This window comes from Ursus arctos, unplaced genomic scaffold, assembly GCF_023065955.2.
Source record: "Ursus arctos isolate Adak ecotype North America unplaced genomic scaffold, UrsArc2.0 scaffold_5, whole genome shotgun sequence".
In the NCBI taxonomy this organism is placed as follows: Eukaryota; Metazoa; Chordata; class Mammalia; order Carnivora; family Ursidae; genus Ursus; species Ursus arctos.
In genome coordinates this window covers 42,831,811-42,975,989 of record NW_026623067.1, presented here as the reverse complement: position 1 = coordinate 42,975,989, position 144,179 = coordinate 42,831,811, and the positions used below count along the sequence as shown (strand labels likewise).

At 40.2% G+C, this 144,179-nt stretch overlaps 2 protein-coding genes across 10 annotated transcripts; one reads left to right on the top strand and one right to left on the bottom strand.

The window, feature by feature from the left end:
• The first annotated feature begins 58,153 nt into the window (after positions 1–58,153).
• On the top strand, positions 58,154–59,410 carry GPR151 (G protein-coupled receptor 151). The gene has a single exon (XM_026498430.3). The coding sequence runs from the start codon at positions 58,154–58,156 to the stop codon at positions 59,408–59,410; it is 1,257 nt and encodes a 418-aa protein (XP_026354215.3).
• Positions 59,411–62,453: 3,043 nt separating this feature from the next.
• On the bottom strand, positions 62,454–125,201 carry TCERG1 (transcription elongation regulator 1). 9 transcript variants are annotated; one of them, XM_026498981.4, is made up of 23 exons: positions 125,075–125,177; positions 118,543–118,768; positions 116,186–116,338; positions 114,877–115,294; positions 110,380–110,622; positions 105,901–105,963; positions 104,545–104,745; positions 103,707–103,819; positions 102,867–102,955; positions 92,865–93,025; positions 91,405–91,461; positions 90,991–91,057; positions 89,851–89,901; positions 88,346–88,481; positions 87,453–87,542; positions 78,401–78,519; positions 74,099–74,249; positions 69,409–69,573; positions 68,971–69,153; positions 66,865–67,044; positions 66,102–66,185; positions 64,698–64,798; positions 62,454–63,523 (listed from the first exon to the last, which is right to left on the bottom strand). In XM_026498981.4, the coding sequence occupies exons 1-23, from the start codon at positions 125,131–125,133 to the stop codon at positions 63,322–63,324; spliced, it is 3,312 nt and encodes a 1,103-aa protein (XP_026354766.2). In that variant the 5' UTR covers positions 125,134–125,177; the 3' UTR covers positions 62,454–63,321. The 9 variants fall into 9 exon arrangements, with proteins under 9 accessions (XP_026354766.2, XP_048076870.1, XP_026354767.2 ...); XM_048220913.2 differs by having other exon boundaries at positions 110,380–110,538; XM_057307096.1 differs by lacking the exon at positions 62,454–63,523 and adding an exon at positions 63,797–63,890.
• Positions 125,202–144,179: the final 18,978 nt, after the last annotated feature.

Genomic DNA, 144,179 nt, shown 5'->3' with positions numbered 1-144,179 from the left:
TGAAAAGTTTATCACCACTAAACCAGCTTTACAAGAAATGTTACAGGGTCTTCTTTAACTGGAAACTTAATATAGACTGGTATCCACTTAGAATGTTATATAGGAACCTCGTGGTAACTACAAACCCAAACCCTCTGATACACACAAAAAAAAAAAAAAAAAGAGAGAGAGAGAAAGGAAATCAAGCATAACCCTTTAAAAAAAAGTCAAATGCTAGGCAAGAGAGCAAGTAGAAAGTAACAGAGAAGAATTACAAAACAACCAGAAAACAATTAACAAAATCATTATAAGGAAATAGCTATTAATAATTACTTTAAATGTAAATGTTCTATATGCTTCTATCAAAAGACATAGGGTGGTGAAATGGATCTTAAAAAAAAAAAAAAAAAAGTCCCATCTGTATGCTGCCTCCGAGAGACTGACTTCAGACCTAAAGATACAAGCAAACAAAGTGCCGGGATGGAAAAAGTTATTTTAAGCAAATGGAAGTGGAAAAAAAAAAAAAAAAGCTGGGTAGCATACTTATATCAGAAAAAAAATGGCCTTTAAAACAAAGACTATAACTAGCAACAAAGAAGGGCATTACATAATGATAAAAGGATCAATCCAACAAGAGGACCTAACAATTGTAAGTATCTACACACCCAACAGGGGAGCCCCTAAAAAAAGAAAATACTAAAAGACATAAAGGGAGACACTGACACTAATACAATAATAGAAGGGGACTTTAACATTCCACTTACATCAGTGGTGAGGTCATTCAGGCAGAAAGTCAGTAAGGAAACAGTATCTCTAAGTGACACATTAGACCAGATGGACTTGAGATATGTACAGAACATTTCACTCAAAAACAACAAAATACACACTTTTCAAATGTACGTAGAACATTCTAAAGGACAGGTCACAAATCAGACCACAAAACAAGTCCCAAATTTAAGAAGATTTAAATCACATTATGCACCTCTTCCAACCACAACAGTATAAAATTAGAAATCAATCACAAAACCATAACTGGAAAAAAACTCCAACAAATAGAGTCTAAACCTACTAACAACCAGTGGTCAACAAAGAAATGAACGAGAAAATCCAAAAAAGTGCATACAGGCAAACGAACATAAAAACACGAGGATTCAAAATACTTGAGACACAGTGAGTGCAGTTAAAATGGAAGTTTATAGCAATGTAGGCCTACCTCAAGAAACAAGAAAAAGCTCAAACAATCTAACCCTACATCTAAAGGAACTAGAGAAAGAAGAACAAAGTTCAAGGTTAGTAGAAGAAAAGAAATCACAAAGATCAGAATAGAAGTAAATGACATAAAGCCTAAAAAGACAATAGAAAAGATGAATGAAAGCAAGAACCGGTTCTTCGAAAACAAATTCAACAAGCCTTTACCCAGCCCATCAAGAAACAAGAGAGGACCCCAATAAATAAAATCAGAAACAAAGTAGAAGTAGTAGCAACCAACACCACAGAAACACCAAGGACTATAACAGACTATTATGAAAAACTGTATGTCAACAAATAGGACAACCTAGAAAAAAATGGATAAATTCCTAAAAACATAATATCATCCAAATGTGAATCAGGAAGAAATAGAAAATTTGAACAGACCAATTATTAGTAATAAAATTGACTTGGTAATTTAAAAACTCCCACCAAACAAAAGTCGAGGACCAAATGCATTCACAGGTGAAGTCTACCGAGCATTTAAAGAAGAGTAAAATACGTATTTCCCTCTTTTCCAAAAAACAAACAAAACAAAAACAAAAGAAGAAAAGAAGAAAAGCTTTCAAATATATTCTACCAGGCCAGCATTGCCCTGGTACCAAAACAAAAGACACTATCAAAAAAGAAAACTATAGGCCAATATCTCTGATGAACATAGATGCAAATATCATCAACAAAGTATTAGCAAACCACATTTACCAATGCATTAAAAGGACCTTTCACCATTATCAAGTGGGATATATTCCAGGGATGCAATTATGTTTCAACATTTGCAAATCACTCAACATGATATACCACATTAACAGAACAAAGGATAAAAACCATACGATGATCTCGATAGATGCAGAAAAATAATTTCACAAAGTTCAACATCCTTTCATGATAAAAACTCAACAAAATGTGTGTACATGGAACATACTTCAACATAATAAAGGCCATATATCACAAACTCACAACTAACATCATTTTTCTAGATAGGTCTCCTGAGGCAAGGGAAATAAAAGTGAAAATAAACTACTGAGACTACATCAGAATGAAAAGCTTCTGCATAGCAAAGGAAAACAGTCAACAAACTAAAAGGCAGCAGATATTTGCAAACGGCCTATCAAATAAAGGATTAGTATCTAAAATATATAAAGAATTTATAAAACTCAACACCCAAAAAACAAAAATAATTTAAAATTGGGCAGAAGACACGAACAGACATTTCTCCAAAGAAGACCTCCAGATGGCAAACACATGAAATGAGGCTTAACATCATTACCACCAGGGAAATGCACATCAAAACCACAATGAGCTGTCCCCTCATACCTGTCAGAATGGCTAAATCAAAAACACAAGCAACAGCAAGTGTTGGAGAGGATGTGGAGAAAAAGGAACCCCCTTGCACTGTTGGTGGGAATGCAAACTGGGGCAGCCACTGTGGAAACCAGTATGGAGATTCCTCCAAAAATTAAAAATAGAGCTGCCCTTTGATCCAGTGATGGCACTTCTGGGTATTTACCCAAAAACTACAAAAATGAATTCAAAGGCATACATGCATCCCTATGTTTATAGCAGCATTATTTACAGTAGCCAAACTACGGAAGCAGCCCAAGTGTCCACTGACATAATGAATAAAGAAGTGGTGTATCCCTCCTCCATTGTTGGTGGGAATGCAAGTTGGTACAGCCACTCTGGAAAACAGTGTGGAGGTCCCTTAAAAAGTTAAAAATTGAGCTACCCTATGATCCAGCCATTGCACTACTGGGTATTTACCCCAAAGATACAGACGTAGTGAAGAGAAGGGCCATATGCACCCCAATGTTCATAGCAGCAATGTCCACAATAGCTAAATCGTGGAAGGAGCTGAGATGCCCTTCAACAGATGACTGGATTAAGTTGTGGTCCATATATACAATGGAATATTACTCAGCTATCAGAAAGAACGAGTTCTTGGGGCGCCTGGGTGGCACAGCGGTTAAACGTCTGCCTTCGGCTCAGGGCGTGATCCTGGAGTTACGGGATCGAGCCCCACATCAGGCTCTTCCACTATGAGCCTGCTTCTTCCTCTCCCACTCCCCCTGCTTGTGTTCCCTCTCTCACTGGCTGTCTCTATCTCTGTCGAATAAATAAATAAAATCTTTAAAAAAAAAAAAAAAAAAGAAAGAACGAGTTCTCAACATTTGCTACAACATGGACAGCACTGGAGGAGATAATGCTAAGTGAAATAAGTCAAGCAGAGAAAGACAACTATCATATGATTTCTCTCATCTATGGAACATAAGAACTAGGATGATCGGTAGGGGAAGAAAGGGATAAAGAAAGGGGGGTAATCAGAAGGGGGAATGAAACATGAGAGACTATGGACTATGAGAAACAAACTGAGGACCTCAGAGGGGAGGGGGGTGGGGGAATGGGATAGACCGGTGATGGGTAGTAAGGAGGGCACGTATTGCATGGTGCACTGGGTGTTATACGCAACTAATGAATCATCGAGCCTTACATCGGAAACCGGGGATGTACTGTATGGTGACTAACATAATAAAAAATCAATAAAAAAAAAAAAGAAGAAGTGGTGTATGTATATGCATGTATATGTGTGTGTATATATATATATATACATACACAAACGGATATTATTCAGCCATTAAAAAGAATGAAATCTTTCCATTCACAATAACATGGATGGAGCTAGACAGTACAATGCTAAGTGAAATACCTCAGTTAGAGAAAGACAAATACCATATGACTTCACCCACGTGGAATTTACGCACGCAAATGAGCAAGGGTGGGGGAAAACATAAAAGAGAGAGAGAGACAAGCCAAGAAATAGACTCTTCACTACCGAGAACAAACTCAGGGTTACTAGAGGGGAGGTCATGGGGTGGGTAGTGGGGGATGGGCGAAATAGGTGGTGGGGATTAAGGAGGGCACTTGCTGTGATGAGCACTGGGAGACCTACAGAATTGTTCAATTTCTATACTGCACACCTGAACTTAAAATAACACTGTATGTTAACTACACTGGAATGAACATAAAATTTTAAAAAATCTTCCTTTCTCACAACTTTTAATTTAATAAGTCAGAAATCTGATTTAAATTGAAAGTACTTTCATTTTGCCACAGGTTCAGCTTTCTATTCTGTACTAGGGGCATGTCACTTAGAAAAGTAAGTGTTGCAGAGAAAAGAGAAGTGCAGTAGAACAAGATATATTTAAAAAGCAGTTTACACATCCAATATTATTTTCTCATAAAATAAAAAATTATTGGGAAGAATTACATTTGCAATTCAGTGTGCTAATATTTTAAGAGCATAAGTTACCCATTCCATTATAGTTTTCTAAATGATTATTTTGCTGCTACTTAAGGTTGCTGTGAAAATAAATGAGAAGAGAACATTGAGAATCTCAATTAAAACCTAAAATATTGAGCAGACAAATGCCTATCTGCAAAAGAGAAGTATTACTCCTCTTCTGATTGGTATTGTAATAAAACTTCCTGTGTCCTAAAACAGTAAACAAACAAATAAAAAACAAAAAAATAAATGGACTTAAATTGTCCTAAGTCTCTTAAGATTTTGCTTACTTATTTTTGAGAGAGAGAGAGAGAGAACACAAGCAGGGATGGGCAGAGGGAGAAGCAGCAGCAGACTCCCCGCCGGACAAGGGGCCCATTGCGGGGGTTCGATTCCAGGACCCTGGGATGATGACCTGAGCCAAAGGCAGCCGCTTAACCGAATGAGCCACCCCGGGTGCCCTGGTCCTAAGACTCTTAAACCAAAGTCTTTGTGTAGACCAGTTCCACAAAAAGGACAAAGACAGAAAAGAGGAGCATTAATTGTAACAAGGGACTATGTCCATATAAACTTATACTCTTACACCCTTTTCTTAGGTAAATTAAGGAAGGACACTGACAAATTCATTTACAACATACTCTAGGCATCTGCCCTTAATAACTCCTCTTACTCTAGGCCAAATGGGTTTTGCAATTACCACCCATGCTGGAAAGATACAGACCTTTGCCTGACCAAATGCCAAATGGACATTTCACAAAACAGAAAGTTAATCTACATACACACATACACACACACACACACACACACACACACACACACACACACAGAAGAAATTTAAACAGTGCCAGGAATTTATATGCTTAAAAAAATACAGGGATATAGATATAGGAGTAGACTGGCAGGAAGTGTGAACATGATGGAAACACCGCCTTCCCTACAAAGACCCTGGCGAGAAGAATTGGGAAGGAGCTTATGACTGTTCTCCTCCATACTCACGCATTAAACACACCTTTCAGGGGCGCCTGGGTGGCACAGCGGTTAAAGCGTCTGCCTTCGGCTCAGGGCGTGGTCCCGGTGTTCCGGGTTCGAGCCCCACGTCAGGCTCCTCCTCTATGAGCCTGCTTCTTCCTCTCCCACTCCCCCTGCTTGTGTTCCCTCTCTCACTGGCTGTCTCTATCTCTGTCAAATAAATAAATAAATAAATCTTTAAAAAAAATAAAATAAAATAAAAAAAATAAACACACCTTTCAGAGACCCTTATGACATGTCTTCAGGAGAAAAAGACAAAAGTAGTGCTGGAAACAGTCCTTTAGGACACATTCTCAGGTGTGTACTCAGCTCACCCCTCCACTGGGTTTCCACCCACAAGGACACTCCCCTGGCTGCCATGTTTTCACTCTGTGGCCCCATCTAGTGGCCCCAGCCACACAGAGCAGAGAGAGTACCATGCAAGACCTTTAAGAAAAGCCTGACCCACACCTGGAGGCTCTGAGATGACAGTTCACTTTGGTCTGGTTTCTTGCAGCGGGGTGTGGGCTTGCTTGCTGAGGGGAGGCGCTCGAGCCGCCATGGGAGCGACAGCCAAGCCTGCCTACCCGGCTACGTGGTACAGTCTGGCCGGAAGCAAGAACAGAAATTGAGAGCAAATAAACACTAAGGAACCCTTACAGCATTTTGACAGAGTAATTTTATGACAGTGGAATCTAATAATAAACATGAGGGCTTCTTTTTTTCATTTTGGTGTAATTCATTTTTTTTTTTCTGTGTTTCAGCACATACAAATTGAGAAACACTGCACTTCAGTGAGGGAGGAGCAGATCTGCGAAGGTGCAAGACAGAGGCAGATGTCTGTGTCAGGGTCCTTGGTTCCTGATGATATCCATGCCCTTAGACTCCAAAAAACATTCCTGAATCTTTATAATGAGTGTGCCTTTTTTTTTTTTTTAACCGAAGCTGGCTCAGGCAATTTTATGGCCCTTGAAACTTATCCTAATGAATATATTCACATCCATTTCCGAGGAGGCAAAAAGCCCTACTGGTTTTCATCCTTGCTTCCTCAGAAGTTCTCCTAACCCAAGCCACCATCGAAGCAGTCCAAAGCAAGTGTCACCTTTTTGCTCTCATCCTTGGCCGGACCCTTCACCGTAAAATAAAATCATTCTTTATGTGGGGATCGTGGCGAAGACAGAGAAGGGAAGCGACTGAAATGGGTGAGTGTGAGTCAGTAAGTCCACACGAAGTCCACGAGCCTGCCGTGGGCACTCACTGAGCCCCCCTGTACGAGCAGGTGCACCCGGGATCTCGCACACCGATCCGCACCAGATGCGGCATGCGCCACCGTGGGAGGAGAGAGACCCCCAACAACTGAACAAATCAATCAACAACCAAGGCAGTTTAAGAGAGCAAAAGGCGAGGCGGGAAATTATACACAACAAAGGAAACATATCAGCCACTCCAAACTATGAGCTAAGGCAAGGAAAAAGGTGAGCCAAAGGAGAGAGACAGACTCTTATAATAAATAGCATTTACTGAACGCTAACCCTGTGACAGGCCTGCAAAATATTTTAAGGGCCCTCATAACATCCTTAGGAGAGGTTATTGTGACCCCTATTTTACAGGTAGTAAAGAACAGTTCAGAGGTTCCCTCAGTTGCCCAAGGTAACAGCTGTCAAGACAAGAAGATGTGAATCTTTAAAAATCCTACTTCAAAGCATCTGCCTTCCGCTCAGGGCGTGATCCCGGCGTTCCGGGATCGAGTCCCACATCGGGCTCCTCGGCTGGGAGCCTGCTTCTTCCTCTCCCACTCCCTGCTGTGTTCCCTCTCTCTCTGGCTGTCTCTCTGTCACATAAATAAATAAAATCTTTAAAAAAAAAAATCCTACTTCGAAACCCATACTCTTCACCACCCACGGAGAAGAAGAAAGTGAGCCTCAACCCCAGGAGTATGTTCCTGGTTACCCACGACAGTCAGGCTCAGCCATACTTGCTTCTTGACGAAAAGAACCATGAAATCCCTTCAAATACACATTCCCTTCAAATGCACAGGTCTCCTGCTCAGTGAGGCTAGTCTGCGCTGGCTAGGAGAAACCAACAACAGCCAAGGGCTTTGGGTCACATAAAATCTATTTTTGCAGGAAGCACCTCACAAAATGGAACACAAAGGAGATTGGATCTTATGACACTATTTCCTCGAGCAATGACAGGGAATGGCTTTAAAATGTCTCATAAAACCCTGTCAAAAGTACAAATGGCCCAGACCTTCAACAAGCTGAACAGCCCTGAGTGAGTCGCTGAGTATCTGCGCTGGCTTGCCGACAGCCAGAGGAGCCTGGGGCTCAGCTCCTTGCTCACAGGTACGAACCACTCCATCTGTTTGAGCCGCGTCCTCCTCCTCTCTAGGGCAACCTTTCCCTCCCTCCCTCCCTCTCCTTCTCTTGGTAAGTTAGTGCACCTGTTTTCTAATAACGGTTTCAGATGACTGAAGTCATCCATCTTTCTGGACCTTCCAGGTAGGCACATTCTGAATTGAGGCCTCCATACCCAGCTCCGGGCAGTTTGCTTCATGTCCAAGCAAGGAACAAAGATGAATGCAAGAGACTGGGTACCAGGAGATATCAAAACGATTTATAGATCGGTGGCTCTCATGCAATTTATAAAAATTAAACATCCATCCCACTATTGTAGAATTCACAGCAGTCTAAGATGATTTTTATTGACTTTACCTACATGCTGCCTATAAAATCAAAGTACACTAAAGCAATTAATATTGTCAAGTATTTGAGTAGCTTTCAGCAAACATACCATGTGCTGTTCATCGAAGAGTTAGAGTTGACCAGATATAACTGATAAAAATATTAAGTGCTCCAAAAACATCAGTTATGTATCAGATCCCATCAGACTAAGTGTCATCAAAACTCTATGGTGAAGGTAGCATTATCCCCACATCAAAAGGAAAAAATAGATAAAATTGAGGCTTTGAAGTATGTTTTCCAAGGGTTAAAAAAACAAAAACAAAAAACAAGAAGAAGCATGATTCAAATTTGAATCCAGCACCTTCAACCTCAATCCTTCTGCAAGAGTGTCCAGATACCTATTTTGTGAAACTATTAGCAACAGCTACTTGGAAGAAATCAAATATTTTTCAAAACCACTCCAAAATCCACAGCAGACTTGTCTTCTCCTAGCCTGGAACAGAAGGAGAGTTTGCCTGTGGTTAAAAGGCTTTGCCAGCCATGGAATGTTCCAAACTGTATCTCACAATCCACTCACAGAGCCCTGAAGTTCTCTCAACGGTAACCATGTCCTTTGTCTGTTATTCATTCCGATCAGCATTTCCACTGCAAGGATGGGATATCAGAAATTGATGGCCCAATAGGCCTAAGTCCCACCATGGTCACCAGCCGAGGAAGAATCTCCTTGTAACTCCCAAGGATCAATTCTGCCCTCAACGGTCCTGGTCCAGATGAGGCCCACCTTCAATGCCACCTTTGCACCAGGTTGGCCCCAGGCTCCCTGGGACTGTAGAGTTCACTGGCACCTCATCCGCTGAGCCTTTCTGCTTTCTCCACAAACATCCCTTCCCCTGGGATTCACAGGCCATGCCATGGCCCCACATTTTAAAGATAACTCTTCAAGTAAGGTGTTCTAGGCCCTCTAAGAAACAAACTCCAGGTTTTACTGATTAGGAGATACGGAGTCTCTGGTCAGGTTAAATAAAGTCAAATCTTGGTATCTTGGGGAAAATGACACTGAACAAAAGATCTGCTCATCTCAGGAGTTCACTAGTGGGCCAAAAACTGGAAAGTGAACAAACTCCTGGAAATAAAGCCTACACAAATCTCCTTTACACACTCCATTGCAGCCACCTCCCACTTCCCCCCCCTGGTCATGCTGTCAACCACAAGCCAGAGTCAAATATGAATCTGTCGAACCACCAAGCAGATCCCAGGAGAGTGGAGTACCAGGCAGGGATGCAATGGAGAGGGTCCTAGGTGGGGTAGAGCATTAAAGGAGATGATCTCTAAGGTCCCTTCCAGTATATAAGGTCTCAGTATTTGTCAGATGTTTTGCTAGAAACTGTTTGATACGTTCTGAAATACCCCCAACCACAGAAACACAAGAGCACATACACACGCAGCAAGCCGTATCACCTACTGTCTTAGAGCTCTGAGCTTCGGAGTTGGGTAATCCCGGCTTCTGCCATTTTACAGCCTGTGTGACCTTGAGCCAATCACCTTTCTGAAACTGCCCTCATCTGTCAAATGGAAATATAATGGAACCTGAATCCCAGAGTTGTTGGGGGACTGAGGGAGACAGTATACATTATGAAATTAAACACGGTAAGACTCTAATACACCAGAGTTACTGATATGGCTGGTCTCCTTGTAGTCCCCAGACATGCCATATTCCTTTCTAAATCTAAGTCTTTTCCCAAATTATTCTCTTCTGAAAATTGCACTGACATCCCTCATTATTTTCCCGTCCTACAAAACCCAGTGCAAACAGGGATCATGTAGACCTAGGGAAAGAAATATAACTACTACATTCCTTGATTGTATCAAAACCTAAAATCTACATTCTCTTTGCCCTCTAAATTTTACCTTTATGAACATATTTTACATAAACATTCTCACATGGATACATAAAGACATGTGCTTGAGGATATTAGTAGCAGTTCTGTGTTTAGTAGCTAAGGACTAGAAACAACCTAAGTGTTCATCAAAAGGGAAGTGGATGGTAATTTATGAAACTTGTGTACAATGCATATTCTCTGAATTTTAAATAGGGCGGAGCAACTCTACATGTGTGGATAGGTAACCAGCAGTCAAACAAGAAGTGGGGAAAAGATGAGTAATAATACATGTAGTATAGTAATGCTTAGGTTTTAAGAAGAGAAGAAGAAATCCTAAATATTTATGTTTTTATACATTTATAATACCTCTGAAACTAGCTACCTCTAGGAGAAAAAACTGGGGTACTGGGGTCCAAGAGAAGACATTAATTTCCTTTTTACTGAATACCATTTATAGTATTTGAATTTTTACCATGTGTGTGTATTAGTTTTTCAAAATGGTCTAAGGTAACTAGAAATAAATCTTTGGTTCAAGCATCTCCTTCTCAATGAAACAGTCCCAATATACCCCAGACCTTGGTGGGCTCTCCTTCTCTAAGCTTCCTTGTATGTGCTGGGATCTGCTCTCCTGAGGCCTTGACCAACCACCTGCAGATCACAGTCATGCCAACTGGATTACTGCTTGTACAAGCCTAACACAAAATTACAATGTCATAGCGAAAATACCACAACATAAGTCCATGAATTTTTAAGTGTGCTTTCTGGAAAACTGGAAAGCTGAAAAGCCTTTGGATTAATCTAAGGTCCCTCACATTTAAATTTTGTGCACTCAAGCTCAAATACTTGACAGTCTCCCTAAGACCTTATGAAGCAAAAGACAATGGTGCTTCTACAGCGATCAGGTTCCTCTACTTTCCTTAATGGAACACTAGCTTCAAGGGCACTGGGACAAGCCCCTCTTGGCCGCTGTCTTTACTGACTCACAATATATCCGTGCGCGGAGAAGAGAGTCACTAAGTCTTAACATAGGAAGTTGCCTATGAGTTCAAGTCTGAAATCTGAAAACGAAAGTGTTTCCCCCACGGCAAGAACTCTCTTGGTGGTAAAGTAATGAGAATGAACAAGGAGCCTCTCCTGGGACGGCAGCCTCTTTCCCGCTGCCAGCCTGTGAAACAGAAACTCCAAGGGAAGTTATCCGAGAACATGAGACCGTAACACCCAATCTGCCAGATCATTAATACCAAACAGGTTTTTTGTTGGTTTCTCAAACTATTCCATGAGTTTTGTTTTTAAAAAAGGAAATTCCATCTTTTATCCCATTTCCACAGCTTTTTGTCTGAGTGGTCAGCTCCATCCAAACGTCCCCTTACCTCCCAACCACACACTGACTGAGAGGACAAGGTTCTCCAGGACCGCGGCACGGAGAGGACGGGAAGGCTGCAGGATGAAGCTCGGGTCATTTAGATCTGAAGTTCACCAGTCAACCTTATCAACCCTAAAAATAAAATAGCCAGTAATTTTATTAGCAAAATGAGTTTATTTGGCAACAGGAATTGTAGTTTGAGACAGGGAAGCTATGGTGAAACCACAGGCAAGTCTGAAGAGACAAAGAAAGGTCATATTTTATTACCTTTTAGGAAGAAACTGGGGAGTGATGTTTTTAACAAAAGTTTCTGGAGATGAGCAAGAGCTGGGGGCGGTGGTGGTTCTCAGTGGCTGCAAGCAGTGGCTAGTGTACAGTTACTGGGGCGGAGAGGGCTCTGTCTTCTTTTTCTTAAGAGCAGGAGATGAAATTCCTAGGTGAAAAATGTCCTTCTTTGTCAATGTAAGAATTACCTCCCCTCCTCCTGCTGGTTATAGAGACTATAAGGAGTGGTGAATACATCAGACCTCCCCCTCCGGGGCTTGCTGGCTCCACTTTAAACAAGGTTTCTGGTATTTTCACAACCTATATGGGCAGATGGTGCCTTCTCATTTGTAAAAAGTTCTGCAGTCCCAAGGGATTCCGTTTCCTAAAAGTCCCTACTGTTCAGAGCTTGACGAGAAATGTCATGTCCCAGGTAAGTAGAGGCTTGAAGTCAGAGGGAACCCAGGTGCTGCTGAGGAAGGGGAGGAAAGGCCCTCCAACACTAACTGCCTCTCTGCTCCAGCCTTTGGTCAGGAGAGGTTGCTGACATCTCGCCTTCTAGGAAATGTCTCAGAAACCAAACCTGTTTCAAATGTGGCTTCCTTTAGCTAAGCTAGGGTCTCCAAGAATGCACCCAGGAACGCCCATTCTACAGGATGGAATGGCCATGGACAGAAGATTCTTTAGTCAATCCATGGGAAATGCTGTAATAAAGATTTCTTTATTATAGGACTCAAAGCCTTTATTATACAGTTTATAGATCTACAAGAAGGGAATCTCATACACAATATGTCTTGTTTACTGGACCAGGAAGTCTCTGAGCAGATCTTTGCATGGTTTCCATTACTCAAATCCTCGTCTGAGAAGTATGCAGCCTCAAGAAATCAAAGGGTGTTTTCAAATGTGTCTGTCCAGTTACAGCAAGGGACTAGGGAAAATGTTCTCTAAAGTCCTTGTCATCTCTGATTCTATGGCCAGCTGAATGCAGCAAAATATCAGAACACACCATTTGATGTTGCATGTTAATGGGTCCAGGACTTTTTTATTTAAGTCAATAAAAATAGTAAGAACAATAGCAGCACTAACAAGCTAATTTCCTTTTTATTGAGCCTGAATCTGCCAGGTCCTACACAACGTCTTCTAAAATCTTCCTCTGTGCCCCAGGAAGGAGGTTTCCTGTTGTACAGATAGGGAAAGTAAACTTCCAGGATGTGAGGATACAACCAAAGGGCGGCAGAGCCAAGACTGAGCCTAGAGCTCCTGACCACACGTGTTACGCAGATCCAGGACTGTGTTCAGGGAAACACGGTCCCTTGAAAAAGTCCTGGGGGCAAAGAGGAGGGGGTGCTCTTCCAAGCAGCATTAGCACCATGGACACTAGCATCTTAACGGCTTTGAGAAGACTTTCCACATTCCTATAGGGAAAAGCACAGATTTGGGCACTCTACACTATCGTTAAAAAGCTCTACATAATGTCACCTTTGTTCGAAAGTATTCAGCCCTCAGAGCAGAGCACATATAGAGAGAGAAGGAGAAAGCCAAGGAGAAGGAACAGAGGGGACAGGAGACCAGGGCCTTTACATACACATAACCAGTGAGAAAAACCCCCAGGCAGGGAAAGATTGATCCATTTTGTGAGCCAAAAATCGCCATTTTTTTCTAGCTTTGGGGATAACCAAAACCTAAAACCTACAAAAACTTAGAAGCCATCCCCTCTCCCTTACTCCACCCTTGTCACATTCAGTAGACATCAGTAGAATCTCTCATTACACAGAGGAGCCGGTACCAAATTCCGGAGCCACCAGGATAGTTCCTGAGCCCAGCCATTTACTGACACCGCTGCGCTGATACTAGCCTCAGGCAAGCCGTGAGCATCTTGCCTCACCTCCTATAGAGCCCGCAACTGCTCTTCCCCGTCACACCCCTGGCTCACACCCTAGTGCACCCGCAGCAGCTCGAGTAACCTTCCCTCCACAACTAAAAATAAAAATACGCCATGTGCCTCCTTAAAATCCTCCAGCTGTGCTGGCTGCAATTCAAATTCCTACTGTGGCCTCCAATTCTAGACCTGCCTACCTCTCTCATCATCTCAGATCACAGTTTCCGGTCACACCACTTTCCTTTCGGTTTCTAAAATGTCTGCTTCTCCTTCCCGTGTCAGGCTCAAGCTTGCAGCCCTCTCTGCCTGAACACTCTTCCCTGAGACACCCACCAACCTGGCTCCTTCCTCACCCTCAGGTCGCAGCTTCACCGCCATCTCCTCAAAGGGGCCTCCCCTGAGCTCACACCCCACCGCACTCTGCATCACCGTCACAGCCCGTCACTACCTAATTCCCTGCCTACTTGCTGGTGACTCATTTTTGGTAGATCATTCCTGCTGGAATGGAGGCTCCACGGGAGTGAGACCTCTCATCTTGCTCACAACTGCCGCTCCACGGCACCTTCCAGGAGCTCCAAGAATATCTAGTGCGTGCACGTACGGATAGTGGAAGGATGGTCCCTGTGTTGGTATTTCTTTGAAGGAGAGAAATGAGGGACTCATGTCTAGTGGTGGGAAGGAGGCTGGCAAAGGGGAGCAGTGCCCGCAGGACCAGACCTCCAGGAGAAGCCCCGTGCAGCACAGAACGCTCCAGAGGCATAGATGCTCTGCCCCAGGAGCCTGCAGGCACTCCGGAGAACCGCTTCGTGGGCCTCCCACAAAATGCGACATCAAGAAATGGCAGCTTATCCAGGACTGGAGCAGAACCAGACCAGCATCTCATCCCCCAGCTTTTCATGTCCCTTCCATAGAATCTAGGATGCCACTTCACCGTGTCAGATAGCATGACTTTAACTCTGGGAAGGAGGCGAGGGAGGAAGGAGGTAACAGGGGGAGGGGGGAAGGAGAAAGGTCTATCGTTTAAAAAGAGATTAAAGAAAACTAAGTAAATCAAATAATTTTCAACTTCCATATAACAACCTAGAAGTGTGCGCTCCTCTAACCCCAAGACCCACAAAACATGGAAATCATGCACCTTTAGCACCCCTGCTGCCCTGCGGCCTTCTAGACTATCGTGCTGTACTCTGCTCCATCATTTGTCTCCTATATAATAAAAAGATCTTTTTCTTTCAGAAAAAGGAAGGCAGGCAGGCAGGCAGGAAGGAAAAGAAAGAAAGGGAGAAATGGCAGCTCCATGACCTTGGGAGATTCATAATTATGCGAGTTAGGTTATCTAATTTATTCCTCACAACCACCCACTGACATATGATCCCTAAACTCACAAAATGGAGAAACACAGGTAAAGCAAATGCTTCATTGAGAAGACAGAGAGAAAAACCTCATTTTTCAGACATATCAAAGTCCTGGTGGTGTCAGAATTCAGAGGATTCTGAATTCAGATTAGGGGGATTATGTTTATGGACTTATTCAGCTCTTCTCCTGTTATGGGAAGGTGCCTTTTTGCTGGTGGGAAGCTAAGCTGGAGAAGAAATATCTCTAAAAGAAAGCCTAAGTCCCCTGCACTCCAATAAGACCCCCCACAGAGCAGCGGGCACTGAATTCCAGAGCTGCCAGAAACTAGGCTGGGTAGGAATTTATAACCTTTAGTTTTCCTGGCTCTTCTTAATGTGATTTTTCCCTGCAATGATATCTCTGAGTGATGAATAATTGACATAATATTCAACACATATGAAGATCGATTGGACCCTAAGGCTATCAATCTATCCATTTTAATGCTTCCTTTGCCCACATCCCTGATGGGCCCAGCGATGAATGGGGGAGGGGAGATCCTGCAAAGCCTGGGGGTGAGGGTGACAGAACAGGCTCAAATTACAGTGTTCCCAGGATTGTTTGGGGGTGGGGAGAAGAACTTGGACTTGGCGGCACCTGGTTAAGACTCCCTGGGGAGCCACTAGTCAGGCAGAGAGGCAGACCCCAGTGATGAATGGACTTCTCATGCCCTTATTTCTTAGTGTCTTTTCTCTCCTGAGTCAGAAGATGACTGGAAAAGAATACAAATGCAGAAACACACACAGATACACACGCACAGGCATGCTTGTGCACACACACACAGATACACACACACAGGCATGCTTGTGCACACACACACAGATACACACGCACAGGCATGCTTGTGCACACACACACAGATACACACGCACAGGCATGCTTGTGCACACACACAGATACACACGCACAGGCATGCTTGTGCACACACACACAGATACACACGCACAGGCATGCTTGTGCACACACACACACATCAAGGCTTGGCAAAACCCTGCTTAGGTTCAGAATCCCTGCTAGACAGTTCACGGTTTAGGTAAAAAAAAATGTGTTTATTTTTTTTTTATTATTGCATTATATTTTATTATATCATCCAGTCACTATGGGATGAGTTTTGTCTTTGGAGTAAGAAAGATAAAGAGATTCTGTCAAATTTGGGAAACACTATCTTCAACAAATCTTGAATGAATAGAATACTTCTAACCCTTCGTTTAATGCTCAGAAACCATGAGACCAACCCAAGAACAAGCGTATGTTACACTATTAGGCAGTTTGTCAGCTTGCTTTTATGAATGGGATCCCATTTAACTTGTTTAACAGTACTACTAAAAACCTTAGCCTTGAGAAGACCAATGTGTATAAATACAAGATGCTGAGGTTACTATTACTATAATTATTCTGTTCCATAAACTTTATTTAACATATCTAGTATCCCTATAAAACCCATTTTCCCCAGTGACCGATGGAACTCCAAGCACATGTTTCTAACGATCCTTGTGCCATTTGGCAATCATGATCTTGAACTTCGCAGTCTCAAGGTAATTAGATCACTTATCTTTTTTTTTTTAAGATTGTATTTATTTATTTGGCAGAGAGAGAGAGAGAGAGAGAGAGCCAGCGAGAGAGGGAACACAAGCAGGGGAAGTGGGAGGGGAAGAAGCAGGCTCCCAACTGAGGAGCCTGATGTGGGGCTCGATCCCAGAACGCCAGGATCACGCCCTGAGCCAAAGGCAAACGCTTAACGACTGCACCACCCAGGCGCCCCAAGATCACTTATCTTTTAAAATAATCATGAATATGATAGAGATTTATCTAATACAATCCCAAAATACTAAGAATCTCAGTCACTGGGGCAGAATTGACAGATAATAAATGATCTCTTATGTACACCGACACTGTGCTTCTTTCATTACTGTATATAATCTCTCACACCAACCCAGAAAGGACACTGTTATCCCTACTTTATAGATTTAAAAAGGGAGGCCAGCAAAGTATCAATTATCATGTGCTGAGTAAGTAGCAGAACAGAGTTTGGGTCACACTCTCTTGTCCTCTGTCATTCTGACCTCAAGCTCATGCCCTTAACAACTATATTGTATATAATTTTTAGGGAGCCAAACACAAATGCATTATTTCAAAGCAAATGATGGAAGGAAATCATTTGTAAGCTTATACCCTCTAACCTGTGCACCAAAAAAGTTGCCATCAGCTTTTTTATTTATGACAGCTCCTAAAGTAATAAAAATGATAGGCCTGGTGCTAACAATCCCAAGGGACGGACAACCAACAGAACACAATCTTCCTTCATTCCCCAGCCAAATCAGAGCCGACTGTTTGCTTCAAGAAATTTGGACCAATTAGCTTTGGGTAGTCTATGAACCCTATCAACTTATCTGTACCTACATGGATTATTTCTGGGATACACGTGCACAGCTTTGACCAGTTTCTCAGAGGGTTCTAGACACTAGAGAAAGACAGTATTCAGATCCTGAACCAAGAAAAGTTACCTAGAATCTCATCTTCCTCACAATGAAGGAAATACCTACCAACAAAGTAACATGCTAAGAAATTTAAAAAGAAATTATATGAAAGGCGCCATGATTTTTAACTTAGTAATAACTGCATATCTATATTCGTGTAAACAATATAGCTCTTCCTGAATCCCCTCAAGCAATGTTTGAGACTTAGCCTGGTTCAAGATTCTCCTGCATCACATTTGGCCTTGGGCGGTCTTGTCAGTACCGTAGCAACACTTAGCTTTCCCTAACCCACAGTTATATTCTTGACCCCTTTGTTACTAATTTAGGACTAGGAATAAAATCTCAAAGTAAATTAAAGTATATTGTTAAGCGGGAAAACTTACTCCTGAACAGCATGCCTCCTGTTCAGGAGGAGGAGCACCAGGTAGTAGCAAGGTAAGATACACGTTTTCTTGTTGTTTGTAGAGCACATCTCCTGAAGTTCACACACACAGGTGTTAACACTGGCCTCTCCCAAGGAAGACAAATGAAGAAGGACATATTTTACTGTTCACTTTCAAAACTTGAATTTGAAATCATGCGTATGTGTAGCTTAGAAAATACTTTCAAGGCAAATCAAAGAATAACGATGTTTATCTTCATTTTCTATGCAGTAAAACGCATCGTTTATATTTTTCTTAACTGAAATACATGCCACTGGAAGTTAAGCAGCTTTTTACCAAAGTCAGTCGGAGGAAGTTCAGGCACATGAATTGTCACACCTACTTCTTTGAGCTTAAAAAACTCTATCAGCTACTCCAAAGCATTTAAAAGTTCTGCCTTTAAGTGCAATGGGCGGCAATCTGTATATACAATACCTTTTGTTTCAATGTTACAGTATAGTGTGATCTTTTTTATGATACTTTGACCAATAATGAGATATCTACATTTATACACACACACACACACACACACACACACACACACACACACACACACTGGAATATTACATAGCCATCAAAAATGAAATCTTGCCATTTGCGACGATGTGGATGGAACTATAGGGTATTTTGCTAAGCAAAATACGTCAAGCAGAGAAAGACAATTATCATATGATCTCACTGATATGTGGAATTTGAGAAACAAGGCAGAGGATCATACAGGAGGAGAGGAAAAAAATAAAACAAGATGAAATCAGAAAGGGAGACAAACCATAAGAGACTCTTAAGAAACAAACTGAAGGTTGCTGGAGTGGAGGGGGGTGGGAGGGGATGGGGTGGCTGGGTGATGGACATTGGGGGGGGTACGTGTTGTGGTGAGCACTGGGTATTGTGTAAGACTGATGAATCACAGACCTGTACCCCTGAAACAAATAATACATTATATGTTAACTGATTGAATTTAAATTTTAAAAAAAGAGATATCCACATTTAATTTAGATCTACCTAAAATGGTGCTACCAAACAAATCTCTCAGGCAAGCTTACAATTGAACAGATTCCTTCTGTGGACTCTAAGTCTGAATTTGACAAGTCAGAGACAACCGCTGATCTGTCCCTACTCATTACTCTGCCTGATAAATCTCTTTGATATTAACCCTTACAAGTATCTCAAATTCAGAACTGTTCAAATGGAGGTGAAGAGAAGAACACAATACACCCACCAGAATAACAAAATTTTAAAGCATAGTCAGTGTCAAGTGTGGTCAAGGATAGAGAGCACCTGGAACCCTCACATACATCCAGTGGGAATATCAAACAGTACCATCACTGTAAGAAACAGTTTAGCAGCTTCTAATCAAATTAAATAACAACCACTTACTGACCCAGAAATTTCACTCCTGAATATATCTCCAAGAAAACTGAGTGTATATGTTCACAAAAACACATGTGTATAAATGTCCATAGCATCACTACTCATAATAACCAAAGATAAAATGATGCAAATATCCACTAAGAAGAGACTCTATTAACTATGGTATATCTTGACAACAGAATACTTCTTAACAATAGAAAAGGACTTCTACATGCAACTACTTGAGTATCAAAAACATTATATTGAAGAAATCAGTCACCAAAAAAGAACTATATACCATATGTTTCTATTTCTATGCAGTTCAAATCTGGACCAAAATAATCTCCAGTGATAGGTATCGTAGCAATTGCCTCTGGTGGGAAGGAGGGGGTGCTTGCAAAGGGGAACAAGGGAAGATGCTAAAGTGATGAGAAAATCATGCATCTGAACCTGGGTGATGATTACTTAGATGTTTGCATTTGTCAGAATTCATCAAGCTGTACATTTAAAATTTGTGCATTTTACTCTGAAAATTCTTTAATAAAGTATTGCTAGCACTTAAAAATGCAAAAAAAATCTACTTTACAATCAAGAGAATATGTTATATAGTTTGTGAATACCTAATCCTCCCGAAATGAGACTGAGACAGAAAGATCTGAGCAATCCTAAAAGCTATGAAATAGGAATTCAGTAAATGTAAATATCATCTGAGCTCAGAATTTACTTGACTCTGGCAATTTTCTTTCTTTTCTGCCTTTTGGAACAGCTGGACTGGATTAGCAGTTTTCTCTGGAGACCCTAATCTTTGAAAATCTGATTCAAATGATGACCCAAAGTCTAGAAAAAATAACTACACATACACCACTTTGCTAGGATCTCAGAAGGTCATAAATGATCTGACGGCTATCTACAGATGCCAAAATAGGCTAAAGAGATATTCTTTTCTGACTCTTCAAAATTCAGAGGTTCCTTATTAAAGCTCCTATCTTCTAAACCAAACCAATGTCCTTCAAATGCAAACTGGTCCATGGAAGAAGAATGGAAATATGTATTAGTTAAAAAAAATAAGCATTTATGTTTTACTAGTATTTAAACTATATGGAATCAGTAAGAGAGATACAATTTATAAATAAATATATATAAGCTAATGTTTCCTGCTCAAAATTTTCATTAAAAAAATATGGGGGCACCTGGGTGGTACTGTTCGTTGAGCGGCCAACTCTTGATTTCTGCTCAGGTCATGATCTCCTGGTCATGGGATTGAGCCCCACTTTGGGTCCTGCACTTAGTGCAGTGTCTGCTTGAGTTTCTCTCTCCCTCTGCCTCTGCCCCTCACCACTACACTTGCGTTCGCTTGCTCTAATAAATAAATCTTTTTTAAAAATGTTTTAAAAAATGATCTAAAAGTATGGAACGCGGGCGCCTGCGTGACTCAGTTAAGTGTCTGCTCTCAGCTCAGGTTGTGATCCCAGTGTCTGGGATTGAGCCCCACCTGAGCTTTCTGCTCAGCAGGGAGCCCGCTTCTCTCTCTTCCTCTCTGCCTGCCGCCCCCCCTGCTTGTGCTCTGTGTGTCAAATAAATAAATAAAATCTTTAAAAAATAATAAAAATAGGGGCACCTGGGTGGCTCAGTCGTTAAGCGTCTGCCTTCGGCTCAGGGCATGATCCCAGAGTCCTGGGATCAAGTCCCGCATCAGGCTCCTCCGCTGGGAGCCTGCTTCTTCCTCTCCCACTCCCCCTGCCTGTGTTCCCTCACTCACTGGCTGTCTCTCTGTCAAATAAATAAAATCTTTAAAAAAATATAAAAATAAAAAATAATAAAAATAAAAGTATGGAACTCAATCTCCTATATTAGATCTTTGAATTTTTCAGACCTCTGAATTTCATGAATTGTACCCACCCAACCCCAAAATGGAGATCCACATGTTTGGGGGAGTTTTTGTTGTTGTTTTGCCTTTTTGTCTGGGGGGTGGGGAGGAGAAAGAATAATACCTTACCTTTACTACCATTTTTTTAGAAAGATAACAAGGGGCACCCAGCTGGCTCAATTGGTAGAGCATGTGACTCTTGATCTCAAGATCATGAGTTTGAGCCACACGTTGGGTGCAGAGATTATTTAAAAAAAAAAAAAAAAAAGATTAAAAAATATAACAAAGGTAGGAAGGACATAGTCTCTATTAAAAAAAAAAAAACTTTGAAACAAATTCAGCTTTATGAGTAACTAAAGATATTTGCTTGATACAGACGAGCCTGAGAAGATGTCAAAATGGGAGGATCCTAAGCTCACCTCCTCCCATGGACACACCTAGATAACAGCCACATGAGTGCAACTAACCCAGAAAACTACACAACTGGCTGAAAAGAGTCTCCACAGTTAACTGTAGAGAAAAGGCCACACTGAAAATGGTGGGGGAGGTAGAGACTTACTAGGGAACAAAACCCCCAGCAAGACTAACCAAAAGCGGGAGGGACACCACAAGCGCAGAGAAGAGAGAACAGACCCCAGCCAGGCACCCCAGACACAGGGGACCTGCTCTGAGAAGGTAAGTCCTCATAACATTTGGCTTTGAAAACCAGTGGGACTTAACTTCTTGAGTTTATACAACCAATGGAGTTTAATTCCAAGTACTTTATTTTTTTATTATTTAAATTTTGTTAGTTAACATATAATGCAATCTGGTTTCTGGAGAATTCAATGACATCACTTACATACAACACCCAGTGCTCATCACAACAAGTGCCGTCTTTAGTACCCATCACCCACCTAGCCCATCCCCACCCCACCTCCCTCCACCAGCCCTCAGTTTGTTCTCTGTCTTTAAGAGTCACTTATGGCTTATTTCCCCCTGTCCTTTTTTTCTTTGTCCCCCTTCCTGTATGCTCATCTGTTTTCTTCCTTAAATTCCACATATGTCAGGTACTTTAAAAGTCAGCTGACTTGCCTCTGGGAGAGCCATAAGGAACTAGGTGAGTCTTCACCCTCAAAAAGACAGCATAACAAACAACCCCACTGAGAAATCACAGAAACAGCAGTGTGGAAAGCACCTGGAGTACACAGGAAAAATATTTACTAATCTCAGAATATGTGCTGGAGGGGCAAGGATCCTTAAGAGAACAAAAGAGGTGTTGGGTGCCATTTCTCCCCACACTCACAACCTAGATAAGCTGACGCCTGCAGAAACCAGCTGGAACACTCTCCACCTAGCTTGCTAAAGCTGCATCACACCCCTGTATTCTCCTGCGGGTCTGTCCCCTCCGGCCCCTCCAAAACAATGCTTCATATAATCTGTTCTATAAGCAGGCATGACAGCAACCAGTGCCCCAAAGTGATTCTTGCCCTGGGGAGAGGGCAAGATAACTGCACACACCAGCTCAACTGCAGCCCCGGCAGTGGGGTGGGGGCAGACACCTGGTCTGACTGCAGGCCACACCCACCCATGAAAGCCTTCCGGGGATAATGCAGAGGAGAGCCCTGCAGTTGGATGTGACCACAGCCCCCACAAATGGGCTAAGGGCAAGCACCTGGTCTGACCCAACTATAAACCCAAGGAGGCCCCAGACTACCCCCTTGACAGCACAGGGATTAAACCCCACCCACAATATGCAGAGAGACATGTGGACAACGAGACCAAAAACAAATGTGGGTCAGCCACAGCAACAGGGTGCATGCAACACACATAGGAGACACCCCGTAAGTGCCTGGTTTTGGTTAGCAGGGGGCATTGTCCTACTGAAAGCCCTCTTCTTCATAAAGCCACTACTTTCAAGATCAGGAGACATAGCTGACATTTCTAACACAAAGAAACAAAAACAGAGTTAGACAAAATGGAGGAGACAGAGGATTTTGTTTCAGATGAAAGAACAGGACAAATCACAGCAAAAGAGCTAAACAAAATGAAGATAAGCAGCATGCCTGATAGAGAATTCACATAATAATCATGGTGATACCTACTGGTCTTGAGAAAAGAGTGGAGGCGGACAGACCTTCAAACAAGAGATAGAAAATATAAAGAACCAATCAGAGATTAGGAACTCTCATCCTGAAATTAAAAATACACTAGAGGGAATCAAGAATAGATTAAAGGAAGCAGAAAAATCAATCAAGTTGGAAGACAGAGTAATAGAAAGCAACCAAGCTGAACAGCAAAAAGAAAAACAAATAATAAAAAATGAGAATAGGTCGGGGCGCCTGAGTGGCTCAGCTGGTTGAGCATCTGACTCCTGATTTCAGCTCAGGTCATGACCTCAGGGTCGTGGGATCAAGCCCCATGGTGGTCTCCGCACTCAGCATGGAGTCTGCTTATCTTCCTCACTCTGCTCCTCCTCCTGCTGGTGCTCATGCTCACTCTCTCTCACAAATAAAAAAGTAAATAAAATCTTTAAAAAAAAAAAATGAGACTAAGTTAAAGGAATTCAGTAACATCCTCAAGGGTAATAACATTCACATTAGAGGGATCCCAGAAGAAGACAGAGAAAAGGGGGCACAAATTTTATTTGAAGAAATAATAGCTGAAAAGGCCCCTAAACTGGAGAAGGAAACAGACATCCAGATCCATGAGGCACAGAGAGTGCTTCACAAAATCAACCCAAGGGGGACCATATGAACACATATAATAATTAAAATGGCAAAAAGCAGTGATAAATAGAGAATTTTAAAAGCTGTAAGAGAAAAAACAGTAACACACAAGAGAAACCCTATAAGGCTATCAGTTGGTTTTTCAGCAGAAACTTTGTAGGCCAGAGGTAGTGTCATGATATATTCAAAGTGCCAAAATGAAAAAAAAAAAAAAAATGCAACCAAGAATACTCAAGTCAGCAAAGCAATCGTTCAGAATACAGAGGTAGAGTTCCCCAAACATGAGTTAGAGTTTATCACCACTAAACCGTCCTCCCATGAAACATTAAAGTGAATTCTTTGAGTAGGAAAAAAAAAAAAAAAAGGCCAAAATCAAGAATAAGAAAATAAGGAAAGTAAAGTATTTCACAGATAAATACTAACATAATAAAAGACAGGGCACCTGGCTGGCTCGGTCAGTAGAGCATGCAACTCTTGATCTCAGGATCCTGACTTCAAGCCCCACATTGGGCACAGAGCTCACTTTAAAAAATAAAAATAAAAGAGGATGTCAAGTATGACATCATATACATAAAATCTGGGAGGGAGGGGTGGCGAGTTAAAATTTGGTGCTTTTAGAATGGGTTCAAACTTAAGCAATCATCAACTTAGTATAGACTGCTACATGTAAAGGATGTTAAATAAAAACTTCATGTTAACCACATCAGAAACCTGTGAAAGATATGGAAAAACATAAAGAAAAAAATTCAAGCTTATTACTGAAGAAAGCTATCAAACCACAAGGGAAGAGACAGGAGAAAAAAAAATAAAAGAACTACAAAACCAACTATAAAATGAGTAACAAAGTGGCATACCTATCATAAGCACATTAAATGTAAATGAACTAAATGCTCCAATCAAAAGACAAAGGGTGACAAAACATAAAAAAAAAAAAAGGCAAGATCTTGGGGGGACAGGCTAGCCTGGTGATGCGTATTAAGGAGGGCACGTATTGCATGGAGCACTGGGTGTTATACACAAACAATGAATCATGGAACACTATACCAAAAACTAATGATGTACTGTATGGCTGTATGGTGACTAACATAATAAAATAAAATAATAAAAATAAAATAAAGAAAGGAAAAGAAAAAGAAAAAAAGCAAGACCAAACTATATGCTGCCTACAAGAAATTCACTGCAGGCATAGACACATGAAAACTGAAACTGAAGGGATGGAAAAACATTTATCACGCAAAGAGAGGCTAAAATAAAGATAGGGTAGCAATACTTAGGTCAGACAAAATAGACTTTAAGGCAAAGACTATAAGAAACTGAATCCAACAATACATTATAAAAATTATTCACCATGATGAGGTGGGATTTATTCCAGGGATGTAAGAAAGATTCAAAATTCACTAATCAAGGGCATCTGGCTGGCTCAGTCGGTGGAGGTCTAACTCTTGATCTTGAGGCCATGATTTTGAGCCCCACAGTGGGTGCAGAGATTACTTAAAAATAAATAAACTAAATTTTAAAAGCACAAAATTCACAAATCGATCGTGATATATGACTAACAAAACCAAGGATAAAAACATGATGACCTCATCAGATCCATCAAAAGCTTTGGACAAAGTACAACATCCATTCATGATTTAAAAAACTCCTAGCAAAGCAGATTTAGAGGGAACCTATCTAAACATAATAAGGCCATATAGGAAAAACCCACAACTAACGTCATACTCAAAGGTGAAAAACAGAGATTTTCCCCTAAGATGAAGAATAAGAGAAGGATGTCCACTCCTACCACTTTTAACACAGTACTGGAAGTCTTAGCCATGGCAATCAGACAAGAAATAAAGTATCTAAATTGTTAAGGAAAAAGTAAAATTTTCACTATTTGCACATGGCATAATACTAAATAGAGTAAACCCTAAAGACTCCACCAAAAAAAAACACTAGAACTGATGAGTTTAGTGAAGTTGCAGGATAAATATCAATGTACAGAAATGCATGCCATTTCCATACACGAATAATGAAGCAGCAGAAAGAGCAATTAAGAAAACAATCCCATTTACGATTGCACCAAAAATAATAAAATACCTAAATAATAATAATACCTCTAAACTTAAACAGGGAGGTGTGCAGCAGCCACTGGCCGAGAGCTTATGCTAAGGATATAACAGAAAAACATGTTTGTGACCTTGCGGGCTTTAGCGTAAACGTCAGAGCACAGCGGCCGGGAACGCCCAGCTTACACATGGCAGAACACTGTCCCCACCGAAACTTGATTGCTCTTGACAATAGCCCATGGGGTCCATAGAAACATGTTTAAGAACAGGCCTCACTTGCTGAACGTGACATCATCTAATCCCGTGACCTTCCCCGTGAGGTACTACTATTCACTAGGATGTAATAAGGATCATTCCCTTGGTTGTCTTTGATTGTTTATTGCCAATAAATATGCGAGGTTGCAGCTGTTCGGGGCAATCGCAGTCTTGGCGATGGCAGGCCTGGCGGTCGTCCCCTGCACCCACGCTCTCTTTCACAAGCTAACATGTCTGTGCCTCGTCCTTCTCCCAAATCAACACCACGGCCCTGCGGGCAGTGTCGAGGCAGAGGTGAAATACCAGTATTCAAAAAACTGTACAACACTGATGAAGGAAATTGAAGATGACACAAACAAATGGAAAGATACATCCCATGGTCATTGATTAGGAGACTATTGTTAAACTGTTCATACTACCCAAAGCAATCTACAGATTGCCTTTTAAAATACCAAGAGCATTTTTCATAGAACTAGAACAAATAATCTTACAGTTTGTATGAAACCACAAAAGACCCTGGAAACCAAAGTGATGGTGAGAACAACAAAGCTGGAGGTATAACAATCTCAGATTTCAAGATATGCTACAAAGCTGTAATAATCAAAGCAGTGTGGAATTGCCAGAAAAGTAGACCTAGAGATCAACAGAACAAAATACAGAGTCCAGAAATAAACCCACAATTATATGGTCAATTAATCTACAACAAAGCAGGCAAGAATATGCAGTGGGGAAAAAAAGACTCTCTTCAGCAATTGGTGCCAGAAAAACTGGACAGCTACCTGCAAAAGAATGAAACGGGACTACTTTCTTACACCATACACAAAAATAAACTCAAAATAGATAAAAGACCTAAATGTGAGGGGCGCCTGGGTGGCTCAACCGAGCATCCAACTCTTGGTTTCAACTCAGATTGTGATCTCATAGGTCCTTAGATTGAGCGCAGTGTCAGGCTCCGCACTTAGCAGGGAGTCTGCGTGAAGATTCTCTCCTTCTGCCCCTCCCTTTTCTCTTGCTCACTCTCTCTCTCTCTCGAATAAATCAATCTTAAAAAAAAAAAAATCTAAATGTGAGACCTGAAACCATCAAATTCCTAGAAGAAAATATAGATAGTAATTTAACATCCACTGTAGAAACATTTTTCTAGATATGTCTCTTCCGGCAAGAGAAACAAAAACAAAATTAAACTATTGTGGGTATAACAAAAGAAAAAGCTTTGCCTACCATAAGAAACCAGCAACAAACCATCAGCAAAATGAAAAGGCAACAGAGCGAATGGGAGAAGATATATGCAAATTGTAATTCTGATTAGGAGTTAATATCCAAAATATATGAAGGATTTAAATAACACCAAAAATAATCCTATTAAAAAACAGGCAGAGGACCTGAATAGACATTTTTCCAAAGAAGACATACAAATGACCAACAGACATACGAAAAGACGCTCGACATCAGTAATCATCAGGAAAATGCAAATCAAAATGCAATGAGTTAATCACCTCACACCTGTCAGAATGGCTAAAATGAAAAACACAAGAAATAACAAGTGTTGGTGAGGATGTGAAGAAAAAGGAACCTTCATGCACTGTTAGGAATGTAAAATGGTGCAGCCCCTGTGGATAATACAGGTTCCTCAAAAAAAAAAAAAAATTAAAAATAGAATTCCCTGCAACCCCTGTCAAAAGACCAATAGCATTTTTCACAGAGCGAGAATAACAATCCTAAAATGTGTATGGAACAATAAAATGCCCCCTAAAAAACAAAGTAACCTAAGCTTGAGGAATCACAACTCTAGACTTCAAGATATATTACAAAGCTGTTAATGATCATAACAGTATGGTACTGTCACCAAAACAGATACGTAGATCAAGAGAATAGAAAATCCAGAAACGAACCCACAATTATATGTCAATTAATCTTTGACAAAGTAGGAAAGAATGTCCAATGGGAAAAAGAATGTCTCTTCAACATATGGTGTTGAGAAAACTGGACAGCAACATGCAAAAGAATGAAACTGGGCCACTTTCTTACACCATACTACACAAAAATAAATTCAAAATGAATTGAAGACCTACATGTGAGACCTGAAAGATAAAAATCCTAGAAGAGAAGACAAGCAGTCACTACTCTGACATCAGCCAAAACAACTTCTTTCTAGATATGTCTCCTGAATCAAGAGAAACAAAATCAAAAACAATCTGTTGGGACTAAATCAAAATTAAAAGCTTCTGCACAGTGAAGGAAACAATCAACAAAACTAAAAGACAACCTACAGAATGTGACAAGATATTTGCAAATGACATATCTGATAAAGGGTTAGTATCCAAAGTATATAAAGAACTTATAAAACTCAAAATGAAAATAATCCAATTAAAAAATGGTCAGAAAACATGAACTGACATTTCTCCAAAGAAGACATCCAGATGGCCAACAGACACATGAAAAGATGCTCAACATCACTCATCGTCATGGGAATGTAAATCAGAACCACAATGAGCTACCACCTCACACCCGTCAGAATGGCTAAAATCAACAACACAAGAAACAACAGGTGTTGGCGAGGATGTGGAGAAATAGGAATCCTCACGCACTGTTGGTGGGAATGCAAACTAGTGCAGCCACTGTGGAAAACAGAATGAAGATTCCTCAAAAAGTTAAAAATAAAACTATCCTATGATCCAGCAATTGCACTAATGGGTATTTAACCAAAGAACACAGAAGTACAAATTCAAAGGGATTCATGCACCCCAATGTTTATAGCAGCATTATCTACAATAGCCAAATTATGGAAACTGCCCAAGTGTCCATTGATCAGTGAATGGATAAAAAAGATATGGCATATGTGTGTGTGTGTGTGTACACACACACACACACACACACACACACACACACAGGAATATTATTCAGCCATAAAAAAGAATGAAATCTTGCCATTTGCAAAAACATGGATGGATCTGGAGAGTATTATGCTGTGAAGTAAGTCAGAGAAAGACAAATACCATATGATTTCACTCTTATGTGGCATTTAAAAAACAAAATAAATGAACAAAGGGGCAAAAAGAGACAAAACAAAAAACAGACTCTCAACTATAGAGCACTGGAGGTTGCCAGAGTGGAGAGGGGTGAGGGGATGGGTACAATAGGTGACAGGGATTAAAAGTACACTTACTTGATGAGCACTGAGAAATGCATAGAATTATCGAATCATTATATTGTACACCTCAAACAATATTATACTCTATGTTAATTATACTTGGATTTCTTACAAAGGTATTTACCAGATTTTTTTCCAGACTAGAGAAAGAAAATCATCTAGTAGTAGCTCTAGTGCATAGTCTTAAATGCTGGTCTTCAGAAAATCTCAATACTTTTAATTTGCCTCCAACAAGCTCACATATGAGGAAGAGAAAGAGCTCAAATTTTTAAATGTAAAATATTCATTTTTTTCTTGCAGAATAAGAAGAATTTTACTTTGACTGTAGTTAAGAGGGAGAGAAGGCATAGGTCCAAGGGTTCTTGCCTTCTTTCTGCCTCCTGTGGCTATTTAGAAGACTGACTGAAAACCAAGAGAACAGTAGGTGATTGATTAAAGAGCTCTCCAGGACTTACAAAACAGAGAAAATTCAGAAGTGTCTCCAACATAATAATCTGGAGTGGCCACAAAAGCCTGTTAAATACAAAACTGCTCATGGGTACTTGGGACTGAGTTTCACTACCCATCAAACACTGGAGCAACTGCTCCTCACCTCAACTGCCCTACTTCCCCTGCTAATGGTGGGACAGCAGGTAAATAAATATGGCAAAGCCATGGACCACACGTGGATGGAGTTGATGTGTGTGACGCTAAGTGAAGTCAGCCATTCAAAGACAAATACCATATGATCGCATATGTGGAATTTAAGAAAGAAAACAGATGAACATAAGGGCAGAGTGGAAAAAGGGAGAGAGGCAAACAAGCTGTAAGAGACTCTTAACAGAGAACAAACGGAGGAGTAATGGAGTGAGGTGGGCGGGGGATGGGCGAGACGGGTGGTGGGGATTAAGGAGGGCACTTGTGATGAGCCCTGGGTGTTCTATGTAAGTGATGAGTCACTGAAGTCCACTCCTGAAACCAATAATGCACTGTGTGTGAACTACCTAAAATATAAATAAACAAACACAAACATGGCAATAGGATGGGAAATTTTTTGTTTTCAACCTATAGACCAGGGGTTGGCCAAATGCAGCCTGCTGCCGGTGGTTGTATGATCTTCAAGCTGGGACATGGTTTTGACATTTTTATCAGTTCAAGAAAAACAAAACACTATTCCATGACACATGAAAATTACGCAATTCAAATCCAGATGCATGAATAAAGTTTTATTGGAAAGCAGCCATGCTCATTCATTTACAAATTGCCTCCAACTGTTTTACACTCAAACAGTGGAGTTGAGTAGTGACCACATGGCCTACAAAGCCTAAAACATTTACTATCTGGCCCTTTCTGGAAGTTTGCTGATCCCTGCACTAGACTAGTACCAGAAAGATAAGAGACTATGTTCTCGTTGTCAGCATTTGGTTCTTTTGCTGCCCAGTATCCACCTCCCTCCTTCTGCAGGCCCACCCCCGTTCCTTTCAGAGGGAGGCCTTCTCTCTCAGCACAGTCCTTTGGATGGGGCCAAAGTGTAAGGCAAACATTAAGCCAGTCCCCTTGGGCCAACAGTGGGGTTGGAGGCACTTGTCTCAGTTGGTCCAGAGTGAATCCTGGGACTTTCAAGGGTTCTCCCACTTTTCCCAAGGACACGAACCTGAGATGTAGAATTGGAATCATGGGTTTCAGGTTCAAGCTAACACAGAGTGAAAGAAATGCAGACGTAGAAGCAGAGAGACACGCCCGGTGCCTACTACACAGCTGGAGCCTGGATCACGCCATATCTGAAGCCAACTACACTCTTCAATTCAAGACAGTTTTGCTCTTATTTGTTTCAATTTTATTTCCTGTCACATGAAATTAAAAAAAAAAAAAAAGAAGTCTTCACCAACACAGCTCCATTTCCATTTGATTCCTGATAGCACCCAGTCCCACAGCATTAACACAGGCAGGCTCTATAAATGCCCATGAATTGGGAGGACAGCTTGAACAGTTGAGAGCTAGGAAAAAGAATCCCCACAGGCCTGTAGATATACAGAGGTTAATAAACACAAAGAACGTAGAAGCCACAAAGGCAAGGCAAGTTAAAAATAAGAGCAGCATTATCAATGACCACGGACTGTCAACGTGGGCCCCACAGTGTGGCACATATCTGTTCAATGCGATGTCTTACAGCAACGTATTAAAACTCCATGGAACAGAGGAACAGATGCTGGGAGGTCTTACCTGTCACAGAGTTAGAGGAGATTGAAACCAGGTCTGCCCAGTTTGAAAGCCCATGCTCACAGATGCTTTGACTATAAGAGCTCCTCTTCCTCAGACACAGGTCCTGTGAGGTAGGGCAGTCTGCCAAGAGCGACCTAAAAACTGGTTTCGAGTTGTACTGATCCCTTCCTATGTGACCCTCAGCAAGGGACATTTCCACATCCCATTACCTCACTTATACAATAGTGTGGTCATCTGCCTGTATCAAAAAGTTGCCTTGAGGATTCAGAGACCAAAAACAAAAACAAAAAACAAAAAAAAACAAAAACAAAAAAACCATAAAGCTCCTAGCACAGAAACGGACACATCCCAGGAACCTGAGACGTGCCCTCCTTAGGTTCCCATGCCTGAGCTGGGTCAGCGTGGTCCTGTTGCCCTGAAGCCTCTTCACAACCACGGTCCAGCAGAACTCATTCCAAAGGAACACGCACACGCTCAGCGGCTCTTGGGGGACCCACAGCAGGCACTAGACGCTGAGAGTGTACCCTTCACTGGCTCCTGGTAATGAATTGTGCTTTTAACCAGCCTGACGCAGCCAAGCCTCAAGTTCCCAAGCTGAAGCCCGTTAGCATACACAGCCGCATTTACTGATAAACGCATGTAATTTGTTTCCAGCGTGTCACTGTTTTATGCCTGCTTCCTGTCTTGGGGCTCAAGTGATGAAGTTTTATGCAGTTGTGGGGTTTTTTCTTTTAATTGGAGCTTTAGATTTCAAGAAACAAAAAATTTGTGTTCAATTTGAAATCTCTCCTAGGTTTGCAATCCTTTGGTGCATTTAAAGGGGAACACGAAGAGGGAAAGGATGAGGGTGACATCTACTAGATCAACCCGGGTAAAGATCAAGGCAGCTTATCTCATCAAATGAGGGAAACACCTTGTCACATGTCCTTTGTAAAGACTAGGCCATTCTGTTGTCTTTCTGGGATGCTGTGACCATGTCTAATGGACCAGGGAAGCAGAGCTAAGAGTCCCTTTTCCTGGACAATGGATGGTCAATGGAAGCAACTGATTCTGATATCCATTGTCTGTGAGATACCCAGCCCTGCAACATACTTGTGCATGACCTCGGTCAATAATTTATGTAAGTTTCAGTTTCCTGTTCTGTAAAATAGGTATAAAAGTTCTCAGTTCATAGATATGACCAGACACTTGGTTGCAGTCAAGAAGACCATATGAGAATCTACAGAAGGATAGATGTGCACACATGGAAGGTCAGCAGGAACCCCCAGTGCTCCACAGACAAGGCAGTAAGTCTGCCCAGAACGCCACTGCCAACAGCCTGAGCAGATTTCATCACCCCCGTCTCTGCCCTCTTGTCTCTTAGCTCATGCTCAAGTTCCGAGAAGCCAGCCTGAGTGTCTGCTTGGCTAACGTGCTTGCTGGAGGCAGAGAGACAGTGTGATACCCCTGGAGGTAGGGCACTACCCCGTCCCATGGAGAGTCCCATGAAGATATGCACCAACCCAAGTCTTTCCGAGATGAGACATGTCCAGGACAACAGGATGGTTTAAGAATAAACAACCTGACACACAGAAAGCCCTTAGCAACCGACTAAGAACGTAGCAGATGGCCAATAAATGACAGCTATTATTATTGCTATAATTAGCATTATTTTTAGCCACTACCACTCTGGCCACCAGGGGGGTAAGTTAGGCAGGTGAAAAAATAGACTCATTTTTTATGAATTGATGATGAGGAATCATGGGGAGAGGGTACAACTACAGACATTCAACAGAGAGGCCAATGCTTCCGAGGAATAATACCCAAGAGTATCGAGGCCACTTGTGAACCATTCTTGGCATGTATCACAGTCCACCTGGACACTGGGGGACCCTCTCCAGCTCTGCAGCAACACCGGTGCGGCTATGCTGGGCCCTCCCTTCCATGTGGCGGAGTCCCCCACACCATGAGCAGCGTCCTCAGCTCTGCTCGTGAAGTTTCTTCCATTTGAATGATTTGCCTCAAGTCCCAAGGGTAAGCAAGATAGATCTGAGGTGCTCTGAAGATAACCTTCTAATTTCAAAAGAACATGGGCATGCCTGCACATCGTCTGCATCGAAGATACAGCTCTAGTCTTGATATTAGCTCAGTGTAACTAGGCAGAAAATGATGGTTGACATGGCAATTAATTCTTTGCATCTCTCTGCTGTGTACAATGGGGATTTTTTTTTAAGGGCAAAATTCTCACCATGGGTTCAAGTGCCATTCATCAGTGGCTTTGAACTAAAATTCAAAGTGAAGTAATACCTTGGAAACTGTGGTCTTTGTAACATTCTGAAAGGGGATTACTCTCCTCAGTGTGATTTGAGTTGCTTCTGGCAGTCCTAACATAACTTTGTATTGCGTGGTTCTTCCACACGGCGAAGGTACAGGAGTGCGTATTAATGATGAACCTGAAGACCCAGAGGGTTCAGCAGAGACGTCACAGCCACAAACAAACAACCAGCCGAAAACACCCACATACTCAGTGTTGGGTAAGATTTAGAGAAACTAATAGAAAATTAGTATTGGGCTTAAGGTTACTATAATCTAGAATATAAATTATTTAGAGATACCCTACTCCACTTTCCCGCCATGCCAGATCTCTCACCCATTCTAATATGTTCAAGGTGTAATCCAAGTTGCGACAGTGATAATGCAAAATGATGGGGATTAATTAATCAAAATTTAGTTAAAAGTTAATGTACTGGGTAGTCATTTCTTCATCCGAACAGTAGCTCTTCCGTGCTTCCCATTTGCTGGGAGCAATAATGTGTTCCAGGGATGCAATGCAGAGCAAAGGCAGTCAGGAAATGCTGTAAGTTTTCAGACTTTTGGAAGGAAAACACAGTGATTATAGAAAGAAATGCAAATTGGCAAAAGTTAGCACTGCTAACAGAAGGGTAAGCTCCCCAGGTAAGACAAATAAGGTTTCTCTAACCAAGTGCAGCAAACAAGCTGAGAAGCAAAGACTATGAATTGGTACCCAGGTCAATAGTGGATGGCGTAGGTGGACAGGAAAAGGTTTTGTCAGGCAGTCATCCAACCTGCCTGATCCTCATTCCTTCCCAGGGAATTCTAAAGTCTCTGAACATCCTTGTTAACCGGGAAGTATTTATGTCCCTAGACCCATCCTTCGCATGCCAACCAACAGAAGGACAAAAATTCTCAAATCCAGTCCTATTGTTTAAGCCTCTATGAATAAAGCAATGAAGATTATACAGATGACAAGAAGATGTGGTTCAGCCCTGCCCTCCATAATACCCAATCTAGTTTTGAAAACATATCTATAAACAAAAATCTAACTATGATAAAAATCCAATAGTTAAAAATCTAACCTGCATACATTGCTGGGGAGAACGCAAAATGGCACAGCTACTTTGGAAGACAGTTTCCACACTTGCCCCTCTGTATAATATAATGATGGGTACATGGCATTATACACTTACCCAAACCCATAAAATGTCCAACACCAAGAGTGAACCCTAAGGTAAACTATGGACTTCAAGTGATTATAGTTAATGGAGATTCATCTGGGGTGAAAAATACACATTCTGGTGGGGGTTGTTAATAATGGGGGAGGCTATACACATATGGGTGCAGTGCATATGTGGGAAATCTACATACCTTCCTCTCGATTTTGTTGTAAACCTTAAACTGCCCTAAAAAAAGAAGAAACATTGGGTTTTCATTGGGTCTTCACAGGGAGTAGAAATTGACTGGTGGGAAAGTGAAGACATATAGCCCAGAAAGAGTTAATGGAGGAAATAAAGTCATAGATAAGAGACTGACTGTCCAGTGTTATTGTTGCTGAGGAACTGATCAAGTCAGCTAACTTCTGCCTGATCTGTACCCAAGGCAGACAATTATGACTGCTCTCCATTCTATTCTTTTCAGATTTCTAAAAATCTTTCTTTCCACGCAACCAATCTGAGAAGTTGAAATACAAAACTTAACACGTAAAATGGCGGCACCACTAACGGAAACAACAGAGAGAGGAAAAAGAGCTGAGCTTTGAGGCAAACAGAAAAGATCAATTTAATCTGTTAGTAGGGTAAGCCTAGGAGCAAACTAGTAAAATTCAGCAAGGCCTGTTAACCTGGGAATCAACCTCAGAAACGTGCTTCCAGATCAACATTTACTCTCAAGCCTCTTTGCTATAGAAAAACTATAAACTTCAGTTGGGGATGAATAAGCTCTTCACTGAAGAGGCTGCGGAGTTGTGGAGACCAGGAGAAGCATGCTAATGGGCCGGATCAGGGTTTTTCAAATTTCATTCATTCATTTAACTATTCATCAGTGTGAAAGAGGTGGTAAGAGACATACTAATAGTTAGCCAAGACTTTGTCCTTGAAATGCAAAGGTAACTACAAGAATATGCCTATGTAAGTTAAAGGCTACCTATGTTCAGTCTATGTGCTTCAACAAAGCCATCTATTGGGTCATTTCTGTCTCGTATTTTTTTTAAACACTGCACAATGTATAACTGAGTAAAATTTACTAGTCATGTACCAGACCATTCTGAAATCTATGCTCAAAATAACTCTCTTATACAGAAAATACCTCCAGTTTATGTACATGAAAATGAGACACAGAGAGGTTAGGAAGTTTCCATGGGTCACACTACTGGAAATGGTAGAGCTGGAATTGAAACCCCATCAACCTTGCTCCAGGGGCCACCCTCTAACTATCAGACTATGCTGGCTGGCCAGAGAGAGTGGAGCCCCTCTGTGGAGAGAGGTCATGGGAGCTTGAGCTGAGAGGTTGCTAAAGGGGTCATGCACAGGGGGGAGGTCTCTGGAAATCCAGAGTTCTGATGGATGGTATATACGCCATAGTTACACGAACATAAGAAATAGCATTTAACTAAGGGAGACACTCAAGGCGGGGCCTTCACAGGTGAGAACATTATGGGATTAAGTATCTTCAAAGAATATAATTTAATACAGTATATAAACCAATACAAATTCAAGATAGTATATGTGTGTGTGTGTGTGAGTATATGGAGAAGGGGGGAATAAGTGTAAGGTAGTATTTATTTATTGGTCAGAGTTCAGTGCAGAAAACAAAAACCACTGTAGGTATCTTGAAAAGACTGGGATTTATATACTTGCAAAAAAAAAAAATCATTCAAAGAGTTAGCTAAATGTAATTTAAAAGGCTGCCTCTAGGCTTCTGTGGGAGTTTTAAGTCCTGCTCGCCAAGCAGTTCAGTTCTCCACCTCTGAGACCACTTCCTAACCCCTTGGTGGTTAGTCAAACTTGTGACTAGCTCTCATCACTCATTTTGTAGAGTAAGAGACATGCATTGCTTCCAGGTCAGAGCAGTTGATTGCCAGGACAACATCCCTCCACCCCCTTCATCCCTGTGCCACGGTACCCAGCAAAGACTGAGTTGATGCCTACTTCGTCTGTCTGAAGAGGAGAGTGAGGAGACACAAAGCACAGGCCCTCACCAATCCACACAGGGCAGAGAGCATAAATAAACAAACTTTTATGTGATAGACCACTTAAGACTTTGAGGGTGGTTGTACCCAGCAGAACCTCACTTACACTGACTCAGGTTCTGCCTTGAAGATCATCAACTATCACAGCCACGATCCAGAGAGCAGAAACTATGATTGCCAGTGAGTTACCAAGCTGTCGCTGTTTCCATGGCTACCACCACTGCTGAAGCCACAGCTTCCCCAGACAACAAAAGTAAAGAACAAATGGTGAACATGAAGTCCAGCTGCTACCAACAGTCACATTTACTGGCAGCACAAAATCTCAGGGCAAAGAATGGTCTTTGCCTCTCTACTACCTTCAAAATCTCAAGGTCATCCCCTAGCCAGGACCTAAATACCATCAAGAATCCTAATGGCCAGAGAGACAGGAGAATGTGGATTTTAGCTTTCTCATCCACATGAGGAAGGAGTATGGGGACATAGAAGGTGACAGACACGAAGCGCCAAAACACATGATTCTCAAAGCTTGCTCCAGGGACCCTCTGCATTGGAACCACTGGGGGTGCCTACCACCAGATGCCAAAAATACATAGTCAGAATCCCAGGGGGCTGGGCACCTGCATTTTTACAAGGCCCTTGAGTAATCCTCATACACACTGTAGCTGAGGTCCTCTTGACTATGGCCAAGAGGATTTGCCTGTAAAGGAGACCTAAAACAACAACAACAAAAAAGACCCAAAGCAAAATGGCTCCTACATGAAAACTATTTTACTATTTTGAGGACTCCTGTAAATTGCATGTTTCTTACATAGTTTAAAGTCATATTAAAATTGGAGATCATGAAAATTTCATTTAGACCTGAAAAAAAAAAAAAAACCCAACTCTTTCATTTCACAAACAAGGCTAATAAAGCACAGACAGGTTAACAATTTTACTTAAGATGAAGATTTGTAGTGAGACCAAAGAAATGACTGAAAACCAAATAAATTAGATGTGCTCTCAGAAGTCAAGTCTATTCACCAGCCACCTGAGTATTACCTGCAAAGAAAACAGATCATGGGAAACCCTTCATCCAGAAGCTACAAAAGGCTAAGACTCAAGCCACAGACATATTCTTTTATTATATACCATGTATTCCTTTAACATTTGAGCTAACATCTACACTTTGAGAGATTTCACATAAAAATCTGTATATCCAGTTGCTCTTGAAAAATTAAAAGAGCTAACTATTAGAGGCCCACATTCCCAACTGGCTCCTCTGGAAAGCAGCTACCAAACCCCTGCCCAACCCACAATGGTACACTCTCCAGTTTGCTACGACTCCCACCAGTCCCACCATCTCCTGGAAGTTCAGACTGAGGGTCAAGGTCCATTTACCACCATGCTTGTCTAATTTTTACTCTTAAGAAAGATTTCTTCTAGCTCTATGTCAATCAAAAGGACAGTAACAAATGTAGACAAGATGCTGTCTGAGTTCTTAGACCTTACTTTTTTTTTTTTTTTTTTTTTTTTTTGCCTGCTTGGCCACTAGGGACAATTTATCACCATGGCCTGTATCTGATGGCTTTTCCAACCTGAGGACAAATTTGTGGCACACGGTCTGACCGCCAACTGAGGAGAGCCCCCACGTGGTCACCTGCAGAACAGCAGCCTAGAGAGCTCACTATGTTTGTCCTCTGGCGGGCGGGACAGTTAGGCGTGCTTTTCCTTACAGAATTCCACAGCTCTATGTTTGAGGTAATTAGTCTGGCTCTAAAATTAGCAGTTAAATAAATGTTAATGAACAGCTGTTCCCAATAAACAGGATAAATTGAAATTAATAATTGTTGTATTCATTTAACAAATGAATTACCCACTTTTTAAATACACCGACATAACGTGTAATCTCCTGCCAAGCCAGGCTGGTATAACAAAATTTATTCAGTGGCAAAATAGGGCAGACCGGGAACTTAGCAGGCCAGATACTTTGCCACCCACCCTAAAGATACCAAGAAAACAGAGGGCCGCCTCGCTTGCATCTACTTTAATAGGTAAAAATAGCTGATTGGCTATGATCCAAACAGGAGGGAGAAGAGAGTAATTGCTTTTTTGCTGGAAGTAGGATGAAGTTATGCCAGTGTTCCCCAAAGGGATTTGGTTCTGACACCCTCACCCTTATTTTTTATTGAAGGTACTACTTGCTCATGAACCTTTAAGGAACCCAACTGGGTAGTGTCAAAGAAGCAGAAACCCGCTAGAAATCTTGAGTTCCCAAGCAGTGAGAAGGGCATGAGCTTGGGAGGGCCAGCTCTCCTCCTGACTATACCCATTACCTCAGCTTCCCCATATGTCCGAGGGAAACAACAGTTTCCTCATAGGATTATGGCGAGTTTCACCTGAGATCATATAGGTCAAGTAGCGTATTTATTTGCCACATGGCAGTTGCTTATCACATAGTCATTTCCGCCTACGCCTCAAAAGGAAAAGCAGATTCCAAGGACCCAACTTGCAAATAAATGACACCTTGATCTGCCCAAGCCTCTGCATTCATCGTTCATACAACCACCATTCACTGTGTCAGACTCTGTTCCAGGCAGGGATGCCAACGTGAACGAGGGCTCTGCTTGGAGCAGTGCACACACGAGTGTTCTCATGGGGCAGACACACCAGTGATGTGCGAGGACTTGCAGGTGAGGACCCTCATGGGAGTAGAGGAGGTCTCGAAGTGGGAACATCTGGCATATTCCAGAAAGATGATAGTGTCAGAGTATAAGGACAGTGTCAGAGTATAAGGACACTGTATGATTTCCATTTTTGAAAGGCCACTCTGTGCACGTGAGACCAAGGCAGCAGGAGAGGGTAGGAGGCTCTTGCATGCAGTGGTTTCAACTCAGGTTCTCCAGAAATTGCCATGACCTATCCCCTCCCATGCAAAGGGATCCTCCCTGCCCCAGGAATTCCCCTAGCACACAGTGTTCACTAGACGACACAAGGTCAATACTGACAGAAGGTGTGGCGAGTACTAGCTGAGTCCTCCACTCTCTTCCCCACTAGGAGCTGGCCCTGAAGGCCATGACCAGACTGTCTGCACGACCCTTAACCCTCCCATCCACTCCTCTGTCCCTCTCCCTACTCACAACATCTGCACCGCTCATTATCAGAGGACTGTGCATATGGGGAGACTCAAAATGGTTGTGTTTAAAATATTAAATGACCACAGGCATGTGCAGTGTTTCAGGTTGGGTAAGAGATCTTAGGCAGAGGATGGAGAAAATGGACAGGGGCTGTCAGACGGGTGCCTGGATCCCTGATGACACCGTGCCAGCCTGGACTGCCTGCATCCAGACTTTCCTTATGTGACAAAGAAACTTCTAACTTACTTATGCTATTTTTATTTGAGGTTCCCTATCCTAGGCAGCCAAAGCTAAATCCTCAGCAATACAGAAGCCAAATCCGACAGTCTGCAGAGATACACACTCAACTAATTTCAGTTATCATCTCTGGGGAAAGGACGGCAAGGCTGCAGTAACAGAGAGAAGGCCAAGGAAAATCCAGCTCCTCCTTATTTCGTTTTTTAGAATTCATTCATGTATCTGTACATCTGAGAAATGACTTAAAAGGGTAGCATCCACGTTAAATGAAAACGGGGGGCACCTGGGTGACTCAGTCGGTTCAGCATCTGCCGTCAGCTCAGGTCATGATCTCAGGGTCCTAGGATCGAGTCCCACATCCCTGCATCTGGCTCTCTGCTCAGCAGGGGAGGCTGCTTCTCTCTCTGCCCCTCCCCCTGCTCGTGCTCGCGCTCTCTCAAATGGATAATTAAAATCTTTAAAAAAAAAAAAATGAGAACGAGGGAACAAGGCAGAGCCTGAGGAAGCAGCAGCTGGAGGGCTCAGGGTCTCAGGTGCTCCAGAGCGGCTTCTCGCTGAGCTACCCCGCCGCAGCCATGGAAGGGCCAGGCCATTTCAGCAACCACCTCCCCAGGGGACTCTCACCCACTGTCAGCCGGGTAGCCCCATCACACACACTGCACCTGCGGACTGACCGCCAGAGACCACCCAGCAGGCAACGAGCCTGGTTCCTTCCAGATAAATAGGAATCCCAGCTGAGATATGTGCAGGGCTTTGTCCTCGCTGAATCCTTAGGTCCCAGAAGGTGGGAGCTAGGTTCATTCACTTGCGCTGTGGGAAGCGTTTTATCTTTCACCATCACTACTTCTGAGTCAGGAGGAAGGCGTATGGATGTCACAAAGATGATGTCACGTTGGACTTCTCCTGTGCAGGAAGAGCGATGCTCCACAATTGCATCGTGAGTCAGCCAAGGGCCTGGGAAGAAAGCGTGACCTACATATTCTGCTGGTCTTGTCCGCCCCCCCCCCCACCGCCACCAACCAATGAGACAAGGGAGCTAACGGAGTATGTCACTAAGATTTCACATCCACAGTCAACTCACATTCACCAAGTTCAGATTACGTATTAGCAAAATCAGCAAGAAGCCCCAGATGTCTCAACAACAGAGCAGAAATGAAGAGCAATTTTTCCTGATTTCAACACGCCTGACCTCTTTTGTTCCAGATTTGGCAAAACCCCAACCCTGAAGAGCCAGCCAGCCACGTGGTCTGCACGCACACCTGTAAAGCCTGGCCCGAGCAGACCGGAATCATGATAAATCAGCACCCCCACTCTCAGCTAGGCACTGGACCCACCCAGCAATTCTACTGTTTCAGACTGACCACATCTTCCCGCGTCCTGCGTCTCACATCTTCCACCCGCGGTCCGCCTGTTACCCAGGCGGTCTCTATCAGGGCAACTCCCCCCTCTGCCACCGCAGATGGAAAGCCTCCCTGCATCGGCACTGTGTCCTGGCTCAGCACAGCCGTCACAGAGCAACTGCCACCGCTCTGCTGGGATTCCTCTCCCCTTTGCATCTCTGCCATGTCTCCCAACACACGCGTGCTCTGGCCAAGCAGAGGGCTGCTGGGGCAAGAGGACACTGGGTCTCCTAAGAAATACCAGGCCAAGTCTCCTGGAAGAAGCAATGCTCGAACAAAGATCTGACGGGGAAGGACGAGTTCGCTTGGGAAAGGGGGGGGTGAATATTGCCAGCAGTGGGACCGGGCATGTTCACAGGCCCGATGATGGAATAACGCGTTCACACAGTACTTTCCAGTTCACCTGTTAGAACCAGCCATGTATTTTCACTTGCAAAAATAAATCCCGAAGAAGCAAAGTCTTCCTGGCACTTTCTTAACAACCAAGTCATCTTCAGCAGGTAGCTATCTTCCTCCGTTCAGGCTGTTGTAACAAAATATCATGGACTGAGAAGCTCGTAAACAGAAACTGAATTCTCCCAGTTCTGGATGCTGCAATCCATGATCAGGGCACCAACATGGTCAGATGAGGGCGCTCTTCCCATAGACTTCTTCTCATTATAATGGCAATAATCACATTCAGAAGGGCTCCACCTCATGACCTTATCACCTTTCCCCAAGGCCCCACCCCTAATACCATCACGTTGGGAGTTAGGATTTCCACATGAGTTGCAGGTGGGCAGACACAAACATCCAGACCACAGCAGTAGCCCATACACCCATATGGCTAGTCTAATTAAAATTTAAAAGTTGAATTGAACCTAATAATTTAATTAAAATTAAGTTTAATTAAAAATTAGAACTAAGGGGGCGCCTGGGTGGCTCAGTCGTTAAGCGTCTGCCTTCGGCTCAGGGCGTGATCCCGGCCTTCTGGGTTCGAGCCCCATCGGGCTCCTCCGCTGGAAGCCTGTTTCTTCCTCTCCCACTGCCCCTGCTTGTGTTCCCTCTCTCTCTCTCTGGCTGTCTCTATCTCTGTCAAATAAATAAATAAAATCTTTTTAAAAAAAAATAGAACGAAGTATTCAGTGCTTCAATCGCACTAGCCCATTTCGTACTGGGCACTACAAAAGGAGGACATTTCCATCATCACAGAAAGTCCTGTCAGGTGCTGCTGATCTAAACCACTGGGAGCAGAAGAGCAGATCCAAGACTCATAATAACGTTTATTTGATTTTATTTTTAAATGTATTGTTTGGTTAATTACAGGAAGATTAGTTAACTCATGGTCTTTGGTTAATATCACAAATTAAGCGATCAACATTCTTCTACAAATGTGTCAACAAATTCAAGTAAAACAAGTGTGTTTTCCTTACAAATTCAAGTAGTTTCCAAAATACAAAGCCACAGTCCTCAAAAGATAACTCTGTAAGCCAACTACTGAGTATTACGGAAAAGTTCTTTGCCTTTTTAAGTGAACACTTAGAAATTCACCTTTATGCTGAAAAGATAATCAATAGAGATTTCACTCAAGTTTTATGTTTCCCGGTGTCATTATCCTCTATCCTTTCCCTTACGTCTCTAAATAAAGGATAAAGAATAACCCGAATTCAAAATTACTCGTGTTGGGGCATCTGGGTGGCTCAGGTCATGATCTTGGGGTCCTGGGATCAAGCCCTGCATCAGTCCGCTTCTCCCTCTGCCTCTCCCCCACTAGTGCTCGCACCTGCTCTAATAAATAAATAACATCTTTTTTTAAAAAAATTTTTAAAAATACTTGTGTCAATAACCCCTTTACTCAGCGTTTCTCATCCGGTGCCACGGGGCTTACGGCTTGTGGTTTCAACTTTAAAGCTCTATTTCGGGGTTTAAAACAGCTGTGAGAGGAAGAAAATGTAGTAAATACGCGGCCAGTGGCTGGAGGGCAGAGTGGAGGACACGGTTAAGATCAATGGGGGAAGCAGGCATGGGCCAGGCTATGGAGAGTTTTCACTTTTACCTAATGAGCAGTAAGAAGCCACTCAAGTGTTTCAAGAATAACAAGGGACACGGAAGCAGGAAAAACTTGACCAAATCCGAGTTGCTGCGCAGAGAGAAAGAACAAAGAACCGTCTGGAGGAAGACCAAAATAAATGCGGACAGACCTGTGTGCAGCAGGACTTGAGTGCACGCACTGGGGCACCGGCCAGAGGGTCACCACGCTTCCCGAGTCGAGAAACCATACTGACATGTGTGCAAACAGTCGGGGGAAACGAGACGGAGTATGTGAAAGACAAACAATCCCACACACCTGGAGTGTGTGGTCATCCCCGCAACGGGAGGCTTATTGGCAATATTTAGCTATTATAAATACTGATTAATACTCAAAAAGGAATTTGTTCCAGGAGAATTCTTGACTAATAGCTCAACCCCCATCTCAGGATTCCAAAACAAAAATTTCTCATCACCTTGAAATTTTAATCTCCTCAGGATTCAAGACTGCATGACTTTCCCCTGAAATATTAAAGCAACTCTACCTTTGTTTTCTATATGCCTTATAAAGAAAGCCTGCTTGTAAAGAAAGACGATGGTAATTTCCTTTTCTAAGAAGAGGCAGTAAGTCTGGGCCCATTTATAATCCTAGGATTCTATAGGTCGTGGCAGACCACAGGGCAAATTCAGCCCACAAACAGGTCTTTTTTTGTCTGAATGATGCTTTAAAAGAAAATAAGAACTATTTTTCAATCAGAAAATCTCAGAGAAACCTGGAATACCTTCTTTTCTTGAAAAAGCACATCTGACCAAAAATGGGGCTTTCTTCATACAAGGCAACCATCAGCTAGCAACGAGTGCAAGCTGGTCTTTTGAGACCCAGAACCCCGCTCCAATTCGGGGAGGTCTCCACTGCCCACACACGATATAGGTATTAGAATTCACACAGGTTACACCCTGTTTGTGTCCTCAGCAGCGAGGGACTTTTGTCGCTCGCCCTCTGCTGGCAAATCCATGCAACTGCATAAAACTACCGCAGTCCAGCCGGCTCATTACCAGCTGCAACTAGGTCAGCCGCTCAAAAACAAAATTCTCTTTAACCATATTCCTGAACTTCGTCTAGCATCACATGATAGGTGTCCAAGCAATACAAACTGAATTTGACTTTAACAGCCAACCATTTAAGAAGTGAACAGGCATGCCAAACATCAAAACAAATTGCTCTCTTACTACAGTTAAGATTTGCGAAGAAAATTCAGAATTGCTACATTTGCATAAAAAAGCCTTGGGGGGGGGGTTCCCCAAAATAGTATGACATAATGTCCTCCCATATTCCTGAATATGATTAACGCATATCAATTTGGTCCTCAAGTTTAATGAGCAGCGCTGCGCTAAGCCACCCCCAAGACTAGATGCTTACCTTCTTGTCCCAACTTGGTGCTCAAAGGAGCCGTCACAGAAAAGGGGCCAAAACACAAGAGGCTCTTTGTCCCTGAACTCATGCCAAATGCAGCCCTCCAGCAGGGCCTATCACTACCTTACAAGGCCTTCCCACTCTGCATGCAAAGATTTTTATAGCCCACTCCAACTTAACACACTTTGACAACTTGATTTTGTTTTTAATTTTTATGTATTTATTATGTTTTTTTAAGGAAATTCTCTATCCAACATGGGGCTTGAACTCACCACCCCAAGATCAAGAGTCACAGGCTCCACCAACTGAGCCAGTCAGGCGCCCCTGACAGTTCTATTTTGAAAGACATATTTAATTAGAGATTTCTGCTCTATTTTTACCACCATTCTCTCTAGAAGATAAAATATGACAGGAAAGCCAAGCAATGCTTTGATCCCACCCTGCAAGTTAATCACCACATTCCTAACTAGCAGCAGAGCAGCCCAAGAATGTAAAACGCCAAATATTTTGTAGCTGAACTGGAAATCTAAAGGTAATTTGCCAAGTGCACCTAATCAAAGACTCCTGTGGAAATACGATAAACCCCACAGGTGTGTAAAACCAATCTGAATTAGCAAAGCTGAGAAGTCGAATGCTCACAGAAACTGTTTCATGCGTTGCAAGTACAACTTGGGGTCCCAGCAGAGCTCTGGCCCATTAAGCAATTAATTAATCTCAAAGAATACTTTGTCTTCAACTACATCTATTTGCTTACAAAGAATGTGTTTTCATCTTTTAAACCACCAGTTTCCCGGGAGTCCCTGAGACCCTTACAGGAGGCCCACGAGATCAAAACTCTTTTCTAATAATACTAAAATGTTATTTGCCTTTCTTCCTCTCCTGCTTTCATGAGTGTACAATGGAGTTTTCTAGAGTCTACATGATGAATGATACTTCAACAGACTGAATGAGAAGCAGATATGAGAACCCAGCTCTCTTCTATTGAACCAGGTATCAAGGAGATTTGCAAAGACATACAATACTCCACACTGCTCATGAGAATTTTTTTCTTTTAGAAAATGTAGTTATTTCTTACCAAAAAAACCTATTATGTTAACAGATCTTTAAATGAATTCGTGTTTAAAATTTTTCTCAGCTTTTAGTTTCCAGCAAGGTCAGTATTGACAGATATAACCCACGTAAACAAAATCTCTGAGAGGGGGGCTTCAATAATTTGAAGAGTGTAAAGGGAGCCACAGACCAAAAGGTTTCAGAACCACTGTCTTAACAGATTTCCTGTTGTTTATTAGATTAAGCAAGCCCTCTGAAGACTGGTTTCGTCTTAAATCATCTTTTTTGCATCACTAATGAAGATGGGTCAAGTTTGAGAACTCAGCCCTCAATGCTCCTCCCAGGCCTCAGCCCCCGGCCCCCAGGCCCCACTTGCCACCCCTACAGTCTTCATGTCTTCTGTTGAGGCATTTCCATTCCATCCACTTGCTCAAAGACCGTGCTATAGGAGGATTACGACCATCACGACTCAGCATTTTTTCCACTGGTGAGCGTTTACCATTAGCCAGACATGTAGCCTTCAAGATCTCATTAAAAAGAGTCCAGAACCGTGCCTGAAACATGTGAGCCCTCATTCAATGTTAGCAGTGATGGCAGTGATGCCTGCCTTACAATAATCCAACGTCTTCTTCACTTACAGTTGGGGAAACCAAAGCACCTGTTACTTGCTCCAGGGCAGGGACACAGCTAAGGATTGGCAGAACTGGGATTCCAACCCAGCTCTATCTAAATCTCAAGTCCAAGAGCTCAACACTCACGCTGTGCACCAGCGTTTCTCACACTTTACGGTGCAGATGAATCATCTGAGGTTCCTAGGAAATGCAGATTCTGACTCCACGACCATGGGGTGGGACCTGGGACTCTGCATTTCTAAGACATTTCTGCATGTCTTTGGCTCCCAAGAAGGCCAAACCTGCTGGTCCTCAATGCACAGTTTAGAAGACTGTACACCTGGCCTCTCATAAGCATCTTCAAAGGGTTTTGTTTTAGTCTGTGTTCATTTTCCTCTATCTATAATGAGATGTCTTTATCCCAATTAAAAGTATTTTTCCTCTCTGTCCCATTCAACAACAGTCCCTAGCCTTCATTCAACCCCTATTTTTGCCCATTGCTCACAGGCACTCAGCAACTACCTTTAGAATATCACATTCACTCTTCTCTCCATCAGCTGAACCAGTCCCTCCAGCTGGCGCCAGGGGGCACTGCCGGCTCATCAGTGGTTCGGGCCCTGCAGCCGCGTCTTGGGAGAGTTCTGTTCCGGCTTCGTGTGGTTATGTGAACTTCTATTAAAAATGGATGGGAACTGGAAAAATCAAACTGCAGGTGGTGACCAAAAGTATAGGTCTCAAACACAGCACAGATGAAATAGCAAAAGACATCAGTAAGCGTGCCAAAATGTATTAAAAACTATCTGGCCTTGGTGGAGTGTAGGTTTTATGACCAACTGTTTGTCCATCTAAGACAAAAACAATCAAGAACTTATTTGATTCTGGGGCGCCTGGCTGACTCAGTTGGTAGAGCACGCGACTCTTCATCTCCGTGTTGTGAGTTCAAGCCCCACATTGTGCACGGAATTTGCTTAACAAGACCTAAAAAAAAAAATCTGTCTGAATCTAAGAAATGTATCAAGTATTAATTCTAAAGACAAGTTAGTGGGTATTTTATAATATTTATTAATTGCACTTTGAACAGAGCTCTCCCTCATTTTTCCATGGGTCACCTCCATTCACACTCCAGGCATAAAAGCCCCTTATACCACTATGTTACAAATATTACACAGGCAAAACCAAAGATTCACTCATGATGGAACCCAGTAGCATCCCATTCATAATTGTATACATACATGTTTTTTTGTAAATAAACATCAAGAAATATATGGAAGGGTCTTCACCACAGTGTTTTATAGTAAGCAGGATTGCAGTTGAAAGTAGACTCCAATGAGAAAATGTCTAGATTCTGGACATTATCACAGGAGAAATAACTAATTCATATCAAGCACAGAGACAGTGTCTATTACACACATTTCTACCATTCCCCAGGAGCTGATCCCATAGCTCCCTTTGATAATTCATTACACACCATAAAGTGTGAGAATAGGGTTACAGTTATTAGAAAGAAAATTTATTTTGGAGACACATTAATGTTTTGGAGCTCAAATGCCAAGGACAGACCACCTGGGATCAAATCCTAGGCCTATCACTTACTGATCACATGATTTTGAATTAGTTACTTCATGAAATGCAATGCTCCAGACTCAGTGGGCAAAGACCTTGTGATGGATAATGTGAAGAACTCAAGGATTCAATTCCATTGTCCAGGTAATCCCAGTACCCACATGATACAGGAAATGCCAATGACCATAGCAAGATTTAAACCCAGTTCAATGATCTCCAGTGTCATATGGTATTTATGGGCAAGAATGGCTCTTTAGTAATCGCTAAGTCCGGTTCTAACTAAGGAATATACCCAAGGTTGACGGGAATGGCCTGACTTCAATCAGTGACATGAGATCCTAAAAAAATCCCTCCCTTCCAAACTTATACCCTGTTCCATAAAAACATGTGACAGAACACTCAGCAGCCATTTTAAAGATCTAGATCAATTATTCAAAGTTATTTATGACGGAATATGAAAAAGCAAACTTACAAAGACATCTAGAGGCATCTTTTCAAAATTGCATACAATATATAATTGAAAATATGCATATGAAGTCATCTGGGAGGTGTCACATCTCATTTCTCCCATGCAGCCTTCCCTGAGAAACCCAGGAGCTCTCCTGCCTCTGAGCTTTTAACCTCTTTTCTAGATTCTGTCAGTGACAGATATACCCTGGAGTTTCAAAGACCTACCTCAGGGGTAGGTGAAAGGGGTTCAGATAATAGGACCACGATTCAGTCAACTCCTGCTTCAAAGAGAACACCTCTCTCATTTCATCTGTTGCAGGTACTGGGCTCCTAAGATTTCATCTGAAAAGAGGTTTTCCATAGCTAAATTAAGAGCCAGTGCCATTGACCACAGTATTAACTTGGTACTTGCCTTGCATTTCCAGTGGTATGGTCTTACGTAACATGACAGATGATCTTTCACCCCCGAAGAGGCTATCTTCAAGGACTTTACAAGACCTCAGTCCTACTGCCTTGATTTACCCACAGTTATATAGAATGGCTTCACAGATTCTTGTTGAACAATTGAGAATACTTCCACTAGGACATCCATGTTTACAGGACACGGTCTGCTAACCAACAACCAAGATAAGTGTATCAAAGACTGGGACTCAACATCTACAGATCTCCACTCGCTTTTTCTCATGACACCTGAAATCCTGTTTACTGTCATCTTCTACCCACAAGCACATAACTTTCAGAAGCATTTTCTAAAGCTGTCAACAACCATTCCTCAAATGGCATTTTATACCAATTAATTGTCAAATACAGTATTATGCTCAAAAGTCAAGTAATTACATGAACCCAGGCTTGGGTTCAACTTGAACAATAGACAGGGAAAAGTCAAGAGTTGTGCTGTCCAGTATGGAAGCCACTAGCCCCATGTGACTATTTCTTTTTTTTTTTCTTAAGACTACTTATTTATTCGAGAGAGAAAGAGAGCAGGAGTGTGCATGAGTAGGGGGAGGGGCAGAGAGAGCAGCAGACTCCCTGCTGAGCAGGGAGCCCAATGTGGGGCTTGATCCCAGGACCCTGAGATCATGACCTGAGCCAAAGGTAGAAGCTTAATCAACTGAGCCACCCAGCCCCCCCCACCATGTGACTATTTCTATTTAAATAATTTAAATCAAATAAAATTTATAATTCAGTCCCTGAGCTATCTTAACAGCATTTCAAGTGCTCAATCATCACAGGTAGCTGGTGGCTACCATATTGGAAAGTATAGATAATGTTCCCATCATCACAGAAAAGACTATTGGATAACATTGATAAACTTGGTGGCCTTGATAGCATTTCATAAAGTGTTCTGAAGAACACTAGCCTGGTTAAGATGCTGTAATGCTGGCTAAGTTCATCTGGAAAATTCTGCGTCCACACCCCCTGCCTTACGTATCAGTGTATTAACATCATGGAAACTCAAGACTCAAGTTCTAACATCAGACAGATGTGAGTTTGAATTCTCGCTCTACCACTTATAGCAGTGTGACCTTGAGAAAGTCATTTATCTTTGAACCTCGGTTTCTTCATTTGATGAATGAGAATAACTGAACTCTTTAGTATTGTCACAATGAGATAATCCACAAAAAATTTAGCAAAGTACTTCACAAATACAGAAGTCTCAACAAATGTAAGCTCTAATAGTTATTTTTTAAAGTGCAGAGAAGTCCTATTTAACTTTGTTTAGTCCAGCACTTCCCAAATCCACTACCACCAAACTTTTTTTAGAATACATGAAAGAGAGAATAATACCCCCACCCATCAAAGAGGCTTGTGCCCTAAGAACCTGCGAATATTTACCTCACATGGCAAAAAGGACTTTTCAGGTGTGAAGTAAGGATTGTGAGATGAGAAGACCCTGGATTATCCGGTGGGCCCAATGTAATCACAAGGGTCCTTTCTATGAGGGAGGCAGTAGGCTCAGTCAGAGAAGACGACGCCAAAAGAAAAGCAGAAGTCAGAGGGGGGTTTGCAGGGAGATGCTGGGCTGCTGGCTTTGCAGATGGAGGACAGACCACAAACCAAGGAGTGCAGGCATCCTCTAGGAACTGGGGAAAATAAGGAAAAGGATTCTCCCCTCTAGCCCCTCGAAGGAATGCAGCCCTGCTGACACTTGATTTTAGGACTTTTGATCTCCAGGACTGTGAGATGGTTTGTACTGTTTTAAGGCGCTAAGTTCATGGTAATTTACTACAGCAGAAATAGGAAACCAATAGAGAATAACCTGAAATCATCTCTCAAGGTACTGATGTCCCATTGGGAGGCTTATGTGGTAGAAGGAGCTGGACCCAGTATCAGCAATCCAGGGTCTAGCTCGATTCAGCAAGTAACCTGTTTTGTAACTACGGTCAGGTCAGAAACTCCAGGGTGCTTCAATTTCTTCTACAAAGTTATGACATTATCAACTCCTTTACCTAATTTTTAAAAAGTGTGTGACAGTAAAAATTACAGACCTACTTCATGAGAGTAACTCCAACTTGCATATTTCAACTCTTGTTAATTACAAGTACTCAGCAGAGGGGTAAAAAAATGCATGAAGTAGGAAAGTTTTAGAAGAATGTCCTGAACTTTCATCAAGGATTTATAATGAGGGGCTGAAAAAGATTCATTTTTGTACGTTAACGCACTCAGCCTCAAAGCTACCTGAACCAACATTGTATACCCAGTTGAAATACTGGGAATCAAGTTCTTGTGTTCCCTCCCCTCCACTCAAACATGTTTTCTTTCAAAGATTTGCAATATGGTATTTACTCATTAAGGATGTTTAACACAAATTTTTTAAACTTTTTCTCCCCTCCCAAGAGGCAACAGGAAGGACAAAACCGAGGGATCTCAAGAGCTGCCTCGCTCACTTTAAAAAGAAAGACAAATCCCAGACTCAGGGATAGCAATGTCCTTTCTTCTTCCTTAACCTGCCGTGGAAAACCCGGTGATGGCCACACCTCTGAACACCGCACATTCCTTCCCCAGCTCATCCTTTGCTGGGTGGTCTGTGACAATGCCACACGCCACCTGCTGGATTTGGCGGTCATAGAAACAGCCCTAGTCAGTGCCGAGGAAATCATCCCATCAGGATGGGCACCAAGGCGGTAAGAGTATAGTACCAAAAACCACTGAATTATACACTTGGAGCAGCTCGTACGGCACGTGAATCATAGTTCAGTCAAGTTCTTTTTACAAAAAGGTCAAAGAAATGGACATGGCAAAGGAGTTTCTTTTTTTAATTAGATATTCCTCTAAATGGTGAGACCTGTCATTCCGTAAGGACCAGCAACAAATGATACCCTACCAAAACACAACAGCTGGAGCCAGGGATACCCTACCAAAACACAAAATCTGGAGCCACAGATTTTGACTGTGTCCAAAGCAGGATTTTAACCATCCTGGGCCCAAAGAAACATCTCACTCTTTTACTTGCTGACAAGACTCTGTTCTCCTAAGACCATGTGCGCAAAAAAAAAAAAAAAAAAAAGCCAAAAACAAAAAACCTGTGTCATTTTCACTGTGGTGACATCAATCCCTGAGACTCCAGGGTCTTTTTGACCCGGCCGCTCATTACATTCTAACAAAGTTAGAATAGCTACAATTATCCTTGCATTAAAACAGAAAAAGCAAACCAACTCTCACGAAAGAAAAAAAAAAGGTCAAAGAAAATACAACCTGATATCGACCACAGCTGTGTTTCAATGGGACTAGTGATTTTTTCCAAGTTCTGTGTAAATGGGCAAAACACATCCACGTCCTTATATTCTTACCATCCTCATGCTTCCCAAAGAGCCTTCACGTCGATGTCCAGATTTTACCCTCCATAAAAATCCAAACATTAATTATTAACCCAGACAAAAATCCCCGGCAGGAAAAAAGTACAAGCCGATGGGAAGAACAAGAAGCATCAACCCAGCCGCTGAGACTCATGGATGCCAGCCCGTGCCCTGCCAGCCAGGAGCCAGTGGCCTCAAGAAGACAAGTCACACACAGGGTCAGAGCATCTGTCGCCACAGCTAGACAATGACGCTCTGACCCACACAATGCGGCAGGGCCCCTTTCGGATAGAACGGTCTCATTTTTTTAGGGGCCGGGTTCGGATCTCCAGACTCGCGGTCCGGGGAATTCGGAATCTACTGGATAGCCATCCCTACAGCGGGCTTACGAGGTACAAAACCAACAGCAGAAACGGGAGGAGGGGTGCCGTGTCGTAGGAGTGGCCACCTAGACGCAGCCACACGTATTCGACACTTACCTTAGAGACAGACGGTCACTCGGCTTGCGTCTGCAGCCTGAACAACGCTCCAAGACCCTCAGCCTGAAGGCCGGGGACGCCACACAAACAAGCTAACTGTGGTCCAAAAAATAGCCTGACCGGGGCCCTGGGGGAAGGAGCCCTCAACACAGCAAAGCCGTCAGCAAAGAAGCACCGACAGCGCCTTGTACCCCCGCTCAACAGAGGGAGAGCGGGTGAGGGGCGCGCGGAGGCCTAACCCACGGGGCGCCCGCGCAGCCGGAGCCGAGCATGCTCAGTAAGCTCCCGACACGCAGCTGGCCCCGAAGCCCAGCCCCGTGCACTCCGCGCCTCGCGGAGCTTCACCTGCGAGGTCGGATCCTGCAAGCGTGCAAGCGTGCAGGCCGGGGGAGACATTAACTCCCCGAGACCGACGTCAACCGTGCTAACTTACCTGGTAAGAGAGCTGTTCTCCGCCGGGTGTAATACAGGGATACCGAGTACGCGGCACGCATGAACTCCACCAAGGCTCCGCGCACGTAGGGGCAGGGCTGAGGTCCCGCTTAGATCTCACGCCTGCCCGAGGACCTTGCTCCAGGTGCTCCTGCTCAAGCCCCCACGACAGCCTGCCTCGTACAGCCCTGTCTCTGAACTTTCCTGGCGGTTCATCCCTCCACCTGGATTGCGGCTCCGCCACCTGCGGGGCCAAGGTCGAGCACCGATGTTTGGCGTTGGGCACCGAGGAGTGGCTCAGTAAATAGTAACTGAAAGGAAAGTACACAAGTTTTGTATTCCTAGAGCCCACGGGCTCACTACCTGTTGTTGAACTGAACTCTACCAGTTTCAGAATCGTGATGAACAGAAAGTATCCCCCGGCTCATTCTTTAGGGGGGCAGGATAGCACACTATTTGTGGACACCACCTCTGAGTCCCTAACTCTGGGGCCGGACCCACGGGGGTCCCGATCCCAACTCTGTCGTCTATTGGCTGTGCGATCTACAGACCCCAGAGGCAGATAATTTCGGTTTCTGTGCCTCAGAGTTCCCAACTGTAAGAAGGCGATGGGAGCAACACACCTGTCCAGGAGCTGTCCTGAGGCTTCAGTGGGTAGAACTTGGAGCACCGAGGTTGGCACTGAGGACTCCCCCAGTAAATGACTGTTGGCGTCACTCACCATTCCCTGGACCTGAGCTATAGAGTAAACTTGGCCCAGCCCACTCAGCTCTGCTTTTATCAAAAAGCCACTTAAGTACACCTGAAACTAATGTAACACTGCAGGTTAACTACACTGAAATTAAAAATTTTTTTAAAGCCACTTAAGGGGCACCTGGGTGGCTCAGTTGGTTAAGCATCTGCCTTTGGCTGGGGTCATGACCCTAGGGTCCTGGAATCAAGCCCTGCCTTGGGCTCCCTGCTCAGCGGAGAGCCTGCTTCTCCCTCTCGCTCTGCCTGCTGCTCTGCCTACTTGTGCTCTCTCTCTGTCAAATAAATTAATAAAATCTTAAAAAGAAAACAAAACCACTTTAAAGCATGGCCACTAGTTTACTTTGTCTGGATTCTTTTGAAGTTCAAGCTGGTTGAGGTCCTTTACAACTTGGATTTTTTTTTTAAAGATTTTATTTATTTATTTGAGAGAGAGAAAGAGAGAGCACAAGCAGGGTGGAGGGGCAGAGGGAGAGGGAGAAGCAGGCTCCCCGCTGAGCAGGGAGCCCAATGAGGGGCTCCATCCCAGGACCCTGGGATCATGAGCTGAGCCAAAGGCAGACGCTTAACGGACTGAGCTACCCAGGTGCCCCTGCAATTTGAAAAAAAAATTTTTAATGTCTATGCCTTAAGTTATCTGTTGTTTTATTAACCCTGCTCCATTTCCAGGGGCTTCCTCTTCGCATCGTTGCTATAGGTGGTGTACCTGTCGGGAAACAGCCTGGCACCCACGGACGCCTTTGCTTGGGAGAAGGTGGTGGCTGCACTGTTTCTGGGGCCTCAGCGTGAGTGTGGAGTGGAAGGAGAAGACTGTGTTGGGAGACCATTTCCAAGCTGAGAACCAGCACGCGAGACAGCAAATTCTGAGACCTCTCCCTTTCTCCCTGCTGCCGTCATATATCGTGCTTCCCCGCCTCGTACATACCGTCCATTGGTTTGGTCCTTCTAAACCACAGTCTCTCCCTGGCTCCATCATTTGTTTATGGAAATCACGGTCTCAGATTAGAATACCCCTCTACTGGAGCCTCCGGAGCAATCTAAGAGCACGGACATAGCTGCTGTTTACCTTTTCTCCATCCCAAATAACTCTTAACAAAAAAAAAGCTTTATCAAGGTATACTTTGCATATCGTAAAATCCACTCATTTTGAGTGTACAAGTCAAAATGTTTAGCACATTTACAGAGTTGTGTAACCATCCCCACAATCCAATTTTAACACACTTCCATTACCCCACAAAGATCCTTTGTGCCCATTTGCCCTCACTCCCTTTCCCACCCCGGCCCTAGGAAACCACTAATCTATTTTCTGTCTCCATATATTTCTATGAAATGTCCTGGACATTTCACAGAAAAGGAATTTCACAACTTGTGGTCTTTGTGTCTGGCTTCTTTCACTTAGGTTAGTATTTTTGAGGTTCACCTATGTTGTAGTTTGTGTCATTCCTTTATATTGCTGGCTAGTATTCCATTACACAAGTGTAGCCACCTGTTTATCCGTCACCAGTGTGGGCTTCTGGGTTGTTTCCAGCATTTTGGGGGTGGGGAGGCTGCTTCTGCTTTTCATCCCAAATAACTCTCCGTTTCATTTCTGTATTGTATTGCTCAGTCCACCTCCTCCACACAATTTCTCCCCATGATCCCTTCTATCAAACAGGAAAGGGGTTCAGATACTAGGCAATTCCCCAAAATAAATAAAAATATGGAAACCTGACAAATGTCTGTTCTGCATGCAACTTAATTCTGCATTAAAGTGAACATGTTATCAACAAAGATCAACTTACAAATAAGAAACATGCCTACGGTGTTTTTTTCCCTTTAGGTTTGCTAAATTACATTTAGCCTTTAAATGGAAATGATGTTAAAATGAAGAAAAAGTGGACACAAGCTGCAGGTCACACTTGTCAGTATCTAGACACAGAGGTGCTGATGGATGAAAAGAAAAACATTAACTGGGACTGGGTCCTGGGGCTTGCCAAAGGAGACAATTCCTTTTAGCTACAAGCACATAGTCTCATTTTGATTTCTATGGTTAACGATGATTCCGGAAGAATACTCAAAAACTCATTTCTAGTCCTCAAAGGGTTCAGAAAATAATAACATGTATGAGTATATATACACATATGGGCCCACACATACATATATGCTGAGAGAGAGAGAGCAAATGTACGTAAATGTTAATACCCAGTGAATTTGGATGAAGTGTTTATGAATTGCATAAGGTCTCGCATTTTATTCTGTAAGTTTGCAATTCCTTCAAAATAAAAAGTTAAAGTACATTACCTCCAAAAACTGTGGAAAACTCAGCCTCCCCATCTTTTAGGCCTCTGAACGTTTGGCCTCTAGCTGGAGCACCGGGGGATCCTTCCCGGAGTCCATTTAATAGACTGGGGAAGAACCACATGACGGGCCTTGGTTTCCTTAGTTGTCTTTTAAAGATCAGACTTTCGTGACATTAAAGCCTTCTGGAACTCAGCTCGTTGTCTGTCCCATGTCTTCGGGAGCCTGGAGCGTCCTAAGCTTTAAGCCATGATGTCAAGGAGTCGGGTGCTGAACGGATGTCTTCCACATACGCCAGCTAATCTCTAATGCACACCTCGTCTGTTCGCTCCAAGTAGTGCTCAACAAGTTTCTCTCCTCGCCCCCCACCCGTTTTCTTCCCCAGAAGATGGCGTGGCCTCTTTACCCCCACAAGGGGTGCTTTGGGGTGTGCGCCTATTATTTCCCCGGGCCACAGCGCAAACTGGGGGTTATGGCCCGTGGCTGAGACAAGGCACTGCCCCCATTACTGTTTCCGAAGTACCCCGACTTTCCAGAGGGAGAGGGGAGGCAGACAGACACAGAGAAACCCAGCGCCACAGCCAGCTTTCCCAATATTCGGGAGCTGTTTATGCTATCCGTTCTTATCGGGTGAGGCTGCGGCTTTGAGGAATTTTGAAGTGTCATTCCCTTACTTTCCAGAGACAAACTGGGGAGAGCAGAGCTAGTACCAGAACCCAAAGGTCAGTCTCCCAGCCCAGCACATTCTCAGTGCCCGACACTAAGCATTTCTGGTTCAAGTGCACTCAGAGTAGGCCACGTCCTCACGGCAATCCCACAAACCCCTTCCTAATTCATCGCTTGGTTGCCTTCATCATCGCCACCTATTGAAATCGTATTCCACATAGTCTAACTCAGAGTCTAAAATCACTTCTAAGAAACTCACAACAGTTGGACCAAACTACAGACTAAAGTCGTGTGTAATTAGAGTTTTTACGGAGGACTTCTTTGCAGGGTTCGTTTTCCTTATCCAGCTCCCACGTGTGACCTCAGGCGGCTGCTGGTGCGGGGGCTGGGTCAGGCAGCAGCTCCTCGGCTCAGGGGGAACCGCAGCGTGGGTTCTTGTCTTAAAACCCACAACATCCCCGTGCGCGGGGTCCTTGTCGGAAATGCTTGTTCTTGGCCTCCCTCCTGACCCAGGGCATCAGGTATGCGGGGGATGTGGTGCGGGCTGAAGCGTGAGTCACTTGCCCAGATGCGGTGTCGCCTGAACTACAGACTGCAGTCACGATTTTAGAAATGGCTGAAAATAATTGCCTGCCTAGCTCGTGACCCCCCGGGAACATCCCACTTACATGTATGTTGCCCTCATTTATCATTTATGAGTCTATGGGGGGTTAACTCCGCAGGGCTGACCATGCGACACGAGGCTTGCTAATGAGCAGCCCCCGAGCTGCCTGCCGTTCAGTGCAGCAGCGGCGTCTCGCGTGCGACAGAGCGGAGGTGAGCAGTCAACCTTCTTCCACACTCTGCTCTCAGGAAACAAGCAAGGGGAGGGTCCAGAGGTGTCATTTGACACGGATGACAGCATATTTATTTCCTACACAAAAGAGCCGAGGCAGAAAGACGAAGAGAAGCGAACTTCTGTAAGGACGAGCTGCGTGGGAAAGGTGATGCTGGCAGCCGCCTTCGCGGACTCCAACTCCAGCACCATGAACATATCTGCTCATCTCCACTTTGCCGGAGGGTACCTGCCCTCTGACTCTAAGGACTGGAGGACCATCGTCCCCGCTCTCTTGGTGGCCGTCTGCCTGGTGGGCTTCATGGGGAACGTTTGCGTGATTGGTGTCCTCCTTCACAGCGCTTGGAAAGGAAAGCCGTCCATGATCCACTCCCTGATTCTGAACCTCAGCCTGGCCGATCTCTCTCTCCTGCTGTTTTCCGCACCTGTCCGAGCTACAGCATACTTCAAAAGTGTTTGGGACCTCGGCTGGTTTGTCTGCAAATCCTCCGACTGGTTCATCCACACATGCATGGCAGCCAAGAGCCTGACGATCGTGGCAGTGGCCAAAGTATGCTGCATGTACGCAAGTGACCCAGCCAAGCAAGTGAGTATCCGCACCTGCACCATCTGGTCGGTGCTGGCGGCCATCTGGGCTGTGGCTAGCCTGCTACCCCTGCCCGAATGGTTCTTCAGCACCACCAGGCTTCACGCAGGTGTGGAAATGTGCCTCCTGGATGTACCCCCTGTGGCCGAAGAGTTCATGGCAGTGTTTGGTAAGCTCTACCCTCTCCTGGCATTTGGCCTTCCGTCACTCTTTGCCAGTTTTTATTTCTGGAGAGCTTATGGCCAGTGTAAAAAACGAGGAACTAAGACTCAAAATCTTAGAAACCAGATGCGCTCCAAGCAACTCACAGTGATGCTGCTGAGCATGGCGGGCACCTCTGCGGTTCTGTGGCTGCCTGAGTGGGTGGCCTGGCTGTGGATACGGCACGTGAAGGCCGGGGGCCCGACCCCACCACAAGGCTTTATAGCCCTGTCTCAAGTCCTCATGTTTTCCATCCCTTCGGCCAATCCTCTCATTTTTCTCGTGATGTCAGAGGAGTTCAAGGAAGACTTGAAAGGCTTATGGAAATGGATGATAACCAAAAAGCAACCGACTGCCTCAGAGTCTCAGAAAACACCAGCTGGTAACTCAGAGGTCCCTCCCGACAACGTTCCATCTTCCGAGTCCCCAGCATCCATACCAGAGAAAGAGAAAACTGGCTCTCCCTCCTCTGGCATAGAGAGAAGTGAGAAGACACAGATTCCCATCCTCCCTGATGTGGAGCAGTTTTGGCATGAGAGGGACACCGTCCCCTGTGTACAAGACAATGACCCTATCCCCTGGGAACATGAAGATCAGGAAACGGGAGATTGTGACAAATAGATTAAGTTTCAATGCAAAACAAATTGTGATTATTGTATTGACTTGTACTGCTGCTTGTCAACACTACAGCCTTTACCATACACGACAGTAAAATTACTAACGTTAGAGATTACAAAAATGCTTCACAGTATGCATTTTCAAAATGCGCAATTTGGTAAGTAGAACACCATGGTAGGTAATGATTGTGCTTCCAAATTATATCCTGGCTATCCCGAGAGTTAACCTAGGTGTTGTGTGAAGATGCTTCTGGCACAAACTAGAAATTCCAGCTGCTTTGTCCGTTGTTCACAATCGCAGTTTTATTGGGTACTCCTTAGGACCACCCTGTACTGGCTGGAGCAGAGCTCATCTTTGCCAAAGGCTTAACTCCTTTCCTTTTACTTTCTTCCTGAACCTACTAGCCTTAATGTTCCTTACCAAACTTCATTTCATACAACCAAAGTTCAAAATCTACTTCCACTTAAGAGATTTTAAACACATTAATGAATGTTAAGGAGTAATCTTCATTTGCTTAATCCATGTAAAATTTCCATGACTGAAGGTTACAGAATAAGGACCACTCCCTTACTGTGGACTGATTTCAAACCACGGCTTATTTTTGTCTGAGTAAATTCACACTTCGCCTTATCCTAAATAACCTGCTTCGCTCATCTTTGTAAAGCCACCTCTGTCTTCAGTTTCTAAGCCTGAGGATTTTAGCAGCTTTGCATGACACTCTAAATCCTGATGTGGAGAAAAAAACTTTTAAAACTGCCCTTCTTTCTCTTCCCAATTACCTGTTCCTCCCAATACCTCCTTTCAGTCAAGATAAATAGAAGCTACAGTTAATGATAAAGGTAGTAATTGCTGAAGGCAACCCTCAAGTATGAAGGATAGGGATGGTCATGTTTCTTGTTAAATGGCACTAAATGTCTCCTGAACACTGAACTTGAACCCTGCCCAAGTTTTAAAATACCTAAGGGTCTTTGTTATAAAGATGCTCAAGAGTAACAAGATAGGTGTGTGTGTGTGTGTGTGTGTGTGTGTGTGTGTGTGTGTGTATATATATTTTTTTTTAAGTAGTAGGAAAAGAAAAACTCCATGGATAGAAAACAGAAATTGGCTAAGAACAGAAAACAAACAGCACAAGGGCGATGCAGAAAGAAAAGCAGTGCTATTAAATTTTGTGTTCCCAAACATATTACCGGTAGAATTCGAGTAAAAGGCTGTAACTATTCATTTTACGGCAAGGTAGAGCATACCCAATAAAACATAATGATTCGGACCCATTTCTTTCCCTATCAGATATAAGGACACTTATCCACAATTCTTGATTACTTTGTCATGGAACTCTGGGTATTTGCACTGAGGGGCTTCCTCAGAAAAAAAAGTGCCTTTAGGCCAAGCCACCGAGAACTTAAAATATAAAAATATGCTGTGGACGGAACTTTTCTGTTTAAAAAATGTTCAGTCTGTGGGTTTTTTGGTTTGTCTTTTGTCTTTACATATGGTTGTGGTTTGCTGTTTCAACACAGAAGATAGGGCTGTTTTCATTTTACTTGGTTCATTACAAATTTTATTTTAAGGCTCACAAGATCACAAAGTACAATTTAACCCGAATATCCAAATACTGTTTTGTGAGACAACAGTTATACAGAGGGAGTACCTTTAAAATTGTCTGTGATGAACTATTTGCATTAAAGACTGTTCATTATATATAGTAAATGTTGGATGTAAGCTTCCAGTGTTTGACATTTTAAGTTGTAAACAAATAAAAACAACTGCTTTATTTCAGATAGTTTTGGAAACTTAAAAAGCTGTCTTTGTCTTGAATGCTCCTTTCAAAATCATCATTTGGCACAATGGGGCTTTATGGGGAGGTCAGACCTTAACACTGATACAGGTCTCAGGGTAACTGAATCAAGTATTTTTAAGGAGTTTGCTGTTAAGTGCCAAGTCAAGACGGACATTTTGAGACACAGTGTAATTACAATGACCTTTTCATTAAGAACTTAATACACAGTCCTGACTTGATCTTTTAAAGAAATCTGCATAGTAAAGTTTGATTTGCACCTTAAATGAATAATCAATCCCAAAGCCATTTTTTTCCCCACACTTTTCAACTGCGAGAAACAAAGTAGTGAGTGGACAAACAGTACTATGTGGAATTCAGAAAAATAAAACAAAACATTCTAGAGGGTTTACTTTGTAGGTTATATAATATATATAATAGTTGTGTTCCTTTTGGCAAACACTGCAGTTTTATTCCTCACAGAACTTAAAAAGCCACTCGATGGAATTATAAAAATGACCTTTGAAAAAAGGGAAAAAAATATCTTGTTAATTTTCAGTTGCAGAGGTTAAGATCTTAGGTAATTCCAGTTTCCTACATACATAATTTCTGTGGCACTTAATATACTTAAGCTAAGTACTAAGTGATGTAAATGTGAACGAGTCTGTGCACCCATGTGCTGCATGTCTGTGTGCACATGACATACAAATACAGATCTGTTGGTTCTTCCTCATTTTATGTTTTGTTAAAAGCATTCACAGCTGGTGTGAGATAACAGGAAAAATAAATTATCCAATTAATGTGTTTTTCTGAAGCATTTATGTGGTATTCTGAAATGAGAAATCTATGAAGGTATGAGACAGAGGAGTCTTTAAACTGGGGAGGTACAGCTAGAAAAAGCAAGTAGGGGTCAAAGGTGGGTGTCATGGTATGATGTGCAGGACACACTGAAAGGATGCCAAGAAGGCATCAATCAGCCACATGGTAACATAAAAGACAAAAACAAGAGAACAAACAAATCTACATCTTCTTGCTATGAAGCAATAAGATATTGCTAAGAGACTGAGCACCAAAATGGTTCTTTACATTCCTTCCCTTTTATACTCAATTAATTTATTATATTCAAGCCTTTAAAAACTATGTAATATTTAAGATGTAAAGTCAACTTGCTTTGTGCCAAATTACATTTGCTACTGCTTTTAAGAACAGGTTTAAAAGAAGTTGTGTTTTTTTTTTATAAATTCTTTTAACAATAATCATATACAATCCACATATATAAAAAGGGTTGGTTTATTGTAGTTCAAATACATAAACTGAACATTCAAACATCTTAAAATTAAACTTTAGAAACAAAAGTTTAACATTCAAACAGGAGTATAGTTTACAGGGAACACCCAAGAAAGGTAATTTGTTGTCTAATCCAGAATATTGATAAAGATCACTTAATGGTAAATAAAATGTGTTTAACCAGCAGTCCTATTCTGGCCAACATGTTAGTTATGACCGTGGTTCCATACCTGAGAAGAAATTACTAAATAAATCTTCTCTTAGGCTAAACAACAAGACTTGGCCTCTAATTCTGAGGGGATAATCAAAGCACATAAGTGAACAAACAAAACTAAAGTGTTCTTTAGAGACAAAGGTAAAAGTATGTCCATTATAATAATCTTAGCCTCTGGAAGATAAGAATTCAATTTTCAGTGTTTTCTCTTTAAACCCGCTTTAAAAAACAAAATCAAAACAACCCCCAACTTAGGTTTTCTTGGAGTCTGTGGTATTTGCATCTCTCAAGTTCAAACCACAAATGCTCTTACGTCTTGCATGTTTTAACACTGCTAGAAAGAACGTCACCAAAAGTCACTGACTTCCACACCTCATAAAAGGATGATTTTTAGCTTCGAGATTTTAGATTTACTAGAGACAGCCTATATTTGAGTATGTATGTCAGTCATGCCACACAAAGAAAAGCATAAATTATTTCCCAAGTGTTCTCTGTTCAGAAACGGTTCACGAATGCTTCTCCTTCTGTTCGTCAGATGGTTCTGCAATAGTTTGACTAATGCACATACATGTAAAAACCTGAAAATTGGCTCATGCAAGCGTTTTGAATGAAGATCCCCCTGTGGAAGAGTACTGAGAATTATTTTGTTGATCGTCTCGTGGGCTCTGACGCTGTGGGAGGCGGGGGTGGACCCCGGCGGTCCAGGTCGTCCACATATGCCACAATCAGTTTACGCCTCTCCTCGGGCACACAGTCTAGTACTAGATACCGTTTGTCGTTCTGTAAGATTTTTTCTACATCTTTCAGGTGCTGATCAGATTCCTGGATTAACTTTTTGGATCTGAAATAAGAAAAGAAGTCCAAGAATTACTGACTGCTGTTCCTAGGTCTTTCAGAAATGAGCTGGAAATGTCCATCTAGTTCCTAATCGTGTTTCCATTTTATTTTATTTTTTTAAGAAAAATTTCACTGCAGTGGTCACCTTTGTAAGTCGCCTCAGCAAAGACTCCAAGGAGTGAAAGGGCCTCAGAAGCTGAATTACCCTCCCACCCCTACTGGTGGTCCCTCCAGATCAGGGCTGAGGGTGGGTGGGTAAATCTTGCCCGTGCTGTACCTGTTCTGTGGATGAACAGAGGACTTCAGTCTGCGGGGCTGCCAATCCCAGCATCTCTCACAAGCTTTCACTTTCACATCTTTCACTAAATTAACTATAAAAATGTAGAAAGAAGTCTTACTTCACATCTAATTTAAAAGCCCAAGCTGATGCAAAACATTAAGGATCCTGACCAAAAAAATCCAATGACAAAATACCTAAAAACCACACCCTCAGCACTATCTATCCTCCCGTGCACATACCCTTCATTAAGATGTTTCCAATTTTTCTCTTAAAGGAAGAAAAGCTGGAGCATGAAACAAAACTGTTTCCTGCACACTGACAGCTAAGCAACGTTAACTTGTTTTCCTCATGGTAAACTGTTGGGAATGTGGAACTACTGGGCATGTTACAGAGAAATCTTGTTTCAAACTCTGATTTTATCATTTCAAATTTTTAAAGTATGCAGCAAACTGCTATTGTCTGAAAAAAAATGTTTTTGCTGAGCTTAAATAAGATGATTTCAAGCTTTCGAACTGTTTCACAACACTGAAGAGTCTTCATAGGAAGCAAAGATAATAGATAGTGAAGGATTATTTTAAAAGTCTCTTCACAAATACAATTCTTAAAGTCAGGGGTACTCCTAAAAAAGCAGTGAAGTAAAAACAAAAGTGTGTTTAAAAAACTGGATGGGTGGGTAACACAAAATAAGAATTGACATCTGGGCCCTTTCTTTAAAAAAAAAAAAAAAAAAAGTAACACAGATATGGGCTGTATTTGGCCTTTGATAAAAGTTGGCTTCTTCTTATTCCTAAAAATTAATAATGTCAACATGTGTGTGAATGCAAAGAATGCTTTGGCCATTAGAGTAAGGACTAGTAAAGACAATGACTGCTGATATGAAACATTTCATTGCACACACCTATAGGTTATAAATTTGGTCTCTTTCAAAAGCGTCCTGAAGTCAGCTTTGGCTGTGATGTATTTGTCTCTGATGTATTCTTCAAATTCTCTTTGTTTTTTCTGCAAAAAAGAAAGTAAGATTAGAAAAAAAAGGTCACTAATTCCAAAATTAGAATCAATTATTTATTAAACCAGTTATTTATAAGTCATGTTATAAATAATTCAAAAGAAAAAGGCACTAAGGTGCATTTTTGTTCACATAACAATCACTAAAATGCAAAATGCGCAATGTACATTTTTAAGGCTGAAAGAAACCAAGGTCCCATAGGCTGTATTAGCAGTAGCTAAGACTCCAGGGCTTGCTAGGTGTGACACTGCAGAGGGTTTGATGAGATTATCTCCCTGCACGTTCCTAACAACCTCAAGCGGTAGACTTTAAAAAACAAAGAGATTAAGGGGTAAACGTGCCTTTCCTATAGACTGTATTTATTTCTTCCAGCACCAAGACAATAATATGGTACGACTTAGGAGAACAACTAACAGTCATAACTTTACTGAGGGATACTGAGCATTTAGCTTTTCTAGTAAGGGAACAGGAATGATGGGTATAAACTCTTTGGACAAAAAAGTACATAAAACTGAATAAAATTTAAAAAGCCCTTATTGTCAATTGTAAACAATCAGCAAAGTTAGAAACTGAGACTAGACCTGTCAGCTATCAGTCTACCACTCTCTCCCACCCGTGTGTACTTTGTGGTCCACACACCTACAGTCCCAACTTATTAAAGTAAATTCTATGGGGCTGTGCACTCTAGACCTGGAGAAACCAACCAGGCAAGGAGAACAATGGGGGCAGGGAACAAATGAACGGCAAAGGGCTAAAGTAAGACTGCGGTCAGCTACGGTTCCCTTGGCCTCATTCACTATTTCAGAACCTAGCTGACTTTGTTTCCCACACAGGAGGCAGAGTGCACCAGAAGAGAGCTTGGCTTCTAAAACTTCACTCGTCTAACGTTTCTCTAACTCCAGTCTCTGGAGCATACGGGAACAAGAAGCAGTGTTACGGCATTCTGGTAGCGTGGCTCAGGGGCGCTGACAGCCTGGTACCAGCATGAATGTACCTACCTAGTGGGACCTGACTATACAGTGAATAAAAAACTATAGCTTCATTAAAGCTCTAACACCCCCAAACACAGGCTTGACCCAAAGGATTAAATTTTTAAGTTTCTACTGTGCTTTCTTGTTTATGTATCGTGCAAGACAGAAAATATGAATTTAAACTTCAGATTAATTTCTCATACACTTAAAAGTATTCACCTAAAATCATCAATTTCATTTTGGTCAAGATACTAGTGGTACTGATTAAGCACCCAATTAATATTTATAAACCGACAGTAGTAAATCTCAGACAAAATCCTCTTACCCTGTCACTGGAGGAGAACTTAATGCACCGAGGATCTTCCTTAATAATTTTTTTTACTTCTTTCCATGTGGATGTTAAGGTAATCTTTGAAAGGCAAGTGAATAAAAAACATAAATACAAGTCACTTTTATTGACAGGGTCAAACGGCAGCACGTATGGAACATGACATCACACACTGACCTGCCATCTCTTGCAATGCCCAAACGTAAATGGACTAGTTCAGGAGAGGGAAGCAGCTTTACTGCACTTTCTTTTTGGCTTGCCACAAGAGTTATTTTCATGGCCGTTACTTCCAAGTGATCTAAGACTATCACCTGCAAACCCTGTGTCTCCACAGGTAACACCATAACTTCTAAAGAAGCCGTCACCAAATAGAGATCAGATAATCAGAAGAAAACCTGAACAACAGAGGGTACAAACAGCCAAAGGAGGGGGCCATGGTGCCAAACTGAAAATGGAGCTAACGATGGAATCTATAAAATCTCTCATCAGGAGGGATCAATGATCACACATCTAGGGACATTATGAACTACCACAGCAGCAGATACGAATGTGGAAACTGCAGAAGGAAGTAATTTCTACATAGTAAGAATGCCATGAACATTTTTACTTAAAAAAGGAAAAATAAAATCAGAGAAGAAAGTGTCATAAAACACATGAATTCCAGTAACGGATCTAGAGACTAATAATCACATCAATGTTTTACTTTTGGAATTATTCATGAAGGCCCATCTAGATTACACAGGGAAAACAAGGGACTTACTGCAGAAGTTTCATCCAGAAGTTGCCTAAAGTGCTCCCTCTTCTTTTTGGTAAGTGCTTCAATGTGTTCATTAAAAAGCTTCTCTTTCTCCTCTCTTTCCAACAAGGATCCAGATTCCCAACGGTGATCTTTCCGCAGAGTCCTCCGAGTATCAGACCATGACACATCTGAAGAACGTACCTAAAAATTATATCACCAGAGACTTATCTTCTCATATTTCAACAATAAAAGGCTTATTTATTTAGTTTAGGAATGATACATTCAATAATAAGAGAAGCTTCTGGTGATTCCACATTAGTTAAGCAGTCACTGAAAATCTGCTTTTTTAAAGCCAGAAAGCCCACCGCTCAGAGCTCACCTAAGCCATCAAGCAAGGATCTAGAGGTGGAGAAAGATGAAGAGAAGAACTTCTATTTAACATCTTACCAACATTCAGTAGGATAAATGGATACAAATAAAACAGGAACTATCTTACTGTTGTTCTAAAGAGGTCACGGGGGGGGGGGGGAACCACTCAACAAATCTTGAGCTCAAATGTGTATTTATCAACTACATACGGAAAGTGACACTTCTGAGCATAAGCAAGAATTGACATGGCTAACGAGAGAAGACATGGCAGATTAGGCTGGCTCAACAACCAGCAAAAAGGTATGCTTTATGGCTGCAAATGGCATGACAAGTTATTGCTAGTCACACTGCTGCCAACGCTAAGAAATATGGGAGATGGAAAAGACAGGTGAGAAAGAAGAAAAATAAAAAACATTTATTTAGCCAACATTTATTAAGTATCGATAAACATGTCAGCTGAACACGGAGCTTGATACTGGAAAAACAAATAAGACACTAACCCTTCCTTTAAAGGAGTCACTTTTTTAAGAGAAAAGAGACGTGTAAGCAAATAATTGCAACAGCATATAGTTAAGGGCTGCAGAGGTGTATGCTCAACACAGGGTGGCAAAGGGCAACAGGAAAAACAAATCTGCCTTAGATGCGTCAAGATCAACCTCACAAAAGAGAGCTTTGAGTGTGATCTTGAACAGTGAGTTTGTAAATGCAGCAGGAAGCACTGTAGGTGGAGGGACTGGCATGAGCAATGACAGGACTCATTAATGTAAGTATGGCTTCTTACAGGTAAGTTCAGAAGGTCTGACGCTTAGGGGGGAAGAGAGGAAACCAAAGAGGGTAACGTAGTATCAAGGTGGGGGGCTCAAGAAATAAACAGCCTTATATATCATGCTAAGAAGACAGAGTTTTAAATGTAGGCGACCACTAGAAACACAGAGAACCTTCTCTCTCTGCAAGCCACAGGGAGAGTGACAAAATCGTTCGGGTTTTATGAAGATTTCTATGACTGTGATAAAGAGGATGCATTCGGGGAAAGTAAAGGCAGGGAGAACAATCAGGGAATGACTGTCACTGTCACAAGAACAAAAAGAGCAAAGTGAAAACAGATCATCAGAAGAAAGGGAAGAAATCAGAAGACGTGACGTAGTAATGAAAAGAGCCTTTAAGAAAGGAGAAGAGAAAGAGCGGGAGAGATGGTGACAGAGAAAAGGGACAAAACAAGAAAAACAGCAGAGAGGCCTTGGGCATTCACTGTACGGAGAAAACCCTACACACCTCAACAACCCTGGGTGATGCAGAAGGGTTTGTCAAGAAAATTCCAGGGTATCTCCTGGGGTCAGTACACCTCCAGTCCTAGATCTCACACCATTTACATGTATAATAATTTATCATCACCATGATGACCTTAAATCATCAAGCAAAAGGTTTAACTACAGTCAGCACATTTTATTTATTACTATGGCATGTCAGTATGTAATAATTTAAGATGACTTCCATCAAGAATAAAGAAGTTATCTCTGAGACTAAAGGATTATAAATTTTTATATATACAAAATATCTAACCACTGAAATTGTTAAATAGGGTTTTCCTATTCTAATGGTGCTAACACCAAGAACTCCATTTTAAAACACTTTCTAAAACAACTTACCAAATTATATCTCTGATTCAATTTAAATATGAAAATTTTCACTAACGAGGTAATATAATAGATCTTTAATATCCAGTACTACAGAGGGGTGGGAGGGAAGAGTAATATATACCATGTCAGACAAAAGAGCCTTGAAATTCTGGATAGCTTCTTCCCGTTTGTGTTGCTCTCTCTCTCGATCTATTTCTTTTGTTTGTTCTGAACGAGCCTTTTGAACCTCTCTTTCTCGTTCTCGAAGACTTGCCTCAATGCGGGCTTGCCTTTCAAGCTCCTTTTCTTTTTCTGAGTCTAAATTCTGTAAAAGTAAAATTACAGTATCAAAATATGTTTCCACAGAATAACTAGTTTGCCAAATACAAAATTTCAAACCAGATTTTTACCAAGAATATTCCTAAATACTATACCTCGTTTCCACACCAACTACTAGAGATTCTTATATTAAGAATATCAACAAGAAAAATTCCAAATCCAAACAGGAGTGAATACCTTTATAATGCAATTAAGAATTTTATTATTCCACACTTACAGTACAAGTAAACAGGATGGTTACCTTGGCTATTTTTTCAATATACTGTTTGAAAAGGTCTTCTCTCATTGATGAACTGTCCACTGCTTTGTAACGTGGATCACTTTCTACTTTGTCTTTCACTTTGCTCCATCGAGACTGACTGTCCAAGTGATGATTAGATAACAGTTCAAAGAAATCCGATTTAATCTATATTTCAAAACATATAGTGGGATGGGGGGGAAATGTGCCATGAGAAATTCCTCATATGCAAACGTTTGTAACCAGAAAAAACTATTCAGTTACCTTAAAGATGGGAATAGTAATAACCTTTTGGGTGCATTTATTTAGAGTGGAATCATTTTTAGTAAAAATGATTATCAGAATCGCTCTTTCAGGAAAAATGTAAAAAACAACACACATACAAGCCTTCATTTAAAGCCTACCAAATTCAAGATAAATCATTTTCTCCAATGAAATTGTTCAAATACAGAAAAAAATCTTAGGTTGTTTTTAACTTTTGCACTTCAGAACTGCAATTTTTTAAAATAAGAAATAAGAATTCACATTTATTTTTAGGTAAGATTCAGGCTTATGAATGGATATAGTACACTATACTTTAACATCAAGACAGTAAGAATGACTTCTTTTTAAAAGTAAATGAGTAACATTTTTTGTTTGATACAAAAGGGGAATTTAGAAAGAGGTGAGCGCAAATAAGTCTCACTCATTAGAAACTTGAAACTATACTGTCAAATGTGTAAAAACAGATTAAAAAATGGTAAATTTTTGTATTTTAGTTTAAAAAAGCAATGTTTGCACCCTTATATATAAATTACAGAATTTCTATGGTCATAATTAATCATTACATAAACTATACTCAGATTTTTTTGTACTTTTTAGCCATTAAATATGTATGCCTTTACCATTATACAACTCAAAATAAAAGTGTTAAGTAATCAACATTCTTAACCAATTAAGTACCAAGTCAGTAATATTATACCAAGGGTATGAAACGGTATTAATCCCCTAGTGTCAACATATACAAGACTTAGAATCCCTCTCCCAGACTGTAATTCCCGTTTTTTTAAATAGGGAATAAAGGAATAAAGGAGGCATTTATTTTTATGCACCTCTGAGGACCCGTTTTAAAATTTAGTCTCATTTAAATTATCTTGTACTCCTACCAGGGGAGACACCTGATGTGGCAGTCAATATAACAGAGGATTCTGACCATGTCAAGAACCTCTCCTCCCCATAGGGGTTAAACATGCTGGCTTACCACCTGACCAAAGGAATGAGAAATTAGGAATGGAACCATTTCTTCTGCCTATTCCAACCCTCACTTTTCCTGTGAGAGGATTAAAAGGGAGGATGATGTCCTTTCTGGAGAATACCTGTAACGTTGTAAGAGTTTCCCTATCAGAGATTTTTTTTAAAAAGACAAGAGCTAACTAGCTGTGGATTTCTTTACTACTGAACTTAGCTCTTGCTTTTGTTTGGAATAGTAAGAAATACTCATAAACCCAGTAATTCCAGACAGTGAAAAAGAAACTACTTGATATAGTGATTTAACAATTTTTCTGTTCATCTTGTGTACTTTGTATCTGACACGATGAACACCCAATTCCTAGATGCATATAATTACAAAGCAAAACTGACAAAATTTATGTTAAATAAAGCTTGCGAGCTGTATCAAATAGGAATCTTTCCAAGTCATAGGAATTTATACTGAATTAAGACAATTTTCATATATTAGACATGAAACTTATAAAGAATTATCATATAAGGCTTTAAAAAATGTGTGATGTATAAACAAAGTGAACTTTAAATAAAGTTAATTTTCCTTTCACTGTGGATACTACCATGACAGGCTATTACATGGCTTACCAAAGCTGCTATTTATATGGGAATTATTTAACAACTGCGTAAATGTCAAAAAAATATGTAAGTTACCACTACCAGCAATTCAAGTCTCTATATCCCCTATTTTCTTCTCTCTCCAAATGGAAGTACCTTATCATCTAGGCTGGTCAGTTTAACAGGGAAAAATAGTCTCCCTAGCCTAATGTAACTTGTTCCTAACTTGTAACCTAAATTTAACTTGTTCAAAATGAAATTTAAGGGAGGGTAGAGGGAAAATTGCCAACTTTATGAGAGGATTAACTATTATATGCAATTTCGAATGTGTTGTTCCAAAAGGTATATTACTTGAACCACAATTTTATAAAAACTGGTTATAATAAAAAATTGTAATAAAATAAACAAAAACTTGAGGGTAGTTCTTTTGGCAAACAAAACAGCCCAGTAAAATAAACAGAGTTTTAGGAACATTTTTTATAAAACTGAAAATTACCAGTAAAAGCTACATGAAATGATTTTACCCTTTAGCTTAAAAATGTCTACTAAAGGAAAAAAAAGTGACTTCACCAAAAGTCAATATCCTTCATAGGTTTTTGGCTCAGCAAGTAATAACCTTTAAACCTTTACTATTCAGCTATTAATTACATTATCTCAACGCTACAAACAGCAGCTAGAGAATCACAGGAATAAAGAAATTCCAATATACCAGCACCATGCTACTAGCACTAATCCTACCACTCAATTACAGTTGAAATGTGATTTAAAAAAAATGGTATAGACAATATACTTCATAAAAATAAATATACAGTAAGTCATGAAGAAAGTGGTAACACTTCACTAACCAGCTACTTCTCAGAATGTGAATATAAAATATACTATATTTAAACCCTTAAAGATTTCTGTCTCCATAGCCTAGTGAGTAATTTTGCATTCTTTAAACTGGCTGAGAAATTACTTTAGTAATTTCTGGCCTCTTTTTAAAAAATTTAATAATGATAGAAAACCAAACCTATAATTTAGAGAATTTTACAATCCAAAAAAAACAAAGATGAATATATTAGGTGTATTTAGATATAGTATCTATTTAATTTATTTCAATTAACACATTCTGGGCACAACTCTCATCACTTCATAAGGAAAAAGACTAAAAAAATGTAGTGAAGTACCGGAACTGCGGGAGGCTAAAGTCACCATACAGAGATACCAATTCTTTCCTCACTAGGGAATCCCATAATACTTTGCGTATCAGTGATTGATAGCTGTCAGACTGAACTGATTGACAGGCCGCACAGCACAAAACTGTAAAGTCTATCCACTTGTTATAAAACAGAATACACAAAATAGTTACAAAAAAAAAGTGTTAAGAAAAAGAACATTAGTTACAAATGCAAAGAGAAAAACATTCAATTTGTATAAAAGCAATCACACAGTAGCAATCATTTATTTACTTGGCTTTCTTTAATCAAATAGATTATTACTAAAAGTCAAAAGTAGCAAACAATTCATTAACATGACTCTAATTCAACACTTAATTTTGCACATTTCCTGAGAAGTATAATCATTTGGAAAAAAAAAAGTTGATAGTGAAGTAATTCTGAAAGGATCTACACTGAAGCCCAATATATTCTTTTTTTTTTTTTTTAAAGATTTTATTTATTTATTTGACAGAGATAGAGACAGCCAGCGAGAGAGGGAACACAAGCAGGGGGAGTGGGAGAGGAAGAAGCAGGCTCCTAGCAGAGGAGCCTGATGTGGGGCTCGATCCCAGAACGCCGGGATTACGCGCTGAGCCAAAGGCAGACGCTTAACCGCTGTGCCACCCAGGCGCCCCCCAATATATTCTATAATCAGGAAATTTCAGGTATTTCTGACAAAAGTCATTTCACCCAAAACTACTGCTATTTACAGTGAAAGAGGCTTCTTCTCAGTAAGAGTGGTATTACTTCCCTAACATTTCTTAACAGAATTTGTGATGTTTTAACTTTCTGGGATAACAGGCCATTTTAAATGTCAAAAATGATTAGGCTTCAGAGGTTCTTTTTCTCCATTCACAAAGCACACAGGGACACTAAGGAGAGTGGCTGCATGTTTTGATGGTTCATGCACCACTGGTGCCGCCTCCACCAGCCTGCTTCTCCAGCGATGGGCTGCTCTCCATTCCTGACACTGCTCTCAAATGACATTTGGAATTCATTAATCTTTAATAGCTGACCTTTATTTCTGATAAGCAATAATTCATATGTAAGATATGTTTACTAAAAGATTAGAAAGTCACTGAAATGCTATCTTTTAGAAGGCAAAAAAGATAAAAAAGCTTTTTGAAATTTAAAGGTTACCGCTTATTAAGAATCTTGAAATCTTAGCAAGCACCAGTGAATAGACAGACCTAATAGTCCGTTCTGGGTTTACTGGGCATCTCTGTATTAATAAATTGTAAATGTAAAATAAAATATAAAGCAAATCTAGGTAGTTTAGTGAAGTTATTAAAATAAACATCACAGGGCACCTGGGTGGCTCAGTTGGTTAAGTGTCTGCCTTTGGCTCAGGTCATGATGCCAGGGTCCTGGGATCAAGCCCCACATGGGGCTCAGCGGGGAGCCTAATTCTTCCTCTCCCTCTTCCCCTCACCCTATTTGTGCTCTCTCTATCTCTCTCTCAAATAAAATCCTTAAAAAATAAAAAATAAAATAAACATCATGAAAGTAAAGGGACAATTCACACATATAAACAACTATAAAAACTTATAAAGCTAAACAATAAATGTGAGTCCTTTAATTTATGCCCATGAACAAGATTAGGAACACAGCCCCATATTAGTCCCTTCCTATTCACACTCCCATCAATCACACCACCAGAACTAAAACCATCTTACCTTCTCACCTCTGGTCTTCGAATCTTCTTTCTCTTTCTTCCTTGCAGCTGCCACAAATTCATTAAACAAGGCTTCTCGATCTTTCATCTTTTCGATTGCTTTGAATCTTGAATCTTTAGCATGCTTGGCTGCAAATTCACTAAAAGTAGCTCTGTAACAAAATGGCAAGTGTGCTAACTTTGGTAGAGCTATTTCTGCTTGTAGAAAGGTATAGCAGAAGACACCATTTTTCCAGCAAGAGTATGTGCCAAAGAGTCACTGAGCCCCAACATCTGCCCAAACAGTGAATAATGAGCTACAGAAAGGAGTAAAAAAGGGCTAAAGGGTGAAAATGTGGTTAGCGCTTTGTATACTATCAACATGATACTGGGGGATAACACAGAGAGCAAAAAATGTATGTGCTGCAAGAGACTTCAGAGCTCATCTATTTTCACACGAAGAAGAGGCTGAGTCTTGCTTCTAGCCATGGAGGAGTAACTTTATTGAATTAGCTCTTGTTCCAGAAACAACTGTGAAACAGGACAAAATATATGAAGCGACTGATTTCAAAACAGTGAACAACAGGCAGAGTACTAAGACTGAGGAAAGCCCCAACCCTCTGCCTTAGGACAACTTCCCAAGAGACCGTACTCCAAGCAGAGTACAGCAGTCTCAATAGCCAGAAGCAGTGAAGATCAGTTTGGGTGCTAAAATAGCAGAGGAAAAAGCTATAGCAAGAGAGTACTCCACAAATATACCTAAAAGCGATTCCCCACAAGTGGACAGCCAAGGCTGGACTGCAATAGCAGGGAAAGACCACGCCCCCCACCAAAGTGAAAGTGCCACATGGTTAAGAGCAAAAACCAGATCTTAGAAATTGATAGTACAGAAAAAGGACAGCATTTACAATGAAATCCACAAAAGATGCACAAGGGAGACAAAGCTGGACTGCTGAAAAACACCTTCTACCTTGAGATCCACACTCACAAAGCCTTACATCAAAACTAACTTAACATGATCAGCCTGTAATAAAGTGAACTGCCTGTGAAAACAAAAATCCAGATTTCCAACATTCAATCAGAAAACACTAAACACGCAAAGTATGCATAATCCATACCAAAAAAAATTTTAAATCAACAGAAACCAAACCCAAAATGCCCAGATGCTTAGGCAGAGACAAATCCTTTAAAATTATTATAATTATACTGAAAGAAAAGTAGGCTCAAAGAACTAAAAACAAGTCTTAATGAATGAACAAAAAAAAGGGAGTTTCAGCAGAGTAGTATAGAAAGTCGAAAAAAAGAACCTAAAGCTAACTGAAAGAAAAAATTCACTGGATGGGCTTAACAAAAGAGGAGACACAGAATAAAGAGCCAGTGACTCCAAGTTAGATCAGTAACAGTTATCTAATAAAAGAGTACACAGAAAAAAAATTAGGGGGAGGAGGAGAATAGTCTCAGGGATGTGTGAGATAATACCAAACACTTTAAAATAGGCGTAATTAGAATTCTAAAAGAGAAACTGAATGAATCAGAGCAGAAAAAATAAAAATTTTCCAGATTTGATGAAAACATCAACATAGAGAAATGCAAAATGCACAGCAAATTGCCAAGCAGGTTATATTAAAAAGATGAGGCCTATGAGGGCTAATGAGGCTCAGCATTAAAAAAAATTTTTTTTCTTCACAAATAAAAGGCATTTATATAGCTTTCATACATTTCGATAGACTCAACATTTTAAGCTTTCACCTTACGTAATAGTAATTTGCTCTTATAAAAATACTCCCATATTTAGCATGTTTTTAGAGGGGAAAAATAAATCTTACTTTCTCCTTTTAAGAACTATTTAACTATTTCAATGCACATATAAAACACATCTTCTCAGGTGTTAAAGGTTCTACTATAACTTTCATTATAAAGAAAAAATTGGTTAACTTCAGAATTTAGAATTTAAAACATCAACTGAAAACTAGGAGTACCACTCACAGCTCACATTTGCTATTTTTACGCTTTGGCAACCAAACCCAGATTCTAAAAATCTTTTACATGCAACTGTTGTTACTCAGAATACCTAATTTCATTAATTCAACATTTTTAACAACAGGATATATTGCAAACCTGGTTTGAATAATGGATATGTAACTTTGATAAAATTGTAATGTAAAAATTGCATGTCCCAGAAAAGGGATCACATGTAGTCCATCATATGTTTTCTTTTCATGATAAATTAAGCACCCTGCATTGTAATTTTAAGAGAAGGGCAATTACTACTATGATTAAAGAATAAACCTTTTTTTAAAATGTAAAATCAACTTATAAAAGTGAGAATTATTTTACAGGTATTTCCATTACTTGTAATAACATAGTTAAAATAATTATTATTTTTCACCAGAACAGACCAAGAGGAAGTTTTAAAATTAGATTCAGATAGATTTTTATATGACTCATCTCTTAACTCCAAAAAGCACTGCTTGGTAACACACATGTTAACCTTTTTTCTCAGGGAGAGTTGACAGTGGATAATAGTATTAGGAGACCAGTAGAGTGACCAGGAGTTGACCCTAGGAGGAATGCCTTAAGACTTCCATCAAAACAAAAAAGATGGAGATTGGGCACTAAGGTAATCGTCCCCAGTCATTCTTTCCCTTAGAATAAACTCCAGGGCTTTTTATCTACAAACTCTATTAAAAAACTTTGTCGATAGTAGTCTTTTTCCATTACAAAGTGAACTTAAGTTCATGGACACTATTTTCTCCATTTTAAGTTTTTCCTTCTCATTTTCTGCCATTCACTAAAATTGGTACTAACCTCTATGTTAGTGTTGAATGTATTAATGTAACAATACAGCACAATGTCCCCAGTGCCAAGACTTCTAGTTATGTGCCTCATGGCTTTATTTTTTGAAGTAACCTGCAAAGTACAGATCACTCCAACAATTCTATCAGCCCCAAAGAACACCAACAGGATACTGTCATACAGCAAGACTTTATTTGTCAAATCCACAAAATGGAAATCTCTTCAGAGTCTCAGTTATTGCCAGATTCATAATGGTTTTAATAAATAGATATATTTTGCTGAATCACTTGAAAACAAGCTGCAGACATCACGATACTTTATAAATATTTCAGCATGTATGTCCCTCAGAGTAAACCCTTTTCCCTCCACCACCACAATACCCCAAGAAACTATGAATTCTCTAATACGTAGTAACAAACCATGTTCAAATTTCCTCAACTGCCTCCCAAAGTGTCTTTTATAACCCAGTCGCAAGTATCTGACCCAAGATCTCACCCTTCTGATAAACCAAACAGAAAGGCCCAAGACCCCTTGGAGAGTCTGAAACTCAATTACCCCCTAACAAATATTACATTCTTTAGAGCCACAAATACTGTTAGCTTTATTGTCTGAAATGCATATTAATACCATAGGTTTCTCTTCATTTTTCAAATGTAAAATGGTAATACCAAACACACTTTCTCAACATCACTCTTCTCTATCTCCAATGACAAAAGTAAATGTTTAAACAAGATGAATTTTTATAAAAACTACCATTTAACCCAGATGCTCCGTGATTCTACCCTATAGTTTTAGAAATTCTCCATGTTATGAGATGTTCACAGCAGCCTAATTACACAACTGCTAAAACTAAGCCATAAATAATTCTAGGTAATTCTCCCTTACCTAGACTATTCAGTGTTAACGCCAGAATCTAATTGAAATCCCACATTCACTTGGGCAAGTTACCTAATTCTTACTTTCCCTATCTGCAAAATAGGTATGAGAGGAGTACATTAATCATGCATGTAAGTTTGTACATATATCTTTAAATGCACATAAAATACCCACGAAATGATGCCATTATTGTTAAGATGCTAGTCACATAAGTTTAGAATGTCTCATCTTCTTCAGCCCATTATGCATACTCAATACCCATTAACAATCAATTGCAAATGTCAGACAAAAACATAATCTAGACAGAGAGGTCCTTCACCACTTCAATCAAAATAATGTTCCTGCACTGCAAGTTTTTATGTGTAAAACTTAAAGGATGGAGACAGATTTTTTTTTTTTAATCATTTACCAGTTTCTAGAGAAGGAAATTTATTCCCACAGGGAAGCTTTTAGAACAAAGGTAACCTTCTTGAAAACCAACGCCTCTCACAGGGCACAAGAGAGTCCTCTAAGGGAAATATATTAAGAATGAAGATTAGAAATGCAGAAACCAATCAAATAATCCAATTATCCAAAAGATACGTATTCTCTTAGCTGATCTTAGGAGAAAGCACATAAATATCTTGAAATGTTACAGTAATGAACCATATACCTTGGATTAAATTTTGCTTCTTCCATCATTTTTTTGAAATCTTCCTTGGCTTGCATTATTTTGTTTTTCTTTTCCCTGCGTTCTTCCTCTGCCCTCGTCTTTACATACTGATCAAATACCTATCACAAAAATAAACCAATTTGACAAGTTAGTCTTTCATATAAATAATTTAATTACCAAACTATGAAATCTATAAGAAAATACTAAGTCATTATCTTTGTCCAAAATGTAGTAGAAAAATACACTAACTACAGATATCTCAATTATATGCAGATTACCTATAGCAAGTCTCAGAAGCCCTCTGTTTAGATTTCCAGAACAAAGCTAAACGCCCCTGTAATTTTCATTTTCCCTGATTACAAATAGAATACATGTGTACTAAAAAAATGTCAGGCAATATAAAATGTATAAAAGAAATTACAGTCCTTCCAAATCTCTTCTAGAAAAAAAAAATCAATAGTATGGAACAGAGCTTAAATTTACTTCTGTGGTTCTCTTTAAGGAATAACTATTTTCATCAAAATGTAATGCTTTACATCTATCCTATAATGTTTTCCCACTTAATAATATATAGACAAGATAATAACTGAACATACACGCCTATTTCCTGTTTTCTTCAAACGCCAATAAAATGCCAATAGAGGTTGTTGGGTTTTTTTTAAAATCACAAACCAACAGAAACAGACCAGTGGGAAAAAAGAGAAAGAGCAACTCTCAATGGTTGAAAAGCACATGGATAACTAGTAAAGGACTTGGTGGACACGAGAAAGCAGACCCTAACTCAGCAGTCAACAAAACAAAGAAACCAGTTTTTTTTAATTAGAGAATCCTCAAATAGCTCCACAAGTGACAGCACCAGATATCCACAGAAGTGAGGGTAGAGTATAGCTACAATAAGACTGTTTAAGAATGAGTCAATTAGTAAATCCCCTTTGCCAACTTCATGTACCGGGGGGCACTGCCACTCCTGAACCTCAGTAAAAGGCAAGTGATTAGTCTCTAGAACAAGGGATGGCAATTCACAATGTGCTGGCCAAATCTGGCCTGCTGCCTGTTTTTACACAGCCCAAGAAAACTTCAACATTTTTAAACGGTTAGGAAAAAAACATACTAGAAAATTTCATGACATTTCATGACCCATGACAATTAAATGAAATCCAAATTTTAGGGTCCATAACTAAAGCTTTACTTGAACAGTCATGTTCACTCCTTTACATCTATCGAGCTGAAGAATTATAATATAGTGAAAGAGACCAGATGGCCCCCAAAGACCAGATAATAAATACCTGACGTTTTATGTTAAAATTTTGCTGATTCTTGCTCTAAAAGGTAGAGCGGTATCTCTGGCTTTGGGTGGGAGTGGGGGCGGGGGGGAACGACATGAATTAGAAATGAGGCATAATCAGACAGAGAACACAGCGAATTAACCAGTTACATACCAAACAGAAAGACACAGTTCTCCCAGAACAAAAGCAGTAAGGGCTGTGTCCTCTCATCAGGACACTAAAGGTTCTTATCAAGAATCTGACCAGCCTAAAAATTACCTGCATCAGGAGATCCTCAACAAACTGGCTTAAATCACCCTACAGCAGGGTTTTTCAACCTCAGCACTTAAGACACTTGGGCCAGATAATGTTTAGCAGCATCCGCGGCCACCAGATGCCAAAAGCACCCCCTCAGTTGTGACAACAAAAATGTCTCCTAGGGCAAAACTGCCTCTGAGTGAGAAGCAAGGCTTTAGCGTAAAGCCACACTGTGGGAGCCCACTTAGACTCTCAGAGTGCCCAAAGAGCATTTTAGTGCTTCATTCTTTTTTTTTTTTTTTTAAAGATTTTATTTATTTATGTGACAGAGAGACAGCCAGCGAGAGAGGGAACACAGCAGGCGAGTGAGAGAGGAAGAAGCAGGCTCCCAGCGGAGGAGCCCGATGTGGGACTCGATCCCGGAACGCCGGGATCACGCCCTGAGCCGAAGGCAGACGCTTTAACGACTGCGCTACCCAGGCGCCCCTAGTGCTTCATTCCTAATCATGAGAAGTCAGGGTCTCTTTAAAGACATCTAAGGAAACTCTCCAGCGTGAAAAATAGAAACCAAAATAGAAAACAGAACCTATGCAGGAAAATGAAAACTTAAAAGAAAAAAACCCTCAAATATCTCATAAAACTAATATACTGTAACTATAAAACAAGAAAAACAAAAAAGAAATCCTAGAAATTAAGGGATGACAGAAGAAATAAAAAATTAAAGGATTAGACTATAAAGACGAGAAAGTCACCCCCAATTTTTTTTTTTTTTAAAGGGCAGAGGTAGAAAACAAGAAAAAAAACTTTAAGGACAAGCCCAGAGGGGCAAATTCTCTGTCCCAGAAAGAAAAAATAAACAGGTGGAAACAAATCAAAAAAGCAATACAAGAAAATTTCCCAGAACTGAAAGATACGAGTTCACATACTAGAAGGGCCACCAAGGACCCAGCACAATGGGCCCCTTCCACCAAGGCACATAATCACCGCGAGATTTCAGAACTCTGTACACTAAGAGAAGATCCTACATGCCAATGAAGGAAAAATAAACATGTCCATAAACAAAGGAACAAGTAAGTAACAGATGGCTTCAAAAACAACAATGAAAACTAGAAAAAGAGCAACGTCTTCAAAATCCTGAAAAAGATTTCCAATTTCAAATATCTTAACCAAACAATTCCAAATTAAGGATATACAATAAAGGTGTTTTCAAATATGTCAGGCTTCAGAAATTTATCTCCCATGCATGTTTTCCCAAGAAGCTGTTAGTACAGAGATGAAATGCGTCAAAAGGGAGTAAACCAAGAAAGAAAAGAATTATGATGGAGGAAACAGGTGAACCCTCCCTACTCACACCCCTACCCCACCAAAAAGAGAGATGAGGGAAATCCCAGGATGATGGTTAAGACTGGACATCCTCAAAAATGACAGCAAAACATCAGGGGTAAAGGGCAACCAGTCCAGAATGAAGTAAGTCAGAAGGCTCCAGAAGAAATGTCTTCAGAAAGATAAAACTGGGGCAGCACTCTAATATTTTTCCTAGCATATCTTATAGAACTATTTGACTATTTAAATGTGTGCATGCATATCTTCAGAAAAAGTCAAACAAAAAATGTTCTCTTTAAAAAACTTCAGACTTATTTCCAGGTCAGGCCATATATATCTACTAATCTTTACTAGCTGTATAGAAATATCTACAATTATCTCACCAGTTTCCTGCTAGGCATTTAGGTCATTTTCAGTACCCTCTAAATGTAGCACTGCAATAAATCCTGAAAGCATCTGTATGCTGACGGAAATGGGAAAGAGGGCTCTTTCCAACCCCTCTCTCTTTTCTTGGTACATACTTTTTCTTTTCCTTTTTTTTTTTTTTTTTTAAGATTTATCCATTTCAGAGAGAGAGAGTGCACCGGGGAGGGGCTGGGGGGAGAGGCAGCCAACTCGGTGGGTCGGGTCCTGGGCCCCAGCCAAATGAGCCACCCATGCACCTCCTTGGTATATACTTTCTTATTTGTAAAAGTAGTAAATGAGAAATAAAACCCAAGTGAATTTATGTTAACTTTCTTTTCAGAAGCTCAAGAAAACTTCACATCACCTCCTCTGGGATATCCCATACCAAGATTAGGAATCACTAGCTGAGATTAAGTTCTCAAAGAAAATTAGGAGTTCTGTTTTCAAGTTTCTCTTAATTATTTGTGTCATGCCTCCCAATACACTTGGGCTTTATGTTCTTATTTTAAGCAGTTATTTTCTTACAAAATCAACTTGTGAACAAAATGTTGTAACTAACACCATGAAAGTTACTAAGTTTTTTTTTTTTTTTTTTTTTAAAGATTTTATTTATTTATTCGACAGAGATAGAGACAGCCAGCGAGAGAGGGAACACAGCAGGGGGAGTGGGAGAGGAAGAAGCAGGCTCACAGCGGAAGAGCCTGATGTTGGGCTCGATCCTGGATCGCCCAACCGCTGTGCCACCCAGGCGCCCCGAAAGTTACTAAGTTTTTAAAAACAATTCCTAGTTGACTTTTGTAGGCATAATCAAAACCATCCAAATTAAAGGGTTATACTCTCTAAGCCAAAGCAGCTTCTAGGGTGCTGGTAATATTCCATTTCTTTGCTTTTTTTTACACCACTTTACTGAGTTATGATTGACATACAAAAAGATAAACATATTTAATGTATACAATTTGGTAAGTTTGGAGATAAATATACATCTGGGAAACCACCAAAGACTGCCAAAAACATATCGCCTCCAAAACGTTCCTCCAGCCCTTTTAATTTATTCTTATTTTGTATGCAATATTAAGAACACTTCACAGAAGATTTATCGTCTTAGCAAAACGTGGAGCATCGAATACAGTACTGCTAGCTATAGGCACTATGCTGTATAAACCTCTAGGACTTAGCCATCTTGCATAACTGTTTATGCGCACTTTTTGTGAAACATGATTTTTAGACTTTTCTGTATATACATTTTCTTCAAAATATAAAATTTGTGAAAAGTATGGGTGTGATATTGTGTTGTAAGAAAAAATGTATTAAGAATGCAATATTGCGGGGCGCCTGGGTGGCTCAGCGGTTAAGCTTCTGCCTTCGGCTAAGGGCGTGATCCCGGCGTTCTGGGATCGAGCCCCACATCGGGCTCCTCTGCTGGGAGCCTGCTTCTTCCTCTCCCACTCCCCCTGCTTGTGTTCCCTCTTTCGTTGGCTGTCTCTCTCTCTGTCAAATAAATAAATAAAATCTTAAAAAAAAAAAAAAGAATGCAATATTGCCATTTGTAACAACACAGATGGAGCTAGAGAGCATTACGCTAAGCAAAATAAGTCAAGAGAAAGACGAATACCATATGATTTCACTCATACGTGGAATTCAAGAAACAAAACAAATGAGCAAAGGGAAGAAAGAGTGAGAGACAAACCAAGAAACAGACTCTTAACTATGGAGAACAAGCTGATGGTTACCAGAGGGGAGGTGGGTGGAGGGGATGCGTGAAATGGGTGATGGGGATGAAGGAGCACACTTGTTGGGATGAGCATCGGGTGTTGTATGGAAGTGCTGAATCACTATATTGTGTACCAGAAACTAATTATTACAATGCATGCTAACTAACTGGAATTTAAATAAAAAAGAAAAAAAAATACATATATTTGGTCTTCATCCTGGCTCCTGGCCAGAGTTCCTAAAACCCTTATAATTTCCTAAGTGATAAGAGTGACAGGGGCACCTACTGCTGTACCTGGCTTTTGTCCTGTAGCTTTGAAATAGATAAAGGTAAAAAGAACAATTTTATGTTATTCATAACAAAGCCCTTTCACCTTTATCTAAGTTAGTGTCAGTGAAGTGATTTCTGGAAAGCTTCTATATAACCACAGGATGGCAGATACTTGCCAGTGGAACCAACCATGTCATTACAGCACTGGAACTTTCAAGGGCTGTGATTGAGTCCAATCACCAATGGTCAATGACTTAATCGATCACACCTATGTCACGCTGCCTCCATAAAAATCAAAACCAAGGAGTTCAGAGAGCTACTGGCGTGGTGAATACATCGATGTGCCAGGAGAATGGCACACTCCCAACTCCACAGGGACAGAAGCTCCAGCATCCAGGACCCTTCCAGATCTCACCCTATGTACATCATCTGATGTTCAATTGTATCCTTTATCATAATCCTTTCTTATATTATAAACCGGTAAACATAAGTGTTTTCCAGAGTTCTGTGAGCCATTAGAGCAAATTATTAAACCTGAGGAGGGAACTATAGGAATCTGTGATTTGTAGCCGAACTCAACAAAAGGGTGCAGAATCTGGGAACCTACTACTTGTGATTGGCATTCAAAGAAAGGGAGGTTTTGTTGGACTATAAACCCTCAATCTGTGAGATCTGATCCTAACTCCATGCAGACAGTGTCAGAATTCAATTTAATGGTAGGTCAGCCAGCTACTGTCAGATAACTGATTGATGTGGAAAATACCTATACATTTGATGTCCAAGTATTCAATAGTTTTTCCTTTCAACAGGTCTCCATTACTTGATTCTCACTTCAATTTATTTTTTTTTTAAGATTTTATTTATTTATTTGACAGAGAGAGACAGAGAGAGAGGGAACACAAGCAGGGGAAGTGGAAGAGAGAGAAGCACACTTCCTGCTGATCAGGAAGCCTGACACAGGGCTCAATCCCAGGACCCCGGGATCAGGACCTCAGCCAAAGGCATAGGCTTAACGACTGAGCCACCCACGCGCCCCTGATTCTCACTTCAATTTAATTCAATTTATAATTTGAGACTGACTCAGTAACAGTGGCCAAGACGGCCAGCTGACAGTCAGTAACTATCTTGGTTATGTATTACCATATTATAACACTATCAATCTTAAGAAGCTCTCAATAACACATACTACATTAAAATGTTTATTTTTGAAATAAAGTAAGAGGCAATTTATTTTAAAGTGTTAGCATAACTAGTCTCTACACCAGAGCCTAAAATCCTGCATGGAAATGGTCTGATTCTGTTGAAAAATGTTATTCACTTTAAAACTTGTCAAAACAAAAAACAAATACAACAAAAATATTTCCGACTCCTTCAGTGATCTTTTATCAAAAACAAGATTATATAAGGAATACCTTAAGTTAAAATTTATGGTTACAATTATATAAAATATTTCTTTTATAATGATGTGAAATATACATAATCTACAGATAACTAGAAAAGGACAGAAGTGAGAGAGATGTACTTTTAGATTTTAAGACATTTTCAATGAAACTGTTGTTTTTTAAAATCAAAACACAGATTTCAGAAATGAAGTTACAAAGTCCAAATATGTAACCTAGCACTTAATTGGTTTCTCCTTGATTTTATACTTCTATGCAAAGAATAATACTACGTACTGAAAAAGTACATTGATTAATGCCAAGTGTAAGCTTCCCTTTTCATTTCTTACACTCCAGTTGTAAGAATTCTACTCAAACAGATGAGAACCTTTAAGTACAGTTTTTATTTAAATAAAATAATGCTTGATATTTTTCCTTTCTTTAACTATTACTCTTAATAGGAGGTAACACAATCAGCTTACAAGATGCCTCCTAAATTGGGAAAGAATTTTAGCTATCAATAAATACTTGTAATTTAACTCAGTAAGAAACCGTAACACTCACTGGCATGAACAGAAAGTCACAAGAATTTTAAAGAAAACCTCCAGAGATATTTAGGCTAAGCACTGTTCCAGGCATTACACATACAGCAACGAACAAAACAAAGTTCCAGCACTCAAGAGTTTATACTCTGCAGTAGGAAGAGACAGAAGATAAGGTAATTTTAGATAATAATCAGAGCTATGAGTGCTATAAAGGAAAGAAGGCAAAGAGATACATTGATCAGAAGGCACTTGCACAAGCACCTGAATAAAATGATAGAGCATATACAGACACCTGGGGGAAGAACATTCCAGACAGAGAGAAGAGCAAGTACCAGAATGCACCTAACTTGTTTAAGGCCTAACAAAGGAAGTGTGGCCAGAATGAATGAATCTAAGAAAAGACCTCCAAGAAGTATGCAGTTAAGAGTGTAAGCAAAATCTTATAAGCCATGATAAAGAATTTCAATCTTATCCTAAATGGAATGGGAAGCACTGGACATTTTCTAAGCAAGGGACAATAACAATGCCTTAAACTGTCACTTAAACTTTAAAATTAGTGTGGCTGCCACGTGGAAAAAGAACGTGACTACAGAAAAAGCAAGAATGGAAGGAAGCAAAGAGATCAGTCAGAGGCTAAACAGATGCTAAGAAATGGTCATGGTGCCTTGAAATACAGTCATAGTGGGGGAAATGGTATATAAGAAGTGATATTTACATGCTTTTGGAGGTACATTTTGCTGACAGACTTGAAATGTGCAATGGGGAGAAGTAAAGAATCAAGGCTAATTTACACTTTTTGATAGGGCCATCAATTCAGGTGAGAATGAGACGATCACACATTTTAAAACAAATAAAAACAAAAAAGTCCTACTATGCTTGAAATGCAGATGCAAACAGATCTGGAAGTCATGCTTTTCTACTACACATACTAAAATACATGTCTGGCACACAGTAAATGTCCTCTCTTCGTAAAAAGTTTGTGATGAGAGCTACATGCATAATGGCACAAACAGTATAGAGAATTATTTCAACTGTTAAATTGTCAATATAAAGGACGGACAACCAAATGAAATCCTGTAGCTCAACAGCCCTACAGCAAGTGGTTCCACATACTCACCATTCTAAAGGGATCAGTGTCAGGGTGGTACAGGTAATTCAGAAACTATGTAAGTTGAAAATGTGCAATGCTTTAGAGGAAGAAGCGATCATTGTGAGATGGTATGTACCACTGAGTCATCATGGGAATCAATGGCAACTCAATAAGCAGGCAACTGTAATTCCTGTTAACACTAGTTCAGCAGAGACCCTTAGGTGTCCATCAATTCTTTAAGTGTATAATGAAAAGACATTTAACAGATGCCACTTAGATGGAGAATGTGCACATGAAATGTAAACATGTCTTAGAGTGTTGTCTATCTACAACACACACACACAGTCACACATATATATTGGCGCTAACTGGAAGGTTATATATAACACCAGTATCCAATCATGGTCCCATCAGCTGGGTAAGACTGTAGGTGTTTCTTTTTCCTTTCCACTTATCCATCCTTTTCTTTTTCTACTCTAAATTTGCATCATTTGCCCAAGAAAAAGTAAATTAATAAGCACAACGAAATGCATTTTGAAAACTTTAGCTATAACCTCAGTGTGTACGAGGCATAAAGACAAAATGCTCATGAAGCAACAGCCATGTCCATAATAAAGGGAAAACTATCCAAGTATTTCTGAGGCAGCAATGTCCACATAGACAATAACTATGTTCTAAGATATAAGACTATGTTTTTAAAGTACTGTGTTACGGGGGGGCAAAAGGATGGTATTTTATTCCTTACAGTTTAAAAATGATGCTGCTAAAGGATATACATTTCTTAAATAATGTTATTTTCCTTTTACCTGTTTTCTCTCTTTAGGATTGAGAAGTAAGTACCGAGGATCAAAAACTATCTTGTGCAACTCCTTCTCCCATGTTGAAAAAGCAGACACCTTTAAAATAAAAATGTATTGCCTCATAATTAAGTTGGCTCTAAAAACATAAAGGTCATATAATTTTCCTTGAAATCTACAGGACATCTGCTTAAAAAGGAGACATAATAAAAACCATACTGAAGTTTCCATCACTAATAAATGACAAGCAGTGGGAGGCTAGCAACAGCAAATTTCCACACTAATTGGCTCTGAACATTTCTATATTATATAGAAATAACACACACTTAATTAGTCATTAAAATAACCACTACTGTGTGACATTTTAAAAATCAGTACATCAGAAAAAGCCTTGAAGATTTACATTTTGATTTCCCATGCTTGCTCCAATCTTGTGAACAATGTTGTGATTTTAAATTGAACAATTATAATTATTCAAATGAATATGTGAATATAACCAAAAGGCTGAAACCCCCTCTCAATTAAGCTTTATTAATAATATCATAAAGTACCAGTTCTCCTTTAACCAAAACCATTCTGAAAGTATTAAAGAATCATATATACCTTACCTATCCACGTAGTCCGCCATTCTGTAATATTAATACTCATATTACTCACCAAAATGTAATGACCCAATAAATGTTAAATGTTACTTGTATTTAAAGGATAGTAAAATGGCATTTAGTTAAACATGATAGGATGAGCCAAGAAAAAGGCTGTTTGAGAGAGTACAGTAATTTGACAGGCTTCCCTTATCCCCCCCCCACAACATGAGCACTAACCTTAGATTTGACCTTTTAGCAAGACATATTTATATTACTTATACAAAACAGAAATATCTCCCCCAAAGATTGTTTTCTGACCCCTCTCTCTAGCAGCATGTCCTTGAACTGCTTCATTCGGGCCTCCAGAGGGACAATGGCCCTTTCTCGGGCAGCTTTAATTTCAGCTTCCATCGCAGCCTCTTTCTCTGAATCAATGTCTTTATTATCGTCTCTCCTATAAAAAAATAAAATATAAGGCATCAACTGACAAAATATTAATAAGGAATCTTACTAAAATCTTTACATCAACGGAATATTCAAGACTCACTACTGAGCAGCATATTTTTGGCAAAAAATATTATATTGAGGGTTTCAAATGAACTATAAGGGATAAGCAACTTTCATAATAATAATAATAATAATAATAATAGTATTACAATGAGCTTCTGATGATGCTACAATGGCTATATTGTGCTGTCTCTCCGATACACAGAATGAACTACCTTACTTTCAAAAACAAAAACAAAAAACTAACATTGCAGTAAAACTCTATGTTAGAAATAAACAGCACAAAATATAATTTTTAGTTCTTGAAATGATAAAGGAAAAACAGTATTTTCCAAAATGTTTTACATTATAGATGCATAAAATATTTCTTAATCTAATAAAAATTGGTATAAGTCTTAGTAATCTCAAATATTCATTTTGAAAAGAAAATGAAAATATCTGCAAACTTGGCCAAGTGGATATGTGAGATATATACCTTACCTACCTGACATCTTTTTTACTCACTTTCTGGGTGGTAAGTTGAGATTTAAGTTGAAGGACAGGTCCCAGAGAGCAACATAGGCCCAGGAGTAGTTAGATGGAATTAGAACTTTCACCAATGACTAAACTACTTCTTTTTCCTCCAAAAATGCACCTCAGGGCTAAGGACAACCCTGTTGCTGTTGCTCTCACTCAAGTGAGATTGTAAACATGAAATCGAGTCACCTCTCAAACATCTGCACTAGGAAGAAGGCCCGTTCATGTGAATAATCCAAAACAGAAAGTAATTCAATAATATTCGGGTGTATCTGAGCAGATTTTCCTTCTTAAATATGATCTGCTACGTATAAAAATAAAATTGGTTCATATTCCCTACACAAACTTAAGGGAATCAGGAAAACAAAACATCACCAATTTCAGAAGCATGCTATATATAGGGAAGTGAAGGTAGCCCAGCAGATTTAAATGGAGCTAAGGCTAACTCACAAATACGTGTTAAGTGAGAGGTAATTAGCAACTTAGGGAATGAATCAAAAGAAACAGAAGACATATTCCGTGACCTGCAGGAACTTAGCGAGATAGTCTGTGACCTAAGATATGCACAAAACAAACAGGTAAAAGTAATTTGCCAAACAATATACCCTCTTATAATAATTTATTTAAGAACTATTTAAATAAAGAGTTAAAAGACATCCAAGAAATATAACTAATGAAAACAAATAACCTTTATAGAATTACACTAAATGGAAATGTCACAATACAAACTATCACTATCTATCTCAATAAAAGAAATAAAGAAAAACTAAGCCAGGAAAAATAGGCTTTTAACTTTGTACCTAAATAGAGAAGCTCGGGCAATCCACATAAAGGACTTCTTTGACATTCTCCTGATAAAAGCAGTTAAAAACCTTACAGAGTTGTCTATAAGAACAAACAATTAAAAACAACCTAAAAGTTTAACATTGTAGGAACATCCAAAATTATGGTTATATAAACAGAATGAATACAGTCATTTATAATTACTAAGAAAACAAATGTCTTATTCTAGATTTTTTTTTTAAGAACACAAAATCAGTTGATTACAACTAATAAAAATATTTGCATATTTGGTCAAGAACTAAAAAGTCAACTGCAAAAATGAAAAAGCTATGTTACTTTGGTTGATTATGCGTGACTCTCTTTAATATCTTAGTATCTTTAACATTGTTGCTAACGATTTTTTAAAAAGAACCACCCTTCCGAGGGGTTGTCTTACGAATTTCTTTGCCATAATTTGGCTGCATTCAATCTGTCCTTTTTAGATAAGGACTATGGTTCATCCAGTTCCTAATAATGTCTTTAAACTTTCCTTTTTGCTGCTAAATAATGGTCCCATTCCTCCCCCCACCCACACACCAATACCCTCTACCCCAGCCTTTCATCCCCCATTAACTAGAAACATTCATAATTTTACCCAACTACAGAGCACTGGCCAACCTAATGCTCCCACTTATGGCAGTCTCTTTCTCCCAAAGCATTTTCTAAGCTCACAGGTTCCCTCTTCACCAGGCAGTAATGACACAGACTCAAGGACCAGCTAAGTGACAAGTACATAAAAAGAGAGAAGTCTGTGTGTCTGTATTTATGCAATTTCTGGAATGGTGTCTGCTGAGGTCTACATTAAGGAGGAAATTCGTTTTCTATGAAATTCAGGCTTAATGAATGTCTGAAAATAATTTATCTCTAATTCCTAAAATGTCACTTGGCTTTATAATACATATTTAAGTAATCAAGTACTCTGCACATCTAGCAACAGAAGGGACACCATTTCCGCATTCTAAAGCAAAGCTTTCTAATATCGGGCCTTAGAGAGCAATCATGACTTCTGCCTCCTAACATACACATTACCTGTCCCAACCACAAACTGAATGGGACCTAATCAACTTTTAAAATGGGTATAATCTACCTGAATTACATGAACTGTAAGTATTACTTACTTCCGTTTTTTGGCTTTAACAGGTTCATCTTCATTAAGTTCCTCCATTAATTCTTGTTCTTCTTTAACTGTAAGATGAAATTTAATTAAACCTTGTCAGAATAAAATTCAGCAAGCAACAATTAAAACATTTAAGTCTGAATCCTTCCTCTAGTCACTACCAGAACACTTGCTTTAACAGTATTAAAAAGCAGCTATAGGGGAGCCTAGGTGGCTCAGCTGGTTAAGCATCTGCCTTTGGCTCAGGTCACGATCCCAGGATCCTGGAATTAGCCCTGTATCAGGCTCCCTGCTCAGCGGGAGCCTGCTTTTCCCTCTCCTCCCCACTCGTGCTATCTCTGTCTCTCTCTCTCTCCCAAATAAATAAAATCTTAAAAAAAAAAAAAAAAGTAGCTACAATCTGTAGTTTACTCACTTGCACTCATAGAGAATTGCCATTTTTGGATGGACAGCATTGTGGGGGTCGGGTGTCCTGGCAAAAACATATCAAACATTATTATGCATAGTTACATGCACATATTACACAATATTTTCTTCTAAAAAGTTACTGTTTATATAAAATACCCATCCCATAAACTCTCCCCTTTATAAAACATTAAACAATTCTATACTTCCTAAATTAACCTTCCCTTTAAATTTCCAATTCACTTTGAAATGTTTAATTCATGAGACATGAATTTATCAAATAACTGAACTGAATATTTGAAAACAGTCATAAAAACAAAAGCAAATCTCATACCTCCTTGGCACAATTCAACACTAGGATTGTAAAGTATCAATATCACAGCTATAAAACAAATACTGCTGAAGGGAAAAAGTGGTGTCTAGTATCTTTACCACTAGGCAGGCAAAGTTTCACTGATTTGGAAATGACTTGCAAGAAAAAAATGTAGCACCATATATATCCCACAAAGATCTCTCAATTATAATAAATGACATATATTTGGATTTACTTCATTGGAACTATCAGGTGATTCATTTATGCTTCTACAGCACATGGGGGGGGGGTTCTATAAAAACACAATCCTGTCAATATTATGGCAAATTACCAATAAAAAATATGCAATAAAAATTATGTAAAAATACGAGCTCATTTTATCTACTGAAATGCTGTCTGAACACAAGGTACCTTAAAAGATAATCTCTTAATAAGGTTTGTCTCTATATTGTCAGGAATAGGGTTTATATTCCCTAAATTTCATCTACCTGAAAAGAGTAAGCTTTTGCAGCAATTGGGTGGCACGGTCAGTTAAGCATCCAACTCTTGACTTCAGCTCAAGTCATGATCTTGGGGATCATGAGATCAAGCCGGGGGTTGGGCTCTGTGCTCAGTGGGGAGTCTGCTTGGTATTCTCGCTCTCCTCTCTCTGCCCTTCCCACCACCACCCCCCACCTGTGCACACACTCTCTAATATAAATAAATCTTTAAAAGAGTAAGCTTTTATAATTCTACAAAATTTTGTGTTTTACAGAAGTTTAGTAAAATGTACTCTATACAGTTCTGATTATTTCAAAAAATATATTACTAGTTACAAAAAGTCCTAAAAGGCTCACTGAGGAGTGTTTTAGTATTATTAGTAAGCACAGAGCAAACCTTAAGCAGAACCAACATAACTGGACTAACTAAAAATCTTGACAAGGACAGTAAGTTAAAAAAATATACATATAAATATTTTACAAAAAAAATTCGTCCAAACTTTCTAATTTTTAGTATCTCTACTACTGAACTCAAACTAGCATAGCAGTCTATTTCCCATTTCTCAAATTTCTTATATTCTTTGAAAACAGCAAGTTATCCTAAATAGCCTCATATTTTCTGTAAAAATATTAAAAGAACGATAAAATTAGAGGATAAATTCTTAATTTAAAACTTACTTAGTTTCTTCACTTCTTCCATTCCTTTTTTATGAGGAGGCTCCTGAATAATTTTGTCAACATCTGCCCTTCCAATCAGATCATCAGGTCGGTCCCACATGGAAAGACGGGTAGTAGGATTATAAAAGAAGACCCTCTCATCACCAGTCCAAACAACACACCTACGAATTGATTCAAATATCAGTTTCTTCTATAATGGAACATATTTGATAGTTAAGTCTTTGTCATCCTGCCTAAAGGAGAGGTGGGGGGGTGGTTAGGACACCTTTGTATTCAATAATAGTCATAGAGCTGAATACAATTTCTAGAGGAGAGAGCTGAGTGGCTAAGGTTAGAACAGCAGTTCAACATTGTAACTGAGAAAACCAAAAAAAGCAAAGTAATTCACAATCAGTGATTTAGAGCGCTCAAGAACTTGGTGTAGCTGGCTCAATCTGTGAGTGTTACATTTTAACCTATCACAAAGGATGAATTCAATGGCAACAAATAAGAATGCTATTAAGCAGTTCTAAAACTGAAGAACAGACCACAGCACAATACCTATTATGTAATACTTCTTAGTATTTACCAAATCAGAATTTTACATACTCAAATGCAACCTGCTATGAAGTCTTTAATATCTTATTGCACCTGATATAAAAAATAAGAAATATTGATTGCACTATGACACCACAGCCCACTACAGCTCACTGTTCCTGTTCATTACAAGAAATTCAGAAAAATAGAGAAAAAGAGAATGTTAAGGACTGCGTACAGTTTTTAAAAAATAAATATAAGTATGAAAGAGAGTCAATATATATAGCAGCAAATGCAAGGGTATAAATTTCCCATTTTTCCTCCCTCACACCTCTGCCCTAAGGGCCCCCAAACACAAACAGTAGTAGCTTGGTGGTGGCAGCACAGGCAGTGAAAACTCCCAATAGAAACCAGGTACTTATGGCCAGATAATTACCAGTTCATCAACAGCTGCCAAGCCAAGTTGATCTAGATGTTGAAAATATCAGACAAAACCTCTATTGTTGAGATAATCAAAGACTTTAAAGCAGCAATTATAACTAGAGTTCATGAGATGAAGGAAAAAAAGAAACCTGAATGAAAACATAGTTCTCATTAGAGAAACAGAAACTGTAAAAAAAACAAAACGAAAAACTTTAGAGATGAAAAACACACGACTGAAGCAAAGGAAAAAAGAGAGAGAGACAAGCCAAGAAACAGATTCTTAACTAGAGAGAGCAAACTGGTTACCAGAGGGGAGGTGAGTAGGGGGATCTGGATTAAGGAGCACACTTGTCATGAGCACCAGGTAATGTATGGAAGTACTGAATCACTATATTGTACACCTGAAATGATATCACACTGCCTGTTAACTATATAACAATTAAAATAAAACTAAAAAATAAAAAGAGAAAAAGAAAAATACACAACTGAAATAAAATCTCTTTGGATTGGCTCAAAAACAGAACAGAGATGACAGGGAATGATCAGTGACCTAGAAAGTCAGCGGTAATTATCCCACCCGAAGAATAAAGAGAGGAAAAAAATAATCAATAGGCTTTCAGGAAACCTAAGGGATTATATCAAAATGCCTTACATAAATGTCACTTATGTAGATTTTTAACTCTGCTTGGGGAAAACCCTACCCTAAATTTTCTATGCCGGCTTCTAAAATATGTCACACTACAAACAGGGCAACAAGTCCAATGACCATGGATTTCTTACCAGAAACCACAGAGCAAGAACACAGTAAAACATCCTTAAAGTTGGGGGGGGGGAGGGGCGGAATGGGAGTGAAAATGTTCAAAACTGAATATGGTAATGGCTGCACAACTCCATTAATATATTAAAAATCATGGAGTCGTAGACTTTAAATGAGTGAACTGTACAGGATGTGAATTATCTCAGTACATTTGTCATATTTTTAAGCAGCAGCTAGACAAAAAAAGTATATATGATTCTTGACATAACATTCTAGAAAATACAAAGTAATCTAAAATAGAAAGCAGAAGGATCCTTAGGGATGGATAACAAAGGGACACAAGAAAATTGTCGGGGTTATTGGAAATGTTTATTTTGATTGTGGAAATGAACTTTAAATATTTCAGCTCACCATACTTCAATTTTACTTGAGTAACACAAAAAAATGAGAAAATGGGGGCTCCCAGCTGGTTCAGTCAGAAAAGCATGGAACTCCTGATCTCGGGGGTTCTAAGTTTGAGGCCCACGCTGGGTGTAGATATTACTTAAAATTAAATATTTTTTTTAAAAAATGAGAAAATGTACTACTATATCAAAATCTTTTGTGGAAATGGGACTAGATGTGTTTTTTTGTCTTGAATCCAACAAAAAACCAAAGCTCATTGATCCTAGGGAAAACAAAACACTTCCACTTTTGACCTCTCTTTACAATTAATTTTAAAAGCAGGTGTGAAGGCCCCTGCTTGGCACAGTCAGTTAAGTGTCTGATTCTTGGTTTCAGCTCAGGTCATGATCTCAGGGTGGTGAGATCGAGCCCCACATTCAGCTCGGCGCTCAGAACGGAGTCTGCTTGGGAATCTCTCTCCCTCTCCCGCTGCCCCTGTTGCTCATGCTCATGTGTGTGCTCTCTCTCTCTCTCAAATAAATCTTTAAAAACATAAATAAATTAAAGCAGGTGTGGGGGAAACATGTTATATACTATGTTCCATTAGAATAATCCTGAGAGGAGCACATGGCTGGTTCAGTCGGGAGAACATGTGACTCTTGATCTTGGCATTGTGAGTTCATACCTCACGGTGGGTATAAAGATTACTTAAAAATAAAACCTTAAAAAAAAATTTAAAAAAGAACAATCCTGAGATACTCAAGCCATCCTGACAGATGTTTAACTTTACTGGGGGAAAAAAAAAAGTACCCTAAACTTTCTATGACAGTTTCTAAAACACTATTTAATTATTAACAGCAGTAACTACTTCAAGAGAGAGATGCTATTTTACTAATTCATGCTGACTTCAAAACACCAAAGTGTGCTAATATACTCCATCAGTACTAAATGTGGAGTGAGAAGCTATCACGACATTTCAGAACAGAAAAATTATGGACAAAGAATTCTTGTACCAAAAAAATGCCCTGTGCTGGGGCACCTGGATGGCTCAGTCCATTGAGCATCTGACTCTTGATTTCAGTTCAGGTTATGATTTCACGATTCATGGGATCGAGCCCTGCGCTGGGCTCCACGCTCAGCAGAGTCTGTTAGTCCCACTCCCTCTGCTCACTCTCTCTTGCTCTCTAATAAATAAAAAAAAAATCTTAAAAAAGAAAACAAAACTGCCCTGTGCTAATAATATGCATGTACGCATGATAAAATGCTTCGGGATGAAGTGTACTAATATCCGCAACTTTTAACCTATCAAAAAAATTATTATTGGCAGATGCACTGAGAGATGGTAAATAAATGGTAACACAAACAGACTAAAAAGTTAATTCTAGAAGCTAAGTCAATACATGGTGCTCACTGTTCTAGACACATTCTTTCAACATTTCTATAGGTTTCAACTTCTTCATAATAAAATACTAGAGCAAAAAGCTCTGGAAACAACAACAAAAACCTACAGAAACAGAAGAGCTAATCAATTAGTGGCCCTGTGCCACTCTCAGTATATGCAAAAGTGAGTAAAACTTGAAAAACCAATTTTCCTAAGTTAAAACCCAATACAGAAACTTAACCAGAGACGTAAAGGACCTATATTCTAGAAACTATAAATCACTCTTGAAAGACATTGAGGAAGACATAAAAAGATGGAAAGATATTCCATGCTCATGGATCGGAAGAATTAACATAGTTAAAATGCCCATGCTACCCAGAGCAATCTACACTTTCAATGCTATCCCGATCAAAATACCGAGGACATTTTTCAAAGAACTGGAACAAATAGTCCTTAAATTTGTATGGAAACAGAAAAGGCCCCGAATCTCCAAGGAACTGTTGAAAAGGAAAAACAAAGCTGGGGGCATCACAATGCCGGATTTCGAGCTGTACTACAAAGCTGTGATCACAAAGACAGCATGGTACTGGCACAAAAACAGACACATAGACCAATGGAACAGAATAGAGAGCCCAGAAATGGACCCTTGGCTCTTTGGGCAACTAATATTTGATAAAGCAGGAAAAAACATCCGGTGGGAAAAAGACAGTCTCTTCACTAAATGGTGCTGGGAAAATTGGACAGCTACATGCAAAAGAATGAAACTTGACCACTATCTCACACCATACACAAAAATAAACTCCAAATGGATGAAAGACCTCGATGTGAGACAGGAATCCATCAAAATCCTAGAGGAGAACATAGGCAGCAACCTCTACAACATCGGTCAAAGCAACCTTTTTCATGACACATCCCCAAAGGCAAGAGAAACAAAAGATAAAATGAATTTATGGGAGGACTTCATCAAGATTAAAAGTTTCTGCACAGCCAAGGAAACAGTCAGAAAAACTAAGAGGCAGCCCACGGAATGGGAGAAGATATTTGCAAATGACACTACAGATAAAGGACTGGTATCCAAGATCTACAAAGAACTTCTCAAACTCAATACACGAGAAGCAAATAAACAAATCAAAAAATGGGCAGAAGATATGAACAGACACTTTTCCAATGAAGACATACAAATGGCTAACAGACACATGAAAAAGTGTTCAAAATCATTAGCCATCAAGGAAATTCAAATCAAAACCACACTGAGATACCACCTTACGCCAGTTAGAATGGCAAAAATAGACAAGGCAAGAGACGACAATTGTTGGAGAGGATGTGGAGAAAGGGGATCCCTCCTACATTGTTGGTGGGAATGCAAGTTGGTACAGCCACTCTGGAAAACAGTGTGGAGGTCCCTTAAAAAGTTAAAAATTGAGCTACCCTATGATCCAGCCATTGCACTACTGGGTGTTTACCCCAAAGATACAGACGTAGTGAAGAGAAGGGCCATATGCACCCCAATGTTCATAGCAGCAATGTCCACAATAGCTAAATCGTGGAAGGAGCCGCGATGCCCTTCAACAGATGACTGGATTAAGAAGTTGTGGTCCATATATACAATGGAATATTACTCAGCTATCAGAAAGAACGAGTTCTCAACATTTGCTACAACATGGACGGCGCTGGAGGAGATAATGCTAAGTGAAATAAGTCAAGCAGAGAAAGACAACTATCACATGATTTCTCTCATCTATGGAACATAAGAACTAGGATGATCAGTAGGGGAAGAAAGGGATAAAGAAAGGGGGGGTAATCAGAAGGGAGAATGAAACATGAGAGACTATGGACTATGAGAAACAAACTGAGGGCCTCAGAGGGGAGGGGGTGGGGGAATGGGATAGGCTGGTGATGGGTAGTAAGGAGGGCACGTATTGTATGGTGCACTGGGTGTTATACACAACTAATGAATCATCGAGCCTTACATTGGAAACCGGGGATGTACTGTATGGTGACTAACATAATGTAATAAAAAAATCATTAAAAAAAAAAAAAAAAAACCAATACAGAGTACACGCCAGGAAAGCACGGCAAATATACACAGCCCTCACTGTGCACTCTGCAGGACACTGTAAAAGTAACTGCAAGCTAAAGCTGTAGGATACAATCTCAGTAAGCACAGGAAAAAATTACAATTAGTCCACAACCTTTATTTTTTTTTAAGGTTTTATTTATTTCTCAGAAAGAGAGAGCACAAGCGGGGGAGCAGCAGGCAGAGGGAGAAGCTGAGCAGGGAGCCCGGTGCGGGACTCAATCCCAGGACCCTGGGATCATGACCTGAGCCAAAGGCAGACACTTAACTGACTGAGCCACCAGGCATCCCAGTCCATAACCTTTAAAAACTTTTGTCAAAACATTAAAAATTGTCTTAAACCAGAAACTAAAGTTTACTGATCCTAAGGAATAAAAAATGCTTCTAATTTTGATCTCTTTATTTAGAAGAGTCAAACTAATGCTGTGAAATACCAGGAAAAAAATTCCAATATTGGTAAGGAAAATATGAAGCTTCATGTTTTACACTTAGCTTCTTAACTCTGAAGAAAGTTACTTCGAGAGCAACATTGGAAGATATGAAGAGACAGAAACACTAATAAAAATCTGATTATCCAAATGAAGTGGCATAGCCTGCTTAGCTAAGATAATTGTTGTGTCTTCTTTCTTCGTTTTCCTAAATAATCTCTACACCCAACATGGGGCTGAAATTTATAATCCCAAGACCTAGAGTCGCATGCTCCACTGAATGAGCTGACCAGGCCGCCCTGAGTAATTTGTTTTGCTTAAAGTTAGCATTTACTCATTTTACAAGGAACAGAAAAAAATTAAGGAATTAAAGTTCTATTGACAATAAATTTTTCACTGACAGACCTTGGAAAATGATTTACACAAGCAGTTATCTTACATGTATTCAGATGGACTGTAAAAACACTAGGAACATATAGTTGCATTAGGGGATGGAGGACAGTCCCTAAGAAATACCTAGAACCTAGAAGCTATAAATAAAAGATCAGTAAATTTGATCTCATCAAATACAATATTTATGTATGACAAGACATAAAATAAAAACCAACAGGTAGGGAGAAAGTGTAATGTATACAAAAATTAAAGGGGTTAACAGCATGCATAAAAAGGTCTCTTCTGGGGCACCTGGGTGGCTCAGTAGGTTAAGCATCTAACATCAGCTCAAATCATGATCTCAGGGTCGTGGGATTGAGCCCTGCATCAAGCTCCATGCTCAAGAGGGGGTCTACTTGTCCCTCTCCCTCTTTCTGCCTCTCCCCACACTCCCTTGAGCTCTCTATCTCCCTCTAAGTAAATAAATAAATAAATAAACTCTTAAAAAAAGAAAAAAAAAAAACCTCTCTCCTATCATTAAGAAAAAGACAAGTCCATAAAAAACATGAGGAAAACTGTGAAGGAAGCAATCCACAGCCAATGAACATGAAATAAACTGAATTACACCAGCATTCTGCAAACATGTAACAGAAATCTTTTTCTCAACAGCTTACCAAAGATTTAAATAGAATATGCCACACTGGTTAAGAGGGAGAGAAAAATGGTACTCTGAGGCTATTGCTGGGAATACTAACAGGCACAGTCCAGCCTGCCCCTCCCCCCCAACACCAAAACCTTTCTGAGGTCAACCTAGCAGTATCTACCGAAATATTAAATAACAGTATCACTTGATTCAATTTCACCTCTAGGAATCAATCCAACAGAAATACTTGCATGTTGTTCACAAAGAAGCATGTACAAGGATGTCCTAAACAGCAACTTTTGTTAATGCTAGGGTGGGAGACAACCTCATCATCCGTTTATAGAAAAACTATGCATTTACAGAATACTATGTGATCACAAATATATTTTTTTTTTTTTTAAAGATTTTTTTAATTTATTTATTCGACAGAGATAGAGACAGCCAGCGAGAGAGGGAACACAAGCAGGGGGAGTGGGAGAGGAAGAAGCAGGCTCACAGCGGAAGAGCCCGATGCGGGGCTCGATCCCACAACGCCGGGATCACACCCTGAGCCAAAGGCAGACGCTCAACCGCTGTGCCACCCAGGTGCCCCACAAATATATTTAAATGTACAAAAATAGCAAAATTTCTGAGACATAGTAAAAACCACGAAGGAATACACTGGTTTTTTTTTTTTTTTTTAGAGATTTTATTTATTTGACAAAGAGACAGCCAGCCAGCGAGGGAGGGAACACAAGCAGGGGGAGTGGGAGAGGAAGAAGCAGGCTCCAGCAGAGCGGGAAGCCTGATGCGGGGCTCGATCCCAGGACCCCGGGATCATGCCCTGAGCCGAAGGCAGACGCTTAACAACTGAGCCACCCAGGCGCCCCAAGGAATACACTGTTTTTAAGACACTGTAAGATGCACACACACCACACAACTCTGTACATGTGTACACAAAACAATGTAACAAAGGGTCCAGAAGGCATATGTAACCAAACTTTCATTAATGAGGCTTGGGGAAAGTAGAATTCTTTAATTTTTTCCTCCACATAATTCTTTCATATCCAATGTTTTTATGGATTCACATATTCTTTTCTAATAATATCAGATCAATAAGAAAATAACTGAAAGCAGGACACAAAAACTATAGATATAAACATACAGAAAAAGGTTTAGAGAATGATAAATATAAGAAACTTGACATGCAAATAACAAATGTTCCAAAAAAGGAAAAACAAACAGATAAAGAGAAGCAATAATTAAACAAATTCCAAAAGAAAATTCCACTAATCTGGGGACAGACTCAAATCTGAAAACTGATTAGCATCCACGAAGCTTCAGATTGGTGGGGTTCAGAGGTGGTTACCAGCTTTTCATGTACAATACTCAAACTCAGAAACCACAACCTAGGAACATATTCTTTAAACAGACTGTTTCCATAACTTGGATTCTGGATCCAGGTAAATATTTTTGCTTAATTATTTTTAAAATGAGGTTTAATGTATCAAGTTGGTGGAATGAAATATACAGAAGACAATTATTCCAAATGTCTTTAAAACATAGTAATTTGACTATAAATCCCTGGAGTGACATGCCCTGAACATAAAAATAAGGGGGGGGGTAAAAAAGGTTAAAAAGTGTCTTCTCTATCACACTGTTAGTGACAGTAGTGGTACTACAATTCTGTGACTTATATGTGAGAAAAGCAAATGAGTAATTACGTTGCTATCACTCAGCAGAAGGATTTTCAGCAGGAAAGGGGATGCTGAATTAAAATGATGATGAGGTTCAGTAAAAGCCTTGTAGTAAATCTCAACTACAAGTAATGATATGAACTCACAATGTATCTTTAAATGTGTGCATTTTCAATCCGTGCCACATCCCACAAAAAGCAAAATGGCCGAATCTAGGCCTAAGACAGGAAATACATGAGAAAGCCACGAACATCTTTGTCAGAGTAGAAAACAAGGAAAGTATCAATGACAGGGTCGCAACATAAAACCCCAGTCAACCTTAAGAGGCTTCACCCAGCCCTAGTTGAATTAACTGAACTTCAGTAAGAATAAGAACGATAACAGACAGAAGCAAAGAAAATGTATTTAAATCTATGAATTTTAATACTCAAATCAATTCATTACTGTAAAAACCTAAGCACGATTGACATTTTGGACATAATTAACTCTTGTAGGGAGCTCTCCAGTACCTGGCAGGATGTTTAGGAGCACCCCTGCCCTCTAACAACTAGATGCTACAGGCTATTAATCCCTTACAAGTTATGACAACCAAGAACGTCTCCAGACACTGCCAAACATCCACTTATGAACTAGTCTTGCCAAAAAGATCACATGTGAATCTGCTCAGGTCTCTACATATACTTGCTAGTTTGCAGGAAATTCAGGACTTCTAGACTGAAATGGTACCACAGGGATGAAACAGTAACATTCAGACTGTGAGCCTCCAGGTAACAAACATATTTCTTTTTTAAATAACAAAAACAGAAAGGAAAAAGCAATGAAAACACAATGGAGGGGAACCTATAGATTACAAGACGTAAGGAAGAACTTCCTGCAATATGTGGACTGTATATGGATTAAACGGGCTAGAGCAGGAACAGGAGAGAGCAGAGAGAAGAAAAGGGAAAACCAAAGAAGAAAAAGTACACTTAAGTAAAAAGACAATTTTACACAGTTCTATAAATATAATCATGTATGTGGGCAGATGTACAAAATTAATTTTAAACAATAAAAAGGAGATTCAGGATCTCACAGCAGTTCAAGTCTATGATCACGTACAATAAACATTAATGGACAGTACCATGAAAGGAGAAAGACAATGCAGCAATTGAGTTTTAGGTCTGAACACCCAAACTACAAAAAAGAAGAACCAAAATATTCATTAGATAAAAACATCTACTTGGCGTGTATTTTTTTAAAGCACCTTTTCTTCCTATATGATAAACCATGTAACAATCAAATATGGCAATAAATAAGCAAACAAGAACGAAATAAATTTAACTTACTAATTAAGCCAAGTACATACCATGGAGTACCAGGAATAGGGGTAGTAGCTACTGGCTTCGCCTTCTGGGCAGCCTTTTCTTCTTCAGTCATCTCCTCCTCTTTAGGCTCCTAAGGGAAATGATGTTACTCCCATTTAATTAGTATCACAAAACTATACCTGTATCTTATACAAATACAAGTAATACTGTGAACACCTCAAAGTGCAACCAACGTAAGGTCTGTTGCTAGCATAGTGAGGACCCTGAGTGGGAATTTCTAAGAAAGTTCTAAATCCTTGCTCCCTAGACAGAGCCGAATTCTACAATAGCAGACCCCAGCAACAGCAGATGGTCCTATCTTACAGACTCACTAACCATCTGCTTAGGAGCAGAAATGGAGAATTTAGGATAGAAAATCAGACGAGACCTCTTCATTTAAGGTTATTTCTTTCTCCTGCTAACTTCCTTACTAATAAAACAATACTACCATTAGTCCCTCACTGAATAAAGGAAGCTTCCAAAAAGCAGAGCTCTTTTAGTGTTGTGTAGAGATCATTCCATGCCAGAATAAGACAGATAAAATATCACATTCCCCAAATATAAAACTGTACTTAAAATTTTTACCATGTGCCAGTCTATAAATCAGGAGGTTGGGACTGGGTCGATGCCCTGGTCCCTTCTAGGGGCCTTGGTTTACCGTAAGAAGTAATTCAATGAAACTTTCAAAGGAAAAACTGAAATACAAACTTCAAAGAACCCTTAAATTTCAGAAATCAGACTACAGCAATTATCTAAATCTGTATCAGATGGGTTTTCAATTACAAGTAAATTGTACCCAACAGTTAAAGCTGGCTCCCAGGTTAACGGTTGTGGCCCTTTACCTCCTTTATCTCCTTTATTGGCTCTTCTTTAGGGTCCTCCTCCTCCGTCTCCATTGGCAGAGGTTCTTCAGAAGGTTCTTTAATTGGCTCTTTAATCTTCTCCTCTAATTTTTCTATTACAAAGTTAAGACAATGTCACTCAATGGTTTTTGGTGTAATTTTCCAAGAACTTTCAGAGACTAAGCAATTAAGATATTCCATAACTAGAAATTATTAACTATAAAGACAAAATGTTCTTCTTTGTATCATCAATTTCAATATAATGTACTGGTCACCTTCAAATACCTTGCTATACCATCAGAAAACTGTCACTAGAAAAGAACCACTGACTACAGAGGGATATAGTCTTTCAAGTCACTCAAGTATCATTTGTAGCAATGATTCATTTTGCTCAAAGGGACAAGATACTAAGATTCTTAGAAAGAGGAACCTGTGATACAGAAAATTATGAGTTTTCTTCATCCAAGACTCCAAGAGCCTACATTTCTTTTTTCAGAACACATGCAATACAGACATCTCTTCCTGAGAGTACTATTAATCTTAGACATCAGTAATTACACAGGAGAATAATTATGCAATTCCTAACAGCAAAAATATGTATGTGTACAGATGTATAATTTAATTTCTCCAGATGGAAAAATCATGGACAAACGTGTAAGTGGAACTGGCTTTTTAAATACATATGTATTTATCAATTTGGTAGAAATAAATAATCCAACAACTACGGAATTAGCAAATACTTCAAATGTGTTAAAAAGGAATTAACTCAATTTCAAATAGCATTCTATTTATAGTATCATAGCTTTTACTACATCTCAACAAGTCATTAAAACTATACCTTTTTCCTTTAGCTCTTGGGGTTTTTCCCAGGTTGATTCTAACGTTCTATTATTATAGTAATATGTCTTTCCATCTGCTGTTTTATACTCAGTCCACTCAGAAACTGCTGTCGCTCCAGCTAAGGTAGCAGGGGAAGCTGCAATAGCAACCTGGGGGTGTATCATAGGTACGATAGGAGGGGCCATGCCTGGCAACACACCTAAAAGAAGAAGAATACAAAGTTAGGTCCAAGTATCAAATTGTAAAGCAAAATGAAACTTTAAAATATGAGCTACATCTTTCTAATAAGTATTAATAAATGAATGAACCAGTTGGAACAAAAAACCAAATCATTTAAAATGTGATTTAATTACTTAAAGCTATTTCCCTGGTTTAGTTCTAAGATCTAAATTCAAATAGGTTCAGAAATTCAACCCAAGAAGTACCTTAAGAACAGTCAAAAATTTGGATAATAGTTATGATGAAGTCCTAACAATAATTATAAAAATGATGACACATTCTGTACGTGTGAAGAGAAATAATTTTTATAAAGAATTTCTCAAATTCTAATGAAATCAAGACAACAAACATTTACTGAGCATATTTCCTGAAGCAAAATTATTTTCTAGTTCTAAGGTACCTAGAAGGGTATGAATAAAATTCTCAGTTTTAAAGTAAATGACTGAGTTTATTATCAAATCCACTTTAATATACTAAGTGATTAAGTCAGATGTCCCTGTTAACTGTCAGTTTACTCTTTTCCTTAAAAAAAAACAACAATTTCTTCTATTTATTTTTTAAAAGATAAACCAAGATTAATTTTTTTTTAACAAGACAGCCACACAAGCTGACATTATACAAATAATTAAGGATATATGAATCCAAATTGAAAAAAAACCCTCATATCCTATTCCAGAATTTAAGTTTTGGGAGCTATCTTCAATAAGTTTCAAATGTAAATTTATATTATACACACAAATATTCACACACATATACTCACTAGCATGCAAGCATAATCACATCACTTTACACATGGAAATGATTTTTTTATATTTAACTTAAAAACACATCAAAAAATAAAATTAAATGTTATGAATATGAGAATGAAGTTGTTTACACTTATTACAAAAATTAAGATATAAAGTGATCTGACCTTATTTTGCTTTTGTGAACCAAAGAAGCTAATACTACAGGCAATTGGGAAAATTAAGTGTTGGCCAAATATGACAACTGTATTTATACTGCTCATTAAAAAGAAAAATATAAAAAAATCCACTCACTTGGGCAAAAATAAATAAATAAAAGGATAAACAACAACATTCACTACCATGCCAACTTACAGACAAAACAAACTAAGATGGTTTTAAAAAATTACCGGTCTTGGTGGTAGCGACTGTCTTTACATACGGGCAGCTGACTATTTGCATCATTGCTACACCTGTAAAATGGATAAGCAAGCATACGTTGGAAAGCTGCCATGGTATGTCGGCTACCACTGGGATTCAGGGAAGTAATTTACCACTACAATTTAGAATGCTATTTCCAATGAAAAAGACCAGGAATGGAGTAGAATTTCTTTCTGTTTGACATTTTGTGGGAAGTGGTGCCAAATCCAATGATAACTAATTCTAAATTATAGCATCAATTACCTTTTTATCAAACCAGCTCTGATAATATTTGAAGGAGTCTCGAGTTTAAATTCAATGAAGGAAGCCCCTTCATTGCATATATATAACAAGTTCTCATGTGGGACATTTTCCCACAGGACATCAAACCCATGCTGCTGTTGCTTAGATACCAGTGAAAGGCAGATGCAGCATGACACTGACAAGACACCTTCTCTGTGCTGCTAAGTGGGAACTACATGCAGAAGCTAAGGCATGGAGCATAACCATGCAGAAGGAGAAAAAGAATAAAATAGGACAAAGAGGGATACAAGAGAAAGGAAGAAAGTAAGGTATGAGATGGATTCAAATATTCCAATGCAAATAGTATTTTAAATAAAAGGGCAGAGATGAAAAGGGTTGCATTCAACTAATGACAAAATATCCATGTTCAGGACCTGCTCTATGGAATGTCACAGGCTTGAAACAGTATGGAAGCAGGCTAACATGTGAAGAAAAATACAGCCCCTTTAGTAGCACTAATGACTACATGGGCTGATTGCTCAGAAACCTCTAATATTTAAGCCAACTAAAGAAGTAGCACTTGTATCAAAGAATGGAAATTACGTACAGTTCTTAGAAGAATGAAGATTCATCATGATGCATTACAATGGTGATAAAAAGGGAATGAAAGGAAAAGCTGGAAAACTAAGACTGATTAATTGAAGAAATCCAAAATTAAGTGTGAATTAGAAAAAAATTTTTAAAGGAAAAGGCTGAAGGCTGAAGGCAGGAAGAAAAAGGGTTGGGGGATTAAGTTTTAATTTCTATTTGCTTTGGCTGAAAAAACTAAACCTAGTTTCATACCAATAAAAATTTAAAATAACATACTATTTTCCCCACTAACGTATAGGAAAAGAAATTTCTCTTAGAGTTAAAAATTGAAATTAAACCCCTCAGTTTGTAAATAAAGTACCTAAGTTCACGCACACACACACAAAAATACTGCCAATTTTTGAAAAATGCCTTTAATTTCTTATTTACTATTTTAAGTAAAGAATATTAAAGCTAAACTTCCTATTACCTCTGACACTAAAACAAAAGCGCTGGATCATAAAAGCATACTGAGTTAAGTCATACGAATGGTTCTGTTTTCCCTGATGTTCAAAGAAAGCAAGGGAAAAATTCATTTGGTTAAAGAAGTTACACCACATATTAGGTTTAAATTAGTATAAATACTGCCATCTGCAGGACCACTGAACCTAGTACGTCAGCCCTAAAAATTCAATCCTTAGAATACATGAACTTTTTTCTCAATTTTCTCTAAAACCACCCCCCAAAAGATAATTTTAACTATTCAACTTAAACAGAAGAAAATCAACTCTATTCATATTTAGCCTAAGTGCCATTATTAAATATCAACTGGGCCAACATAGAACTCCTCTATTTGACTGACAACGAGACCATACTAAAAGGTCATACGTGTTTCTTCTCATGATAAAAAGACGAACTTAAGGTTTTCTTTGAGGGTGATTACATACATAAGACTCACAATACTACCACACATCTAAATTTTTAATCTTCTATTTAAAGGGAGTATCTGGGGTGCCTGGGTGCGTCAGTGCCTCAGCCAGTTAAGCATCTGACTCTCAATTTTGGCTCAGTCATGATCTCTTGGTTGTGAGATCGAGCCCTGTGTTGGGCTCCACACTCAGCAAGAAGTCTGCTTAAGGATTCTCTATCTCCCTCTCCCTCTGCCCTTTCCTCTGATCGAGCTGGCTCTTACTCTCTCTCTCAAATAAACAAATTTTAAAAATAAAATTTAAAAAAATCTAAAGGGTGCATCTGTTCAATTTTCCTGTAACTTTATTCTCAAATTATGTTCTACTATGAAATCAGAAAATTCCATTTCACATTCTCAATAGTTCTAATGTCAAAGACAAGTTTCTTAAAATTCCAAATAAGATTTTATAGTCTTAGAAATCCCGTAATTCCAATCCAATTTACTATTCCCAATTCCAACTCTAACTCCTGTATTGTACCTATAATTCTTCCAGTCCTTTCCTTCATTTTATTTATTATCTCTTCCTTAATCATCCTTATTAGAGCCATACACTGCTATTACAGATGGGAACTTAAAGCTCCAGGATAAATCACATCCAAATCTTTCCTGTTTACCTTACTGCCAAATTGATAAAAAGAAACAAAAAGAGATCAATCCCACTGTAAATAAAAGATTTGGGGAGGAGAAAAACAAGTCATCTTTTCCCTTTTTTACCCCCCCCCAACAAAAGCACCTTGGAGAACTGAATTAAAAGGGAAAATGAGAAAATGAATTCATAATATCAAAGATGCCTTACCATACAAACAAATACTATTATTATTTTCTATAAAACATTAACTCTCTAAGGAATCTTGGCATCTTGGACAAAATTTTACAGATTATCTAACTCAAGCTCTCTTCCAAATGACCTACAAAATGACATTAGTGACTGTCATTTATCAAATGCCTTTTATTGCTAAACTTCACAGGTACCACCACGCTTGGTTAAATGGTCACAACCATCTGTTTTAAAACTTAAAGATGGGGTAAGGGGCAAAGAAGACCATATCAAAACAGAGCTATAAGTGAAGAGATTTTATTGTGACAAAATTCAATGCTCCATAGAAATGAATTTTGCTACTCTGTACCTTTCACCCACCGGTTCCTATTAAGAACTTCCAAGGCAAAAGTCCTTTTACAAAACCTCTCAAGTACCTTGGTAACATTACTATGCTACGCCTCAATCATCTCTCCACAGAATTCACAACTCCAGCTTCTTCAGATCATTTAGAATCCAGTATATGGTCTGAATACTGTCCTTGACCCCAGAGCAGAGCAAGACTGTGAGAGCTTATGACCAATGTCAACCTAGTCTCCACGTATCACCTGGTTTTCTACCAAAAGTATATCCAGAGGCAATTATCCAGCAGCTTGTCTTAAAATTTAATTTAGAAAAAAGGTAATCCCTAGTATGAGAAAACATTATTGGTTTTCTCTTACTTTTAAATGATTTGAGTTTCTTAAACAGCACATATTGGGCATTTAATTATCTAACACTACATCAACGATGTGCAAAAGGTTTTCCTTAGAGAAAAACCCAGGAATTCTTAAAACTTTTGGTTTCTTTCTTGCTAAGGTGCAATACCTAAGTGGCTGCTTCTTTTCCAAGCGGTCACAAGGAAAAAGACAATTAGAACAACAGCAATAATTAAAATATGTACAGATCTAAGAAATAGCTATACTACAACCCTATTCTTACATAAAAACTACTACAATAAGATAGCAATAACAGATAGCAGGAGGAATATGAAACTGGGAGACAAGAGGCCTACATTCTATCCATCTTTGCTACAAACTAGCCCTAAGAACTGAGCTCCCTAAGATACAAAAGCTTCAAAATGTAATACTAGGAGAACAGACGATGGATTAAGGAAGGGTTAAATGTGTTTGCCAATAGCAAATGCATTCAAATTAGGATGCCTGACACTATCACTGTTTAATCGCTACAGGAAAAATTCTACTCCACAATCTCTAACTATTTAAATGTTTAAATGGTGCAGGTTATACTTAACTTCACGTTAAAAGGAAAAGTTTCAGTTTTGCTTTAGATGAATTTCTTACAGTTAAGTGATTCACATTTTCTTCCCAGTATAGCATAGTTATTAAGAGCGTGGTCTTCCCGTCTGGAGTGCTCAGCTCATATCCCAACACCATCACTTATTAGCTATGTGACCATGGGCAAGTAATTTCACCTGTCTGTGTACCTACCTCATACGATGGTTGCAAAAATTAAACTGAGTTGTTACATGTAAGGTGCTTAGAACAGGGCACAATACATAAAATCACTCAATTTGTATTAGCTATTAATGACCTGTAAGTTCTCAACTTCACAGACTCAATCCCTTAAAGATATTGCATTTGAACATAGTTACATGAAAAGATGATCATTTTTAATTCACTGAGGCCATTATCCAAAAATGAGTGTAGCTTCAAATGTGGCTCTAATCTTAAGACATGTAAACAACAACAAAAAAAGGACATTTACCAAAACTGAAGAGAAAATATTGCAGTTAGCCATGAATCTTTCAAAAACATTTCAAACAGGTGAGATTCAAGGCAAATTTCAAATGCAACAGACACATGAGAACAAACTAACTGACAATATGAAAACATAGCTGGAAAGGACTGTTAGAATCTATTGGTTTACCTGGAAGTGGAATTGGCATGCCAGGAAGGGGAACACGAAACGGAGGTACCATTACTGGTGGAAAAGCAGGTATTGCTGCTGCTGGCTGAGGTACTGAATGAGGAACAGCAGGAGGTAACGTCTGGGGATGCGGCTGGGGAACAGTTTGCACAGGTGTGGCTGTAGGAGCAGGAGTTGAAACACTAACTGTAGGCGTGGCAACTGAAACAGCAGAACTTGGGGTCTGATCTTGTGTTGTGGGTGCTGATAAAAGATAAAACAAAAATATGTATCACTCCTTCATAAACCATTTCGCTATATTCAATCATCATTCTCTCATTAAGTATTTAAGAGCCCATTCCATGCACTGCAAGAAATTTGTAACAAGATCTGTCTTCAAGAAGCTTGAAAATAGTCGCTTAAATGAAATACAAAAAATAACTAAAATACAAAGTGAAATGGGATAAATGTATAGGAGTGTAAATCAAGACGCAAAGACCATTTCTAACTGTGAGAGGGTACAGAAAATTGTATACTGTGATGACAAGCCTTGAAAGATTAGGATTTCGACAAGGACAATGACAAAGTAGGAGGAGAAAATAAGCAAGTGGTGGGAAAAGTGAGTAACAGCAAAGAGGAGGTAACAACCAGGAATTATTTAGAAACTACAAGGCAAGCAGTCAACTAGTAAAACACTAGGCATATCAAAAGAACCAATGAGTTATGTCTGGAAAGGCAGGCCAGAGGCATAAAGTAGAAGGCTCTGACAGAAGACTAGGGAGTCTGCACTTTACTGGGTAGGGAAAGGGAAGAACTAAGCTAAATGTAGAAAACTGACCTAGGAAAATGCACACCAAAATGTATGTACTCATGACATCTGTGTATGCCTTTCACCTTTTGCTACATATCTTTCATAATTAGAGTTTAATTTTTTCGTAAGAATGCATTCATGTGTTATTTGTGTGACTCTGTGGCAAAAGGGAGGTTTCTGTATGGAAGTGAATTAAGCGGTGTTCATTTGATGAATTAATCTGGCAGATGAATGGGAAGAAAAGGAAGAACAGAGGTGGGAAAATCAATTTCAACCTATCTGGAACTACCCAAGCAAGGAAGAACAGTGAGAAAAAGATATGCAATAACTAATGACTGAGTATGAACAAATGGAGTAAAAAACAAGTTGGGTTTCTCTACAGTGAAAAAAGAAAAAATAATAATAACTCATATTTCCAGTATGAGAGACCAGGAGAATGTGAAATTTGGGATAATTTGATTCTAATACATTACTTTTAAGTACCAAAAATAAAACATTTCATCTCCAGTTACAACATTTAAAATCAAATTGTGACCCAAAAAATAAATAAAATTTGTATTTTATGCTTTTTAAAAAGTTTCAGTTCTCAAGTATTATAAAACATTTTTGTTATTTATAACACATTTAGTTCCAAAACAAAATTCATTTTGGTAACTCACTGGTAATAAAATACTTTATTTTTTCTTGATGTAAAAAAAAATTTCAAACTACCTATACTGGACTAAGAATGAATTTATCAAATTAAATGAAATAAAACAGTGCATTCCCAATCCTTATATGCCAATTTTATTCTACGGGAAAGCACGCTATTGAATACAAGCCACCCAATAATCCACCTGACAAAATTTATATCTTTGTTCAGCTCCTAATAATGAAAAACTCACTTAGGCTGGGAAGATGTGAGCAATTTCATACTTGTTAATGCGGGACTCACCTTGGCTAAATAGACAGCAGGGCCAAACAAGTATCTTCAGGGGCCCAGGAATGAATTGTTGGTCTAGCATAGACCTAGCCTTAGGGTACAGTATCATATTAATATAATTTTATAACAGTGTGAAAAATACAAATTACATGCAACATTTGCCCAGTCCCATAAATATACCACTTAGCATCTGTAATCTACTGTAATGGCTGAAAATATGTCTAGTTATTCTTCCCAACTTCCCTGAGGAGGAGGATTACATCAGCATTTTTCACAAACTTACACAGGATAAAATGAGTTTATGCTCAGCTAGGGCTAAAATATAAATTTCTTAATTTTTATTTCCATTTAACCACAGGACTATACCACAGTTCATACAATTAAATTTTTTTAAATGTTACGGTAGTAATAATTAGATATAATTAGAAGTATGATAAAAAGTACTATACTCAGGAAAAGACTAGGAGTTACAAAAGCATCAAATTTCAAGTGGAAAGGAACACCAATGGAGATGGCAAAAAGTTATTCACTCAATCCACTCCTCCTGCTGACGCAGGATTTTCTAAATCTGATTTGTGGCCATGAGTCATGAGAGGAAAGACATAAAGGCAATGAAAGAATTCAATGGGAAACTGGGAGAATGGGAGCTAGAACTTAATGGTCACTAAACTCCTAACACCTTTTGCTAAAATAACTAGTGAAAGGCTAGGCCTCAAATATACTCCTAATCCAGCCTCAGATCTTAATTAAAAAAGACAAGTGACTACAACAGATGGAGAAATACTAAGACTGCAGTATGACAACACTCCAGGATACTGAATCAAGGGAAATAAAAACAGACATCAGGAATATTCAGAAAGAACATCAAAAGTGATGTTTAAGGGCAGTAAAAAGAACATGTTTTTGCTATTCTGTTCTTAGAATAAGGGCCTCCCAAACAGTGAACAGCAGTGCAAAAAATGACAAACCAGAGTTCTGAATAGAATAGTTCATAGCAGCAAGACAGCTATGAGCCTATGGACAGACCACTCTGATACAGAAACAGAATACATAAAGGACAGTTAAAGTATTCTGCTACCAACCTTCTTTAAGACAAAGTACTACTACTTCTCCTTCCTAAGAAGGAAGGGAACAAAAGTATAAGCAACACAGAGCCTCCACACAGAACTGCAATGCTTTTCTTAATCTCCTTCTGTCATTATCACCACAGGCACCCCGTAAAAACTGGCAGTTTCTTGCCTTACCACACATATTTTTAGGAACACTAGCCTATGAGAAGGGAAAGCCCCTGAGCCAGCTAGCAACTGTCAGTTATACTTCCGTATCAGAATTCACCTTAGCTAAGCAAGATGTAAAGCATTATTTACATCTTCCTACTAAGTGCATTTTCCCCCAACCGGTCTAAACTATATCAAGTACAGCCATTAAAAAACTGTCTCTGTATTAGGTGTACCTTACTTACTCCTTGTTATCAATCCAATTTGAATCTACTATGATTAAATCTCTCACATATTTCTTACAGGATAAAAGACATTAATAATTCCCAAGTCGCTGAAGCTAAGGGACTTTTCTTATTCTCATCTATTATCCAAGTAGCAAAATAATCCAACTTCTAATCACCTATAGGATTAACTACGTACTTCATAGCAATATCAAAACATATAATCAAATCGATAAAATCATTATTTAAATATTTTGGGGCTCAATCTCAGCCTAAAGATTAAGTAGTACCATATATATAAAAACACAAATAAAAACTTCCCAGGACTAGTAGTGTTAATATTAATGACAATCTTTTAAGCAAATTAACAATTCTTCTCTCCTCATTCCTAAAATCTGTTATTAATCCCCTCTCATCTTTTTAGGAAAGGTCTAAGCCTGGGGCCTCTGTGACGTTATACTGAAAATCCTCTTACGATTCTGACTGCTTCTATCTCCACTCCTCACTCATTTGCCTGTATCCCATTCTAGGATCAACCTAACTCTGAACGAGATTACTAAAAAGTTCCTAATAACTTTCCCTGGTTTCAGGAACTACCCCCCCACCCCAAAAAAGAACACCAGAAAAATGTTCCCGAATACTGCACCTATACTGGACCCCTGGAACCTACCTGCCTCACCCATTTGACTGGTTCTTAAAACTCTTCGTAACCTGGTCTCACTCTGAATAAATGTGTTAACCAATATAAACCACACCCCACCTCAGAAGAGTTTAACAATCCCATAAACTGTATTTATTCTCATCTCCTGACTTTTGTGTATGCTGTTCCCCATACCTAATTTACTTTGAAACCTACTCAAATCCTACCACACATCCTTCATGATCAGTTTCCATACCCACATTGTCCATCCACCCATTTACTCATCTCTCCCTTTTCTTAAATCCTACATCTTTCATTTTCACTGTATAATTAGGCACACTACTCCCTAATTGTCCCACATACATTATTCTTGCCTCAACTGGAAAAACTGAAGTCCTATAAGGCAGGAACAAAGACTAACACTTATTTTACAAACTCCACAGCACCCAGCATTACCGTTGGCTGAGAGAAAAAGCTACCTCTGCACTTCCCAGTTTAGCTTCCTGAACGCCAACAGGACAAATAATTTCTTCTACTAATTTAAATTCCTGTTCTTTTTTTAAACCCAGAAGTCTTAGTGTCAAAAATGTATTTGAAATAGCATCAAGGATAACACCTGAAACACTAGGATCATTTTGTTATGCAGTCCCTACTTGTCCGTTTCTCTAACCCCTAAATGAAAATACATGCTGGCTGGTACTCACTTGATACTGTCTGCGAAACCGAAGAGGCAGTTGTTGTGGTAGAAGTGGTAGAGGATGGGGTGGATGATGATGTTGAAGTGGACACTGCAGGTGCTGGGCTACTGGTTGTAGGGGTGGAAGCTCCTACTGCTTGTGCTTGTACTTGCGCCTGCACCTGGGCCTGCGCCTGGGCCTGCGCCTGAGCCTGTGCTTGTGCCTGAGCCTGGGCCTGCGCCTGGGCCTGGGCCTGCGCTTGAGCTTGTGCTTGGGCCTGCGCCTGAGCCTGCGCCTGGGCCTGGGCCTGGGCCTGCGCCTGGGCTTGGGCCTGAACCTGAGCCTGGGCTGCAAGCATAGGTGTCAGTTCTGACTGCTGAATAACCTTAACTCCATCTGGTTTGGTCCATGCAGATTCACGTGTCCGAGCATTATAATAATAAACCTGCAGAGGAAGCAAAATCGTTGGTATCCCAGAATCTGTCAACTATCATTAAAGAACACTAATGCAACTATATCCTGTCTTAAAAGGTATTTAAAAAAAACCAAAAAACTTAGAAAAGAGAAGTACATGGAAATTGGCTGTTGGTATACTGATACTAGAAGTAATTTTTCCCTCCTTTCTCCCCTTCCCCTAATTTTCTATAATGAGCGCGCTGTATTTTTAACACAAAAAAGAAAACCAAGATTGTATTTTGTGCATGAAGTTAACTTAGAAGGCCTCAGACTGCTCTCCTTAGAAAGCCTTGCTTACAAAGTTGACCCATGACTGGCAATTAGACACCTGAATTTTAAGAGGGCTCCCAACATTCCCTGAAAACCCTCAACTCCTTGGCTCAGGCAATCTTCTCTGGTAGACAACACTTCACACGTATTCTCATAATTCCACACTGGAGAAATTAAACATGTTCAATGTGATTCCACTGAGGGGACTCTTGGAAGCTTATGCTTGGTTTCCTCCAGTCTTTGCCCCACACACCTTTTTTTCTTTGCTGGTTTTGCTTTGGATCCTTTCGCTGTAATTAGTCGTAGCTGTGAGTACTACTATATGCTGAGTTCTGTGCGTCCTCCTAGCGAACACCTAACCTCATGACACTATTTAAAATACAAGCTTCCAGAATCACAGGTAAACATATGTAAGTACTCCAGGCAACCTTATATCTGTGCAGAAATCCAATCCAGTGAGCCTTTCTTGGAGTTCTACCCTATCCGGTGCTTGTCTGAGACTCACTTTCATTGACAAGGATACTTTCACTTATCTCCATTTGCCAGAACTATTAACTTTTACTCTCTTGTCACCAATGAGATAACAACCTAAATACATTTTATAATTTACCTTCCCATCTGGAGTTTTATTTTCAACCCATATCTCCTCAGTAGGAGGCAGTGCTGGAGTACCAGGAGCAGTCACAGGAGGCATTCCTGGTGGAAACATCATACCCGGAGGAGGAGGCATGGTTCCCATGGGTGGAGGCATAAAAGGTGGTCTCTGTCAATTAACAAAAACAATAATGGTCACTTGTATTTATCTTTTCCCCCCCTTCAAATGACGAAATTCTACCCAAAAGTAAAGTACTGTAAGAGAAACTGGTTTTATAGCCCATTCAAAGACATTAATCTACGTTGTATAAGCCAAGTTTCTCTTTAACAAAAATGACTACTAAAATAGACTAGAAAGGAATACATCAAAATACTAACAGAGTCCTCTCTGTGTTTCGGCATCACTGATGAATCAATCTTGCTTTTTATTTATACTTTAACTGCATTATTTCATACACTGAGCACTGGATTATTTTCAAAAGGAAAAAACTGATTTATGTATCTTGCTGAACACCAAGCACACCAATGCCTCCATACCTCACCTACGACAGGAACCAACCATAAAAGCAACATTATTTTATAAATAACATAGCAATAACTGAAAAAGAAAAACCAGCTGTACCTAACCCTTTATTCTATTCCCTTTTCCTATTAAGAAGTAACTATAAGGTAGGAAAATAATCATCATTTCCTTTTCTTTCAAGTAATACTAATAATGTAGCTCAAACACACAAACATCAGGAAGTTTAAAAGACACAATTAAATAGTTGTCCATTTCACTTTTAGTGAAAGTAAGAATTTAAATGGTATATATTACAATTTTTAAACAAATTTCCTGGAGCCATTACTGATATAACCCTATCTCTGATAATTCCTTTACTGTCATTCTTCAAAGATTGCTGACACAAGACTCCGAACCAAACAATAAGTGAAATTTTAAAAACAGATTCTGAACAGGAATTAAAAAGATTTCCTCTAAATCTATAAGTTACATTAAAATTCAATTATCCAAGCACCTTAATCTGTATAATGGAAGGGACACTATGCTAATAATATGAAAATGCATTTCCTTTTCCTAAAACTGTCTTCTTTGCCATATTCTAAGTTTTTCTGGATTCAGCTTAGTCTTTCCAGCAATAGCACAGAGACCCCCGTTCAATGAAATAACTACCCCAAATATGTCTCATGCACCATTAGCTGGAAATCATCTAGATTTAAAGTAAAACCACACACTTACCCATCAAGACCAAGAAAAGTATGAAAACATTAGAAAATATCACATAACAACATCTGATTTATTCCATTAGAGGATCACATTAATCCATTACATTTTATAATAGTCTAAAAGTAGATTTAACTCTTAAAGGCACAAATTAGAATAAATCCAAATTAGAATAAATCAGTAGGTCAAAAACCTATTTCTTATTCTAATCTTCAAGGAAATATAAAACCATTTAACACTTTGTTGAGGGTAGAACTATCCATTACTTGGAAGACAACACAATTATTAAGCAAAATATTAAAACTCTGTGTCTCTTCCACAAATATAACCCTATTAAACTGAGTTAACTTCACTTAAATACTACATCATTACCCTTTTCTATTTTTAGTTAAGCTCATTCTTGATTATCTAAGCTAATGGAAGGCAGATGACAGCACTATATTCGGTTTCAGAGGTGTGCAGGCCGGATAAACATGAAAACAGATACATACTCAAAAAGAAAACAATCTCAAAAGCAGACATTTGAGAGTTGATACCTTCATGACACCGTTTCAGATAATAATGGAGTCCACATAAACTAGGGAGGAATATTATGCCTCATGTTAAAATACCAGAAAAGTATTTATTTAAAAAAAATCCCACAATAATTCTATTTCTAAAATTTTAAGATAAACTTTTTTTCCCTCAGGGAGAGAAAACCCAAGTATTAAGTCTTTGTTGTCACTTTCTAGATTCTATTTTAAGCATCACTTCTGGGGAGAATCGCTCAGAAATATATATACATATATTTATACTTATTGGCAACATGTATCATTGAAAATAAATTTCACCTGCTCTATCCATATATTAAAACTTCAAATTTCATATCCCATAAAGACAGATTACTAAATTCTCAAGAGATAAAGGCGTGTTAAGAAATACCTTGCTGAATCCTAGTTTTATATGTATGGTTTTCTATCACCATCTAAATTTCCATTCTGAATTTCTATACTAATTAAGTTTTCACTGCTTTTGGATAAACATGCTAACATACGGATGTTCTCTTTAGCTCCCATTTTCCTAAAGAGTAAAATGAAGAACTAGTTTTTAAGCAAAACTCATATATAATCTTGATACTAACACTGACAAACAGCAACCTCTACATTCTTTACCTGGAGGTGCGGAGGGCCCATAGGTGGAGGAATCCCTCCTGGAGGAGGCATTGGCGGCATATTAGGATCAAAAGGAGGACGTCCAAAAGGGGGCCGAGGTGGTGGTGGAGGGCCTCGCATCATACCAAAAGGTGGAGGAGGTCGCATAAGAGGTGGTGGGCCTCGCATCACTGCATTTGGTGGGGGAGCCGGGCCTCGGAACCTCAAGGCCTGCTGTTGAGCCATCCTGTGTGGGAAAGCAATGCATAAATTTTTTCCTTCTCAAAATTACAAAATATAGCTATTGACCTCTAATTAAAATCAAATTTAAAAGGCCCTTAAGAGCAAGTGGAGTTGGAAAGTCATCATTTTGCAAACATCATGGTAAAAAGTCCATCGGTAAGAATGACCAACAGTCACCAAATCCAGGAGGAAATCTGGATGAGGATGATACTTGGATGGTCTTAAAATGTCTCCCCACATGCTATTTACAGTTGCAGGGTAGCATGAAGAACTACTAACTACACATTAAGGAAACTGGGCACCCTGACCAAGTGATCAAAATTACTATCATCTAAAAAGGATAAATGGACACTATGCGACTGAGAGGGTCACAATTATCACCTATTCCAGGCAAGAATGTATAACCTCAATCTAATAATGAGGAAATATTAGACAAACACAAACTGAGAAATGTTCCATTAAAAAGGAAGAAAGGGGAGGCGCCTGGGTGGCACCGTCGGTTAAGCACCTGACTTTTGATTTTGACTGAGGTCATGATCTCAGGATTGTGAGATCAAGCTCCACGTCTGGCTCCAAGCTCAACACAGAGTCTGCTTCAGATTCTCTCTCCCTCTCCCTCTGCCCTTCCTACTCGTGCATGTGCTTTCTCTACAATAAAATAAATAAATCTTAAAAGAAAAAAGAGAGGAAGGGGAGTGTATTCTTTACAAATGTCGATGTTATACATAAAAGACAAATAAAGGCTGTGGAAATGTTCTAGATTTTAAAGGAAGCTAGAGATGACAACACAATATTAACTCCAGAATGGATTCTGTACTGAAGAGATGAAATGCTATACAGGATACTTTGAATTAATGGACAACACCTGGGATACGAATAATAAGTACCGTGTCAGTGTAAATTTATGAAGTTGATAACTGTGTTGTAGTTAAGTAAGAGAGTATCTCCATTCTTAGAAAATAGACACTTAAATATTTAGGGGTAAAGGGCCATGGTATACCTATCTTACCCTCAAACGGTTTGGAGTAACAGAGAGCATGCATGTGTGCAAATAATAAAGCAGAAGAGATAAAATATTAATACTAGGTATACTACCTTCATTTCTGCAACTTTTTGAAATTACTTTCAAATACAAAGTTTTTACGGGACAGGTGGGTAGCAGCTTAAGAGATCACAAGTATTCTTTAACTAAAGGAAAAGCATTTCACTACACTGCACCTCATCCCAACCCTCAATCTGTAAATACCGTGGTTTGTTTTCTCCATGGCACTTAAACAGACAGGTAGTATCACCTAAGACAGTATTATCTATCTCCTCTCACAAGTGTTGTTTTAAAAAAATTATTAACTCTGATTACTATGTGTAAGGCAGTGCTCTAAGCTCTTTTTAAATCATTTAACCACCATAACAACCCTATGAGATAGATGCTACAGCTGACCCTTGAACAACACAGGTTTGAATTGCACAGGTCCACTTATGGGTGAATTTTCTTCAATAAATTCAGTACAATACTAACTTATGTTCCCTTCTTTATGATTTTCTTAACATTTTCTTTTCTTTAGCTTACTTTATTGTAAGAAAACAGTATGCAATACATGTAACATATAAAATGCGTGTTAATCAACTGCTTATGTTATGGGTAAGGCTTCCAGACAAGAGCGTAATAGTTTAGTTTTGGGGGAGTCAAAAGTTATACTCGAATTTTCAAATTGCGTGGGGTTTGGGGGTCGGCATCCCTAATCTCCACATTGTTCAAGGGTCAACTGTGTGATCAACCTCATTTTAAAGATGAGGACATTAAGGTACAGGAAAGCTAAGTATCACTTGCCCAAGACCTCACAGCTGGCTCAGTAGTAAAATCAGGATTTGAACACAGGCAATAGACTCTTAAACACTATACCACGCTGTCTACATAAGCCCCTTTAGAGCAGGAATTCTGTCTGCCCCGCTCTCCTGTTTATTCCCAGCACCCAGGTCTGCACACAGTAGCTCGCAGTATGTATGGAATCAACCAATAAATACCCAGGTGATATTGTACCTAAGCTACCTTACAAGTAGGGTATGTGGAATATTATAAAAATTATTTTTAATATAATTTGCCTTAGTCTTCCCAGTAGCTACTATAACTCTCTCCTTTATTTATGAAGTTTACACTTCTATGCTCACAAGAAGATTAATAGTTACATTCCTTATGTATATTTGAAAATAATCATTTTTATACTCTCCTCACCAAGCTCTTCCAACTTTCCTACATTTTCAACCCTCTGCTTAATATTATCCTTTGAACTTTCTCTGAATTTTCCACATTGTAGTTCAACTGTCACAAAAAAACCCAAGAACCAAGACGACTTCCAAGAGAACACTCGGATTATAAACACATCGAAGAACTACTATACCAAGTGTATTTAACCAAATTTGCAAATGATCCTGCACTCGAGGTTACAAAGCATGAGGTAAAAATGGTGACTACAAAAAATAAGGATTTTATCAGAATGATCAGTCTTCAAATTATATCCCACCCCAAAGAGAGAGACCCACTGTTACTGAAGGAAATCTTAACCTTTAAGCAGAAAAAAAGTTAAGCACCAAGGAAAAATACTCTATTTCAGCACTGAGTTAATAATGTACCTTAATCTTCTGATTTCCTTTGAGTCTGCCTCTCCCTTTTTGAAAAATTTCCAGTAATTCTTTAGAATTTCACTTACTAGTTACAGCTTGAAGTTAAGCATTTAGGCTCTAGAATCACAGAAAAGTCAAATCAGGGCTCTACCTCTTGTTTTGAGGCTAGTTACATAATTTCTGAGCCTGAGTATACTCAGATGTAAATTCGCAAGGGAAGGGAAATAACACCTATCTCCTACCTCCCCGTTAAATGAGATAATCCCTTCGAAACATTTAGGATAGTATCTGGGACACGCTAAACTACTTTGTCGTTACTTTCATTACCCCACAAAACCTAGCACAGTGCTCTACTTGAAAAGGCACTTTACTGTCAATTTGACTAGACAGCTTAGCTATCAAGTCTGCCACTAAAAATACACAGAATTTCCTCCATCAACAGCCAAAAGTTGCCATCTTCTGACGTCGGATCTGTATGGCACATGTGCTGAGCTCTCTATACCACTGTTTCATTCCAAGAGCCTTACTAGAAACTGCAAGGAGGAATAAATGAGCTAATCAAGCACTTGAAACAGCACCTAGCACTTAAGTCCTCCCTAAGTACTAGTTATTATTACTGTGGCTGTAACATCAGTATAGTAAGATTAATAAGTGTTAAATGGCATTAATATTAGAAAGTTAGCTATACTATAGTGTTAGCTATATTACTGTAATTACTATTATCAAACTCCCTATAACCTGACCCCTCTATAACTTGACCTCTCTATAGACTCCAGTCTTCTTTTTTGATCAAATACTTCAAAAGTTCATTACCTTGAAGCCTCTGCCTGGCATGCTTTTCCCAAGAAGTTTACATAACTGGCTCCTCATTATTCAACCTCAGTCCAAATGTTACCTCAAACTCTTTTCCCATTCCAAACCTCTCGTAGTTCTGCTTTGGCTCATTACCCAGTTTGAATCTTCAATTATGATAAATGCTATGAAGAAATTTCTCACTTGTTTAATTTTGTATTATCTCTACCCACTGGTATACAATTTCCCCTTAGTATACTGCTGCAACCCAGTGCTGATAACTGTACAAGCATTACTCTTTTAATAATGATATTATTATGAAATGAAAACTGGATACTTCTTATATACCAGGCAAGTTATATGGACAGTATTTGTACTAATGCTTTTATTCTCACCACAACCCAATAAAGTTTGGCACCATTTTTACGAAGGAAACTGCGGCACAGAAAAGTAGTTTTTTAAGGCAGTTGGCCAATGGTAGGGTGACTGCATTCTTACACATTTTACAGTTGAGGAAATTGAGATTGCAAGTACCTTGTCATAAGACATAAAGCATTAAACAAAGGCCTCGGATAAAAGGATCTATACAAATACGACTCTATGAAAGTTTTCTTAATAGTCCTCAGCCATTAAGGGATGGATGGCATTTGGATCTCTGAATAAATTCTGTCTATTGTGGGTTATTTGCACCCCTACCACTTTCAGCCTTTTTGGAAAAGAGAAGGCTACTTACATGAATAGAAAAATAATTTTTCTTTTTACAAGAACAAATGTACTTCCCTACAAGTATTCTATCCCGATATGCAATGTCCCCAGTGGTGATGACAATGCTGCCATTACTTTCAGAAGCGGCAAAAATAGAGAGATGCTACTGATGGGAGTCAAGTTAAGTGATAAAACTGTGAGGAGACCTAGACCCTGCCAATTACTCAATGACCCTGCCTAAGACTCTTCATACTTGCAGGCTGATCATTTGATGAGGTTAGTTTAATTTAGATTTTGGATCAATCTTAATTAGCATGGAAGCTCCTTGAGGACAAAGGTTTCTGGTCTGGTTCAAGGCTCTACTGCTAGCAGGTACCTAGGTCAATGACTGTCACAAAGCACACACTAAATACAGGTCCAAAAAGGAAACCATCTCTAAATCTCCTATATTCATTTATTTACCATATTTCCATTGAACACCTCATTTGCCAGGGACTATGATAAACACATCATGATATACATAAAGGATACCAATACAAAAACTAAGCCTCAATTTCAACCATCAAAGAAGCCACATAAACAAGTAATTTCTCTTAAAACCTGAGAAATGCTAAAATATTTTATTTAAATGAAACAGCTTTTACAGTACGCTCTGGAAGCAACTTCCAACCTCAGAGGCCAAGGTATAAAATATGTGCAACACCTATTAAAAACTCTATCCAAATCAGTTTTGCAACAATGTCTAGCTACTATTAATAAAGTCTAAAAGACTACCCATCGTAAAGCTCTAAAATGCAAAGTAATGTTCCCAATATGACTAGCTAAGTATTCTCTTGAGATCACAATCAGGAATAACTTTCATCACTAATACTGAACCACCCTGACAATGCACTTTGATCACTTGTCACTAAAGTGTACATATGGGGTTTAAAGGATTTGGAATTCATCTGTGAAAGAAAACAAGATCTTATTCCTGTCAAATAAGGATTTTTATGTGTGACAATTCAGATTTAGAAGACACTTTTCCTGAAAACTTGAGTTACAATACCCATTTCTTTATACAATTTCATCTTGAGCTCCAGACAATACTAAAGAGTCCTCATAACCTACACTGCTCTTTTCATTTTCAAATGCTGACAATGGCACAATTCAGAATGAGAGCTAAACATCTGAAATGACATTTTTCCCATGAAGGAGGGGGCAAAAACGTACCAAACACACATAAAGCTCGGTACCTCCTGTCCTCAAAAATCACGGACTAAAAAATTTTACTTTATCAAGACTCGTTTACTGTACCAAATCTTAATTACAAATTCCATAGGCACTGAGATACCACAGGAAGAAAGGTCACTGCACTCTTTAGGGCAATGGCGTAAGCAGAAGAATGGAACAGAGATCCAGATTGCAGGTCTGGAGCCTGACTGACTGGGTTCAAGTCACTTCCTGGAGCCACAATTCCACCAGTGCGACCTTGTCCCACTTCCTCAACCTCTACGAGGTTCAGTTTCCTCACCTGTAAGATGGACAACTAACTTAACTGAAGAGGGGCCTGCAAAATGACAATAGCAACTACTCCAAAGGCACACAGAAGCACGTAACAAACGGCTGCTGCTACTGCTGTTATTCACAAATGCCGCATGAGGAATAAAAGGAGAGAAAGGAAGGAAATACACAGGAAGTTCAGAAAAGCAAGCGATGTGGGGATGAAGGTACAGGGCAGACGTGGAGACCCCCGAGGGCCGCGGAGGGCGTGGAGAAGGCTAAGCCAGAAGTGGCGAAGCGTCCCCGGGAATTCAGCGCGGAGTGGAGGGGGTCGATGAAGAAAATCGGGCCCGCGGCGGTGCGAAGCCGGGAGGAAGGCTGAGGGGGGCCGAGGCGGAGGCGGCACGCGGCTGAGGCGGGGCCCCAAGGCGGGAACGCCGGACCCCGCCCGCAGGCCGCAGGCGGCGAGGGGCGCTGAGGACCCGCGAAAACCGCAGGGAGCGCCCGGACAAGGCGCAGGAGGCCGCGGCCAGCCCCGGCCCCGCTCTCTCATTCAAGCCACCTTCCCCTTCCCCCTTCGCCAACCCCATGCGGTCCTAGCCCTGAGCCGCCGCGGCTCCTCTGCTCACCACCCACCGCGGATCTCCGCGCCACAGGCCTAGCCCCTGGGACTCCACGGTGCTGAAATGTAAGAGAGGGCAGCGCCCCTTACCTGAGCTCCCCCGGGTTGAATCGCTCACCGTCCCCCCCGTCCCCGCCACGCTCCGCCATTACAGAGGGCCGCGTTCATCCACCCGCCGACTGAGCGTCCCCTATTGGTCGGACGGATCGTCAATCCCGTGCGAGCGAGGCGGAGATCTCAGAGATGTATGAGATGACTGGTGAGGCTTTCCGTCAATCCTCAGGCTGGGGGCGGTATCTGTCTTACTATTGGTGAAAGGGCCCGCCGACTTTGAAAGCGGTATCGAGACAGCCAGTTGATTGGTCACTCGGAGGCTTTATGGGAAATGAGACTTGAGCAACGAGGAACCGCCGGCGCCCTCTCGCGGTAAGCAAAACTAGGTCCTCCCACGTACTCCGGTCTGCGGTAGCCACGTGTCTGCCGGCTTCCAGGAAAGCCAATTGTGGAGCCATGTTGTCCACATATTGGCAATACTGGCTCAGGCAGAGTCCCTTTCCACGGCGAGAGCCAATCAAAAAATCGACCTGGGTCGCGCCTAAGCCAATCACAGAGTGGCTGTGGAAATAAGCTATTTACCTGCTTTTCAGAATCAAGTCTTAAGCAACCACGCGATTAGAGCCGCGTTATTAATAATAGATTACTAACTACAAAAGTACCTCCTAAATTGTATTGCCGGTTGATGAGTGTTATAAGTTGCTGTATTAAGACAAGTTGGAGATGGCAAGCCTCTGCTTATTTTACAGTATATAAAGCATCTGTCCTTCAATTTCGAAATACGGTTGTCTGAAATCAGCACACCCTGATACCCCAAAGGAATTGTTTCCTTCTCTTTTTTTTGAAGGGGAAAAAAATAAAAAATAAGCCTCTAGACTCAGGTATCATAGGCATAATGAAGATGAACCAAATCTATCATTAAGGAACTCAAAATATTAAAATAATAATAGGTAATTTTTACTCACACCTAGCCACACGTACCAGGTTCGGTCTTAAGTACTTTACATGTATTATTAGCTCTTTGAAGTCTCATAAACACTGAGAGGTGGGTACTATGAATAGCCACAGTTTATAGATGAAATTGAGGTACAGAGAAGTTAAGTAACTTCACAGAAGCGGTAAATGGCAGAGCGTGACCTTAAACCCAAGGCACTGGGGCAGCAAAGCCCCATACTTAAGGACCATATCCAAGAAAATTGAAAACATCCTCCCACACAAAAACTTGTACAGTGTTTATAGCAGCATTATCCATAATAGCCAAAAAGTCAAGTCACCCAAATGTCCAATCAAGGAATGAATGGGTAAAAAAGTGCTATATCTAATCTATACACAGGAATATTAGTCAGTCATTAAAAGGAAGTACTGATACATATTATGACATAGATGAACCTTGAAAACATTTTGCTAAGTGAAAAAAAACACACAGACAGAAAAGGCTACATATTGTATGATTCCATTTATATTAACTGCCTGGAAGAGACAAATCCAATAGACAGAAAGTAGATTAGGGATTTCCAGGGGGTGAAGGGAGAGACTGCTAATTGGTATGGGATTACTTTTTGGATGATGAATGTGTTCTGGAATTAGATAGTGATGATGGCTGCACAATTTGGTAATATACTAAAATGCACTGAACTGTACACTTTCAAAGGGTGAAGTTTATTCTATGTGAATTATATTGCAATAAATGCCTGTCATGTTGAACCCCAGTAAAATATTCAAAATCAATTATGATAAAATGTAATCTGAACACAGTTCTGAGCTTATCAACTGGTGAAAGAAAGAGTGGTTAAAATTTCACTAAATACGTGACATTTCAAACAAACTGGAGTCTAAGAGAGGTCAGTTCCCTTTTTCAACATCAGCCTGCATCCCCAAATCCTGGCAAACTATTCTGAGAATAATACTGGTGTAGATGGCTGAGGACAAACTAATCCCCACTGCTGGGGAAGAAATAAAACACCTCAAAATAGTTATCTCGTAGAAAGCAAATCACTGGCATGTATAAAAAGTGAAAACAAACTATCAGCTTGAATGAATGGAAGAAACTCTTTGCAGTTGTAATGGAAGTTTTATCATTTGAGAGTTTTATTACTTGTCTATATATAGACATTAAGATATTTGTATCTTACTGGAATATCTTCTTTTTAGATATTTAGAGCAGGCATACATACAGATGTATATGTATCATATGTACATAATTATTCATACATATCCATTTCACTGTTTCATTGCCACAGCTTATTCACATGAACATGAGCTGGAAATTCGGTTATTTGGCACTCAATAGTTACACAAATCATACTGCAAATATCTGATCTGAGCCGCATCTACGGTGAACCATTTTATTGAATCAATGTGAAAAAAAAATAATTAAAGGGACTCATTGCATCTTTTAAGAGACCAAATGTACTTTCCTATAGTCAAAGCTTGATAACTCAGGATACTGAAAATGTGCATAGCTACACAGAACAGATAAACAAATACCACCCTTGCCCAACTGGCAGCAGTTGAATTACAGACCCTAAAACTTACTATATGAAAGTAAGGTAAAGAGACACTATTTGTTTAAGACTAATTCATATCATCAGGGCTTTAAGTTGTTTTTTTTTTTAAGATTTTATTTATTTATTTGACAGAGAGAGACAGCCAGTGAGAGAGGGAACACAAGCAGGGGGAGTGGGAGAGGAAGAGGCAGGCTCCCAGCGGAGGAGCCCGATGTGGGGCTCGATCCCAGAAGGCCAGGATCACTCCCTGAGCCGAAGGCAGACACTTAACCGCTGTGCCACCCAGGCGCCCCAGGGCTTTAAATTTTAGCTGTGAAGTCACTTTTCTTCAGGAGTGACTCTTAAAAAGTGGTTCCAGTGCAGAATCAGGCTTTTCATTTTAATAACTACCGTTTTTGAACACCCGTCTTAAACCTATGGTAAGTACCTTGCATACACTATCTTTAATCCCGTCAAGAGCCCTGCAAGGCAGACCTATTGTCACCATTTTACATATAGAGAAACTGAGGCTCACAGAGGTTACGGAACTGGCTCAGAGTGACATTCACACAGCTGATAAGGGGTGAAGCCAGGATTCAAGCACAGATGTATGTCACACCAAAGCCAATTGGGGACTGCTAAATCCCACATCTCACCCAAACCAGAAAGACAGCAGAGCTGATGTATCATTTCTTCCTCTCTCCTCTATACTGAAATACTTGGAAAGGACTCTATTTTCTTCATTGAATCCCCAAGTCCTAGTAGAGTACTCATTCCCCAATAAGGTCAGTGCTATCTACTGTGCTGTGCAGCTATATTATTCCTTACTGGAAATACTGGTCTTTGAAACACCAAAAGAGAACTCAGAGATGGAGGTACTGGTGATGGGTATTAAGGAGGGCCCACGTATTGCATGGGGCACTGGGTATTATACGCAAGTAATGAATCATGGAACTTTACATCAAAAACTGGGGATGTACTGTATGGTGACTAACATAATATAACAAAAAAATATTATTAAATAAAAAAAGGAAAAAAAAAAAGAAATGGAGATACATTTGCTGACTACCTAAGAGGCCATATGGACAGCAGTTGCTAACAGGTTTTGGAGTAAATGAGATCAGGGTTCTCATCCTGGCTCTACCGGCTGTGTAATCCTGGGCAAATTACTTGACTTCCCATAGCTTCAGCTTCTTTATTTGTAAAAGAAAGAGTTGCTTTGAGGTCTCTCCATGGGGCTGATGACAACGTGGCAGTTTGCTTCTCCTAGCATAAGCAATCTAAGAGAGAGAGAAAGAAAGGGAGAGAGAGAGAAAGAGAAATGGAGAGATGGGGTGGGGGGGAGAGAGTAAGAGAGAGAAGGAGGGAGGGAGAGAGAGAGAATGCCCAAAACAGAAGCCACGGACTTCTTGCAGCCTAATGTTGGCAGTGAAATTTCATCACTGCTGCCCATAGCCTGTTCATTAGAATCAGGTCAGTAAATCAATCCAGCTCACACACAAGGAGAGATTACCCAAGAGTTGAACACCAGCAGGCGGGGAGCCCTGGGGGCCCTCTTACCTGCCACACTATCTTTTTCAGGTCTCAGTTTCCTCGTTACTTGCTCCAGAAAGCATTCTTCAGAGAGAAAATCTGACCTCCTGCTGTGCCCATCTTGGTAATTTCCCCCATTCACCCTTCATGTCTCTTAATGTTCCAGCGACTCGTTACTACATATTGTAACATTGAGCATTATGCAGATGGCGTGTTTCACATATATTGTCTTATTTCTTTTCCTGTCAACTTTTTTGTTTTTAATGCTGTAGCACTGTAAATGAGGAACATCCTAACATTCCCCGACTCAGTACATCAGTATGTATCTCTGAAAACAAAACAAAACAAAAAACCCCCCCACAGTTTTCTGTGTATCAAAAATAACATTTTCACACCTAACAAAATGAACAGTAATGCCAAGTCCATACTCACATTTCCCCCAGCTGTCTCTAAGGTGTCATTTTCCGCTGATTTGTCCAAATTACGATGCAGTTCAGAACCATGCAATGCATCTGATTGCCATGTTGCTTAAGTCACTTTTAACCTAGAGGAGTTCCTTCGGTCAGGACGCTGACTTGCTGAAGATACCAGACTAGTTCCACTTTCTGGATCTGTGTGATCGCTCCCTCTTACCCTGGTATTTCTGTAAGCTGGAAATTAGATCTGAAGACTCGGTTAGATATAAATTGCACATTTTTATGAAGAGAACTTCAGAAGTAGTGCCGTTTATTTCAGTTATAACACACCAAGAAATACATGCATACGTGATGATCCCACCCTTAATGAGGCTGAGATGGACGCTGGGTTACAGTAACGGCAGCTCTATCCTTCCATTGTAATCAGAGTACTTTCTGCACTATGAATAGTTACATCTGGACTAGAGTCAGAAACCGGGACTATTTCTGGCAAAATTGGATGAATGGCCACCCTGCCTATCAACCATTAACTTAAATGGTTTAATGGTTTTGTCTTTTCCTGAATCAATACTCACCTTAGGGGGTGGCAAAATAATGAGTTTCTAATTATATGTTACCTTCTACATTTACTAGCTAACAATTCTGTAAATTAGAGATGTCCCTGAACAATAGCCACTATTTAGTTACCCCCAAATATAGTTTCTATTTTAAAAGGTAGATAAATGCTTAATGCCTTCCCTTTATTTATCAGCTTTCAAAATAAAAAGGTGGTTTGATAGCCATCTCAACTAGAGACAAATTCGGATTTTTTTTTCCTGACTCCTTTCTTTTAAGTATTAGCATGGACTCACAGGTTTTCAATAGATTCAATCCATTTCAATGAACTAAAATCAATAATCATTTTTGATGCTCAAATTTCCATAAATTATCCATTTGTTCTTCACAAGGCTCTTTTAAGTAAGGTATCTTTACTATCCCTTTTTACATAACAAGAACCTGGGACAAAGAGAAGTTAAGTAACTTAGAAGAGAAGTAACTAAGGCGGCTCAGACAGTAACTTCAGTGTGCAATTGAATCTAGACTCCAAGAGACTAGGGAATGAATTCATGTTTTTTCAATTCATTTCTCTGGAATGTAGCTCAGTGCCAGTCAATAAATAAGTCGATGAGCAAATTAATTAATTGATTATCATTTCTAGTTGACACCAAAAAACATTCTAATACCTACCGACGACTTTCAGATTAAATAATGTAATACCTGGGATTAGGTTCAAAATAAACAAGAGTAGGGAGCTGCAAGGCAGGGGAGAGGGTTACAGAGGAAACAAGGTTGACTGTACCTTGAGAAACGTTGAAGCTGGGTTATAGGTACATGCAGGTTTATGATACTATCCTCTGTACTTTTTAATATTTGAAATTTTCCATTAACAAAGAAAATATTCTAAGCCTTTGAAACATTGAAATGTAGGGAACTTCATAAAACTGTTTAAACTTATTCACAGCAAAATGTATGTGCTTCCATTTTTCTCTGTAGTCTGACAAAAGGTCAGAAAGTAAAGTGAATGGGATGCCTGGGTGTCTCAGTTGGTTAAGCATCGGGCTCTTGATTTCGGGTCAGGTCATGATCTCAGGGTTGTGAGATCGAGCCCCGCTTCTGGCTCTGTGTTCGGCGGGGAGTCTGCTTGAGATTCTCTCTCCTCTTCTCCCTCCATCCCTCCCTCCAACTCACGCTCTCTCTCTCTCCAAAATAAATAAAGAAATCTTAAAAAAAAAGAAAGAAAGTAAAGTAAACTGATGATACCAGCTATCCCACACACAAGCTAAATTAGATATGCAAAGAGTAAGATCCTCCTTATAGTCATAGATGGTAAGTACAGTTAACATAGTGAACATTGCATAATGTATAGAATTGTCAAATCACTATATTGTGCACCTGAAACTAATGTAACATTATATGTCAACCATACTTAACAAAAAAATTTTTAAAGTGTAAGAGCATCCTATGAAACATTAACAGAAATGTTATGTTTGACTTTTTTGTTGAAAAGCTGAAAACAATGGTATGTGTAATACTGTTTAAATGCCAAGACTTAGAGAAAATCTGATCACTACAAAAGGAATGGGGAAAGACACCTGTGAATCTTTCTTCTAGAAGAACAGATCTTCTCAAGCTAAGGACTTACCCCGGGTGACCAAGTTCAGAAGCCAGATAAAAAGATGCCAGGTCACAAAACACCTGGGATACAGATAGAGATCCATTAAAAATATTGTTTCTAATAAATGTAGAAAGAAAGAGGAAAACAAAATTACCATTAGAATACCACAGTAATTATGCTCGAGGCAGGTTCTTCTGATGAATGCTAAAATTAGTGGATAAAACTGAAAGAGAAACAGAATATTGCATAGGCTCAAAATATCTCCACCCAAAAGTTTTAAAATAGTGTAGTGGTTTTAAGATACACCAATGAATTCTTTGATACTCCTCCCTTCAAAAGATGGAGTTCAATGTCCCTCTCCTTGAGTGGAGGTTGACATTAGCGACTCTCCCTCACAGCATTTACACTTACAGTGGAGAAATCTGGCACACACCATTTCAACCAACTGCTCTGGGTTAATATCTTTAATGACAGCGTGCACTCCTGATACCATGTGACAGGAAGGGCTCTTCACCTCTGTGGCATTCTTCCCCGAAATCCGTAACATCCGGCTAAACCCGAGGAAACATTAAACAGATACAAATTGAGAGACATTCTACAAAATACCTGATCAATACCCTTCAAAAGTGTCTAAGTCATCAAAGAAAAGTAAAGACTGAGAAACTGTCACCAATTTAAAGCAACCAAGGAAATGTGACAACTAAATGCAGCATGGTATCTTGGATTGCATCCTGGAGCAAGAAAAGGACACTAGTGGGAAAAACTGAGGAAATCTGCATAAAGCTTATAGTTCAGTTAGTATTATATCGCTTAGTTTTGATAAATGCACTATAGTTATGGAATACATTAACTTTAGGGGAAGCTGGATGCAGAGTATCTCTGTACTTTGTGTTTCTTGCGTAAATCCAAAATTATTAAAATAAAAAAATTTTCAAACTATATCATAAGCTTGCAGATAGCTCTCAGTGAGGCCAACTAAGTGCAGAGGGTAAAACCACAGTCATTTTGTGATGTATGCCTTTCTTTGTCCATCTGTGAAATGAGAGGATTGGGCAAGATGCTTACCCAGTGATAAGGGCAAGCAGGGCAAAATGTCCCTAGAAAAGCCTCAGCTCCATGAGTGCCAAGTGACCTCCCAAGGTACCCCGGACCTTGCGAAATACTTGCGGTTAAGGATTATATTCCCAGCTTTACTGTCTCCCAAATAGATTTTGTTGGCAGAAGAAGACTAAAACCGAAGTCAATGACACTTTAAATTGAGCACATGAAGATCATCTCTATAAACCAGAATGCCAATTGATTTACAGAGAATTACAGTAGTCAGGTGAGCAAGATGTCCCTGTCCTCTCTGTAGGCAAACTTACAGAGCTAGCAAAATTATCAGAAAACAGCTCAATGAGACCAGAAGTGAACAAGGGCAGTAAGTTTTTTATTTGAATTTTTAATAACATTGGGTCGTGACAGCCTGATAACTCACTGTTCCAAATAGAGATATACCTTCCATTTAGACCGTCTGTGTCTGCCCTTGCACTGGGGAACTCTCTGCCCTACCCAAGCACCTCTTCTTCCCATGTATACCTAAGCCTACTTCCCTGGCTAGAAGGAAATTTTAAAAAGTGATGTGTTCTTTTCTATTCTGCTCTATAGGAAACAAACAGAAAGGAAGTCATTTTTATCATTAACATGATTGGTTGATTCAGTCAATAGACAATAATGTCTGATGTGCTTGTGAATTTGTAGACCCTTAAGATAATTCCATGGACCACCTGGGATCTGTGAGCCACAGAGTGGGGTACACTGATTTAAGACAACCATCTACGTTTTGTTCCTACAATTTTTCCCCAACAAGAGACCATGTGATTACTTAGGCCTCCACTTATTAAATGATGATCACATTCCCTAAGATTACCCTAATTTGGATTTGTACTGGAATAGTCACCCAGTCATGTGCAAGCTTTTGGTTTATTAACACAGACGACTAGATCTAAGTCCACTGTATATGCATTGTACTGGTTTCACTCTCAGAACCTTTGGATTTGTCCCCAAATATTCAATGACACATTTACAATATCTTGGTTACTAACACAAACGGTTCATCAAACCCACTGTATAAAGTAAACATTATTTCTTTTACTGTATTGGTGGGAGGGACCCTTTCTCTTTCTTTTATTAGCAACAATCATGTCTCTTATGGCTCATTCTAGCTCCAAAATCATACTATTTTAATTTTTTTGTTTCTCAAAATTAAAACGACATCATCTCAAGAATCCTCATTGAAAGATAATATTTAAGACTCTATTATATTACAATTTTATATACTATCATATGCAATCTCCCCAAGTACTGCTTTGAGAAGTTACAAAAGGAGTTGATTGGAGAGCTGAAAGGAATCTCTGATATCATCTGGCCCAACATTCTTTGTCTACAGATAAGGAAACAGAGACCCTGACACTTAACTTTTTCATGGTCTCATATCCACTTAGTGGCAGAGACAGGACTAGAACCCAGGTCTCCATGACCTTGTGCTTCCTTAGTCCAATCTGACTTAAAGCTCTGTCTCTTAAAATTTATGAAACTCAATGTCTGCAGTGTGTCATTAAGCAACCCACCAGTTTCGGGACAGAGTGAAGTAATAACTTTTTATTGCTGAAGTAATAACTCACCATTTTAGAAGTTATTTGAACTCTTCTCCATTACACAAAATATAACAGACCAAGTGATTCAGAAGATAATTAACTTGTCCATTTGGCAAATCCATTCATTTGTCCATTGAGCGAACATTTAACGAACATTCATTTTGTGTGAGACGCTACCTTAGTTGCTGAAGATGCAAGAGTCGTTGTCCATGGAGTACGCAGTCCAGAAGAGGGGGTAGATGAACCAAATCTTAGCCAAGACAAACGACTAGTATTTACAAAGGGATTACTACATGCAAGCATTTTACGTGGAACTTCTCATGGAACTCCTCATCACGATCATAAGTAGGAGCTACTTATCCCCACTTCACAGATGAGAATTAGAAAGGCTAACTGAATTGCCCAAACTCCTACCGTGTAAGCGGGACACTCAGGCCATTCCACACGACTGCGTTCGCTCCGAATGTTTGTGCCATACTGTTTGGAACTCAGGCAGACACACGGCGGGGGGGGGTATATTTGGAGGGAGACTCCACTTGGACAGGGAAACTGAGGCGGCAAAAGAACTAGGAAAGGATGCAGTAGGGACAGTGTTTTGGAAGTCATCTTAGGAACTATGTGATGAAAGGACCAATGTGCAGCAGAGTGGCAGGATCAGACTTGCTTCGTAAAATGATTACTTGGACTACAGGGAGAATAAGGAGTTAAAACAGAGCAAGACTGAGGTTAGGGAGATAGTAAAAAGCTTTTGTTATTCACCATGAAGAGACTTCGAGCTAAGACAACGAAGCGAGATGGAGAAGAGGGGACAGGTTCAGGAACCATTTAAAAGATAGAATCAGGGTGCCTGGGTGGCCCAGTCGGTTAAGCATCCAACTCTTGATTATGACTCAGATCATGATCTCAGGGTCGTGAGATCGAGCCCCGTGTTGGGCTCCAGGCTGAGCATGGAGCCTGTTTGGGATTCTCTCTCTCTCCCCTTCCTTCTGCTCCTCCCCCTCCCCCCCAAAAAGATAGAATCAACAAAACTAGGTGATGGGTTGGATTGCAGTGTGGCACAGGTGGGAAGTTTTAGGCAACATTAGAATTTCTGACTTGGGCAGCCTGGGTAATACATAGGGAATAACTTCTCCAACATTATAGATCAAGTATAGAGTACAGTGTGTATGGATACACACACACACACACACACACACACACACACACAGTGCAGTACGGATGTATATTCTAAATAGACTTGTTCTGGTTTTAGACTTTGATTTACTCTAGCATATGCAAATTCCCTCGCTAATGAAATCTGTTATTACCAGATACTGTAGGATTTTTAGAACAAAACAGAAAACAGTGAAAATTAAATAATCTCCCCCAGCCCAGTGACTTACACCACATCATCAAAACTTCATGAGCTTTTAATTAGGAAGTTTCCAGAACTGCCATGACAGGTCACAGTTCCCTTTATGCAGAAGAACTTGTCAGGCCAAAGAAATAGCACTAAAAAGTAAATAATAAAGCAAATCACTATTACTGGAATCCACTATTAGTGAAATGACATATTCATTTCTTTGAGAAATTTCATAGCCTTTCTAAACGGTACCAGTCTGACACTAGGACATGGAAACAGATATAATGAGACCCAACTCCTGCCCTTAAGGAGCTTGTGGTCTAAGGAGGAAAACTAGGAAGCAAAAATTGCAAAATAGATGATAAGATCTCCTGCAAGGATTAGCTCAGATTCTGGGAAGCCCAACAGAAGGACAGGAACCCCAGCCCTCCGGGCAGTGGGCCCCTCCTCCTCCAGGTCAGGCCAGCTCCTCTAGAGGAAACAGATGGTTAGGCACAGAAGGTGTGGGAGGGCATTTCAGGTTGCAGAAAAGCACGGGGTGAAAGAAGGACATTTTGACTCATGTCACCATTTTGTTCCAGAGGACGTTTTGATGCTGCAATATTGAGAAGTAAGCAGTGTACAAGGACCCCGCAACTTCTGTCACAGGTTGCCCAGGTTTGAATCCTGCATCTGCCCTCTACTGGCTGTGTATTTGGGGACAATTGATTTCCAGTCTTTGTGCCAAAGCTTCCCCATCTTAAAATTATATCTCTGCAAAGAGTTATTGTGAGGGTTAATAAATGTAAGCCCATTTGAAGTATTTAGAACAGGGCAGATAGTAAGTGCTCAATCAACAGTAGCTATTACCACTACTATAAATATAATTTTATTCTTTTTGCTGGATCTCTGCTTGTTATATTACCTCTCCACGTCTGGATCTTTCTCTCTGTTTTGCCTAGATCTCTCTGTTACCTAAAATGCTCTCAACTTTCTCAAGGGTAACTAAGAAATAAATACAAACTATTCATCTGGTGTCCAATTAGTAATGGATATTTCTGGTAAAAATAACCGGTACAAATTAAAACCAAAAATGGCTATCATTGCATGTGGTAAGATGTGGTTACTGACTGAAAATTGACTGAAGACCAGGGCACCTGGGTAGCTCAGTCGGTTAAGTATCTGATTGTTGGTTTTGGCTCAGTTCATGATTTCAGGGTAGTGATCTCAGGGTCATGGGCTCCAGCCCCGAGTTGGGCTCTTCGCTCAGCAGAGAGTCTGCTTCCCTCCCTCTCCCTCGCCACCCCCTCTCTGGCTAAAATAATTAAATAAATAAGTCTTTTTTAAAAATTGGCTGAAGATCAAATCTTCAAATGCGTGTTTGCAAAATTTGTCTCAGAAAAGTGGAATCTGGTAAAAACAACAATCACTGAAGAACCCTCACAAAAACAATATAAAGGGGCGCCTGGGTAGTGCAGTCGTTGAGTGTCTGCCTTCGGCTCAGAGCATGATCCCGGCGGTCCGGGATCGAGTCCCACATCAGGCTCCTCTGCTGCGAGCCTGCTTCTTCCTCTCCCACTCCCCTGCTGTGTTCCCTCTCTCGCTGGCTGTCTCTCTGTCACATAAATAAATAAAATCTTAAAAAAAAAACAATATAAAAAATCGGTAAGGGGCGCCTGGGTGGCACAGCGGTTAAGCGTCTGCCTTCGGCTCAGGGCGTGATCCCGGCGTTATGGGATCGAGCCCCACGTCAGGCTCCTCCACTGTGAGCCTGCTTCTTCCTCTCCCACTCCCCTGCTTGTGTTCCCTCTCTCGCTGGCTGTCTCTATCTCTGTCAAATAAATAAATAAAATCTTTAAAAAAAAAAAAATCGGTAAAATTTGATACAGTCAAAACTACAGGATGATTCAGATCTTCACTCTGCAATTTAAATGAACACTTAATTCTGTCAGAAAGACAGAATTATTACTTTACTAGTATTTAGTATCATTACCTTAATAAATAAAAAAGTATAGCAAAAATTGTAAAAATATTTTATAATATAGAAAATTGATCCATAAATTTGTTGGCGTTTTGGGAGGGTTTACTGTTTATTGGAAGTTATTGGGGCTATTGGTGTTTGCTCCTGAAAAAGCTTTCTCAATGAACATGTAATAACGTTGGTGTAATTTTGTTTCGATGTCAAAATGCACTAGGGTCCAAGAGTTGCGATGAACATACAGATCAAGGTGTGTGTGCGTGTGCGTGTGTGCGTGTGTGTGTGCACACGCAGATGCGTAGAAGAACAGTCAGGGAAAAAAACAAAAGGCAGCATGGGGCACCTGGGTGGCTCAGTGGGTTGAATGACTCTTGATTTCTGCTCAGGTCGTGATCTCAGGGTTGTGAGAACTGAGCCCCGCCTCCGGCTCTGCGCTCAGCAGGGAGTCCACTTGAGATTCTCTCTCCCTCTCCCTCTTCTCCAAGGCCCCCAAATAAATAAATCCCTAAAAAGGGGGGGCAGCATGGCTTCAGAGAAGGACGAGCATGCAGAATACCCCCCCCATGCCATTAGGAATCTCATGTCATCCTAACTGATGGGCCAGAGATAACACAGCGCACAAGCTTCAAGATGAGGCCGGCTTGCAAAGAGAAAGCGTTCCCCCACTCACCAGCTCTCACCCTATAGTCACCACCTCCCCAAACCTCCGCTTCCTCGTAGGAAAATGAAAATAGCAATTGTACTCACCCCCTAAGCTTATTCTGAGGCCCCCCTGAGATAAGTCCCTTGAGCAGGTGCCTGGCACCCTCGAGCCTCGATATAGACATGAGCCACCATTATTTTGATTCGACTTTTTCAGTGCGTATGTGCTGCCTGGAGTTACTCATCCAGCTGGCAGTCAGCTCGATGAGTAACTTCTCCTGAGCAGGGCCTTCAGATCATATTTCCAGGCCCCTCAGCCCAGTTTCCAGGACCTCAGCACAATGCCACGCTTATCATATGATCCCGGGGATGTTGAGCCGTGTGTTGAACGCATAGCAAAGAGAGAGAAATAAGAGGGGAGAAATAAAGGGCATTGGGGTGGCGGCTGTTAGACATATGGGGTACATCAAAGGGATGTCAGGCAGATGGTGAGCAGGGGAGCGGCTCAGGGTAGGAAAAACACCTGGGTAACATGTACTAATTAGCTGACAGGTGGGGTCAAGGACCGGAGGAGGTGGGAAGCAGTGTGTTGTTTATTCCCCAGAATCAGAGGCTGCCCGAGGCCAGATTCCCCTAATACCCCTACTCCTCGTGGCTGAGTTAGTAAGAATAGTTACAAAGAACTGCTAGGAAGATTAACTCTGCATTCAGACTCTTTAGTTAAAAGTAAGGACAAGTTAAGAATATGTTCTGCTTCACCTTGAAGAAGCCCCGGGCCAGGTGCAGGGAGGCTTTGCTGACAGGTTTGATAACTGGGCCTTTCAGAAGAGGCTGGGAGCCACTCTGGCCTCAGCCAGCACTCCACTTCCTCCGGTCATGTCTTCCCCGAAACTAAAATACAGCTTGCAAAGACAGCTCGGTGCCCTCACAGTCGCTGCGGCTTCCTCAAGCCATGGCACGTTCTCTCTTTTATGAGGCTGCGGGGCTGTAATTCTCATCCCCTGACATTTATGGGAGGCTTCATATTAGCACAAGGCTTTACAGCCATTTTTATGAGGAATGTCTCCCTGAGACCTGTCAGGTATAATCACCCGGACTGAGCAGAAGGAAAGAGAGCAAAGCGCACGACAGTGGCCCTCACCTGCTGGCTCACAAGGAGCGAGGGCCGGAGGCCGAAAATGCCACTTTTCTTCAACATCAGAGCTGACTTCCTTGCCCTCGTAACCTTGGCAGCTCCCTCTCTCTCTCACCCTCTTCCACCTGCGGCCCATCCCCAGGTTCTGCAGGTGCAAGTCCCAAAGGCACCCCGGGTCCATCCGTTTCTGCCCACCTCCTTGGCATCGCTCCGGCCCAGCCTGACTCCCACACAGCCCCCTCCGGCTCCACATCCTCATCTTGTCCCCAGCCCTACCATCCATTACCCACACAGGAGACAAAGTACGTTTATTTAGTGGATATTCACTTCTTTATATAATGTATGCACCTTTGTAAACTTTCTGGTACTTCTGGAAACATCTTTATTGATGTCTTATAGCAAATATGTGGCATCAAAAAGAATAATCTTTTAGGGGTGGCTCGGTGGCTCAGTTAATTAAGCGTCCAACTCTTGATTTCAGTTCAGGTCTTGATCCCTGTGTTGGGCTCCATGGTGGGCATGGAGCCTACTTTAAACAAAACTAAAGAATAATCTTTTAAAAACAAAAATAGCAACCTTCAGTAGCTTCCTGTACTGAGTAAGATCGATTCAGAATAAAATCCAAGTTCCTTTGCAGACTGCAGGGTCCCTTTATGACCTGGTCTTCCCTCCACTCTGACCCACCAAGCTCTTTCCTGCCTCCCGAGCTTACACCCACCTCTTGGTCTGCCTGGAAAGCCTTGGGTCCTGTTCTCAGCACTGCTGGCTTTGTCTCGCCCTTCCGTTCTCAGCTAACGTGCCACCTCCCGATCTATCCAATCTTAAATTGTCCCCTCTACCCCATTACCTTGTTCACTACTTTCAGAGCATTTTGAATAACCTTAAAATGTTTCTCATTTGTCACCTTTGCTCGAATGTACATCCCATGAGAACAGGGACTTAGTGTGTATTTCTCACGACTCTATTTAATGCCTAGCCCAGCATCTGCAGAGTGTAAGCTCAGTAAATACGTGTTGAAAAATTAAATGAGGGGGTGAAGCACTCTGCTGAAAAGCCTCTCTCCTTCTCTGAACCCCGTGCTAGTCCCCATTACTATCAGTAGAGGGCGGCAAAGACCCTGAGTTACCGACCTTCTGCCATTTACGCTGGAAAAGCTCCGGAAAACTTAACTTCCCTTTGCCAAATAGTAGATGTGGTTTTATCAGGAATTTCAGGGAAACGTCCAGCCTTACAAACTCTTTCTTCTCCTTGTTCCTGAAGCCTTCTCTGCTCTCTACCATGATAGATTTTTTTTTTAAAGGTTTCACGCTGACAACACTCCTCAGGAAAAGAAAGCAGATGTTGTAGTGACGAAGCCAAAAAGAAACCCAGCGGCCTGGAGCCTGTCCCTTTCTGCCTGACAAGTTAGTTTGGAAAAAAAGACAGTCTGATCCTAGCTGGCAGCTGTTTGGGACATAAGGGTTTACAGCTCTCCCTTAGGGTGTGTGGGGAGGAACACACACCAGCCGGGCAGCTGCTGCTCGGGTCTCGAGCATTTGTAAGAGCAAAGTGTGTGTGTTTATCCTTCTCTCCTCTGCTTGTATGTTTCTGCTTACTCCATCTCCTCTTTCTGTTGAACAAACGCCCCACCCAGGGCAAGGACCTCACAGTCTCCTGCCTTTGTGGCCTCCTGCACCAAGGATGCCCACGGAACCCAGGTAATCCACACACTCTTAGAATGGTGTTTTCATTCACTCTCTGCCCCACAAATACTGCCTGAGCCCTCTGACTTACCAGGCCTGGGTCTGCTCTCTGTGGGTACAGATACTCCGCGCAATTGAAAGAATAGCTACAAGAATCAAAAGGGAGGCAGGGGCTCTCAATCTCAGCAATCCTGACATTTTGGACTAGATAGGTCTTTGTTGTGGGAGCATCCTAGGATGTGTGGCAACATCCCTGGCCTCTGCCCATGAGATCCAGGTAGCACCGACCCCCTAAGTTGTGATAACCAAAGATGTTTCCACATTGCTACAGGCCCCCCTGGGGGGGGGGCAATTTCCACCCAAAGCTTGAAACCATGATCTTAAAGATCACGATGGATAACTTTGGGGCTATCTTTCCAGCCTGGGTCAATGACCCCTTTCTCCTAGCACTGTACCTCCTCCCCGTGCCATGTCTGGCTGCTGTGACCTGAAGCCTATGGACTTGGTACATTGGTCATCTGACCCAGCTTAGGCCTCTCAGCTTCTCTCCTTTGGGAATTTGAAACTAGGACCTAGGGACTGACTACCACCTGGGTTCTTTGTGGGGCCAAAGCTTGAATGCAAATTTAGAAGGTGTGGAAGAGTGTAGGCTACCATCGGGCCAGCAAGCAGAGATAGCCCTACTGCAGAGATTAGATTGAAATAACTCCAGAGAAACACAGAGGAAAAGGCAGAGGGAAGTCACCTAGTTCTAGCATTTTCTGGGCAGACCAAACTTCCTGCCTTTGGATGTTTAAGATATTCCTGTACAATTACAACTAATTGCTCTTTCATGCTAGGGTAGTTTCTTATTTCTTTGTCTGTTCTGTAACTGGCAAATTGGTCCTAACTGGTATATTCTCTGTGGCCTGGAACTGAAATCATGACTGGAAAACAAGGGATCTAGGCAGTTGAGGGACGGTTTCTGGCCCTCGAGGCAGCCCCGCCCACCTCGGCACAGATGCTACGTTCTCCTTTCCCTACCAAATGGCTTCCTCACCCTCTCCGTAGAGTTTTCTCTTGTCCTAACCTTGCTTTGTACACAGCCTGGCGTGCCATGGCCTCTACTCAGCTTCCTGTTGTCCATTCACCAGCAGCGTGAGTGCTAACAGCAAACCCAGGCTGGGTTTCTTGGCTCAGATTCCTGACCAAGTGAGTCTGACTGGCTCATGTGGCAAACATGGTTGGCTGCCCGTCCAACAACCATCCTTCCCAATCCCTCCCAGTCAGTTTTGTTCAGGCGAACAACCCCAAGTGGTGAACTAAATTGGTTTGGAAGGACAAAGAGATATAAGAGGAATCTTCAGGAAGGGTGGGGAGGCTTAGGGGAAAGCATTTTATCCTTGATCCCACAGGGCAAAGCCTATGGGAGAGCCAGCCTGAGCCCTTCCTGCCGGCTTTGGACATGTCCTGTGAGGACGTGATACTTGAAGCTGTAGTAGCCATTTTGCAACCATGAAGGAAAGCCAAGAGAACTAGAGAGGAACCGAGAGAGGGCTATAATGTCTTTGAGCTGACGAATTAACCAACCCTGGAGCCATTTACCATTTACCTTTAGACTTCTTGTTACACGAGATAATTAGATGTCCTTACAGTTTTAGCTACTTTGACTCAGATATCCTGTTACTTGAAGCCCAAAGGATCCCCGTAGACACAGTACAGCTCATCTTTTCAGGCCAGGTCACTCAGGTGCCAGGTCACTAGCTGGCTACCCTGCAGATTTACTGCCTTGGAGTCATGCCCCTACCTCCAGTCCATATGGTTATCCCCCACCCCAAACTTTCATTATGGAAATTAAAAATCCTACGGAAACATTGAGAAAATGATACAATGAATGCTTAAATATGCTTCACCTATATCCATCAGTTGTTAACATTTAGCTACATCCATTGTACGTGTTCCCCTATAGAAGGGCATTTTTTTTACCGACTCATTTCAAACGTAGTTAGAAACTTTATGAAGCTTCACCCGGAAGTACTTCGGGACATACCTCCGAAGAAACAAGGACATTCCTCTAAATAACCAGTAATATCCTTTGGAGCTTTTTTGGGTTTGTCTTTGTTTTTGTTCTCATTCAGGATTCATCAAGAATTAGATGCTGTTTTAAAGTTATCCCACAGTCTCTCCTTTGTTCCAAAACAATTCTCCTGCTTTTTTTTTTTTTTTTTTTTTTTTTTTTGGTCTTTCCTGTCATTGACTTTCAGGGCCAGTTCTTTTATTTATTCATTTTTTTTAAAGATTTATTTATTTATTAGAGAGAGAGAGAGAGAAAGAGTGCAGTGGGGAGGGACAGAGAGAGTGAGAGAAAGAGACTTAAGTAGACTCCCCACTCAGTGCACAGCCCGATGCGGGGCTCAATCTCACAACCCCGAGATCATGACCTGAGCGGAAACCAAGAGTCAGATGCTTATCTGACTGAGCCGACCAAGTGCCCCAGGCCAGTGCTTTTATAAAATGTCCACAGTTTGGGTTATCTGGTTGTTTCTTCAGAATTATATCCAGTTTGGGGCGCCTAGGGTGACTCAGCCGTTAAGCGTCTGCCTTCAGCTCAGGTCATGATCCCAGGGTCCTGAGATCCAGACCCGCATCAGGCTCCCTGTGCAGAGGGAAGCCTGCTTCTCCCTCTCACACTCTCCTTGCTTGTGTTCCCTCTCTCTCTGCCAAACAAATAAATAAAATTAAAAAAAAAAAAAACCCAGAGAATTATATCCAAAGATTTTTAGCAAAAACTCTAACAGAGGTGAGGCTGGGTCCTTCTCAGTGCGTCACAACGAAAGGCATTTCTGTTCGTTTGGATGCCATTGTGTTCTGTCATTGGTCATGCTAAGTATAATCAGTGGATTGAGGTGCCGTCTGGTAGAACTCTGTCGTGAAGGCATCTCTGTCTCCTTTGTGATTAATAAGTAACCTGAGGGATCGTACTTTGAGAATATGAGAATATCTCGTGCCCCCAAAACTTTCAGCCACTGTTTTAACAGTCATTAATAAGACTTGCCTGGGTCAACTGTTACATTAGTGATTGTAAAAATCACAATTTTTAAAAATTCTATCATTTTTTTCTACATTTATTATCTGACTCCACTGTTTAAGAAAAAGAGTTTTCTGGGGCGCCTGGGTG

Bases quoted from the DNA above. Each gene is read 5' to 3' on its own strand.
- GPR151 (XM_026498430.3), top strand. From the start codon at position 58,154: ATGCTGGCAGCCGCCTTCGCGGACTCCAACTCCAGCACCATGAACATA.
- TCERG1 (XM_026498981.4), bottom strand. From the start codon at position 125,133: ATGGCGGAGCGTGGCGGGGACGGGGGGGACGGTGAGCGATTCAACCCG. The intron at 116,339-118,542 runs GTAAAGAATGTA...GTTAATTGACAG, and splicing joins TGGGCCCTCCGCACCTCCAG to AGACCACCTTTTATGCCTCC. The intron at 110,623-114,876 runs GTGAGTACCAGC...ATCTTTTATCAG, and splicing joins GGTTTCGCAGACAGTATCAA to CACCCACAACACAAGATCAG.